General features: G+C 41.8%; 3 protein-coding genes, 2 non-coding genes and 1 pseudogene across 7 annotated transcripts; 3 read left to right on the plus strand and 3 right to left on the minus strand.

Moving 5' to 3' along the window:
* Positions 1 to 14,880: 14,880 nt before the first annotated feature.
* Positions 14,881 to 19,628, minus strand: EXOC8 (exocyst complex component 8). Its single transcript, XM_035008456.1, has one exon. It carries the CDS (start codon positions 19,544 to 19,546, stop codon positions 17,369 to 17,371), a length of 2,178 nt encoding a protein of 725 aa, XP_034864347.1. The 5' UTR covers positions 19,547 to 19,628; the 3' UTR covers positions 14,881 to 17,368.
* Positions 19,629 to 19,797: 169 nt separating this feature from the next.
* Positions 19,798 to 31,804, plus strand: SPRTN (SprT-like N-terminal domain). The gene is made up of 5 exons (XM_035008457.1): positions 19,798 to 20,395; positions 21,382 to 21,481; positions 25,209 to 25,337; positions 28,041 to 28,305; positions 29,476 to 31,804. Exons 1-5 carry the CDS (start codon positions 20,175 to 20,177, stop codon positions 30,213 to 30,215), a joined length of 1,455 nt encoding a protein of 484 aa, XP_034864348.1. The 5' UTR covers positions 19,798 to 20,174; the 3' UTR covers positions 30,216 to 31,804.
* An 8,263-nt stretch (positions 31,805 to 40,067) lies between these two features.
* On the minus strand, positions 40,068 to 99,919 carry EGLN1 (egl-9 family hypoxia inducible factor 1). 3 transcript variants are annotated; one of them, XM_035008458.1, is made up of 5 exons: positions 98,583 to 99,906; positions 49,904 to 50,023; positions 46,419 to 46,555; positions 43,724 to 43,791; positions 40,068 to 42,593 (listed from the first exon to the last, which is right to left on the minus strand). In XM_035008458.1, exons 1-5 carry the CDS (start codon positions 99,483 to 99,485, stop codon positions 42,529 to 42,531), a joined length of 1,293 nt encoding a protein of 430 aa, XP_034864349.1. In that variant the 5' UTR covers positions 99,486 to 99,906; the 3' UTR covers positions 40,068 to 42,528. The 3 variants fall into 3 exon arrangements, with proteins under 3 accessions (XP_034864349.1, XP_034864352.1, XP_034864351.1); XM_035008461.1 differs by lacking the exon at positions 46,419 to 46,555 and having other exon boundaries at positions 98,583 to 99,919; XM_035008460.1 differs by lacking the exon at positions 43,724 to 43,791 and having other exon boundaries at positions 98,583 to 99,911.
* Positions 64,344 to 64,429, minus strand: LOC118013040. The gene has a single exon (XR_004679913.1). It is a non-coding gene; the product is annotated as a small nucleolar RNA SNORD35 (small nucleolar RNA).
* Positions 91,465 to 91,644, plus strand: LOC118013044 (annotated as a pseudogene).
* LOC118013039 lies at positions 92,616 to 92,746 on the plus strand. Its single transcript, XR_004679912.1, has one exon. It is a non-coding gene; the product is annotated as a small nucleolar RNA SNORA63 (small nucleolar RNA).
* Positions 99,920 to 143,050: the final 43,131 nt, after the last annotated feature.

The following is a 143,050-nucleotide window of genomic DNA, read 5'->3' on the forward strand; positions in this document are numbered from 1 at the left end:
TTCTAACCCCCTGTCTTTGTCTCATGGACATGGTATCTTCTTACTCTCTCAGATAACATTTATGGTTTTGTGGACATTTGCTTTGTCTCTTGCGGTTCTATCCCTGCCAGTGTTTTGCTTTGTTTTTGCCTTTCATGTCTGAGATTTCCCCCAGATATCCAGTGACCTTTGCCTACCCATTCACACTTAGCAGTGAGACACCACGGAGCTGATGGGCAGCTCTCTCCGCGGGGGCGGGCTTCCCAGAGTGGGCTGCACAGGTAGGTACTAGGACAGAAGCCTGGCGGTTTTGTTGAGAGATCCAAAACGTCAGTAGATTTTGGTCTTCTCTTCGGCCAGGCAGTTTCTCCACAGAGGAATCATTCCATGTCCTGTAAGTCACTGCCAGCAGGCGGGGCGTGGGGGTTGCTGAGGGTCTCATCCAGCAAATATGCTTTCACAACACCTAGACCCAACTGTGCTCAGTGAATCTAAGACTAGAGTCACTTTAGTTTAACCTCTTCAGAGAGAACATCTCTCCTCAGGAGGCAGAGGAGCAGCTCCCCGGAGGGGCGAGGTGGGCAGGCTATCTGGGGCTCTAATGCTCTCTCACAAACTCCCAAGAGCAGACCTCGTCCTCATGTCCCTGCCTCTCCCCGATGTCCAGGTCATGAGCCTTGCTCGGGTTCTCTGGCACACGTTGGTCGGCTTCCTCTCTGGCAAGTTAAGGGTTTGGATCTCCTAAGTCAGTGAAGTCAACCACTCATTTGTCCCCTTTCAGCTCACAAGTACCCAGCCTGCACTGCTTCTGTCAGATTTCTCTCAATGGCCTACACTGAGAAAACAAATGGTTAGTAATTGAAAGCATGCACGTTACCTCTTTGTGAAAGAATGGACCTTCTGAATGTTTTGTTTTGTTTTTCACTTCTGTTGTGACTTTTAACAGGTAACCTTCTGTAAAACCAGTTTGCCTGTGGGGGGAAAGGTTTTGCCTGATTTATCAGAGACCGCACCAGCATGGTTGGAACCAGTCTAAAAGGCCACTGGGGGCCTCCAAGGCCCGGCTTATACTGATCTACAAACAGCTATTGAACAGGCATGTCCCTGAGACCAAACTGTGCTTCTGTGGCAGGTTGGTTCAGGAGGCTCAAATTAGCATCTTCTGCATTGTCTGGAACAAAACCAGATGGAGAACAGCTCCTGGGAGTCAGGAAATGAGAAACCTATTAGAAGTTATTGACCATGAAATAAGAGGAAGCAGAAAGGAAAGATCCCAATCATCTCAGGGGGAAAAATGGATTGTGGAGTCCATAAAGTGCTGCTTCTGTGTCGTCTCTGAGGGTTTGAAACATGCTTTCTTTGGAAACGGGGCCACTGACTACAGAGAACAAAAAGGAAACAACCCCACAAATCACTAACACATGAAAATGAACTTTTCTTAGAAAGTGTGAGCCTGCCTCAGCTGTGTTAGCTGGGAATGAAAAATGAGTTTTCTGACTTTCAGTTTGACAAAGACGCAAAGCGACTTGTCCAGCTTTCTGGTCCCAGAGATAGAATGACTCATCAGTTCCTTTTTTCATTTTAAAAAATTTTTATTTTAATTTAAATTCAACTAGCCAATATATAGTACCTCATTGGCTTCAGGCAATTAGTGTTCACTAATTTATCAGTTGCGTATAACATCCAGTGCTCATCACGTCACTCATCAGTTCCTTCAGGCAAGCTTGGAGATCACACCAGACCACACCTGGAGAGTTAGTTGTAAGTCCCCGTGTTTCACGCTCTCGCTAGTGCCCAGGCGGCTCACCTGCAGAGCTGGGGGAGCTGATCTAGCGTGCAGGCTGCCCGCTTGCCCCGCCAGGCTGGGTTTTGAGGTCTAGGTGTAGCACCTAAATCTGATGGCTCTCAGGGGGCATCCATCTCAGAGACACTGGTGGGAGCAAGTGGAAGTGAGCCAGACCACTGGCTCTCGCCTTGCACTGAGCACCCCATCCCTGTGCAAGCAGGGGCGGAATCCGAGAACCGGGGGGAGCAGACTTGTGGATGCCCCAGCTGATCGAGGGAGGTAGCACCCCGGCCCGCTTGCGCTCAGTGACAGCATCGCACATGGATATGCTGCTAATCAAAATGATATTCTGGAACTGGAGCAGAGCCCTTGTTAATTCACTGGCCAACGCAGAATCAATAGCTACATTTTTTCAATGACATGGTTTTTAAAAAAATTTTTTTCTTATCTGATTTTTCCTCATGATGTTTCTTTTGGGGATGGGGACTAGATTCTTTCATAATGCATTAAAAGGGCGCCTGGGTGGCTCAGTAGGTTAAGCATCTGCCTTCGGCTCAGGTCATGATCTCAGGGTCCTGGGATCGAGCCCCGCGTTGGTCTCCCTGCTCAGCGGTCGCCTGTTTCTCCCTCTCCCTCTGCCCCTTCCCGGCTCATGCTCTCTCTGTCTCAAATAAATAAATAAAATATTTTAAAAAGAAAGAAAGAAGTGCATTAAAAAGTTTAAAATTAGAAAAACTCAATCCCCTTTCGGGTTGGAAGACTCTATTTTCCAGCTGCAGATTTTTGGCGCACTGCACCAGCGTTCATAGGAAAAAACTCTGCTCGGTGCTCTCGAACAGCTGATTTGTTCTCTCTGCCTAGTTTGTGGGAACAGGACCAGTTTACATGGGGCCAAGCAATGCCCGGGCCCCTCTGAGCCTCAGGGAGGGGGGTGTTCTGGGCACCCTGGCAGCTCAGAGACAAACAGCGATCATAGCAGCTAACATATATCAAGCACCCACCGCGGGCTTAATTAAATAAATTAGAAGGTAACGTTATACTCAAAACCCTGCAGTTTGGGGCGCCTGGGTGGCTCAGTAGGTTAAGCATCTGCCTTCAGCTCAGGTCATGATCCCAGGGTCCTGGGATCAAGCCCCGCATTGGGCTCCCTGCTCCGCGGGAAGCCTGCTTCTCCCTCTCCCACTCCCCCTGCTTGTGTTCCCTCTGTCGCTGTCTTTCTCTCTGTCAAACAAATAAATAAAATCTTAAAAAAAAAAAAAAAAACCTGCAGCTTTAGCCCAGCACACTACCTGTCGTGGGCAACAAACTCTGAACTGAAGCGCTTAATTTGGGGGCAGTGGGGGGGGCGGGGGCCTTGAGTCCCGCTCTCTCTTCCCCCTCCCTCCCCCCTGCTCTCTCTGTATTTAAAATCCTCATCCCGGCAAGACCCCATGTATATACCTATTACATATGTGGATGAGTAATATTTCTTGATGTTTCTGTTCTTTTTCTCCTTATATGTTCCCTTTTCCTTTTTTTACAGTTCGAACCCACAATTAGACTTCGTTTTCCTTGTCTTGAGGGAAGTTAGCAGCCGAGGGGAAAGCAACAAGTTGCCAGCAAAATGCTTCCCCCAGAGGCTTTTGTTTTCAGTGATTTAAACCCAAAGTGGGAAATGGGATTTGCAGGAAGAAGCAGAGTGCCTTGAACAGAGGAGCGGCGAGGGAGAGATGCCCCCCCATTGACACCCCCCACCCAAAGAAAGAAGTTCTTCGGGGCTGGGGGGAGCTGCTGTCCTGCAACTGGTCTCCCCGGCCACATTAGAACACAGCAGGACCCTGGAGAGGAGCAATCTCCTCGAAAAGGGTCCCCCAGGCGAGCACAGGGCTGAGGCGTCTGAAGGAGCCACTGGGAGGGGCGGCCGGGGGACACCCCACGGTAACCCTCACGGGCCTGTGACCGGTGACCACACCACACAAAGCCCCGACGGAGCTGGGTGTGCTGGGGGCGGCATCCCCAACAACGCCAGAGGTTACGGTTAGAGTTGATGATGATATGAACCAAGCGCTTCTCCTTCCTTAGGTTTGGAGCTCATTGAGAAAGAGACACAAGTGTCAGATGGATGGAGAGCTAAATAGTTCTATTCCTGGTAAAGCTGCGTTCCGGGCTGTGCGTAGGCAGAGGCAGCTTTGTTCTTCTCCCCCCTCCCCCCGCCCATGCCAGTCCTAGCCGGTCAGCAGGAGCTGAGCACAGCCCTTACGTCCTGCGGGCAGCTAGCCTGGAATGGGATTCTTCTTTATTTTTTTAGCCTAAGTATTTGCGATGCTCATGTTTGTCCCAAGTATTGCAGTATTTGAGACATACTTATGTTGTAAATTGTTTATCTGAGATTCAAATTGAACTGCACCTTGTATTTTCTCTGGTGAGCCCGTCTGTCACAGCCAAATGCCTGCACTGCTCTGGAGACCGAGGAAGGGACAGGTGGTGGAGGACTCAGGATGCTTTCTCAGTAACAAGTCAAACTGGGTTGGGCCAGGCAGAATGCAGGACCGGAACAGAATGAAGTCTATGGCCCCGTAGTCAGCTGTGAGCCAGAGCCGAAGGAACTAGAGGGCACAGTTACACACCAGATGGATTCTGGGGAGACGTGGCTCCTGAGCACTCTCCCCTTCTGCTCCCAGTGTGGTCCTCCCTGCCCAGCTCCCAATGCAGGTGGCAATTCCAGGCCTCCATGCTTTGCAAAGGACTAGATTCTTCCTACCTCTCCACCCAAACAAACTCTCACGTCACCTTTCCAGAATCTGTTTTCTTTTCCCCTGGAACCTCCACCCTCCCCCACCCCATTCTTCATATATCATTGAACTTCTTCTGGGCTTCCATTATTATTTGAAATCCCTATGACAGGTCATTACAATCATGTATGTACATTCGTGAACCCTCTTCTCATTCAGTGGTGAGTTCTTTCAGGAGATTGGGATAAAAGCTATTTATGAAGCAATTAGATCCCGTCTTGTCTCCTCCTCCTCAAAGCCGGGCCTGCCTGTGTCCGCCTCTGTGACCACTAGGAGGTCTTTTCCTCAGACGAAGTGGTACCTGAGAACAAGGACGAGGTGTCTCCTCAGCTCCCAGAGCGCTGTCAGCCACACCTCAAGGCAAGAGACTGGAGAAGTCTATGGGCAATCTGACAAAGGGGTGCCAGGGGGAGCTGTGACACATCGGGGCCCCCAGATCATCTCACACTGGAAGCCCAGAGGTGGCAAGACCCCACCCATGTGCTCAGAGCTTCTTGTCAGTTCTTTGGTTCCCAAACTGTAAACAGGAGTGGCAAGTAAGTAGTACCTCTTTCACAAGAGGGATGAAGAAAAGCAGAAAATGCACGAGGCAGAACAAAGCGTCAACATGAAGCAGCAACAAAACCAGATATTCTGAATATCCTCAGTGCAATATAAGGTGCTCTAGCAAAAGGGGACAGTCACACACAAAGGGAACTTTTGGAAATTAAAAATGTGGAAGCAGGGGCGCCTGGGTGGCTCAGTTGGTTAAGCGACTGCCTTCAGCTCATGTCCTGATCTCAGGGTCCTGGGATCGAGCCCCACATCGGGCTCCCTGCTCAGCGGGGAGTCTGCTTCTCCCTCTGACCCTCCCCGCCTCATGTGCTCTCTCTCTCATTCTCGCTCTCTCAAATAAATAAATAAAATCTTTTTTAAAATGTGGAAGCAGATATGGAATGAAAAATTCAATAGGAGTTTGGAAGACTAAGAAATTTCCCACACATTCGGGTAAAAAGAAAATATAAAGACGAAAATAGGAAAACAATGCTCTTTCCTTCTGAGGTTCTAATTGCGTGCCTTCCGTTTCTCTGTGTTTTAGTCTGGAGACTTTTCTTCCAACCTACCTTCCAGGTCATTCATGCTGCGTCTGATTTACTTGCGTAAACCCCTCTATGGAGTTTTCCATTTCCGTTCTTGAGTTTTACAGCTCTGGGCATGCCGTTTCATTATTTTTGTGTTAGTTGTTTTTAGCGTCCAGTTCTCTGAGAAACTCAATGTTGTGTTTATTCCTGTGAACGTATCAGTCTGTGCCTGCCAACTCGTCTCTTGTGGGTCCTCTGTTGGTCTGTTTCTGCTATGCATGGTTTCTCTTGGGTTCTAATCAAATGGTCTCTTTTCCTCACTGAGCTCATTATTTTTATGTGAGTGCTACACATTGCACACAAAGGAATATTTGAAGCCCGGGAGAATTTTATCATCCGGGTGAAAGATGGAGTCTTTGCTCCTAGCAGACTGCCAGAGGCACTAGCCGCCTAAGATGCCCTTAATCCAGTTAGGGTTTCAGACGGGTCCACCCATCAGGAATGATGGTTTCAATCCTCAGGATGGCCACTTCATTTCCTCTTTATTCATAGGGTATCGACTTTTAGGGTTCCGTTCCAAAGTTTAGATGGGATTTTGCCAGGGTCGCCCCAAAGTCTGATTTTTATCTCTCTAGCTCCGTGTGTCTGTTGACAGCCTGCTTCACTTCTCATTCTGCCACTTCCCAAGAAGCGACGTGGAAACACTAGGAAAAGCTACTTTTTATTTTTTTTTTAAGATTTTATTTATTTATTTGAGAGAGAGAGAATGAGAGACAGAGAGCACGAGAGGGGGGAGGGTCAGAGGGAGAAGCAGACTCCCTGCCGAGCAGGGAGCCCGATGCGGGACTCGATCCCGGGACTCCAGGATCATGACCTGAGCCGAAGGCAGTCGCTTAACCAACTGAGCCACCCAGGCACCCGAAAAGCTACTTTTTAAAAAAAAGATTTTATTTATTTATTTGAGAGAGGGAGAGTGCACACACAAGCGGCGGAGGGGAGAGGGAGAAGCAGACTCCCCGCGGAGCAGGCAGCCCGATGCGGGACTTGATCCCAGCACCCTGGGATCACGACCTGAGCCGAAGGCAGGTGCTTCACTGACTGAGCCACCCAGGTGTCCCAGAAAAGCTACTTTCAAATGCTGGGCTCACCTCACTGGGTTTCCTTCTTCTGGACTTTTGCCCCATAATATTTCACTCCCTTGTTAGCTCTGCAATACCTTGATGTTCTGACCCCAGTAGCACCACTGAGTATCCCACAATTCAGTCTAATTCTGATCCTAACTACCTGGAGTTAATGTAGATCCCGATGGTTAGGGAGCTCCGACCCACAGGACTGCCCGCATGTCAGGTGCTATAGCTGCAAGTCCTTGGTGTCCTCAACCCACCCTCACTTCTGTCCATCTAGCCATAAATTCGGGGTATCCCATGAGCCCTACTCCAAGTTTGAATAACTCACAGAACTCAAGAAAGGGCTATATTTACACTTACAGTTTTACTATAAAAGATACAACTCGGGGACAGCCAAATGAAAGAGACACAAAAGGCAAGGCATGGAGGGGATGGAGCGCCACAGGAGTCTCTGTCCCTGCGAGGTCTGGATGTGCTCAGCACCTCCATACGTCCACCAACCAGGAAGCTCCAGGAGCCTTGTTCAGTTTTTTTTTTTTTTTAAAGATTTTACCCATTTATTTGAGAGGGAGAGAATGAGAGACAGAGAGCACAAGAGGGAAGAGGATCAGAGGGAGAAGCAGATCCCCCGCCGAGCAGGGAGCCCAATGCGGGACTCGATCCCGGGACTCCAGGATCATGACCTGAGCTGAAGGCAGTCGCCCAGCCAACTGAGCCACCCAGGCGCCCCGCCTTGTTCAGTTTTATTGAGGTTTCGTCCCATACACCAGCTTGATTAAATCACTGGCCATATGATTGAACTCAATCTCCAGTTTCTCCTGCCTCCTGGGGTTTGGGGTGGGAGGGCTGAGAGTTCTAGTCTTCTAGTCACATGATTAGTTTTCTGGGGACCAGTCCCCATCCTGGAGCCATCTAGGATCCCACCAGGAGTCATCTTATTAACATAACAAAGACACTCCTATCACTCGGGAAATTCCACGGGTTGAGAATCCTCCTGCCAGGACCAGGGAGAAACACCAGATAAGTATTTTTGTTATGCTACAGTCTTCAAATATATTCTTTGCTTATATATTTTTTATAGTTCTAATTGTCCTCAGGGAGGGACTGTTCAGAAATACCTAGTCCACTAGAACTGGGAGCAAAATTTTCTTGATCGTCAGTAAATACGATTTAATGAAAAAAGAGCAAGAGAAAAGAGAGAGTAAGGACAGAGGGCTGGACCAATAAAAAGGGAGCAGGTAAAACAGCAGGTAAAAAGAAAACGAAGCACAAAGAAAACGAAGCACAAGGAGCAAATGATGGTAGAAGGGTACATATCCCAAAGAGACAGCTTTCAACATTTTTTAAATTAAAAAAAAATTTTTTTAAGATTTTATTTATTCATCTGTCAGAGAGAGAGAGAGAACAAGCAGGGGGAGCGGCAAGCAGAGGGAGAAGGATGCTCACTGTGGAACAGGGAGCCGGATGCAGGACTCAATCCCAGGACTCTGGGGTCATGACCTGAGCTGAAGGCAGCCGCTTAGCCTATTGAGCCACTCAGGCACCCCTCAACATTTTTTTTTTAGTTCTGCATCTTGCAAACTTCACTTTCCACTTCTTTGATGTCTCACCCTCCTTTCTGTCTCCTAGATGAGCCCTGTCCAGTAGAATGTTCTGTAATGATGGAGATGTTCTGTATCTGCGAAGTCCGATCAGGTACCCACTTGGCCACCCGTGGCTATTTAGTGCTTGGAGTATGGCTAGTATATCCGAGGAACTGAGCTTTATTATTATTTGATAATTTATATTTAAACAGCCACAGGTGGCAAAGGGACTACATATCGGACAGTCTGACCTTGGCTTGGATGTTTCATCTCTTAGAGAAAGACTAGAACCACCCACCCCACAGTCCCCTCGAACCCTTCCCAGCTTCCCAGCATAGCGAGGGCTGCGAGTCTGGGGATGCAGGAATGTGCCTGGTATCTCCATGGAGAAGGCTCGCCCAAAATAACTCACTGAAACCTTCAAGCTCCCGGCGACAGCGTCTAAGTGTTACCGCTCTCAATTGTGTATGAAAACCCGGTTTTCTTTTCCAGAAAAAGAACCTGAAGTAAGGGAAAGAACCAGAGCAGGGGCTACACAGAAGAGAGGTGGTATCATCATCACCACACGGAAAAATGAAAATGGTTGACATCTTTTTTGGGGAGTTGGTTCGTAAGTAGATCCGCTTTCCAAAATTTTAGAGCTAAGATTTATACATTACAGTGTGTGTAAAGTTTATCTCCAGCAGAACTGTAAGTAATAATAATAATTAACAACAACCCAGTGGGGATGGGCAGGGTGTGGAGTTGCTGGGTACAGTTGAAACAATGACAGAATGTTGACAATCGTTGGAGCTGGGCAATGAGGATGCGGGATTCTTTATATTCCTGTTACTCTCTATATGTTGAAAATATTCAAAAATAAAAGTCTTTAAAAATAAGTCTTCTTAGGAGCACATGAGTGGCTCAGTCGGTTAAGTATCTGACTCTTGATTTCAGCTCAGGTCATGATTTCAGGGCTGTGAGAACGAGCCCTGAGTGGGGCTCTGTATTCCATGCAAAGTCGGCTTGAAATTCTCTTTCTCTCCTGCCTCTCCCCCTGCTCTCTCTCTCTCTCTCTTTCTTTAAAAAAAAAGTATCCTTAGATCTCACACATACGTATAAAAAAAGTACTAGAAAGACATATGACGGAATGGAAAGAGTGGATCTTATTTTTAAGATCATATACTTAAAAATGTTTTTCTTACTTAATGTTTTGGAAACATGGAATGTTCAAATATGAAAAAAAATCTGTAGTGTGTTTCCATGCCTGCCTCCATCTAGTCCGTTCTAGCTGCTTGGACCCCTTCGGAATTTCTATGCAAATATATAACTGTACTTTCTCCTTCTTTACTCCTAAAGTAGCACAGTGTATGATTATTCTGCACTTTGCCTTACACTTAACAACATACTTAATTTAATTTATTTTTTTAAGATTTTATTTATTTATTTGATAGAGGGAGAGACACAGCGAGAGAGGGAACACAAGCAGGGGGAGAGGGAGAGGGAGAAGCAGGCTCCCCACCGAGCAGGGAGCCCGATGTGGGGCTCGATCCCAGGACCCTGGGATCATGACCTGAGCCAACAGCAGACGTTTAACTGACTGAGCCACCCGGCTAACCCATATTTTATTTTTTTTAAGTTATCTCTACACCCCATGTGGGGCTTGAACTCACAGCCCCAAGATCAGGAGTCGCACGCTCTGCCCACTGAGACAGCCAGACACCCCCGTTAACAACATCTTTCCACCTCAGGACCCGGACAGGACATTCACTGTCAAGCTGCATGGTATTACATTGTATGTGCGCACTGAAGTTCCACAGGCCTCTGGGCGGTCTCCCCTCGTGCTGTTACAAAAACTGTAACCTCTTCAGTAAAACCTGTTCCAATATTTTTGTTTCTTTCTCTCCTTCTTCTCCTTCTGGTATTCTCATTACAGTATGTGACACTTTTTCTTTTTCTTTTTTTTTTTTTGAGAGAGAGAGCATGGGGGAGTGGAGAGGGGGAGGGGCTGAGAGAGGGAGAGAGAATCCCAAGCAGACTCCCCACTGAGCGTGGAGCCCACCGTGGGGCTGATCTCACAGCCCTGAGATCATGGCCTGAGCCAAAATCAAAAGTCAGGCGCTCAACTGACTGAGCCACCCGGGCACCCCTACAGTATGTTATACTTCTTATGGTTGTTTCTCAGTCTTTGGATATTCTGGGGTTTTGTTTGTTTTTGTTGTTTTGTTTTGTTTTTTTGTCTTTGTTCTCTTTGCTTTGCAGTTTTCAAGGATTCTGTTGGTACATCCTCCAGCTCAGAGAGTCTTTCCTCAGCCAGGTCCAGTCTACTAAGCAGCCCATCAAAGGCACTCTTCATTTCTATTACAAGTGTGGGTTTTTGTTGTTATTTTGTTGTTGTGGGTTTTTTTTTTTTTTTTATATCTCTAGCATTTCTTTTTTTTTTTTCTTTAAAGATTTTATTTATTTGAGAGAGAGAGCACGCACATGAGCAGGGGGCAGAGAGAGAGAAAGAGAAGCTGACTCCCTGCTGAGCAGGGAGCCCGATGCGGGGCTCGATCCCAGGACCCCAGGATCATGACCTGAGCCGAAGGCAGATGCTTAACCTACTGAGCCACCCAGGCGCCCCTCTAGCCTTTCTTTTTTGTTCTTTCTGAAGATTTCCATCTCTCTGCTTACACTGCACATCTGTTCTTGCAGGCTGTCTACTTCATCCATTAGAGCCCTTGGCAGATGAATCATGTTTTTTTCCAATTCCCAGTCTGATAATTCCAACATCCCTGTCATGTCTGGTTCTGATGCTTGTTCTGTCTCTTCAAATTGTGTTTTTGCCTTTTGGTATGTCTTCCAGTTTTTTCTCAGTAGCTGAACATGGAGTTACCAGGAAAAAGGAACTGCTGTAAATAGGCCCTTAGTGAGGTGACGGTAAGTGTGGGGGAGCAGAACTCTACCATCTGGTGATTAGGTCTGTCTTTCAGTGAATTTCAGAAGTGTTTCTCAGCTGTTTTCTCCCCCTTGCAGGGGACAGGGTGGCTAAAGTGGGCTAAGGTTGGGTATTTCCCTTCCCCTGGTCAGCCAGGCTCTGATACTACCCCAGCAGGTTAGGCTCAGGTTAACTAGTCTCCCCTGAGGGCAAATCTTGTTAAGAAAAGCAGAGGGCTCTATCCCATTTCAGAATGGTCCCTCTCCTGCCCCCTGCTGGAAGCCTGAGGGGTTTCCCTCTGATACTAAACTGCGAGAGAACCTGGAAGGAGGTATAGTTCACAATATTGTGGGGTTTCCCCTTAGGACTGGGTCCCCCCCTGGGGTTTTTAACCCTGAGTTGTGGGTACGGAGTCTCCAGCTTTTGTCGGTTCCGATTGAAGTTTCTCTACTGGTTTCCACAGTGGTTTCCCCTCTGAGCCTCTGCTTCCCTAAGACAGGACTTCTTGCATTTGCCCACTGGTCTCACCAGTCTTGGGGTGGTGGTTTGCCCCGCTCTTTGTGGATCCAAGACTTGTTGATTTTTTGGTCTGTTCAGCTTTTTAGTTGTCAGGACTGAGTGCAACTTGCAAAAACGGAAACTAGAAGTGTTCTTAAAAACTTATTCATAAATCACATAAGTTTAATGGATCAATTTAATTTAGGAAGTATGCAAATATATATATTTTGTAGGATAAATCTCCAGACGTGGATTGTAGGGTCAAAGGGTTTGTATAATTCTGTGGTTTTAAGTCTTGCCGAATTGCCAGTGCCCCAGTTTACAGTAATTCCCACTGGCGATGTCTGAGACAACACACACAAATATTTTAGAGACTTTTCAACACTGGCTTGGCTTATGTAACTTCATTTAATGTGTTTAGCTAGGTAGATAATAAATCTGAGAGTAAGTCAACATATTAGGTGAAACTAATCAGGGGTGACATTTAAAAAACAAGCTCTTGTCCGGCAACTTTCCTATTTCAATGGCACCCATTCAGCTGTTGAGGAGCTTGACCACTTATTGTAGGAGCTAAGTTACATGTATCTTAATGCCCAATGACATTTCATCAAGTTCGAGACTACTTAATTTTACCAATTACAAAGAATTCAATAATGTACAAATTGATGTTAATGAGGCGGCTGAAGTCCGCAGAGCATGTGACTCTTAATCTCAGGGTCATGAGTGCGAGACCCACGTTGGGCAGAGAGATTACTTAAGAAAAAAAGAAATAGGGACGTCTGGGTGGCTCAGTTGTTTAGGCGACTGCCTTCGGCTCAGGTCATGATCCTGGAGTCGTAGGATCGAGTCCGGCATCAGGCTCCCTGCTCAGCAAGGAGTCTGCTTCTCCCTCTGCCCCTCCCTCCTCTCAGGCGCTCTCTCTCTGTCAAATAAATAAAATTTTTTTAAGAAAGAAAATGTTTAATTTTTAAAAATTTTTAAAAATATTTTATTTTTTTAAACTTTTTAAAAAATATTTTATTTATTTGACAGAGAGAGAGATAGTGAGAGCAGGAACACAAGCAGGGGGAGTGGGAGAGGGAGAAGCAGGCTTCCTGCCGAGCAGGGAGCCCGATTCGGGGCTCCATCCCAGGGCCCTGGGATCATGACCTGAGCTGAAGGCAGACGCTTAACGACTGAGCCACCCAGGCGCCCCAAGATTTTATTTTTAAGTAACCTCTACACCCAATGTGGAGCTCAAATGCATATCCCTGAGACGAAGAGTCGTATGCTCCATTGAGCCAGCCAGACACCCTAAGTCCCTAAATGAAATGTTTTAAACAAAACCAAACTGGTGTCAATGGAAATAATCTGGTTTTAACTATCTCATTAACTCAAATCTGCTATTTTATTTTTTTAAAGGAAATTATGAATTATAATATCCTGTGACAGGGGCGCCTGGGTAGTTCACTTGGTTAAGCATCTGCCTTTGGCTCAGGTCATGATCTTGGGGTTCTGGAATTGAGCCCCACGTCAGGCTCCCTTGAGCCCCTTGAGCCCCTTGTCGTCTCCCTCTCCCTCTGTTCCTCCCCCCCGCTTGTGCTCTCTCTCAAATGAATAAGAAATCTTTAAAAAAATATCCTGTGACATAACACCTTTACTTTTAACAGAATACACTTGTGAATGGATAAGCCTTTGAAATAAAGAGCAATCTGTACGAGTGAGATGTCAACCATCAGACATAATCCAATAATATAGTTCAATGGCTCAGAAGCCCTCGCCAGAGAGAGTCTGAGTTCAAATTCCTTCTGGGCCACTTAGGGAACTCTTTGTAGGTTGAATTACTTGCAAATTACTTCACAAAACTTCAACTCCTTCATAGATTGATGTGAAGATTAGATAAAATAACCAGATAAAGGTGCTTATCACACTGCTTGGAACGCAGTAATCATTGGTAAATGATTCCCTAAAGGAAGGTTCCCACATTGCTTATCATACTTGAATTTTTTTCATGTCAAATATTCTGATTCTTATTTTTTTGGCTCAAATGCCAACAATTCCATGAAGACTCTCCAAACTCCTCAAAAACACGTTGCCCTCTTCTCAGTATTCCCATGAAATACTAAGTATGAAAATGACAACGCACAGGGTTGTTTTGGGTTTTTTCTTACAACACACTGTCTGCATGCAATTGTTTAATTAATGTAATCTGCAACACACTATTGTGTATTTAATTTACTCTCTAACCTAGTTTTTCCAAATTTTTATTCTCCATTTTTCCAATTCTTTTTTCTTTTTTCTTTTTTTAAAGTTTTTTTTTTTTTTTTTTTTATTTGAGACAGAGAGAACGAGAGACAGAGAGCATGAGAGGGAGGAGGGTCAGAGGGAGAAGCAGACTCCCTGCCGAGCAGGGAGCCCGATGCGGGACTCGATCCCGGGACTCCAGGATCATGACCTGAGCCGAAGGCAGTCGCTTAACCAACTGAGCCACCCAGGCGCCCCTCCATTTTTCCAATTCTTAAGAATTTCAGAGAAAGCATGCTCAAATTTATTTTGTCCTCCCCACCCCACACCACATTGTAGTCAATGTAAGGCATAGCATTCAATACTTTTATTTTTCAATAAATAGTTTTAAATCAATTATATGTGAAAGTTCCCTCAGGATCTATATGTATTAAAAAACAGACCCTTGTCTTTTATGCTCCTAGTTCCTAGGTCATATGGCCTCCATTATATTTTCTTCATTTAGGGATGTGCAGATGGTATAAAATCCACTTTTTAGAGCAAATTCATTTTGTATATCTGAAATTTCCCATTCAAGGTAGTCCTAAAAAAAAAAAAACTGAGATCTGATTTAATCACAATTCTGACAGTAAGCAGAACATATATTTAAATAGCTAACAGCTTCCTACCTATCATCCCCATAGAGAAAGACAAAACAAAAAAAACAACCTAGGCTCTTAAAACAGTATTTCAGGGGCACTTGGGTGGCTCAGTTGATGAAGCGTCTGCCTTCGGGGCTCCATGCTCAGGAGGGAGTCTGCTTGTCCCTCTCCTTCTGCCTGCCACTCCCCCTGCTTGTGTGCTCTCTGTCAAATAAATAAAATCTTTTAAAAAACCCCAATATTTCTGTAACGAGAACGTAAGAATATTGAATCCTAATTAAAGAGAGACAGAACACTGTAACACCAATTTTATCCAGTGTAAGAAAAATTTTAAGCTTTATTTTGATAAACATTTCAGATTCCCTCTATCACAGCGTATCAATAAGCAAAATGTACATATACTGATTTTATACCTCATGTCAAGTCCCAAATTCCCAATCCTAGGTAAGCAAGTTGCAAAATACAAGTGCCGATAATTTAACTATAGGTAGTATTTTTAACAAAAATAAGTGTTCAGCACTTTAAGTGAAATGAGGCTTTAATCAAAAAGAGACTTAATTCCACAGGGTGTCTTTTTTTCAACAGTAATTAGTTCAATCAAGTCTGTGATTCCAAGCTCGAGTGACAGTGTTATGTTTGAAGCAGACAAGAAAAGGCAATCAACTCTATAGTGGTATATTACAATATGTGCTATATTTTTGGACAAACTCTACCTGCATTCAATTTTTAGGACTTGTTTTGGAGTCTAACGAAACAAGAATTAGAGGGAAGAGACATTATGATACTGGTGGTCTTTGATCAACTTCCCACACTAACTGAATCACCACCAGCAGACTTCCTTCAGCTACAACTTTAAGGAACACACAAATTTTACCCAAAGAAAATTCTGTACTTCCAGTTTTAGAAAGCAGACAGTTCTATGAAGAAGCAACCATTTAAATATCGGAGTACACACACTTAAGTTTTTACAACTTCATGCCTTAAGTTTTGATTTCAGAAGTATCATTCCATGGACCCAGCATCAGATATTTACACGTGTTTTATACAATATAATTTTAGAAACCATAAGTTGCACAAAATAATCATAACATTGTTATCAAATTCAAGTTTCCAGTGATCTTAAAAAAGACAAATTATAACTGTTTTTGCTCAGCTGAGATATCCAGTTAGGTTATATAGGATTTTCTAGAAAATCCTAAATTTATGTGAAAAAAGTAATCAAAGAAAATCTGTAACTTTGATAATTTTCAACTTTTAAAATGCATAGCTAAAAATAAATAAAAGGGCTCCTCTGGCAGTGAGTAACTGAGTCAAGGAGCTTCACAAACCCTAAGCCACTCTTGGAAGCCATTTTAGGTTTTACATAATTTCCAGTCTTAATACCAGTATTTGAATTCAGATAAAAGACATGACCTTTGGAAGTCCTCGGCATCAGAAATGGCACTTTTGGACAAGAATCACAACTAGAGGCTGGAGATAAAAATGGATCTTAGCACAATTTCTCTCAAAGATGGGGAATCCCATGTAATCCATGTACAACAGAAGCAGTAGTTCAGAAATCTTGGGAAGCTCCAATTTCTTTAGCTATTTTTGTTTTACTAAACAATCTAAAGTAAGCATTATATTTACTTTTAAGAACAAAGGAAAACACAAAACAAGAAAAAGGCAGGATGTAGCATTTTAGTAGGAGTCCAGAGTCGAGCAAAGTTCTTTTCCTCCCTTGGCTTTGGGCACATTGTCTCGCCTTTTTGTTCTCCACTTTGTTACAAAAAAACAAAACCAAATCTCTGCCCAAAGCAGTCAGACTTGAGAACACTGTAGGGTTTGCATGTGATTTCCCATCCTAGATCCTCCCTGAAATCTAAATAAATATTTCAATGAAAACTTTTCTCCCGTCTGAGCCACTACATATAATTTATCAGGAAAGTGGGGGAAGGCAGCTAAAAATCACTGGCCGCTGCCAGCTTCCTCAGTCTGTCCTGTTTGGGTGGTTTTCTTTTAATCATTTTAATTTTTTTAGTATGATAAGAACAAAAACTGCGGCTGGGAATTCACACAGTTCAGGAATATGTGGAAAGAAAATTTACCACAGTCCTTAAGATTCATATAAATGCTCCCAAATCAAGTATTAGAAAGCCGCTAATTAGCAGTGAAAATTATTAGCCACTCAAATTACAATGGCAATGTTTGCTGAGCTGTTTTTATGAAAGCGTCCCCTTGTATTCTATAAGGACCCAAGTATTTGAGTCCACAAATTAGCCACTGGCAGAAGGAATTCTTTTGACCGAAATTTACCCTAAAACCGATGTTCTCAGTTCCTTTCTTTTCCCGAAATTGTTCGATCACATTTTAAGTTGGGGAAGTGTATGAAGAAGGGTATTTTGTATGGCACTGTACTCTTTAAGAGGACCTAACATTTTAGTGAACTGGGAAACCTCACAACATACTTAAACTCTACGTATTTATAGATACGATTTCTCCGGGCTGCATAATATAGACTGGAAGAAAGTGTGTTTTGACCCAAAAGGATACCCTGAAATGCTGTAGTGTGACAATATATTCATTAGAGAGCATAATTTAAAAGGAAAGTGTATGTTTTAATAATTCCAATGTTCTGTTATTTGGGCTTAATTTTAACTTTTTTTTCTTTTTCCTTTTGATTCTGCATTTCTATTTGAGAGGGCGTCTTTTATTTTTAAGCTGTGTTTAAAACTATAAAGAATATGCTAATGCAACGTAATATAAATATAAATAATATATAAGCAATATATACGCATACATAGACACAGCGCCATGGGCATCAGACCACTGACGTTGTACTTTCAGGGTTCACACGAATAAGTCTGGATGCATTCCTCAGGTCCTGGAGTTGCTTGGCGGGTTTCCCCACACCTTCTTCAAATCTTTTCTCCACCACAGGGAGGACGGTCTCATAGAGAAAGGATGCATTCTGTCTGATAAAAGCCTTTTTCTCCGGATCCTGCTCACACCGAAGGCTGTAATCCACATGCTGCACGGCAACCAAAATGATTTCCACCAGGCTCTCCAAAAGTACCATGTGCAGCTCTGGGAAATACAGCTTCAGGGCTTCTTCCAAGAAACCCATGGTCTGTTTGGTGAAGGCAACCACGGTGTAACTCAGGTTCACCCAGCAGTCATCCCCGGTGTACTGCTCAAAGTTTCGGACCCCACAAGTCTTCATCTCCTCTTTGAGCTTGCCCAGGGCCTCTGGGGTCATCAAGTTCATCCTCCTCCACATCTCCTCAGAGTTGCGATGCTTAGTGGCTTCGATGATGATTTCTTTGTAACTGTGCAAGGCTCCTTGGATGTCTTTCACCAGAAGGGCATGGATGATGAAGGTGAGGTCGAGTCCGATGTCACCCAGTTGCTGACAATGCTCCTTTGCCACTTTCACACACTCAGCCGCGGTAGAGAGGCTCTCCTTACTATCAAACACCTGCTTGCTAAAAGCATCCACGAACATGCCCATGGCCGACCTCGCCCAGACCACAAAGGCAGAGTAGCAGCCACTGTCAGTGCCTGCGAAATCCGTCTCAAATTCCCGGGCAGTCTCAAGAAGGCTGGTGAAGAAGACATGGCACAGCTTATGAATGTAGAGTAAGGTGGCGCCTTCGATGCGAAGCTGACGAATTGCAGTGTGCACAGCTGCTGCCCTGTTTCTCAAAAACAGCTCACAAGCCTTTGTGCACTGGCCAAGCCGGATTAGTTGAGAAACTGCCCTTCGAGTAGCCTTGGGACCACCTCTCAGGGAACGATCTGGTGAGAGCTCAAACATGAGCACCTCGGTGAGCTGCCGGACCCGCTCATCCACTTTGGCCCTTAGTTCTTTTACAGGAGGTGGACTGGGCTTATCCTCCAGGTAATGGTTCAACTTATCCAGCAGGTCAACGGCTCCTTCAAAGTCCCTCTGGGCAATACAGACATCCAGGTCTTCAGGCAACTCCTGGATCCATTCCATTGAGAGATCCACCTTCTCTTCTTCTACCTCAGGAATAGCTGGTTCGTCGTCGTCTTCATCCTCAAATGGGTTACTGGCCTTGGAAGTCACCTGGGGCGGTCCTCGAGGGGCCGCGGCCTCCTCCTGCTCCCTTCGTCTTTTTTCACTGAGGGCCCTCTTGGTTTCCTCCAGCACTTCCAGCCACTCTCGTTTGATTTTAGCATTTTCCGCCTGAAAAATACGGCTCTCGGGAAACATTAGCAGCTTGAACATGTCCTTCATGGGCGGGTTGTCCTTGACATTGACCACGGCCAAACCATCCAGGGGATAGAGGGCGTTGTAGCGATACATCCCCCGCCGCTGTGGCAGCCAGGTGGCCACCAGCAAACAGTCGTTCATGAGAAAGCCGTGCACCCGCTGCAGTTGGGCCATGTGGTCAGCCTCGTATTCCACCAGGTCCCCGTTGTACACCAGGTACTGCCCCGGCGTCTCCAGCAGATGCCTGCAGCCTTCCACCTTCTCGAGCAGGGTGGTAAGAGTGCGCTGCTTCCCTTCCTCGCCCTGGCCCGAACTGTCGCGGGAGGCACCCCCGGGAGTGGGAAAAAAGCCAGTCTGGCCCCGCAGGTGGTCTCGGCCCCCCGCGCCACCTCCCCCTTCCTCCCCTCCGGAGGCCGCAGCAGCGCCAGCGGCGGCGGCAGCCGGCAGCAGGGTAAGCGGGATGCTCTCCAGGCTGCTCTTCTGCTCGGTCAGCAGATGGCTGAGCTGATACATCTCGCTCTCCAGGTAGGAGATCTCGCGAGCCGTCTCTATGAACTGCCGGTAGTTCTGGTAGACGTTGCGCTTCAGGTTCTGCGCCGTCTCCTCCGCCAGCGCCTGGATGCGCTGCCGGTGCTCCTGCAGGTCCCGGTCCCCGTCCGACTGCTGCGAGAGCTGCTTCACGTACAGCCGCGCCTCAAAGCCCCCTGACTCCAGCTGCCGCCGCAGGCGGGTCGCCCCACTGTCCGACATCGCCATCGCCATTTCCGTCCGAGACTCACGCAGTCACTGTCACTATCGCCGCCGCCGGTGCCGCCGCTGTGGAGACCCACCCAAGCCCCGCCGAGCTGCAGGGCTGAGGAAGCAGGATGGAAGAGAGACGAGTACGCCTGCGCCCGGGTCTGAGCTTCAGACACCGCGCCTGCGCAGGGGCCGGGCGCAGACACCGCGCCTGCGCAGGAACGCCCGCCGCCTAGGGCTCATGCGCCGGGGGCGCTATTGCGGAAGCGAGTGGAGGGCGAGGCAGAGGGACGTGGGTACTGCGCATGGGCTGAGCGTGACGTTGGTGCTTGAAGTTAGCGGCGAAGCGTAAGGCGGTAACCAGTTTCCTGAAACCTCCCTGGAGTCCAAGCCCTGGGAACCCACGTTTTGAGCCCACTAGGAGGTGTCATGCCGAATTCTCTTTTTTAAGCCCCAGAATCTTGGCTTCGGCGTTTGGGGCAAACTCAGTTCTCGTTCTAGAGCCGGTTATTCCTGAGTTCTCGCGAGACCGGCGGGCGGCCCGAGAGCAGCCCGAGAGCCCCCCGAGAGCCGGTATCTCCTAGGAGCTCTACCAGGCCCTCGGAGCTTCGGAGACGTGGGGCCAGCTTAACGCCGGCGGACACCGGCCGTGATGGATGAGGATCTGGTGCTGGCACTACGGCTTCAGGAGGAGTGGAACTTGCAGGGTTCGGAGCGCGACCGGGCCCAGGCGCCCCTGTCGCTGGTGGACGCGTCCTGGGAGTTGGTGGACCCAACCCCGGATTTGCAGGCCCTGTTTGTGCAGTTCAACGATCAGTTCTTCTGGGGCCAGCTGGAGGCCGTCGAGGTGAAGTGGAGCATGCGAATGACCCTGTGAGTCCCGAGCCCCGCTGGGGAAACGAGGGCGGCTGGCAGCTTCCCTGCAGCCCCCGGCCCTGGGCTTCTCTTCTTTCTCCGCCCCGATGGGCCCGGGGGTCTTGTTTTGGACCGGCAGCTCCTCTCGGTGTATCTCTCTCTTCCCTACTCTGTCTCTCTCCCGCTCGAGCAACTTTAAGAAACCGTGTGTCCCGTCCCGGGAACAGTTTGGTTTGTAGAGGACACAGTGAGAGAAAAGGATGTGTCTTTGGATCTCCTCTGATTTGAAAATGAATTAACACATTTCTGACCCAGGAGGGAGAAGCAACCAGTCAGCCCCTAAGAAAGAATGCCGAGGAGGCAGCGAAGTCTCCCAAGGATGTGTGTTGTCCTCTTCTATGCTCCTTGAGATATCCCCACTTACTAGTGAGCTCAGGTGTTAGAAGGGGCATGGGGTTGACGTTTCCATATTTCTGGACCCAAAGGATCTTCGGGGATGCCTCTAAAAGGATGTGCACTAAGGTTGAGAAATCCCGGTTTGAAATAACTTGTTCCTGCACATGAACGGAATTAACAAGTTTAAGATGGGGTTGTATGCCAGGTGCTTGTTTTTGAAGGGATACAAAACAGCCTAAAGTAAGACAGATTAAGATATGACACGAAACTGTGCTTAAAGAACAAATCTTCATAAAGGCTTCGGTTACAGTTTTAGAGATGTGCTAATGGAGATCTGGCTGTTAACACAAACTGATTATAGTTTGTAGGGAGGAGACTGGGAGCAGAACAGGATTGTCCTCTTCGGGCTCCTGCAGCCTGCCTGGCTAGGGCAAGGGATGCAGTACTGTTGACAAATCTCTCTCACTGGGGGGAAATGCAAGTATCTCCTAACAAAGAAGGTACACTAGTGTGAACTGCCCGAGAATGTATAAGGATTTACTCTTTCATCTGTATTTCTCTTTTGTGTATATTAGGTGAATGATGCTTTTGTGGTGGTTGTTTTCCAGGTGTGCTGGGATATGCAGCTATGAAGGGAGGGGTGGAATGTGTTCCATCCGTCTCAGTGAACCTCTTTTAAAGTTGAGACCAAGAAAGGATCTCGTAGAGGTATTGTTTGCATAAACTTGATTCTTAGCTGAGTAATTAAAAATGCTTATTACTGATCTAGGCTGCTGTGAGTTAACCTGTAATGTAAAAAAAAAACCAAAAACTTGTTTTTTGTCATTGCAAACTTTAACTGCAGGGCAACTGTTAATGATTACCTTATATTTTTATAGTTCTTCACAGCTAAAGGCTTTCAGGTATATTATCTAATTTGATCTTCACAACAACCCTGTTTTTGTACAATGTGTGTTGTCCTCCTTTTTATAAATGAGGATGTTAAGGTTCAGAGGGCTAAGTAACTGGTTGAAGTTACATATTTAGGAGCAGAGAAAAAATTAGGACCCATATCTTCCTACTGAGGCACACAAATTTTGATAGTTCAGCCACCATGGTGCCGCCCTCCCAGAATATCTACCTGAGCTGGTATAACCACCAGCGTGGGCAAGGGCACGCTTCACTAGCAAAATGGAGCAGTGGGAGCTCCCAGATTATGGTTAGTTGAGTCTAGAAGATGCCTGAAATTCCCCAAGATGCACCCAGTGTGACTGGTCTTGCCCCAGTTATGTCACTTGAAACGTATGCATGAAAGAGGGTAGGGTGGTAGAGATTAGATGGGAAATACGTTAAAACATGCTTGGAAATATGAAAGATGGTGTTTTTAAGGATAGTGAAAGGTAATGGGTTTCAGAACAATGTGAATATACTTCATATTCCAGAACTGTACACTTAAAAATAGTTAAGATGGTAAATTTTATGTTACATGCTTTTTACCAATAATTAGAAAAAAAGTAAATGGTTACTAAGTGTAAAATGGTACAGCAGAAATAATAAAAAAAAGGAATAAAGGAACAAAACCCTGCAAAAAAAAAAAAGGCATAAACACAATATCAGTAATTATATTAAATGTAGATGGACTAAGCACTAATTAAAGACATGAAATGACATACTAGATGAAAAGAGATGTGCTTAAGATAATGACATACATGCATTAAATGTAGAAGGTTGGAAAAAAGTATTATCATTCAAACAATAACAGAAAACTGTTGTATCAGACTAAAGATTTTTTTTTTTTTTTTTTAAGATTTTATTTATTTGACAGAGAGAGACAGCGAGAGAGGGAACACAAAGCAGGGGGAGTGGGAGAGGGAGAAGCAGGCCCCTTGCAGAGCAGGGAGCCCGATGTGGGGCTTGATCCCAGGACCCTGGGATCATGACCTGAGCGGAAGGCAGACGCCTAACGACTGAGCCGCCCACGCGCCCCCCGGAGTTGATAATTTTAAAAGGGATGTTTTCGTAATGACCAAGTTAAAATGTTTGATTCACCCATTTTTCTGTTCAGCGTAATTTGATAAGACTGTGGTTCATTGATGGCAGTCTAGTTCTTCTGATGGAAATTCTTTGTAAAAAAAATTATGAACAAGGTTTGCTCTTGAAGACCTTTATGACTTTCACTTTTTTTAAGCATATATATTTTTTAAGATTTTATTTATTTATTTGAGAAAGAGAGAGAGGGAGGGCACAAAGGGCAAGTGAGAGGGAGAAGCAGGCTCCCTGCTGAGTAGAGATCCTGACACAGGGCTTGATCCCAAGACCCTGAGATCATGACCTGAGCCGAAAGCAGACGGTTAACCAACCAAGCCACCCAGGCGCCCTGTGACTTTCACTTTTTAAAAAATGTATTCATATTTCTTTAGGATACATTATTAAATAGCAGCCTTAAATACTTTCGTGAATTTTGCACCTACACTTCTGCATCCTTGGTGTGGAAATGAGCAGTAGGCTGTTGTTTTAATTCAAAGAAGATTTATGTAAATTCAGATGAAATTTGGGCCAATCACAGGATTTACCATCAAATGCTATTCACTAGAGCAGTAGGTTTTCTTGTTTGTTTCGAAATTTTACATGATTCAAAAATCCCAAAACTATAGAAAGCTATACACACAGAAATGTTGTCCTACCCCATCCCTCTCTATGCTGAACTTCCTGACTACTGTAGGATACTGTTGTTATTACTTTCTTTTTTGTTTCATTTTTCTCTTTTGCAAATATTTTTTTTAAAGATTTATTTATTTGAGAGAGTGAGCGAGCATGAGCCTCCAGGAGGGGTGAGGGAGAGGGAGACAGGACCTCAGGCAGACTCTGTGCTGAGTGTGGAGCCAGATACGGGGCTCAATCTCACAACCCTGAGATCGTGACCTGAGCTGAAACCAAGAGTCAGATGCTTAACCAGCTGTGCCACCCAGGTGCCCCTGTTTTGCAGATATTTATGTCCATTCTTATTCCCTCTCCCAATCACCTAACATACAAAATACTGTGTAGGTTCTTCTGTACTTTGTCCTTTCCATTTAAACAGTATACCCTGTAGGTTTCTCCAAATGATTTCATAGAGATCTTTTTCATTCTTTAAGTCTGTATAGAATTCTGTGATGTGGATTTTCCCTAGTTCCTTCAGCCAGGCCCCTATTGCTAAACACTTACTTCCAGTGTTAACCTTATAAACAGTGCCACAATGAAAATACCTGGTACACATGACCTTTCTTATTAGTCTCGGGATTGCTGGGTCAGAGGATAAATGCATTTGTAATTTTGTGAGATGTTACCAAATTCTCCTCTGTGAGGGTGTGTACCATTTTTCAGTCCCATCAGAGATAGATGGGAATGTTTTTTTCCTTAGCTTTACTAGTTGTGTCAAACTTCAGGAGTTTTGCTACTCTAGATAAGCAGGAGTGGCCTACTGGTGTAGCATTAGTTTGTATTTGCTTTTATAAATGAAGTGCACATTTTTTTTCATGTTTATGCTTTATCCTAATTTTTTATCATTTTAAAATTTGGTTTCTATAGCATTGACAGAGACTTTATATCTCTTTTTCTGTGAACCCATCTATGACCTTGGCCCACTGAAAAATTGGGTTATTGGTCATCTTGTGTTGACTTTCGTAGCTCTTCATGTTTTAAGAATTAGTAGCCTGAGGGCGCCTGGGTGGCTCAGTTGGTTAAGCGACTGCCTTCGGCTCAGGTCATGATCCTGGAGTCCCGGGATCGAGTCCCGCATCGGGCTACCTGCTCGGCAGGGAGTCTGCTTCTCCCTCTCCCGCTCCCCCCTCTTGTGCCCTTTCTCTCTCTCACTCTCTCTCTCAAATAAATAAATAGAATCTTTAAAAAAAAATTAGTAGCCTGAGAGATGCATTGCACCTATATCATTCTGAATTGGTCTTTTCAGTCACTGTGTTTTCTCTCCCACACAGAATTTTGAAGTTTTTTTTTTAAAGATTTTATTTATTTATTCATTAGAGACAGAGAGAGAGAGAGAGGCAGAGGGAGAAGCAGGCTCCCAAGGAGCAGGGAGCCCGATGCGGGACTCGATCCCAGGACGCTGGGATCATGACCTGAGCCGAAGGCAGATGCTTAACCATCTGAGCCACCCAGGCGCCCCAGAATTTTAAAGTTTTTATGTAGTTGAGTTCATTGATCTTTCCTTTTGGGTTTTGATGAAGAGTTAAAAAGGCTTTTCTTGGAACAGAGTTCTTAACCTGGGATTTGCAGAGCTTCGGAGCATATATGCAAAGTTTTGTGAATGTATGTGTATGTAATTTTTCTAGAAAGACAGTTCATGACTTCTGTCAATTTCTGAAAGGAGCCCGTGATCCAAACAGAGTTAAGACCCCCAGGTAGAGTAAGAAAATGCATTTTTACTTTCAAAAGCACCCTAACAAATTGTTTTCTGTTTCAGACCCTCTTGCATGAAATGATACATGCCTATTTATTTGTCACTAATAATGATAAAGACCGGGAGGGGCACGGCCCAGAGTTTTGTAAACATATGCATCGCATCAATCGCCTGACTGGAGCCAATATAACGGTATATGATTTAAATAATAAATAAATATAACATTTACTAATTTAAGTAATTAGTTTACTAAATATTAAACAAGTATAACATTTATGATTTTTAGTAGTTTATTCAGTAAACCTTGGGATTTAACTAAAAATAGACAACAGGTAGGAATAAATACTGTCTTTGAGGATTTTCCACAGTGAGTGATAAGACGGGCGAAGAGACGCTGACTGGCTCGTCTCGGGCTGGGCCTCACCGCGGCCCCCCAAGGCCTCTGAGCATAGCTAGGGCGACACTGGATGCAGAAGTGGCTGCAGGCCTGCACTACCTCTGGGTCATTACAACTGTCCCTTAGCTTCCTTTCCTTGTGATAGTCTCCTCCTTTGATCGTTCCTGAATGTGCTGCCATTTCATGGGTCGTTGCCATCACCAGAAGCCTTCCTGGATTCATATTTCTGCGTGATACTGTAGGAAGCAGAGCCTGGGGTCAAAAAACCCAGGAGTCTGATGCCAGGGTTCCGATGCTGGCTCCACGGATGGCGAACGGTGGGGCCTCACGCAGGAGGAGGCAGTGAGGGCAGTAAGGATACTTACCTGTGGGTCCTTGAGGATTAAAGGAGAAAATACACACAAAACATTGTAGCCCGGTTTGAGTACAAGTTAAAATACTAGGTGCTTTTATTATTACAGATTCATTTTATTAGGTGACCGTACTGTTCCTTTTCTCCTGCCTCTCACAGCCCCCAGCTTGTCTGGCTTCTGAGGGAACTTTGCAGCCCCCGTGCCGCTCCTCACACATCCTCTCCCTCACATGCACCACTTCCTCTGTGCTCTGTCACATGCCCTGCGTCTTTGTGGCGGGCCAGGACTGCTCCGTCCTTTGAATGTCCTCAGCAGCTCTTTGACCTTTTACAGTATTTTATTCTACTTTCCCACCTCTGCACACAGGGCGGCTCTTAGCTTTGCACATCGTTGTATAAGACGTGTGATGCAGCACCCCCACTAGGGCTTAATGGGTACTGCACTGGATTGAACTAAATAGAATATTCGTTCCTGCAAAGATTATTTCCTGCAATAAAGGCCAGTGTGGTGGAAAATGGAAAGTGCTCACCTTCTGTATATTTTTTTCTAGCTGTTGGCTTTAATTTTCCAGAGAGCTCGTGTATTATCAAACAGAGTTACTTCAACATAAGAAAGTGGCCTGCATTAACAAAAGAATTGTGGAGTTGCTGGTACAAAAGGCTTTTAGTTTCCTCATTAGCGTTTTCACTTTAAGCAAAGTCCTGGTATACTTCCTATTGTTCAGTTGGAAGAGGATATATTCTTTTATCTTGCACGTCTGTGTGTTTTCACTTAGGAGAGGTTTTACCGAGTGGACACCCCTTGCTTTTACAGGTTACATCCTGTTATAACAAACTCCACAGGGCATCCAGTTGCATAGTTTTATTTTAGTGACGACATCGTTAAAGAAGTCACATTCCAGGCTGTAGGAGTTACAGGAATTTGAAGCAAAACAGATCCAGTGCCCTGGCTGTTTGACCAGTGAATTAAGTGAAGAATTCTCAACATAAGGGAGAAGGCAGGTGTTCCGTAGCTCTTTGTCCCCAAACCCCCACCCTCCAGGGTCTTGTGCACCGAACATAACGTGTACTGTTGGCATGCTTGGCAAGTCAGAGAGGTGTTTTGCTTAGGATGGAGAGCCAGTATAAAACTTAGCTGTAGAGTTGTAGAAGGCTTTACATTCTTTCCCTTGGGGAAATTGTTAGAAAGTTAAAGGTCTTTGGTTAAAAAGAAAAAAAAAAAATCTCACCTATGGATGCTCCTTATCTTGTACAGTAGTAATGTTCTACGAGAAGACAGAAGAAAAAGGTACGAGGAGTTATTTAGGATTATCGGTTTTTCAGTGGTGCCCTGCTATCCTCAGGGCCACCAAGGTGGGAGGGCTAACTTTCCTCTCATCCAGACCGCTTTCATCTGTAAGTAGGGTTCTTCTAGAGGGTGCAACTAAAGGATCCTGTGTAAGGACTGCAAAGCCCATTTGCAGAGAATTTTCTTTGAATCAATGAATGAAGCTTTTCATTAAGTCAGGCAGCAAATACTGACTGAGCACCTTCACTGTGCTGGAGCCTGTATTAGCTGCTAGGGACACAAAGATGAAGACAGTTGAAATCTGGGGAGCTTTTCGCCTTAAGCAGATAAAATGATGCCCCGTAAGGCTCAGTACAGACACGAGCAAAGAGCTTCGAGAATGTGGAGTGGGTGTCGCAGAGGCTGCATCAGGCAAGAGGCTTGTGTAGGTGGAGTGGGGCATTTATAGGAGATCGTCCAGGACCCCTTGGGAGTGTGACCTGTGGGGGAAAGTATCAGTTGAGCAGGGGGAACAATTCGGCATTATATGAAACTGTGTCTTTATCATAATTTTTGATTATTTTAAAATTTGGTTTCTAAAGGTTTTAGCATTGATAGGGGCTTTTATGGGTTAAAATTTTTTTTTTTGTCTTCTAACCTCCCATCTGTCTGTCTTTAGACAGTTCATGAAGTGTTAGCTGCTGCTAGCCCATTAAAAGGAGCTTTTGCACAGAAGCCAAGGCTAGTCGCTGTCCTGCCCAAAGCGTCACCGCAGGGAGCTCTCAGAAACCGGAGGGTTCCAACAGTGGAAGGCCGCTTACCAGTTTTCTTACGCTGGTGGGCTCGCCCCCTTAACGCTGAGCGCTCTCTCCTGCCCAGGTGTGCCACACTTTCCACGACGAGGTGGACGAGTACCGGCGACACTGGTGGCGTTGCAGCGGCCCGTGCAGGGACAGGAAGCCCTACTATGGCTACGTCAAGCGCGCCACCAACCGGGCGCCCTCTGCTCACGACTACTGGTGGGCCGAGCACCAGAAGACCTGCGGCGGCACTTACATCAAAATCAAGGAGCCAGAGAACTACTCCAGGAAGGGCAGAGGAAAGACAGCACTGGGGACGCCGCCAACAGCCCCAGAAGATAAAGGTAGCTTGCTGTCCGTGCTTCCCCCTTGGCTGGGACCGCGGTTCACCACGTGAAGCCAGAGCTGGCCTCTGGAGCACTGCTGCTAGGACGGGCTTAAGGAGGATTCTTTCTCCTAGAGATATTTGTAAGCATGGCCTTAGGAAAAAAATCCCCGTTTATGAAGTGATGGTAGAAAAATGTACTTCGCTCGATGTAGATGTGAGTTAAAGTAGAAATAGTTTCCACGGATAATATTGGCGGGTAAAGTCCCTTTCCCTGTCTTGACTTGATGAGTCATTGGGAAACAGAAGGCAAAATGATTGTCACAATAAAAACAATAATTCAAATAACAATGCCCGGAATTAGTCCTGACCCCAGCCCTTCCTATCAGTTGGATTCTAGCCGAGTGACTTCTGCTGTTGATGTATGTATTTTCATTGGAGAAGAATGGGAAAAGGATATGACATGTATGTGCTGGTACTTCATCTTCAAGATTTATCCCTTTCCTATGAAGTTCAGAGTAACTGCCTTTTGAAGAGGGAACCAGGTCACTAAAGTTAATGCTTCTTCCCTTGGGAATTTGTTGGTTGGATCCAGAAACATAATAAGCTACTCTTCCCAAATCCAAAATGTTCAGTGAGTGGAGAAGCTAGAGAAGAATTTACGTGGAGAGATTATATGTCCTCATTCTGTGGGAGTAGGAGAAAAGGTAAGAATGTGGGAGCAGACTTCTCCCTCTGGAACTAAACTTCAAGAATGCTAAGTGATTTTCAGGGCACCTGGGTGGCTCAGTCAGTTAAGTGTCTGCCTTCGGCTCAGGTCATGATCCCAGGGTCCTGGGATCGAGGCCCGCATCCGGCTCCCTGCTTGGCAGGAAGCCTGCTTCTCCCTTCCCCTCTTCCCCTGCTTGTGTTCCTGCTCTCGCTTGCTCTCTCTGTCAGATAAATAAATAAATAAAATCTTTAAAAAAAAAGAATGCTAAGTGATTTTCAAGGTAAAAGTTCCTTTGCTGGTAGTGTTTGGATGATAGAACTCCTTATCTGAATAGAAGATGTTTTTTATCCTTTGTGTCCTCTCCATCCCAGAGCCCCCTGACCGCTGCAGATTGTCCTTCTCCCATTAATAGGTCATTAGCTTAACATTTGTTGCTGTATTAATTTTGAGTCAAGAAAACCTTTGCTTCTTTTGCAGAGAAACTCAACAGAGGTGAGACCCAACTGTTAATCCCTTTCAGCGGGAAAGGATATGTTCTCGGAGAAACGAGCAATTCGCCTTCATCTGGGAAGTTTGTCACTCCATATGCTATTAATAAAACCCAAGATCTTTTAAGTCAAGACCATTCAGCAAAAGCTCTTAGACGTAATTCTAAAATTGAGGTGAAATTGGAACAGAATGGTTCGAGTAAAAAAACTCCTCTAGTGTCCCCTGTTCTCACTACCAGTCACCAAAATGTCTTAAGCAACTACTTTCCTAGAGTCTCAGTTGCCAGCCAGAAGGCCTTCCGAAGTGTGAACGGATCTCCAACAAAAAGCCTAGCAGCTGGTGACATCGCTAAAAACTCAGTCTCTTCTGGTTCTCAAAGAAGGGTCACCTCTTCGAAGAAACCCCTGAGAAATTCTTTAAAAGCATCGCAATCAACGTCTGTGACTGCACCCCAGGATGTGAGTGGGCCTGAAGAGACGTTCCCAAGTAAACGAGCCAGGCTAGAAGACAAGACTGTTGTTGACAGTTATTTTATCAAGAAAGAGCAAGTACAAAGTGGTGGAAATGCTCCAAAGTGGAGTCCCCATCCTACAGCTGCGACTCCGAACCCCAGCAGCTCAGCCAGAATGGTTGATTGTCCCGTCTGTCAGAATGAGGTTGTGGAGTCTCAGATTAATGAGCACTTGGACTTGTGCCTTGTAGGGGATAGCATCGAAGTCGAAAGTTGAAAAAGTCTTGGAAAAACAAATGGTGTCACACGCCACCTGTATTACCCCACGAATAGGGGGTCAGCCACTCCGGAAGTTCGGTGAAAGTAATACTAAGATTTGTAGGTTAATGATCTAGTTTTGTTTGATATATATATATATGAGATTGTAGTGGAAAATATTCTGTGTTGAAAAGGGCTATATTTCCACTCTTGCCTTGCGTATCCTGTAGCCCAGAGTTCATTCTGCGTGTTTACATGTATAATTTTTAGATACTGTTGTTCTCTCTTGCTCTTAAAGGTATTTGATTAAAGGTATTTAATCTTTTTATTTATATACTTCCCTCAAAATATTCAGTGAGGAATCCTGCCAGGTATTTGGCTAAACTGAATATTTATTAATATTAAAACTCAGTCCCAGAACTGGAAGTTAATATTCAGAACATCAGACTCATCGACCAAAAATACAATCTGGAGGACAAAGTATATTAGTTGTTTTAGGGTACTCACCGTTTTTGGTTTTTTGGTTTCTTTTTTTAATCTTAGGAGGAAATGCATTTTCTGTATTTTAAAGAATTTTATTTTCTGTCATCACTAAAAAGGTGGCAGCAGGTTTTAGGTTAAAGTACAGAAGGAATATAGTTTGAAATAAAAATTTTAGACTATTACTCCTGCAATCCCGTAAGCCAGAGTTGAGCAGTTTTCTCACAATGTAGCCAAATGAGTGGATCAAGTGCTTGAGTAACTGGCCTAAGTAACATCACGGAGTTGCCTAGTTTATGTTAACAGTGGAACATTATCTGGAAACAGTATCACGAACTTTAAGCCAAAGTTGTAACCGTTACAATAAAAAGGACATTTTAAAAAGTATAATTCTTTTTGAAAACATCCCTTTCCATGTTACAGCAAAGAGACAAAGGTCCTTTTATCGTAAGTTTACTTTCTCATGCCTGTTACCTCTAGCATGTTGGCTTTTTTCCAAGAGTTTAGTTCACAGGTTTTCTTTTTTCTGACCTTTGTTGCAACATGACCACACACCTGAGGGGCCAGCTCTGAAGTGTGAACTTGGACTTGTGAACTTGGACTTGGACATCGTGCTCTCCTGGGCGGCGGCTGCCCAGGTCAGGGAGGGAACGTTGCAGCTCCCGCAGGAGGCGGCCGCATGGGTGCCTCTTCACGGGCCCCAGCCACTGCCTCCAAATGTAACCACTGTTTACATCTCGTCCCCAGGGGTTGCTTGAGCTTGTCTTTGAACTTCATAAAGCCCTGCTCTCGTTGCCACGTTAGAAGTTCCTTCTGTTTCATTGCTCTGTAGTGTCTGTCTGAATATGCCAGTTTATCTGAGCATTCTAGTATTACCGGACGTGGGAATTAGTCCCAGTCTGAGGCTGGCTCTTATGAATAATGCTGCTGAGAACATTCTTACTCATTGCCGTTGGGCATATACCCAGGACTGGAGGTGCCAGGGCACAGGGTGTTTGCAGGTTTGACTTTAGTAAATACTGGCGGCGATGTAGGAGAGTTCCAGTTGTTCAACTGTCTTCACACTGTTATCAGTCCTTTTCGTTGGCTCATCTGGTTGAGTGTTTACAAGTTTTGATATTTCTTAAGTATGAAGTTGAAAAATGGTATTTTAATAAATATTTATATATAAATGACTTAAAATGTGTATTCTGTTGAATATATGCAATTATATACTTTCACAGAGGATCATTTTCTCTTAATTCAATTTAGCAAATTATATGCAGGTAAACCGTTTTTGAGCCAAAATTGTATGAGGTTCTGGGGCAAAGAAGTAAATAAGACAGTCCATGTCCTCAGGCTTTATAAAAACAGCCTAGTTGGGTAGTGAGACAAGAACAGATTAATTTGAACACAGGAAGTGCACTTGACTGGTTTCTGCTGGGAGCTGTGGGGACTTCAGGACGATCAGCACAGCCAGGACATCAGGGGATGTATCCTGGAGGAAACACCTTCCAAGCTGGATCTTCTAGGGTGAGTCAGGGTAGCCTGGTAAGAAAGGATGGAAAGGGCCTTGCAGAATGAGGGAGCACAAGATAGGTGTTGGAGCTAGACCAGCACATTCTACTGGGGGAACTAAGCCAGTCCAAATGAACAGAGAGTAAGATGTGAGGGGTAAAATGGCAGAAGGACTGCAGACAGATCTAGCTAGGTGGAATTTTGAGGGTGGTGTTAAGTCCACTTTATGTTTGGTTTGTGTGGTCCCTGGTGACACATCTGTTGATTCAGGTGGAGGCGGTGCTCTGGAGGGGAGGGGCGGGTGGGGAGAGGGGTTCGAAAGGTTTGTAAGCCAGTCAAGAACATTTGAGAAGTGTTTTGATGGATTCTCTGGGGGCAACATTAATGGGAGGAAGAAGGGCAGTGGCAGGGCTGGAGAGAGGGTGGGTTGAGAAAGAGCTAGGTGGTAAAATGAAGAGTTGGTCAGTTGTTTCTTTGGCGGGGGAGGGGCAGAGAAAGGGAGAGAATCTTCAGCAGGCTCTGCGCTGAGAACATGACCTCTCACAACCCTGAGATCATGACCCAAGCTGGAAATCAAGTCAGTCGCTTAACCGAATGAACCACCCGGGCGCCCCTTGAGTTGGTCAGTTTTAAGGGATGATGACATGTTAGGAGGCAAGAAAAGGGAAGTTAATTTTAAATTTGGAATTATATAGCTTTCACTTCATGTTAAAGCTTTTGAAAAAACTTGCACCAAAAGAATTCTGCTACCCCCAACTCTGAGTCACTTACATCAGAGAAATTGTTTTCTGTTTTGTTGGTTTAGTTTTTTACCATTAAAGTCCACGCCCTGCCCTAGTAACAGCTGGTGTATCTGGGTCAACCTTTAAATGCTATCACCCTTCATTCTGGAGAGACGGGGTGGGGGAGAAGGGTAGTAAACTTTATAAAAACTCAAGTCAGGGCTATCCACTATCACCTAATTTTAAATTTGGAAAGTTCTGTCTTGCTTTTTAGACTACATAAATGTGTATCTAAAGTGGAAAATACAACAAAACACTCATATTGTCCCATGTCCTAAAGCACTGAGCTTGTTTTTTTCAAAGCTTACAGGATTTTTTTTTTTAACATTTTATTTACTTGACAGTGAGTGAGCACAAGCAGGGGGAGTGGCAGACAGGGAGAGGGAGAAGCAGGCTCCCTGCTGAGCAGGGAGCTGGATGCGGGGCTTGATCCCAGGACCCTGTGATCATGACCTGAGCCAAAGGCAGACCCTGAGCCGACTGAGCCACCCAGGGGCCCCTACAGGATTTATTTTTTATTATTATGTTCAGTTAGCCAACATACAGTCCATCATTAGTTTTTGATGTAGTGTTCAACGATTCATTAGTTGCATGTTAACAGCCAGTGCTACCGGATTTTGTTTTTAAAGATTTATTTATTTGAGAGAGCAAGAGAGCACGAGTGGGATGGGCAGAGGGAGAGAGAATCTCAAGCAGACAGTGCTGAGCGCGGAGCCCGACACAAGGCACGACCCTGAGATTATGACCTGAGCGGAAACCAAGTGTCACACTGGGCCATCCAGGCACCCCGCAAAGCTTACAGGATTTTTAAGTAAATTCCACTATCAAAGTGAAACAGCTAACTGTATCTTCATGCAAATTTAGTGCCTCCCTGGGATCCTGCACCTGGGTACATGCAGGACCTCTCATCAGGCTGCTCGTAACAAAGGTGAGCTCTTCGTAATTTGTTCATTCTTACTGAGGGCCACTGGTTTCCTGTTACCCTGTGTCTCGCTTTTTTAGCAATTTGTTGTAGTTGTTGACTAGAAGCATATGCACCACTGAAGTGAAACTCTAGTATGACAATTATTATTACAGATTAAATTGCCTTGGGAGTTAAAAGGATGCCATGTGGAGATTTAGCGCTGGGGTTTCTTGTTTTTTCTAACATTCCACCAGAAGGTTATAGGATACATACTTCATCATCACATATCTTTTGAAATGAAAAGACTGGTCTTGGGTGAATCTGGAGCCAGATCATTATTAATTATTAATTACAATGCTGTGCACTGTAATACAGAAACAAGCGGCTGTTGGCTCCCTTCCCTACTGGAGCCAAACTTGCCAAAAGATTTACCCTCTTTGTTTACCGAACACCAGGGGGCGCTCTTGGTAAGTTAAACTTCTCGGGAGGAAAAAAACGAAGCCGAGCCCAAAGCAAATGGACGAGAAACTTGCCAACAACTGGAACAATAATTGCCAGTTCTGATTCGTAGAAAGGAAAGGATAGGTTATGATCTCAAGTCCTGCGCGAAGAGACACAGCAGGCCAAGAATGTGTGCTTGTTCAAACAAACAAGGACTGATGTACAGGGCACCCTAACCTCCCTAGTCTTGTTTTCATTTCACCTCTCACTCAACACGCTGACTTCACAGTTGTCTGCAAGAAAGCAAGCCAGTAACCCACACATAGGGCAAAACCGGGCAGTTCATAACAGGAAGCCTTCCAGACAAGGCAACACCTATACTTTCCTACTATTTCTGAAATTATAGTGCTCTTCCTTTGAGTATGTCTGAGACAACGCACTTCGCTCTCATTCGCCCACATTAATCTGAAGGCTTCCTAGGACACAAATACTGTCCCTTGCCCCTACATCAGAATTTGTCTAACAGAACAAAGAGGAGCCTCTTAGATTCTTGGTGTTAAGTGAATGAAATGGCTAGGCATTTTCAAGTTCCATTTTTATGTGCTTTCTCAATAATAACCCCGTAAATGCCGACTCTTCATCTTTTTTTTTTTTTAAAGATTTTATTTATTTGAGAGAGAATGAGAGAGAGAGAGCAGGAGAGGGGGGAGGGTCAGAGGGAGAAGCAGACTCCCTGCCGAGCAGGGAGCCCGATGCGGGACTTGATCCTGGGACTCCAGGATCATGACCTGAGCCAAAGGCAGTTGCTTAACCAACTGAGCCACCCAGGCGCCCCCTTCTCCGTACTTCTCTGAAGAATCCAAGGTTGTGTATTTTCAAGCTAGAACACTCTTAAGACCCAAATCATTCCAGGTTATAAGCATTCCTTGCAAACTAAATATATGAAAATCTGCATCTATATGAAAGAAACGGGAGGGTATTTATATTTTTTTACATTAGATTCCTCATAGGGTTCTTTTATGCATTTGTATACATTTAAAATAATTCAATAGAGGGGCACCTGACCGGCTGACAGAGGGAGAGAGAAAGGAGAAGCAGGCTTCCCACTGAGCAGGGAGCCTGACGTGGGGCTCGATCCCAGGACCCTGGGATCATGACCTGAGCCAAAGGCAGACGCTTAACCGACTGAGCCACCCAGGCGCCCCAGTAATGCATTTATGAAGATGGACCCACCCACACTTGTTCAGTTCCATACTTAACACCAGATATTCAATAGCCACCTCCACAGGATCCACAAGGGGAGGTTGGAGTCCATCTTCTTAGCATGTCTGTGAGTCCTCCATGTTGTGTACTGGCCGACTGTCCATGCTCATTTCACCATGTGAGCACCCCTCAATGCATACACACTTGTGTGTACCCACTCTACTTTCTCTTTTAACTTTGGTTATGGACTCTTGGCTGCTTTTCTACTTTTTTCCAATGCCCTTCACTGTATTTTCAGTCGAAATCTATTCTTCCTTGGCCACCCTGTAATTTAATCTTGAGATAATTTTGTCTTTTTAAATTTTTTACAGCTTGCTGAAGGTTTTCTTTTTGTTTCATTTTTGTTCTGACATTTGGAAAGGTTTCTTAAAGATTTTATTTGAAAGAGAGAGGGAGTGTGGGCGTGTGCACATGCAGCAGGGGGAGGGCAGAGGGAGAAGCAGACTCCCCACTGAGCAGGGAGCCCGCGGGGCTCGATCCCAGGACCCTGGGATCATGACCTGAGCCAAAGGCAGACGCTTAACCAACTGAGCCACCCAGGTGTCCCTGATATTTTGTTGTTTTTTTTTTTTTAACTTTTTTTTGTTTGTTTTTGTTTTTAAAGATTTTATTTATTTACTTGAGACAGAGAGAATGAGAGACAGAGAGCATGAGAGGGAGGAGGGTCAGAGGGAGAAGCAGACTCCCTGCCGAGCAGGGAGCCCGATACGGGACTCGATCCCGGGACTCCAGGATCATGACCTGAGCCGAAGGCAGTTGCTTAACCAACTGAGCCACCCAGGCGCCCTTGAGTTTTTAAGTTCCAGTGTTAAGTTTAATTTCTGCAAAGTCCTGTTTAAGGATATTTGATTCAGGGTAGTTCTTGTTGCAGTTCTCTTCTGCCTTATCATTGAGGGGAGACTTTTCATCAGGTGTAAACGATTCTCATTTTGTTTTCTAATGGCAGTGTTTATAGATGTTGTCTTCCTTTTTCTGCTCATTTTGAAAGGCATTCTTTTCTTGACTTGCAGAAACAGTTGGTTCTATCCAGGCAGAGAGGAGGGGTTTGCGTGGCTTATGATTCACTAGTGTTCTGCTGGTACAGGGAAATGCAGTATTCCCCCGAGAGAACACTTTTATTTTGAGCTGGGAGGGGTTGTTCTCTTCTGATTCTGTGATATTTTCCATCCCTGTGAGACCCTTGCTTCCTTCTTGCACTTTACCATCAAGTCTCCAGGAGACCTCTACCCCTTCTCCCAGAAACGGTACCTTCCCCAGTCACCTTCAATCTCGTGAACTTTCAAACTTCTTCCTCAATGACCCAGTGGTCAGTGCTCTGCTGAACCAGGGTCAGATTTATCAAAACAGATCTTCCTCGACTTACAACTGAATGAACCCATGGTAAGCTGAAGATGCCCTTAATACACTAACCTACTGAACATCACAGCTCAGCCCAGCTGACCTTGAGCGTGCTCAGAACACGGAGGTTGGCCTACAGTTGGGCAAAGTCATCTAACACATAGCCTGTTTAATAATAAAGTGATGCACAGCTCATGTAATCGCCTGGATACTGCACTGGAAGTGAAAACCAAGAGTGGCGGTTGGGGCACAGAACGGTAGGAAGTGGGTCGGTTGTTGACCCTCGTGGTCACGTGCCTGCCTCGGAGCTGAGGCCACTGCCGTCACCCAGCATCACGAGCGAGTATGTACCACGTGATCCGTGGCCTGGTAAAAGATCCGAACTCAAAATTCCAAGTACAGTTTCTACTGAGTGCGTATTGCTTTTGCACCATCGTAAAGTTGAAAAATCGTTGAGTCAGCCATCATCAGTCGGAGACTGTATTTCCATCACTTGTGGTGGGGTCCCTGCCTCCCCCCCCCCCGCCCCCCGCTGTGTACTGCCACCACCAGGCCCCTGTTTCCCTGGTCCCTTTATCTTATAGCTTCCACCTGACTCTGCCTTCACGTGGGTCCTGATGCTGGCCTCGGAGGCTTAGTTCTCTGCTTTCCTGCAGGTTGAACTTCTGTGTCTCACGGTTATGCTTCGGGCATGCGTTCTAGGTGACTTACTCGGTTCTCCTTATCTGCATGTGTTGGGAAGATTACGAAAGAGATTCAGATTTAGGCGGCTGCCGATATTTCTTGGAAAACCAGAAGCTCAAGTACCTCCCCTTAGACACGAACACCCAGCAAGAATAACCAGACGTGTGAACAAAACCTCTAATATGAAAGAGAAAAATTAAAATGAACACAAAGCAAGGTTAAATACTGTATTAAGCAGAACTGGTTCTTATATACTAAAAAAAAAAAAAAAATTAGAACAAAAGAGAGCTCCTGAAAATTAAAACCTGATAATAGACATGAAACCCTCGCTGGCAAAACTGGAAAAGAGACATAAAAAAACGTAAAGGACAAAGACACACAGTAACTAAGAGCAAGAGGCACAACCCAGTAGATGCAGTGTCTGGACCATGGGAGGTCCAGAAAGAGCAAGAGAATGGAGGGGGGACATAATTAATGTAATCGTTTAAGAAAATGTCCCCACACGTAGGGCATGAATTTACAGACCACATGCCTACCACACTAAAGAACACTGGAAAACTACAGAGGTCCAGGGACAGACAGTAACTCCACGAGCTTCCACAGAGAAAAAGCAGGCTCCATCTAAAGACTCAGGCATAGGAATGGCTTTAGATTTCTTCCCCTGAGCACAAATTTTAACTCTTAAGTGACTCTTCAGGTTTAGTTGCCTGATTCGTTCTCAGTAACATAATCACATTGCCACACGTTGGACTTCCCGGATGAAAGCTTATTTGCTAACCAGCTCCCCACATGAAAGATAAGAATGTAGGGCCCTGTCCAGCCCCCCAGCCCGTCCCCACCCCCCCAAGTGGACAGCACACTTCCCATCCCCCATCTTCCTCATGTAATTCCACTGTAACTTAGATCAGGTTGATAGTTCAGACTACTGGTGGTATTCAGAGCTGGGACGCAGAGTAAATCGTGATGACTTTTCATCCACAATTTGCTTGTATCCTTATGTCCTGATTTTCCTACTTTTCCTGTGGCTTCTAGCCCTTAGCAGTCTGGAGCAGTTGTCTCCCTGCCTGCCTGCTAGGCAGCCGTCTTCCTGAGGTCTCCTTTCCCCATTGTTCTGGAGACCCCCTCCACCACTCTGCTGGGTCTCCTGTTTCCTGGATCCCTTATCTTCCCCTTTCTCGGCTGACTTCCTCAATCTGGGGTAGCATATCCTTCACATGCCTTCCTGCGAAAGGGTATGTGGGTGGTAAATTTTTCAAGATCTGTGTCTTTGTTTTACCCTCACACTCCATTAGTAACTTGCCCGAGCTTAGCACTCTCGTTTGGAAAGCATTTTCCTTCAGCATTTTGAAGGCATTGCACCTCACTGGCTCTAGGTAGGCCCTTCATGTCATTTGTCCAATGGTTTATCCTTGGGCACTTGCCGTATTTCAGGTGAAATTTACTTGCTGGTGATAAGGAAAAGAATCTGCATTAAAACCAACAGCAGAGTGGGGGGAATGGATTCCTGACCTTGGATGTCCAAAGAACGATCCTGAAGCGGTAGAGTCTGGGCATCTCCTCGTGAGTGTTTGTACGTGAACTGAAAACCTCCAGTCCACGAGGACGTGATTAACCATACGGTGTAAATATTTACCACGGCGGTCTATGGCCACCACAGAGTCCTCACGCTTGGGCCATGCGCACCTCGGAAATAATCTGTACTTCATTTAGGTCTCACACGGCTCGGCAGGTGTTTGTTTTCAGATGAGAAAGGCTCCAATGGTCACATAATTAAGTGACTGGGCCAGAACTAAACAGAGATTTGTCAGTCCTGTGCTCTTTTTACAACACGACCTAATTTAATTAGTCTTCATCTCTGACTTATTTGCCCTCTCCTTTAATCCACCCCACTATATTTCAGTACATGTTCCCGAATGCCCCATGATAGGCTAGAACATAACAAAACCACCACACTAAAGTTCTTTAGGTAAGAGATAAATGAACATGTACACTGATCTCACATTACAAGAGTGCTTATATTTTAGTCTCTGACCATAACCACACGAATTAAACTTTTGTGCATACACACACAGGACACCTGTGACAATTACAGATCTATGCCTAATGCCCCTTCCTGTTTGCTGCAGAGGGGTGACACAGATATACTCAACAGCACTGGTGTGAGAGTAATTTTTAAAAATTCTATTGAAAGGGCAAGAATCCAAATGTTGAGAATCTAAACAAAGAGCTCATGGATCCCGTGAACAGGCCAATTACCCCTGGGATGTTTCTAAAATTGTTAGACTCCTATCGTGACTGTTCTCTCTCTCTCCCTTGTTATCATTTATAAAAAGCAATACCAAATGTTCTGGACTAAGCCAGAGATGTGTGATAGAAAAGCACTTTATCTGATGGAAGGGCCCATTAAGAAAGTCAGTGTATGATAAAGGGTTTAAAAAAAAAAAAAAGACAGCTGGAAATAACAACCATAAGTTTTTCAAGATCATTTATACATCTTTTTAATTAGATTAGCTTTACAAGCAACTTGAGAGCTCTTTCATAATGAAACACTGCTTTTCAAATTACATGACTTTACCGTCTGTGTATGAATCCTGAAATTCTTTGCCTGCTGTTGATAAAGGTCTGTGTTTTACAGCTGGTTAATGTGTTGAATGAAAAACAGCATTAGAAGCTTTATCTTTAACCAGGATTAAACACATATAGGCCACGAGTAGTTTTAAATTTTGTTTTAAATAGAGTCCTGCTTGGTGACAAGTTAACAGTCCCACTAACATGAAACGAACAGATTTTAAATGGATACTAAAGAAATGGCTATCCTGGATTTCCTGATCCTTTCACAATCATCTCCAAGAAATCTGTTACAATTTTCTGAAAAATACAAATTTTAAGACCTGCCTGGAAAGCACACGCACAGACAGTAGAATCTGACACTTTGCACAACTGCAGAGATACACATGTGAATGACACAGGGGTTCCCAGAAGGAAAGGCTGTTGCAGTCCCACCTTGACAACCACACGAACCGCACCCCCCCAACAGAACACAACTTCTACTAGACCTAAAAACGACAGCGCTTTTGAGTGGGGGCCCAGCGCAGCACGCCACACCGCAGACCAGAGGGCAGAGACACCTTGCATCCCCAGGTCCGGCCGGCAGAGGCACTGACTAGAGAGAGGTTTACATTGCATTGTCTGGAACACAGAAGAGGAAGGAGAACAAAACCGAGCACGGGCAGGAAAGACAACAATAAACTCGAATTTTCTCCTGCAAGTTCTCCTAAGTGAGTTCACGATACTGAATCTTTCATCCCGCCCTAAGTCCACGCTGTCGGTTTCACTGAACAATTTTTTTTTTCATGTTTTACATGAACAATAGCAATCTTTTAATAAAAATTACTGAGCTTTCCATAGAAAAGGTCTCTAATTGAATACAAACTATACAGATGCTAAAACTGTCATGAGTTGAAATATACAGAAGTATTTCTGTACACACATTTTGGCAAAGATCAAGGACAGAGACAGAAAACTGAAGTGGGCAAGGTCTAGACCCATAATTCATGCTAAACATGGATACCACCCTTTGGGCTCTGCTAGAGATCAGCCCAGGAAAACAAAGTCCTAGACATCCTTCCCAGTTCATACATCAAAAAACAGAAGTCTGGGAGGCCTTGTGTGATAGTGTAATAGTCCCTCTTTTTTCTGAAAAGTAAAAGAAAAGTCACAAAACAGAATAGAATAATAAAGCTACCTGGTTTTCCACTTCTTTTGTATTTTTAAGCTAAACATCCAGCTTTCAGTACTGACAAAGAGGCGAGCTTCGCGCCTGAGGAATGCCTGCCCTGGCTCGGCTCCGAGGATTCGCTAACATTCGGTCTATACTAACGCGGCTCAGCCCCAGCGCTCAGTCTCCCCCTAAAGCTAGCCAACAGAAGCCAGGTTCTCCACTGCAGACCACGTGCGTCACAGGAGTAGGAAGAAAACGTAACAGCAAAATTGGAAGTACGATCAACTTGACAGGAAGCAAAAGGGAAAGTCTTAGGAAGGGGACGTCGTCACCTTCTACATCTACAGGATATACCTGAAAGCATGAGAGAGCCCTTTGTCTTGGGAACTTGATGCTGAGGACAAACTCAAGTTCGTTTAGTGCCAGTCACTTTAGTCTTTTAAAAATACTAACTTAAAAGAATAAAACCTGGGTATTTTTTTCTTATAAAACATGAACCAAAAGTTACTGGTAGTAAACGGTGATGGTTTTACTGTTAATGTTTTGTTATGAACAATGTCAAAAACAGGACAGCAGCAATCTTTAAGAGCTCAAATTAGTGTAAAAGACAGGACTACAAAACAATCTGAGTTTTCAGTTGGCGATTAAAGTGCTCCTTTTCTTATGGTAAGTAAAAAGGAAATGAAAGTAATCATCAGTCACTGGCAACAATCATGATAAGAGGTCTTTTTTAGGGCAAAATTTAATAGTACGAAGAAGTTTACAAAAATAGATTGATGCTATTTGGGGGAGTAATACTGTAATTTTTTGTCAATTCAGTTTTGATGTATTGTACCTGATCATACAAAAATTACTTCAAATTCAAACTTACTATATAAAAAAGGGAGAGATGAAATGAACTCATCTAGATGACAGATCTGGCAAAATATAAGAATGAAAAACTTCTACCTAGGGCACTTATTTCACGTCCAGATGTCAACCCCATTTTCTGCTGGTAGCTTATATTCTTCCCATGAGCAATCACAGGTTTGGAGTCAATCATGCAGTACAAAGTCACACAGTCAAAATCTTCTTTCTGATGCAACATGACAAAGTTGTTTGTTTCCTTATAAAAATGCCAACTGGTTGTCTATTTTTCTTTATCCCATTTATTCGTATTCACAAGTTAACAAAGAGCTTGCAATTACTGTAGGTGAAGTGGGGTATTGCTGGATCAAAGGCTCTATAAGACGTCTTTACTGATGGAATCAGAAGGCTTATTGAGTTCAACCCTCACACCTTTTTCACCTGCAAGGGGAAAAAAAAAAATTCATTCATTCATTAAGCACCAGAGAGCATCTGTTATTCTGATACTGCTTCCCACTGAGCTCCTAACAGTGTGCACAATGCCTCAGCTTTGCAAACACACATCATCTGAAAACTACTGTACTCGCTACCCCACAGCATTGTTATAATGAACACGTTACTCTGAACTGGTAAACCTTTAAAGGGAAAAGCCATTCTCTACAGAGATAATTTTACCTCCTTTTACTTGAAAAGCAATTTGAATTGCTATAAAATAGCAGTGTGTTCAGCGTCACTGAAAGCACCCCACTAGGGTTCTGTCACAAATAGTAACTTTAAAAATACATAGAAAAAGCAATGCACATCCAATTTTGTAATTTTACGAAAGGCTGATGTGGGATTATCAATGGCTCATGAAAATACAGCGAATCAGTCATGTGAGCACTGAGCAGACTTTTGGAGCTGTAAGGTAGGGTTAAAGAAAAGAGAGAAGTGGTCCATCGATGGAAAACTAAGACCCCCTACTCTCAGGAGGCAGTTTCGGGTGGGAATTGGGGATGGGTGGGGCTGGCATCCTGAAGGATCTTCAGATTCGGTTCAAGTGTGTTGATTTATGGACACCACTGGCTGGCAGGGACGGGCTCGACACGCCTGTTTGACTTTTGGTTTCGGCATTTCAATTCATCTCCTTTGTATTCATTTTCTTCATGTCCACATTCAACGTGGAAGACCCGGATATTCCTTAGAGCATGTACGTTTAAAAAGGGAAGGGTATTTATTGACTTCCTTCTAACGGGAGAATGAGAGGAAGCCAGATGGCAGTTAAGTTGGGCAAGTTGGGCAGCCGGTGACTGGAAAGGGTAATCACAGAAAAACTCAGCTTGTATTTGAATCATTTGCTCGGGTTTCTTGCCTCAAACTTTCCTCATCTTTGGACAATGTTGTTCGTTAAAGAGAACAATGAAGATGACTTGAGAGAAGTCCTCTTTTACATAAGGGAATTAAGGAATCTGACAAAAACAAGGAGCAAGTCTTTGTGGAGTTAATAAAGACCGTGTTTGCGCTCACGGCCAGCACCGCGGGACTGCGGGGCACCTGCCTTGCGGGATACCCTGGCCCCAAATAACGTTTACCTGTTAGATATTTTACTTTAGCTCGTGCTCTCTCATCTGCATCAAAATACCAAACAGTTATTGCGTACCTAAAAGAAAATTTAGAATAGGGTAAGAATGATCACACTGGGGAAAAAATAGTGGTATGCTCTTGCAATGGTCTATTAAAACGTGTAATGCCAAACAATGCCTCGACTGGATGTGTCAGAGGATAACTGAGCGCAGTAACAACCCACCTCTCCAGGAACCTCGACGCTCAAGAGTGCAGCAGAGAACCAGGAATAGCCAAAATGGATGTTGCATAGTTGAGGAGTTTTTAGGGTTTTCTTAACACCTACTTAACCGGCTTGCTTATCTGTTTTGCGACCCCAGAGCAGATCAGAAACAGACAGGAAGAAAGGAAAAGAACGGCCCCGGCAGAAAAAGCACAGTATCACTAGCACAAGTTCTCAAAGAAGAGAAGAGAAGCAGAAGAGGACCCGAGGCTGGGGCCCTGTGGCAAACGGGAAGGCTCACAGTTCCAACAGCTTCTGAGGACATCACTGTAGGACAGCAAAGACCAACAGTGGAGGTTTGTAATTTTATAACCTGGTGTCATCAAGAAAGAGTTAAATTATCCTTAGAGTTTTGGGGATTTTTATCAAAATAATTACACTGTGTTTGACATTTAAAGTTTATTTAGCTAAACTTTATTCCTCTGAAAATTTCACTTATTTGGAACAGTTCGTTCCACAAATAAAGGAAGACTCTCTGCTTTATTAAATACTACAAAGCACACAGTTACAATCCTGGTCCCAATAATGGGGGAAGTGTACATACACGATAGGAAGTAAAAACACACTATACATGGGAATTCCTTAGTAGAACACAACAGTTAGTTAAAGTATCTTGCAGATTCTGGCCAGTGTTCCCTGGGGCCGGGGCGGGGGGGGTGGGCAACACTGGTCGAATGAAGAGCCCTACAATGTGACAGACCTGAATCAGGAAGGAGTCAAAGGCAGAGTAGAGTCAGAGCCTGCAAGTCTGGACAAATGGGGAAAGCTGCTGAGTGATGACACTGAGGTCAAAGTCTGGCCTCCTGACTTCCAGATTCTGCTCCTTCCATGTAGCCTCTTCTATTTTCCCAGGTGGCCTTGGGAATGGGAAAGGGGCACAGAGAGATAATTTTCTCTTTTGCCCATGCCCCAAACTTTCAGTTACTTAGTAATTAAAGTCTTGAACTTGAACAACCTTGACCTTTCTCCCAGAGCTTCCCTAACACTGTCATAACTCCCTGCTTCTGGTCATTCTGGGCCTGGCTGAGCTCCCCTCTTCACTGTGAAACCTGGCCCATCTACTCCATCTGTTCCAATTAACACCATTTTCTCCCTCCTCTGAGTCTTGTAGTATCTATCCTCCACAGTTGTCTGGCATTTACTACCTAAAAATGTTCATTATTTATTTATTTAGAAATGATACAAGCAGACCATACTCAAGATTCCATAAAAGGGAGGGTCTATGAAGCAGGTTCTAGGTCAAAAAGGGTTTTAAAGAAACAGCAGGGGCAGAGATGGGCACTGGGATGCCGGGAAGAGAGATGGGGGATTTAGGATGGCACATCATGTGATGGGACAGGATCCCCCCCTGGTTTCCATTCATGGCTTCTTTGGATCTCTAGCCACAAACTACTCAGCTTCCTGCCCACTATGTGAATTAGGGTTAAAGGCAACATAACTCAGGAAGAAGCGAGTTATAAAGGAGTGCCTGGCTGGCTTAGATGGTAGAGCATGTGACTCTTCATCTTGGGGGTCATGAGTTTGAGCCCCATGTTGGGTGGAAGGAAGGAAGAAAAAAAGAAAGGAAAGGAAAGGAAGAAAAGAAGGAAAAGAACCAAGAAAAAAGAGAGGTGACAATAAAGTCTTTGGAATTCGAACCTCCCTGGGGCTGGCCCGTGCCTCATACCACCAGGAAAAGCCAGCTCTTCTCCTGGGCTGACTATGGCTAAGCCTCTTCTCACCAGACCTAACAACTGCAGGCCCATAACTCACTAGCACAAGATTCAAAGCCCCTTCTATAATGAAAAATAGGTATTTACAAAATAGTGCAATTTTTCTACAAATATTTATAACAATGTCTGCAACATCTTCTAGTTTAAGAGTCTTAACATTTCAATGTAGAAAGCGTCAAAAAGTATAATAAGGCTCCTAGATGCTTATTATTAAAGCTAACGCATTATTTTTCTAACATTAACTCCCCCACGTGGCAACCTTTCTTTTTCCCTCTTCATTTCTACTCTCCAGGTGTCCTGTTTTTCTGCTTTGTTTAATTTTCCTACATTATCCCTTTCATTTTCTTCCCTCACTGCCTTTGAAAAGCTGTCCTTTCCTTTCTCTGTTGAATCTTTCTGTCCCCCAAGTGAATCCACTCACAGAATCAGAACGGATTATAGTCAGAGACGCACAAAATAATGAGACAGGCTGGAGGAAGGAAAGGACCTGTACTTCCATTTCTTACCCCAAATGGAAGTGGTTATGCAAAGTCACAAACTTTTAGCGCTAACTGGGAATAAATCATAAATAAAATTATTCAAATTAAAGTAGTTATGACTGAAGCGTTATGATAAAGGTAACTAAAGAACAGGAAGCTACTCACTAGAAAACTCTCAAGTATATCCTACCTATCCCCCTCCTCTCCTACCATAGTCTTTACCAATTTTTTCTTAAAAGGAATACTACACCTTGTAGAATATGCTGGTTGTACTTCATGAGGGTTGCGACGGTCAGACCAGAAAAACAGCAGTCTATCAAATTTGGGTTCAATGTCAGCAAACTGGGCTTTGCCTTCTGGAAAAATTCGAAGTATACCTCCACTTACCTATGGAAAAGAGCCAAATATGTGAGTATGAGAGCAAGAACGCTACAAAATGAAATTTAGGGAGGAAAAAAAGACCATTTCAGAATCAAAATTCTTAGTTGGATTATTCACAAATGTATCTCAAATAACAAGGTATGAAGAGGAGTTGAGATTCCAGCACATGCACTGATACAAGGAAAAATTCATTTCTTGTTTTAGGGATTTCTGTAACTACTGATGAAACAGAAGTATTATCTGAATTCAAAAGGCTTAAAATGACACTTAGAAACAAGTTGTAAAAACTAGTACATGTTTCTTATGTAGGGATACTTATGATGTGCTTAATTAGCCTATTCTTTAAAAATGTGTCCGTTTCAAATCATCTTGATAAATTACTCTAAATGGTGATGTCAAATAAACGGTTTATTGTATTTTAAGGTTCAACAGTAATTAATAAGACAGTCACAAGTTTAATGCCTCTTACTTAAAGAATTCAACTAGGGACGCCTGGGTGGCTCAGTCAGTTAAGCGTCTGCCTTTGGCTCAGGTCATGATCCCAGGGTCCTGGGATCGAGTCCCCATGGAGCAGGGAGCCTGTTTCTCCCTCTGCCTCTGACTCTCTGTCTCTCATGAATAAATAAAATCTTTAAAAAAAAAAAATGAATTTAACTTCATCAGTACAAAGTGTCATCATTTATTGTCACCACCATCATCACTGTGGTCGTTATTAGAGACTATAGCTCTCCCTTTCTAGACTGCGCCTGACACATTGAAGGCTACCTGTTTACAGAACTGGATTCCATCCAGAAAGGATAATTACTATTTATCCCAATACACATCCATCTCTATTGGGGATTAGATGGACTCACCTATTCATTCTAATACAGACTGAGTATTCTGGGACCTGGGGTGGACCCCGGGTACAGAGTAGGGAATAACATCCACCGATGTGGGCCTCATGGTATTTACAATCTGGGGGGAGTTAAAGCGAGGCCAAACCCACCCACAACTGAGTAGCCCTTCACCCTTGAAGAACTAAACTCCTAAGCAGGTAGATGCTTAAATTGAAAGGAACTTTAATACTTAAGACATCATGGAGGCTGAGCCTAGAATCTGTAGTTAGGCAAGCTGTTTATCAGGCTCATCCTTAAGTTAAATTCAAGCTACTTGTACCCTTGCCCACCTTCCTCAGGTTCTGTTCAGATTGATTCCCACGGCACTCATGCAAACATCTAAAGAATCTCTAGACTGTGACCAAGAACACATCCTTTTCTTCCCCCTGACCTCTGACTGGAGTCACTGGGAATATCACAGGTGATCTGCTGGAATTGTTTAAAAATTAAAGCTTCCAATCTTCCTCTGGGAAACATTCCCTGACCCGCCCAGGCAGTCCCACAGCAATCTGTCCTGCCTGCACTGGGCCTAACCAGTTGTCACTGTTAATCTATTGATCTGTACCTTCCACTAGATCCCAGGCTCTATGAAGGCTATTTCTATTTCTGCCCTATCTCCAGCACCCAGAACGATGTCTGGCACACTGCACATATTCAGTGCAATCTTGCAAAGAAGTTTTCAGTTCTACATACAAAAATACTAATAAGGACTTTTTTCAGCTTATGCACTAATTTAAAAACTATATATTAATGACCCTGGCTAGGTCAGATCAAAATTAAAAGATCAGCCTAGAAAGAACCTAACAGAAGTTAGGAGTTGCTCAAACATATTTCTAGCTTTCAAGATACTCACAAAATTGGGAAAAAAATAAATTTTTAGAGCACCTGGGTGGCTCAGTCGTTAAGCGTCTGCCTTTGGCTCAGGTCATGATCCCAGGGTCCTGGGATTGAGCCCCACATTGGGCTCCCTGCTCCGCAGGAAGCCTGCTTCTCCCTCTCCCACTCCCCCTGCTTGTATTCCCCCTCTCGCTGTGTCTCTCTCTAACAAATAAATAAAATCTTAAAAAAATAAAAAAATAAATAAATTTTTAAGTTTTAACCAAAATTATACTGTTTTGTGCATTAGGCTCAAGGCAAATGACCAGATTTATGTCTCTATTTTAAACTTTGAAAGCTATAACGGAAAGACCATGCTTGTTAACAGAATGCCTTGAAATTTACTTAATCTACTTAGCAGTAAAACTTACCTCCCTTTTGAACTCGGACAGAGGAGAATCTTTAAATCAGTATGACACAGAAAGAGCACGATGAGCATATCCTAAGTTTTAGGACAGGACTAGGTTTTTACATATTTAAGACTTGGTGGTTTTCAATTCTGTGTATAGGTTTGTGTGGCGGGGAAGTGTTTTTTTTTTTTAAGATTTTATTTATTTATTTGACAGAGAGAGAGACAGCGAGAGAGGGAACACAATCCCAGGACTCCGGGATCGTGACCTGAGCCGAAGGCAGACGCTTAACGACTGAGCCACCCAGGCGCCCCGCGGGGAAGTGTTTTAAAGGTTATTTGGTTTTTAAAAATTGCCCTGGCTACACAGGTGTGTTCATGCTGTGAAAATCCACAGGGCTATACATTGTGTTCACTTTTCTATTTGAATATTTTGCTTCAATAAAAGTAAATAAGGATTTCTAAAAATCAACCAAAAATTAGTTTAGACAACCTCCAAAGCAGTAAGAAAGCATGACATACTTCTGAACTTTCAATCATTTAAACTCAAGTGAAACTCAGGCCAATATTAAGGAAATAAATATTTAAAACAAGAGAAAATTAAATGTATTGTACACTTAATTGGTTTTAAAGGATTTGTCAGTATTGATAAACTTCTAGTTTTTTTCCATAATCAGGAAAAGAAGGAATCCTGCCTCCAATATTCGATTCAATAACCGAATGCCAGATAAGATCTCTGCAACAGGAATAAGTAGGAAATAATCCACAATAGTTGTTTATATATAATCTCTCTTAAAAGCCATTATAAAGCAATTATTCGCAGAGGAGTTTTTTTTTTTTATTAAAGCTATTAAAAGGTGTATATTTTAATGAAATACATTTTGGTAACAGTTAAATTCTGGGGGGGCACCTGGCTGGCTCAGTCGGTGGAGCATGCGACTCTTGATCTCGGAGTCGTGAGTTCGAGCCCCACGTTGGGCGTAGAGCTTACTTAAAAAACAAAACAAAACAACAACAAATAAAAAAGGTTAAATTTGGATGCATGCCTCAATATCTGAAAATAAGGGAATCCACTTTTTGAGATAATATTATGTTTCACTTTACAAAGATCCACTCCTAATACCCAAAACTGAAACAAATCTAAGGAATTTTTAACTATTCCATGTGTTAAAGTAAAGACAGTCTCCCTAAGAGGAATATGAGTCTTAATAGCTATGGGGGAAAAAATAAATGGTCAATTAAGTTGCATACCTTGGCATCCCAGTCTTTATTAAGATAATATATACACGTCACACATCTTCCATCTCCATTTGGATTATCAACATGACGTACATAACCCGTTCCATTGCCTGGATAACAAGCAACCATGGCCTGTAATAATAATGATGATGATTTTAAAAGTCTATACATAGATGAATAAAAAAGGCAAAACAGCATATAAAAGAAATCTCTGATTTTTGGCGACTCCTACACTTAAATTCTTCTAAATAAAAATCATATTTTGTAGATAAGAAGAGGCAAAGATAGCCTATGTTGACACTTATAAAGAATACAAGGGTAGGTTGGTGAATAATCCAAGGCCTGGTGAGGTCTGCCTAATGGTGAAGGGAAAAACCCACATGGGAGAATCAGAGGCCAGAAGGATTGCAGGACACACTTTCAGGATCTTTATTCACACTGATGATCAAGATCAAGTGAGTTTTTGTTCTGCTCCATGGGAGGCTCTGTCCTTCCTGAGTTTCCTGCAGACAGAACACCTGCATTACTATCTGACAGCCAAATACCTCATCTGACACTGTCTCTGAAATTAGAAGGTCAACTTCAAATATTCACTCACTTAATTTCCATGATTTAAAAAAAAGGCTTACATGACAAATTAGCATGTGACTAATTCCTCTTCAAACCAGAAAATAATTTTTTGCTCACATTATAACGAGATGTAGTTCAGAAGATTGTTTGGTATTAAGCATGAAGGTGCAAGAGAGGTCCAAAATAAAAAGCACCGGAAGAACGCACGTGTTCTAGAACTGTAGTACATACTAACTGACTGAAACTAGAAAGAGTGATTTCACAGAAAAAAACCTCAGGAATTATGAAGAAAACAAAAACAAAGATGATCAAGGTTACCACTTATTCCTGAAATCTTTTATTTCTCCAATTTCTTCATGTATTGAAGTCAACAGGTCAGTATTAATGTCAGTGAATCAGTATAAAGCTATCAAACAGTAATGAGATTACATCATTATTTAAGATAAAAGGCAAATGCTAATTTTTAAAATTCATATTCAACTGATTAGTGAATAAGTAACTCAGTATTCCACTCTGAGAGACTAGGAAGCATTTTAAACCCGAAAGCTTAAAAAAAAAAAAAATCACATTTTCCTAGACACCCTGGACCTACTGCTTTTTCAGAAGCAGAATTTTTGGTGTATATTCATATGTCTCTATTTTTCCTGATTCCAGATAGACTTAAATGCTTTCTTTTGGGACTTGAGGTTGTTAATAACAGGCAGAATAGCATGGGTTTAGTGGATTTAATAATGCTCAATAAAAGATAAATAATTTCCTTGTCACTAGCTGCTAATGTAAGGCACATGCAACAGACCTTGAACAGGAACTATAAGATACCAGTTTAACAGAGCAATTAACCCACCTATAATTAATAAAGACAATTATTGTAAATTACATGATACAGTCTTATCCACAAAAAGAATGAAAAACAAAAAACCCCAAAAACACAAAAACCAAAAAACCCAACCTGAACTCTTCTCTAAAGTGGTCTCATCTCGAAAAAGTTCACTCAGGCGTCTCCAACTATCTGGTAACCTCAGAATCTCTTGTGCAAAGAACAAAGGGGAAAATCTGTCTTTGTTCATCCACCCCACTCCAGCCCACCCCATCCCATCCATCCCATAGCAAACACCTCCTGAGCACCAACTATGTATCTGAAAGGCCTTGGTGGGAAGATAGGCGGGCAGTGACTACAATGATGAACAAAACAGAGTCCCTTGTTTTTATTTATTAGGGAACCTAGCATGGTGAAATAACCCATAAACAAACATGTATAATACACTGTTAGGTAGTTATCTTTTCATAAAGTTGAAGGATATAGAAAACAACAGGATGATTTCTAGAACAGTGGTCAAGGAAGACCTATGTGAGGGGCTCACACTGAGCAGGGACTTCAGTGAAGGGAGTGGCAGGTTGTGCAAATATCTGTGGGGTCAGCATTTCCGGCTGAGGGAAAATGAGAGCAAAGGCAGAAGTGGGTGGGCCAAGTGGTAAAGCACCGCAGGCCAGCTGGACTGAATGAGCAAGGGCAAACCACTGGAGGGCTCAGCAAGCCCTGGTCAGGACTTTGGATACTGTTTTAAAAGTGACAGGAAGCCAACGGAGATCAATGATCAATGGAGATCAATGATCAATGTTTTAAGAAAGTAAGTTTCAACTCTGTATGAATAAAAACTAAGTGCAATAACCTCCGTATCACCCACTACCTAGTATTTTTGGATGTTGACTATTTGCCACGCACTATTTTAAGTAATTTGTGTGTACTAACTCATCTGGCACAACCACATGAGGTAAAAAGTATCATCATCCTCATCTTCATTTAACTGTTAAGGAAACTGAGGCCCTGGGGGCGCCTGGGTGGCTCAGTTGGTTAAGTGTCTGCCTTCGGCTCAGGTCATGATCTCAGGGTTCTGGGATCGCCCTGCTTCGGGCTCCCTGCTCGGGGAGGGGGGAGCCCGTTTCTCCCTCTCCCTCTACACCCCCCACCCGTGCTCTCTCTCGCTCTGTCTCAAATAAATAAATTAAACCTTAAAAAAAAAAAAAAAAAAGGAAACCAAGGCCCAGAAAGGCTCCTTAACGTTCTCAATGTCTATGACTGTAGAGGCAGGTAGGAATGCAGGCAATGTAGTTTCAGAACCCACATAACCGCTACTCCAGACTGTGGGTGGGATGGAGAGAGAGAAGGGGGGCTGGCTGGCTACTGCAGTTTCTAGGAGAGTAACACAAAGGAGGCCTGGCGGCAAAGTGGGGAGAATTCTGAAGGCAGAAAACCAACGTGACCCGCTCATGGATTGGAAGTGGAGAGTAAGAAGAGTCAAGGACGACTCTGAGGTTTTCTCCCTATGGAATGGAATGGATGGGGTTAATGCTTTCCAAACATGGAAAGACGAGGTGAAGGAGTGGTTTTAATAACTATACGCATCATGGAGGAAAGGAGTTTCTCAGCAATGGTCATGAGGAGCCAGACACCCCAGAACAGAACAAAACTGCAGACATCAGGATTATGCCTCAACATGGGATCTGTCTGTATCAGTCACCTTGGGTGACATGGTGGTACCCAGGGTGGCGACTGGTGGAGGGATGCAGTGAAATGAGAAGAGCCCAAACAAGCAGATTCTGCCCCAACCTTCAACTAGGGGCAGCATTTAACTGCAAGCTGGTACATAACTGTGAGGGTCGCGAAGCCAGGAGTAAGAGTCCCAGAAGATGGCCAGACAAGCCCCTCCAGCCATACAAGGACAGACTACAGAAGGACAGAGCCTAAGCACACCCAGAAAAGACAGGCTATCACAGAAAATCTAGAACCAGGGGGCCACACTCCTAGAGTTCTGGGGAAAGAGAAACCCTGTAGGAAACCTGCAAAGGTTTGGAAGGGTCATGAATTTATTCAAGTAACGCATGGCCCAATAATGACACAGTGACACTGCATTTAGTAACTGATGCATGTACCGAGACTCCTCTCCATTTGGACTATAGCAAACATAAAAAAGGTATTTCTCCAGGTATGGGGATTAAGGAGTGCATTTGTCGTGATGAGCACCGGGTGATGTATGGAAGTGCTGAAACTAAGGTAACCCTGTATGTTAACTAACTGAAATTGAAATCAAAACTTAAAAAAAAGGGGGGGGGTCATTTCTCTGAGTCTCATGAAATGTGGCAGTGATGAAGTTTACAACCAGTATTCACATTTAAACAGTTATCCTTAGCTATGATCTGCATCATCAAAATTTTAAAGTTCCTTAAATGTAACACAGCTTTTCCGGTTTTGAAATAATATTCATGCTCTGCTTCTTAATTGGTAATTTTGTTTTCCTGGTGCATTTTATATATATTTGTGTAAAGAAGACTCTGACGTTGCTGTTCTTGTTTTGCTTGCTTTTAATATGCAACTAACATACTCTTATTCACAATACTTTAGTAAATTCAGTTTATTTTCTATTAACTCCTTGGTAAAGCAACTAATAACCATTCATTCTCATAAGGTGCTGCTTGAGCATCTTATTAGTTTAGATGTCATTGACAGCATTAAAAAATATTTATGGCATTAACAGGAACTTAAATAAAAACTTTAAAAAAAAAGAATGGAAAAAACTATTTATGGCATACCTACCATATCCCCCTACAACAAGGGCTGCTATGGTATCAGTCTGAAAGGACTTAACTGGAAAGAAAAGAAAAAAGTGGGCACACACAAAACAAATGATGAACTGAGTAGTATAAAAAATAAAAAGAATTAGAAAAAAAAGGAAGTTTTCATGTGGGATAAAATAAAATAAAGGGACGAGGCTTTGAGCTACATATAATACCTAAGGTTATCTTTAAAGAACAGATGTGATTTGATAAAGGTGAAGGGAAGAAAAGCAAAGTGTCTGAAGATTACAAATACAGCAAACAGTTAAGTGACAGTGGGGTAGCTTTTAAGAAGGCAGCTTCTTTATTCTAGGATTTATATGGAAGATATTATAAAGCACACTGCTTTGGTCTGCATGTGTGTACCCCCAGATTCATTTGTTGAAATCCTAACCCCTAAAGATGATGGCAACAGGAGGGGCCTCTGGGAGGTGCTAAGGTAAAGGTAATGAGGCGCTAAGGTAATGAGGTAAGGTAATGTGGAGCCCTCAGGAATGGGATTAGTGTCTTATAAAAGAGGCTCTGGAGGGATCCCTGCCCTTCTAACCATGGGAAGACACAGTGGGAAGTCGATGGCCACGAGCCAGGAAGAAGGCCCTCACCAGAAGGCATGGAGACCTTGATCTTGGACTTTTCAGCCTCCAGGACTGTGATAATTTCTATGGTTTGTAAGCTACCCAATCTGGGGTTTTTTGTTGTTTTAATAGCAGCCCAAATGGACTAAGCCACATCTATAAAAGATAAAACTGTTCCAACAGATTTACATTAGATGTACCAGTTCTAAGGATAAGGAAATGCATTAATGTCTATCAAGAAAAATTGAAATGAGACTTATTAGGGATTAAAGTGATATTCCCTGGCTGTCCTTCTGTCCTTTCCCAGAAGAAGCAACACCAGAAATGACTGCACTCCTCTAAGGTTTGGGGTAGAGGACAGCAGAAGAATCTAGGCATTTGTCTGAAAAAGAAACAATACAATTGCTCCTTTATAATTCTGAGGTATGTTCCTAATCTGCCATCTCTTTGAGATGCCAGCTTTAAATATTTCAATTTCCCACTGGGAAGAGCCTATTTAAACATAAGCAAAACAATTAAATACTATTTTTTCCTTTTTGATATGAAAATATACATGATTGAGGATGTTCTCAAGATAAGAAACACCATAAATTTGTTTTTCACTCTGAGAATAAAAGGAAGGAAGAGGTTTGTGATACCTCTTTGGAATCTGAAGACATTTATTTCTGGCATTGGAAGACTTGTATTCAGTATGAAGTTGAATCAGGAAACTTTTAAAAAAAATTTTCCTTTTTGAACAAAATTATGTTAAAACATTGATTCAAAGCTAAGAGAACCAAAATTTTATGGGCTATCAAAGTACTATTTTCCCTGAATGAGGGGAACTGGTGTACTATCTGAAAATTTATCCTATTAAAATGTACTGCCTAGGGGCGCCTGGGTGGCTCAGTCAGTCAAGGGTCTGACTCTTGATCTCGGCGCAGGTCTTGATCTCACAGTCCTGAGTTCAAGCCCTGCCACCCCACCCCACCACACAGGGCTCCATGCTGGGTGTGGAGCCTACTTAAAAAAAAAAAAAAAAAGTACTGCCTAAGTGTACACCGTACTTGGCCCTTTGTGGATGCTGACAGTGAACATTTAGTAAGAACTTACTGCAAGCCCGTCATTTGGACTTCACAACAAATTTATGAGGTAGGTACAATTAATCTCTCCATTAGAGTTTAGAAAACTGAACTACGGTGAGAATAAAAATCTTGCCAAAGGTCAGAGAGACTCTAAGTGGTGGAGGTGGGATGTGAACTGAAGCAGTCTAGAGAGAAAACTCACTCACTCTGTCTGTACTCCTCCTCAATTTCTGGCTCCAGTAAGGCTTGTATTCAGTCTAGAGTTCAGATGAAATTGGTAACATGGGTTCCTACGTGATTCCCCAGCTGCTATAATGCCACATGCATAATGCTCAATTCTCAAACGCACAGATGTAGTACATATGGTGTTTTCCAACTCTATACCTTACCTTTTAAGTCTCTTTCCCAACCATCCTGGAAAGCACACCCACCCACCACCATCGCTACCTCTGGGGTTACATACCATCCCACTCAAATATGGAGAAAAACAGGTCACCAAAAGAAGTGAACTAAGAACAGGTTGGTATTTATTGTAAGAATAACCTAATTTTAAAACTGCAGACTTCAATTATACCTGTTTAGGTAAATCTCATTTCCAAAAAAATACAATTAAAAACTTTATAAAAAGTCATGAATTTTGTTCATTGCACTAATTAGCATGGGAGGGTAATGGAGGAGGGCAATCTACATGCATTAAAAATTTTAAATCTTGGGGCGCCTGGGTGGCTCAGTCGTTAAGCGTCTGCCTTCGGCTCAGGTCATGATCCCAGAGTCCTGGGATCGAGCCCCGCATCGGGCTCCCTGCTCAGCGGGAAGCCTGTTTCTCCCTCTCCCTCTCCCTCTGCTTGTGATCCTGCTCTCGCTGTGTCTCTCTCTGTCAAATAAATAAATAAAACCTTAAAAAAATTTTTTTTTAAATCTCTAGGGGCGCCTGGGTGATTCAGTTGGTTAAGCGACTGCCTTTGGCTCAGGTCATGATCCCGGAGTCCCTGCTCAGCAGGGAGTCTGCTTCTCCCTCTGACCCTCCCTCCTCTCATGCTCTCTCTCAATAAATAAATAAAATCTTTAAAAAAAATTTTTTTAAATCTCTTGACTTAGCTGCTAAACTTTAATGTTGCAAATAAGTATCTCACCATAAATACCCTCAGACTGTGTGTTTTGGGAGGTATATTTTTCAAATCCATGTCATGGCAAAAATGAAACTCGAACTGAGAAACAGGATTCAGGAATAAGAACAAGGACAGTTTCTCTTGTTTCAGGCCTCTATTCCACGTGGGGCAACAAAGCCCATTCAGAAGATCAGCAGGGACTGAAACAAACTAATTCCAAGTGGAAAGAGAAGAATGGAAAAGGAGGCCCTGAGAAAGTACCATGACAGATCATGCCAGAGTTTATGGAAGAAGCTGCATCTGAACTAAGCTGAAAAGAAATATATAAGTTAGAGAGAGGGTATTTCAAACAGAATAAAGTATGTAAGGGAAGTTTTAAACACGAGAAAATACAGAACAATTTGGTGCCAAGGAATATTCAGACTCGCTAAAGCACAGAATTCTTGAGAAGGGGGAAGAAAACTGAAAAGGTGAGGGGGCCAGCCTGTGGAAACAGCCGAGTGCCTTCTTACCCTACAGGGAGAGAGAGGAAAGCCAGCATTTTGGGGCAAGGGAGCAACAGGATCAGAACTGTGTGTCAGACACATGACAAGTTGAACGTAAGATGGCTTTGGGAAAGGGGGCAGGAAAAAACAAGACACCGAAAAGACCAGTCAGAACACAAGTGCTCTACAGACAAAGAAAGGAAGCAGTCTGATCTACGGGAGGGCCTTTGGGAAGGGTGGGGAAAGAGGGAGCAGGGGCTGAGTGGAATGGGGAGGAGTCGTGACCATGAGACAAGGGAGGGGATTTGGTAAGTGCTTTCACAGACAGGAGGAGCGGGGGAAATGGCTGAACCAAAGATGGCTTACGAGTTTGTGTGTGGTTGAGAGTAACAGACCATTAATAGAAGCAGGGAGCACAGGTCTGGGAGAGGCCAGTTCATTTTTTGGACATACTGAGTTTGCCACGCTGGTGGGCCATCCAGGTGAGATGTTCAAAAGGCAGTTGGAGGGCGCCTGGGTGGCTCAGTTGGTTAAGCGACTGCCTTCGGCTCAGGTCATGATCCTGGAGTCAGTCCCTGGATCGAGTCCCACATCGGGCTCCCTGCTCGGCAGGGAGCCTGCTTCTCCCTCTGACCCTCCCCCCTCTCATGTGCTCTATCCCTCTCATTCTGTCTCAAATAAATAAATAAAATCTTAAAAAAAAAAAAAAAAGGCAGTTGGAAATGTGAGTCTGGAACTCCAAAAAGAGGTCATGGCTGGAGATGCAGACTTAGGAGCCACCTTCACATGGGATAGCTGAAGCCATGTGGCTGCCAGAGATTGCCAAGGAAGAGAGTGTAGGGAGAGAAGAAGAGAACAGAGGACAGATTCTTATGGAATAAACTCACTTAGAATAAAAATTCATTAAGCTTTGCTTTCCTGATCACAGCAAAAACAGTTAAATAACCAGGCAAAAGCTGACTAATTGTAAATGATAAATACATACTACAAAACTACAGGACTTATAAGGGCATTTAAGTTGTTTCCATAAAATGTTTTAAGAAGCTTCTTGCTATTATAAACAATATTGTGATTGACAACAGTTCTGGAGCTCTGTCACTGTAAACATCCTCAGTACCTCCCTAAAATTAAATTCCTACAAGTGAAATTATAAGTCTTTAAAATTTTTTTATTGCCACAACGTTCTCCGGAATAGTTCTATTAGCTTATACTCCCTCCACCTCTGTAGGAGTCTACACATCCTCCCACTCATTTGCCAATCCTGGCTACTGAATTTTATTCTTTTAAAAACTGCTCAATCTGATAGGTAAAAATTTATATTATTATTTTAGTTACATCTCAATTTGTGAAAGCAGTTTTCGTATTTTTATTGGCCATTTAATTCTTGTTAACTGCTTACTCACATCCTTTACTCGCTTTCCTCTTGGGTTGTTCATTCTTTTTCTAAGGATTTTTAAGCTCCTTAGCTACTAGCCTTCTGTCCTGTGACATGACAGCAATTTCAACATTTTTACTATGCTCCTACAGAATATTTTAATACAATGTAGTTATTATTTGTGCAGGAAAGCAGAGTATAACCATATTAATTATTAATATAAACTGAAGTTTTAAAAAGTCCAAGAGACTTTCTGACTATATTCATAGGAATGTGAAAAATGCAGAAAAAACCCAAAGATAATAAATAGCATTGTTCCAAATTACTCCCCAAGTGGCTCAGGAATGATGGACTGTTTAACACCACACACACTACTTTCCTTACTGGGCCCTCATTCTAGCCCAAGAGAAAAGAACTTGCATATACATTTGAAAATCAACTTAAGGGCGATGCTCCCAACAGGCAGTGTGATCTACAGACATATAATGATGCCTTACTCACTCTCCATTTCCCTTTTAGGAATTGCAGTTATACTTTATAAATTAGGAAGCCATCTGGTGAAGAAGTTTCTATTTGAGCTGTCTAGCCCTGCTGTCAGAACAGAGACCTATAATTTGCTAACCTCGGCTGCAATCTCACCAGCTATGCACAAACCTTCCCCGGGCTCCTAAGCAGGGCTCTGTATTTACGCCACTCACCCACAAAGGCCCCCCTCACCCCCATCAACCGCAAACTTGAGGAGGAGGACAGAGCAACCTCTCTCCCGTGAGGAGGTTGGGGATCCCAGGCAGGCCTCAGCTTGATCCCCACCCAGGGAGTGGCGTGATTTCATTTGAGCCCATGCAAGGAGATGTCACTGGTAAGACACATACTCAGACAGCTATGGTAAACCTGTTATGTTATTAATATAACTCCCTGGCAGAGTATGCAATTTAACATTAAAAGAAAAATAAAAACAGAACAAACAAAACACTCAGCTGTTTCATATTACAAACATCTGCTTCAGCACTTCCCTAGGCCTACTGAGCAGGCACTGCACTCGGCAAGGGGATACATGGATGAAAAGTTCAATACCTGTTTCAGTTCCAGAGTCCAGAAGAGAGGTGTGATTTTAAACTATTCTGTACATTATTTCAGCATAGAGTGTAATGCATATTTATCTTAAATGGACTGGAGGGCATGGATTAGAGGTTCCTGATACTCCTCCTGGAGCACGGAGTTAACATCTGCAAAACCCCTACTGGATATGCACAATCACTGGTTAGTGTTGAAGCTGCTAATAAAAAAATCTCACTCCAGGGGCATCTGGGTGACTCAGTTGGTTAAGCGTTGGCCTTTGGCTCAGGTCATGATCCCGGCATCCTGGGATCAACCCCTCGTCTGGCTGGGAGTCTGCTTCTCCCTCTCCCCTTGACCCTTCCCCATGCTCATGCTCTCGCTCACACTCTCAAATGAATAAAAAAAAAAAATCTAAAACAAACAAACAAAAAAACCTCACTCCGGTAAGTCCAGTTTTCTCTTCTCTCCTCAAATCCAGAGGGTACGGTAATTCGCATAAAAGATATGAGAAATGACTACAGTAGTAGAAAAGAGTCGTGTTCAGGATATGTGGTTTGGCTACAGGTATCAAAGGGGACCACTGTTCCTCCAGGAGCACACATATGAATCTAACAAACCTGTGGTGAATATTCTTTGGAAATGCACCCTAGGCCTCGGGATTCCTGCTGGTTCTGTGATTAGTTCCCTGTAAGGGAATTTTGTCTGATCCCAACTAGGTTAAGCTGAATCCTACAACCAGATTAGCACTTCTGCCTGGAATAAAACTCTCATAAAAGGTACCTGCCAGAGTTCCTAGAAGGATGGAGAGGAGGGACTTTATGCAGTTTAGAAAATAGTTTGTAAGACTATTTTTGTGCTTGCTGACTAATAAATTTCTGTATGTGTGGCAGAGCTCCGTGTGAGTTTTGCTTTCATAGTAATGTGCCTTTTGGATGTTAGGTTTTGGGGGAGTAGATCTATCATGCTCACTTATCTGTAGCTTGCAAACATGAGCAGTATCTCTTAAAAGAACCTAATACTCAAACAACTGAATTGGCTCAAGTTGGGTCACAACAAGGAAGTCATGCAAAAGCATCCAGGACAGTGTGATATACACAAACAGTCTTACACAAGGTACCCAGACAGCAAAGATGATGAATGCTCTCCTAGGAACGGGTGTCAGAAAAGACCATGCGAGGACGCCTGAGTGGCTCAGTCAGTGAAGCGTCTGCCTTCAGCTCAGGTCGTGATCCCAGGGCGAGTCCCGCATCAGGCTCCTTGCTCGGCGGGAAGCCTACTTCTCCCTCTGCTGCTCCCCCTGCTTGTTCTCTCTCTCTCTCTCTGACAAATAAATAAAATCTTAAAAGAAAAAAAGACAAAAGAAAAGACTATGCGGGCAAAGTGACCAATGAACAGAATTTTGAAGGATAAAAATACAAGTTTTCCAGAGTAGTGGGAGACTCCCAGTAAAGGGAACAGAGTATTTGCAAAAAGCAAGAACAAATATGGCACCTTGAGAGAAATGCAAATGGGTAAACAGTGTTGGGAGAGGAAATGCTCAGTGCAGAGCAGCTGGAGATGGGGCAGGAAAGACAGGCAGGGGCGGGGCAGAGAGGCTCTTACTGGCTTGCTGAGGAGCTTTGTTTTATAAGTCAGTATAGCCAAATGTGTTCAGTAAGAATCATTTGGTGTACTTCTTATATTATGTTAGAAGATCAACACTGTGGGGGAAAACAACAGGAATGGAGAATACAATGCTGGGGCATAATTATCAATAGGGTTGTCAGGTCAACCTCATTGAGAAGTTGACATCTGAGAAAATGTTAAGAGATGAGGAAGTGAATGTTCCATGCACACTTTGTGCCTGACATGTCTGAGGAAAAGGAGGGTCAGTGTGGCCGGAAAGGAGAGCAAAGCAGGGGAGATTGGAAGATGAGATCAGAGAGGCAAGGGGTGGGGACAGGGACCAATGTAAAGACGAAGCAGGAGGGGAAGTCACTGGCGGGTTTTGAGTAGTCTGGCTGCCATGTAGAGCAAGGATCGGCAAACTACAGCCAACTGTCCTTGGAAGTAACGTTTTATTGGAACACTCCTTCGTTTACATTTTGTATGGCTGTTGTCATGTTACAACAGCACATCTGAGTGGCCATGATAGAGGCAGTGTGGTCCAGAAAGCCTAAAATGTTTACCATTTGGCCCTTGGCAGAAAATGTTTGCTGACCCCTGGTGCAGAAAATGGACTGAAGGCTAGCAGGGGTGAAAGACTATTTAGAAGGCTATTGCACTAAATCAGGTGAGGGACAATGACTGCTTGGGCCACGGTGGTAAGAAGTGATTGGATGAATAAGCAGATTTCCAGAAAGACTGGCATGGAGTATGAGAGGATGACTCTAAGACTCTAAGATTCTGGCTTGAGAAGCTGGAAAAATGTAATTACTGTAAACAGATAAAGACAACAGGTGGCACAGCCTGAGGATGGGGGCATGTGGGAGATCAGGGATTCAGTTCTGAACATGTTCAGTTAGGGTATGTGTAAGGCACAGTTTTAGGAAGACAGTCCCTGTTCTTAAAGAACTTATATTCCAGTGGGACAGAGAGGAAAACTAATGATATTTCAACACAGCCAACAATGAAAATGACCAGGCCAGGCACAGAGTATTATTCCATTGCAGGGGAAGTTGGGGTCAGAGAAAGCTTCTGGAAAAATGGGTCTTGAAAGAAGAATGTGAATTAGCCAGACAATAGAGGTCAGGGAGAATGTTCCAGGAAAAGAAAAAGTCACAAAGACAACAGAGAGCACAGTGTGTGTGCATATGCATGTCCTGTGTGTAAACTATAAGCAAGGGGGAACCCAAAGCACCAGGCAAGGGGTGTGACAGATGAGGCAGGACATATCCAAGGCCACTGCCCGGAAGGTTAGTGTTCCTTGATGATTAACTTGGACTTTATCTTATGGGTACCAGGGAGCCACTGAACAGTTTTGAGCAGGGCAGTGACATTAAAAGTTTTCATTCACTTGGGCAGGTGACTGTGAGGCGCATTTCTGAAGCACAGCTATGAAGTCATGAGTCTGCTTTTTTTTAAGATTTTATTTATTTATTTGAGAGAGACAGAGAAAGAGAGCATGATGGGGGGAGGGTCTGAGGGAGAAGCAGACTCCCTGCCGAGCAGGGAGCCCTATGCATGACTCCAGGATCATGACCTGAGGCAGTCATTTAACCAACTGAGCCACCCAGGCGCCCATCAGTCTGCTTTTCGTATTGGAGTTGGTAAACCACAACTATTTCCTTTTGTGGGGTACTCTTCAAAGGAATGTTTGTGTTTTGTTCTTAATTTGCTATTCTTGATGCAGAATCAATGCAACAACAAAAAGCTGATTTTTAAAAAAATTCCCAGGGGTGCCTGGGTGGCTCAGTCGTTAAGCATCTGCCTTGGCTCAGGTCATGATCCCAGGGTCCTAGGATCGAGTCCCGCATTGGGCTCCCTGCTCAGTGGGGAGTCTGCTTCTCCCTCTCCCACTCCCCCTGCTTGTGTTCCTGCTCTCACTGTCTCTCTGTCAAATAAATAAAATCTTTAAAAAAATAAATAAATAAAAATTTCCCCAAACAAACGAATGCACTCAAATGAAGTACCTGAAAGTGTCAACTTCATCCTAGCCTTACTGCTTTGGAGAGATAGTCCATAATTGCTAAAATGCTTATTTCAGTTTAAGACTTAAATGGGCAGAGAATCAGGACTCTTTCTTAGCTGAAAAGACTGCTCATTAAAAACATATAAATCAGACCCTTAAGAAGTTTTTCAATAATAATAACAATAACAGTAACAACAACAACAGCATAACTCCCTTTCTAGGCAGATAACCAAACACCTTTTTTTTTTTTTTTTTAAGATTTTATTTATTTATTTGACAAAGAGAGACACAGCGAGAGAGGGAACACAAGCAGGGAGAAGCAGGCTTCCCGCTGAGCAGAGAGCCCGACGTGGGGCTAGATCCCAGGACCCCAGGATCACGACCTGAGCCGAAGGCAGACGCTTAACAACTGAGCCACCAGGCGGCCCATAACCAAACACCTCTGAAAAGGGTTTGTGGTGTGACCGACAGAGGTTCCAATCACAGCCTTTGTATTTTTACAGAACTTGAGTTTACAGAACTTGCATATGAGGCATCTCATGTCAGTCCTGCCACACCTCCACGAGTGATGCGGGAAAGTCACAGTGCTGAAGGGCTTACTCCGCCGAGCCTTCATACCACTGCACAGAAGTATAGTTACTGCAAGCACCAGATCTGGTCCCAGAAAATAATGATGGCCCTGTTTCAAATAACATTAACCTCTACTCTGCTTTTATCACTTTGAACAAGTTTAATGTTCTTTGCTTTTTGCATCATTCTTAGAAAAGTTCCTGAATTTCTTATAAATCGCCCTACCTAGACACCCTTGTAATATTTATTTTCTGGGTTTCCCCCATCAGATTTTGGACTCCTATAGAACATGAAGCAGATCTTACTAATCTGTGCCAAACACAGGTGCTCAGATCTCTATTGAGTAAATCAATTAATGATTAAGGGTAGAGAGAAAGGAGAGAATAACTTGAACAACTTTGATACGATCTACTGATCATTTTTTCTTCCGGATCTGCTCTGCCAAGTGTCTTTCTCAGCAGTGCCCCAGGTGAGCATCTGAAGACCTTCGTGAAAAGACATCATCTGCACTTTAATACAAAATACAAGCTGAGTTTTACCATCTTATGCTAAAAGTTGACAGAAGTATTACTAGGTTATGAGAAATAAATCTGAAGTTCAACAACCTTCCATTTGCACAGGATGACAAAAATAACACACATACACTATGTACGTATGTGCATGTGTGTACACGTACACAAAGAAGCATAGTTACTAAGTTATGCCAACAGACTGGTTTTCATTCAGGACCATATAGCTTTATTTTCGGTCTTGGCACAGCTTATTTTTAGGAATGGTCAAGTAGGGGAGTGCTTGGCTGGCTCAGTCAGAGGAACATGGGACTCAATCTCGAGTCATGAGTTCGAGCCCCACGTGGGGTGTAGGGATTACTTAAATAAATTAATTTTTAAAACCCCCAGAACAAAAAAACTTAAAAAAAAAAGGGGGGGGGCGCCTGGGTGGCCCAGTTGGTTAAGCGTCTGCCTTCAGCTCAGGTCATGATCCTGGAGTCCCGGGATCGAGTCCCACATCGGGCTCCCTGCTTAGCGGGGAGTCTGCTTCTCCCTCTGACTCTCCCCCCTCTCATGTGCTCTCTCTCATTCTCTCTCTCTCAAATAAATAAATAAAATCTTTAAAAAAAAAAAAAAAAGGAATGTTCAGGTAGGTGCATGTGGCTGGCTCAGTCAGTAGAGCCTGTGACTCTTGATCTCAGGGTTGTTCAAGCCCCACGCTGGGTATAGAGCCTACTTTAAAAAAGAGTGTTTAAGTATACCTAGTGAATGGTTTAGGAGAAGAGCCTAAGTAGAATACAAGATTTCCATAACAAGCATTAAGAAGTTAAGTTCTCTAAGCCTTCACACCTACTAACTTTCAGGCATAGTGCCAGGAACCAGCAACCTCCAGTGTTTCTCTCAAAGCCTCGTTCCCACGGGAGAGAACAAGCATCTGGGCCACTCTGCTGCTTCTCCCTGCTCTTCAGAGCCACCTGCTTCTTTGACCCACAGTTTTCTGCTGGCCCAGGCTCAGTCTTTATGTCACAGTGTTTACGGAATCCTCTTAATAACTCATCTACCCTGCTCATCTGATCAACATTACGTGTCAGTCTACTATAGGCGAAGTTCTACAAACTGTCATTCAGTATTATGTCTAAATGTGCTGGGGTTTTTTTATTATCATGTTCAGTTAGCCAGCATTTAGTACATCATTAGTTTTTGATGTAGTTGTTCAACGATTCATTAGTTGTGTATAACACCCAGTGCTCATCACAACACATGCCCTCCTTAATACCCATCACTGGGCTACCCCATCCCCCCACCCCACCCCCCTCTGAAACCCTCAGTTTGGTTCCCGGAGTCCAGAGTCTCTCACGGTTTGTCTCCCTCTCTGATTTGGCCCCCTTCAGTTTTCCCTCCCTTCCCCTGTGGTCCTCCATGTTATTCCTTATGTTCCACATATGAGTGAAACCATATGATAATTGTCTTTCTCTGCTTGACTTATTTCACTTAGCATAATCAATGTGCTGTTTATAAAAGAGGAAGTTGTGTTTTGGTTCTAGGTGGGGCCCAGTGACTCTAACCAAACTGACTCATGGGCCCTAAGATAAAAACTGAGGACCACTGCTATAAGGATTGGAATTTGAAGAGAATGTTGCAAGAAGTCTTAAGGTGAAGTATTAAAGGTGAGGCTCCACTTTTGCATATAATTTGAGAGAATTTTAAGTAAATTAATTATGAAGAACCAACCAGATACATTTAAAAGAGTCTTGAAGAAAAATCCTCCCATATTTGATTGATAAGATGGTGAGATGTGAGTTGTGCAATCTAATAGTTCGCTTCTTTTTGAATCCACCTGTAGGCCGGTGCCAGCCTGGGAGGAGAGTCTACTTTCTTTAGCCTGAAGCCAATTAATCTACGTTTTTATCAATGATTTTGAATGAAGAGACGGAGAGATTTATCAGTGTAACTTTTCTGAATAGGAGAAGTTTAGATAAGTGCACTTTACAGGAAAACCACCACCAAGGTATTACTACGTGCTTTTACTTAACTCTCAGAATCCCTGCGAGACAGGTATTATGCTCGTCATGTGGAGTAAACTATGCAAGGGGTAAGATGGTTTGGAGAAAAGATATCTTAAAACAAAACAAAACAAAAAACCAAGGAGTTCTGGTTGACCATAAATTTAAACTAGCCACTGTGTCGCTAAAAAGCTACGGCCACATTAAGCTACATTAAACAGTTTGACTAGATTCTGTACTACTCAGGCCCTATTCGTTTCTGGGGATACATTAGAGTATTTTTTTTTTAAATGGCCAAAGTGGTGAGGGCAATGTCTAGTAAGGAACAGTGGCAGGATGTGAATAGGTTCAGTCTGGAGAAGACACCTTCCCAGTAGACCATAATCTCCAGAATACAGGGACCGAGTCAGATAAAAATAGCACCACATTTTACGTAGAGCTTTCCAGTTTGCAAAACGGGCTTTTACCTTCCCCAAAGGCCACACAAAATAAAGGAAGCACACTGAGATTAAGAAGACTGGGATCTGGGGCACCTGGGTGGCTCAGTTGGTTAAGCGGCTGCCTTCGGCTCAGGTCATGATCCTGGAGTCCCTGGATCAAGTCCTGCATCGGGCTCCCTGCTCGGCGGGGAGCCTGCTTCTCCCTCTGACCCTCCCCCCTCTCATGTGCTCTCTTTCTCTCTCATTCTGTCTCAAATAAATAAATAAAATCTTTAAAAAAAAAAAAAAAAGAAGACTGGGATCTGAAGCCAACTGCCTGCACTCAAACTCCAACTTTGCCCCTTCCTGGCTGGGTCACTCTGGACAAATTATTTAACTTTTCTGTGCCTGATTTCCCTTGTCCGTAAAGTGAAAATAACAATGGTATACCTGCATTGCTGATGAACTAGTACACAAAAAAGTGCTTAAAAACACTGCCTGTGCAGCAGGTTAATGGCAGCTATGACCGACAGCTATGGGGCGCTAGGTAAGTCCCAAGCCTCCAGAGCCGTGTCCTCATTCGAAAAATTAGGATTATCACCATCTACTTACAGGGCTATGAGTTAAATAAGACAAAAAAGGGAAGTGTTCTGTAAATCTTAATTGCTTTTCTCTTTCATGAACACCTTCATCATCATCTCTGAGAGAGCCTTACGCCAGGCACTACGCTAAGCATAATCTTTGTTATCTCATTTAATCCTCCCAACTATATAAAATGCCTACTTCTACCGGCCTTGCTTTACAGACAAGGAAACAGGCTTAGGATGGCTAGTTTACATGAGGCCGCAGATCTAAGTGGTCAGCAAGACTGAGAACCCAGGTCTTTTGGACTCTGTAGCCCACTTTAGAGCCTCCATGCTATATGGCTTTTCATACACATTCCTGCATTTACACATCTTGGCAGCTAACAACATGAATGTTTCCTTAATCAAATAAATGAATGTTAGCAGTCTTCAACGTGGTACAACTGTTGCAAGGAAAGAGGAGCTGTGGACAGACTCTGTCCCTGCTCCATGCACCTGCCATAAAGCGCAGGGAGATCTATCACATTGTCTGGGCCAGGTTTCTTTATTTCTAAGATAAGGAACCTGGACTATACAGTCTTTCAATCTGGTTTGAAGACCATCATGGTTCCATCTGGCAACACTTTTAAAAAAATATTTAATTAATTTATTTATTTGAAAGAGAGAGAGAACACAAGTGGGGGAAGGGGCAGAGGGAGAGGGAGAAGCAGGTTCCCTGCTGAGCAGGGAGCCTGATGTGGGGCTTGATCCCTGGACTCCAGGATCATGACCTGAGTGGAGGGCAGATGCTTAACTAAGCCATCCAAGCGCCCCCCTTCTGGCAACACTTCTGACAAAGCATTCTAAAAACTCTAGAATTTCAAAACTGTAAGAGACCTTAAAGGTCTGGCCCAAACTCTTTAGACATGGGAATCCCCAAGGACAAAAATCTGGGTTTCCCAATCGATTTCCAAACCCACATTGCTTCTTTTGTAATGACACTGAGTAGACATTTCAAACAGGATTAAAGGAAATATAACTGGCATCACAAAGTCCAAAAATAATGGGTGCCAAAGTTAAACAGTAGTAACTTTTATATTCTAAAAACTCACTTTATTAGTCACTACAAAACACCAGGTTTTATTGCTTAAAATACCATGTCAAAGACACATTAAGCTATTATTTTCTAATTTTGTGAATACCAAATTCTAATAAACAAACAGGGTAACCTCAGAATAAATTATTTTGATAATAAAAGCCTTGCGGTAGCACTAATTAGCTTTAAAAATTTTTTTTTAAATTTAAAAGATTTTATTTATTTATTTGATAGCAAGAGAGACAGCAACACAAGCAGGGGGAGTGGGAGAGGGAGAAGCAGGCTTCCTGCTGAGTAGGGAGCCTGATGCGGGGCTTGATCCCAGGACTCTGGGATCATGACCTGAGCCGAAGGCAGACGCTTAACGACTGAGCCACCCAGGTGCCCCTAAAAATTTTTTTGAGAGAGAGTGGAAGAGTGCGGCGGCAGGGAGGACAGCGAGAGAGGAAAAAAAGAGAATCTCAAGCCGACTCCCCACTGAGTGGGAAGCCAGTGCGGGGGGCTCATCCCACAACCCTGAGATCATGACCTGAGCCTAAATAAATCAAGAGTCTGATGCTTGGGGCACCTGGGTGGCTCAGTCATTAAGCGTCTGCCTTCGGCTCAGGTCATGATCCCAGGGTCCTGGGATCGAGGCCCGCATCCGGCTCCCTGCTTGGCAGGAAGCCTGCTTCTCCCTCTCCCACTCCCCCTGCTTGTGTTCCCTCTTTCGCTGTGTCTCTCTCTGTCAAATAAATAAATAAAATCTTAAAAAAAAAAAAAAAGAGTCTGATGCTTAACCGACTGAGCTACCCAGGCACCCTAGCTTCTTTTTTTATTTTTTAAAAGCATTTATAGAACTACTGGGTAAGATTTTGAAACTATTGTTATGAAGGCTAAACAAACCGAGAATAACTAAAAATTATCATAATTTCTGGAGACACACTAAAATGCAAAAATTCAACTACAATATTATATATTCAAGGATGGTATAAAGTCTTAAAAAAAGAGTACTAGGGCTAAATAGAAAAAGTCACTATAACACGAAACTATAAAACACAAAACATTTCAAAACAGAAAGAATAAGAATTAAAAAAAAAAAAAACAAGCAATTTCGACTCTAACACTTAAGGTAAATGTTATTTAAGTCATATAAATTATTTATTATGCATATTAAATAGACCAAATGGTGGCCTAGATCTGTCTGATTCACTATGCTCTCACTCACCACAAATCCATAACTTTAATGTACAAAATGTGAAAATACAATGAGAAAACTGCAAATGTTATGGTGCTACAGACAGGGTAAAACAACATACAGTATAATGATCAAGTATAGCAAGGTTTAGAGTTGGCCAGCATGGATTCAATCTCAGCTCCACTACTTATAATCTCTCTGTGGGCATAACAACAGTATACACCCCAAAGGGATATTATGAGGATTAAAAATAGAATGCATTTTGCACCTGGTACCCAGTAAACATCCAGTAAACGTGAGCCATTCGCATCACTGCCAGTCTGCCCCTCAAACACTGATGACACAGGAGGATGTCCTCTCTGCCCCTGTGCTAACATTTGCCTTTGTTTTCCCAGTACCCACTGCCCCTCGTCCTTGGGCAACCCTGACCTGTGGTTCTCAATCTTGTTTGGGTGAGATTCACTCTCTACCCTCTGGGGTGAGTGTATCAAGCCTGGTCAGAGACTAGTTCAGAAATGGGCACATGACCCAAGCCAATCGGAACCAATGGGATACAACTCCAGGATTTTATCTGGAGCCCTTGGTAAAGAGAGGCTCTCTTCCTATGTACATCTCTAGGATGAAAATCTAAAACTATTGGGGCCAACTTGCTGTCACATGAAGAAAGCTTGCAAGAGAGTAACAGAAAAGAAGAGCCGAGAGAGCAAGTTTTGATGGTATTATTTGCACCCTTGGTTCCAACTGTGTCAGAGCATTGATCATTAGGATCTACAGTTATAGGGACCAATCTTTTTTGGTTTGCTCAAGCCTAGGGATTTTTCACTTTGTTGTTGACATTTGCATCTGAGATCTAACACATTTGGTACCAGTCACCACCTAGACTAAGCTGGTGACCAAGGATGTAGTAGAGCTCTGCCATGAAGGGCATGGATTTGAAATCAGCAACATCTGGTTTCTAACCCTGGTTCTACCACTCACTAAACATGTGAACCATGGGCAGTTTGTTTAAGCCTACCTCTTCATTTGTGAAGTGGTTTGATACCTGCCTCAAAGGGTTCCTAAAAGGGATACCTGGCTGGCTCAGTCAGAAGAGCATGCTACTGGGCGCCTGGGTGGCTCAGTTGGTTAAGCGACTGCCTTCGGCTCAGGTCATGATCCTGGAGTCCCGGGATCGAGTCCCGCATCGGGCTCCCTGCTCAGCAGGGAGTCTGCTTCTCCCTCTGACCCTCCCCCCTCTCATGTGCTCTCTCTCTCTCAAATAAATAAATAAAATCTTTAAAAAAAAAAAAAAAAAAAAGAAGAGCATGCTACTCTTGATCTCCAGGGTTGTGGGTTCAAGCCCCACGTTGGATACAGACATTACTTAAAAATAAAATAAATAAATAGGGGCACCTGGGTAGCTCAGTCGGTTGAGCATCTGGCTCTTGGTTTCAGCTCAGGTCATGATCTCAGGATCCTGGGATCAAGGCCTGCGTGGGGCTCTGCGCTCAGTGGGGAGTCTACTTGCACATTCTCTCCCTCTTCCTCTGTCCCCCCCCTGCTCTCTGAAATAAATGAATAAATCTTTAAATAAATAAATAAATAAACTTAAAAAAAAAATAAAACGGGTTGCAGAGGATAAATGTGACAATGCCTATAAACTGCTCAGTTTTCCACCTGACAGGGATTAACACTCAATTAGTAGAAGCTATTAATGTATCATTGATCTCAGATCGATCTTCATATCTGACCTGAGTTCCACATCTATATTTCCAGTGGTTTAGCCATTTCCACCTACATAGTCCCCCATCCTCAAATTTAACACTGCCAAATCTCATCTTAACCTATCTCCACGCTGCCGCATTACTCCCCCTGCCTCAAAAAAGACCCCTCATTAGAGATCAATTCTTCACCGATGAATGAGAATGTGTTCCTGGGATCCTAGGAGTCACTCTAGACTGATCCTCCTTCCCTGTTAGCCAATCCATCACTGAGTCCCGCTAAATCTCTGTAGCCTGACAGGAAAGAATTTTCCTCTTCCTGGTGGTAAGAATAAGGGCAGCACTCCTCCCACTCCAGGATGTGTGACTTTTTCATTGGCTTTTCAAGGAGACCTCCCATCCTCTTACCCCTCCTTCTCATCTTTCTCCTTTTGGCTTCATCTCTTTCCAGATCCAGGACAGATGTCTTACCAGCCCTCTTTATGTTTTCCTTCACCTCACCCTGCAAACTAGCAAATTTAAATGAATCCAATCTTTGTAGCTATACCCAAGTTACTGAGCACCACTGCAGGCTGTCTCAGCCATTATTTCAGCCCCAATTTTTAATTCACTAATGGAGATGTTCCTTATTTATCTGAGGTAATTAAGGCAACCAGGAAGAAACTTCCTCAGCTTCTTACTCCCAATGCATCTAAATGTAAAAGCCCCATCATCTCATTTCTGTTAATCAGAATGGCTGGTGTGTACAAGATACACAGTGTGGTGATGGAATAAATAAAGGAGGTGTCCTTTCTCCTAGGTAGGGCTAATCCTGCCTCCTACAGCGCTTCTGGAATGTTAACATGCATACAAACCACCCAAGGATCTTATTAAAAATCCATATTCTGATTCAGGAGGTTTGAAGCTAGGGCCTGAGATTCTGCATTTCTCCCAACAAAACAATGCTGCTGGTTTGAAGCAACCTTTAGAAAAGCAGGCTCTACAGTCCATCCTGTTCCATCTCCTCAGAGACCTTTTACTCCAAGTCAACATCTTTACCCCTGTATCTTCACATCTACTTCTCTGTCAGCTGCTCCTTGCCCCAGCACTGAACATACCTGTCTCTTCTACTTTAGAACAAACCCTCCTTTGCTCCTCTATTAGCTGCCGTCCAGTGTTTTCAACTGCTTGGCTCCAGTTTCTATGAAGTACAGTTTATGTCCGTGGTTCTCAGACTATCTTGGTGCACAGAGTAATTAATGTCTCAGCAATTTTTTTCATGACACTTCTAAGCCATAAGAAATACCTATGAGCTCTCTTGATTAAGCAGTACGCACCAAACCACTTGGCAGGTATGAAAGTCCTAATAATTTTGTACCTTGGCAGCCCTGTGTAACTTTTCCAACCCTGGAATCAGATTGGACACAACAGCCTCATTTCCTGCTTCACGGTTATCTTTAGGTGGTACTTACATTTTTTTTTATCAGAACAAGCACTAAAAACCCAGGTTCCAAAGGTATGACATCAAGGAAAGGAATACAGTGATTTAATACTGTACCATCCAAGAGATGTTGCCGTATTTCCCTTGAAATTTAAAAAATATTCCAAGGCACTCTTTATGAGTCTGCTGCAGTGCCCTGGGGGGCCCTCGATGCACAATTAGGGACCTATGGTCTAGACAGTCCTCAGAATAACAGCACTGCCGCTGCTGGGGAGGTGGCTGGAAATGCACAAGCTGAAGTCTTACCCCAGACTCACTGACTCAAGACCACTTTCCCAAGTTCTCCGAGTGACTAAGACAGCAGTACAGTTTGAGAAGGCTGGTCTGGCCCTCCCTGCCAGCTCTCACTTCCACCATTCCTGCTCAACTCACTGCTTTCTGACAGTTCACAACTCCAGTAAAACTGCCATGGGCAAGTCCCAAATTACACCCTCCCCCCTTTTTAATAAAAGCAATACATGTCTTCCAGTTCCAATGCCAATGAAGCCCCTTTTGCTGTGTTTGACATTACCGATCTTCCTCTTGTACCTCTATTCTTCTTTGGTTTCTTTTCCTTCCAATACTACCTGCCCCCCCTTCTCCACCAATGAAGTATTGTTTCCTCTAAGGCTTCTGTGATTAGCATTACTTTTGCTGTGTAAAACTCTTCCCTCAGAGGCTGCACTGGATCCTGTGGTTTTAGCTACTATCCATATACCATCCACCACATTCCAGACGGCTCTCTGGAGTCTTCGACCTCCAAAACCAACTTCTCCTTGTGTGTACAGTACACAGGCAAAGTAAGCTCAACTATGCCAAAACACCTTACTTGCCTGTCTTCCCTGGCCTTCAGGTGGCTCTTCTTCATATACCCTTTCCTTTCCCTTCTCCATGTCCCTTCCCCGACACAATCAATCAAACCAAACATCCTTGCTTTGTCTCCGATCTGTCTGAATCTCTACATCTTTGTTACCTCTATCTTAAAAAAGAGGTCCTTATCTTTTGCTTGGATTCCTGTAACAGCCTCCTAACTCGTCTCCTTGCCTCCAGGATGGCCGGGTCCTGCCTGCTCTAAACCTTCCTCTGTGCCCCACCCAAGTTAGCTGTCTAAAATTAAAATCTGGTGTCACTGCCTTCCTCTCAATCCTTCAACGGCTCCAGTGCCTAGCAGCAATTTTCAGCTTTTCCAACAAACCACAGTAAGTTGCAGATACAGATCTAAGAAGCTCACCACAAACAAGATACTTTTTGCAAGGCTCAGTTTCATCTTAAATAGTCCTTTCAATTTTCTAGGCCATGGGTAGCTACTTATGTTATTAAGAGAATCTTCTAAATTACTTACCAATTAAAACTACTTAACTTTTTCCACATGATAATGGAGTAAAACTGACACTCAAGGAAGATACACTGGTTACCTGTGGTTTCAAAATACCCTTTGGCACAATGCCACTAGGCCAGGGGTTGGCAAACTATGGTCTGCAAGGCAAATCTGGCCCCTCAGTTTTTGTAAATAAAATTTTACTGGAACACAACCAAGCTCAGTCATTGATGTATCATCTAGGACTCTTTTCAAAGTACAACAGCAGGGGGGCACCTGGGTGGCTCAGTCGTTAAGTGTCTGCCTTCGGCTCAGGTCATGATCCCGGGGTCCTGGGATCGAGCCCCAGGTCAGGCTCCCCGCTCAGCGGGAAGCCTGCTTCTCCCTCTCTCTGTGTTCCCTCTCTCGCTGTGTCTCTGCTAAATAAATAAAATCTTAAAAAAAAAAAGTACAACAGCAGAGCTGAGAGGTGCAACAGAGACCATGTGGCCCACAAAGCCTAAAATACGTACTATCTGGCCCTTTGGGAAAGTCTACAGATCCCTGCACTTGACCATGAGGACTGTTAAGACTAGGACTGTGTTTTACTTATATATGTCCCAGCACAGGTCTAGAAAAAGGACAAAAAAATATTTAACTTAAAGAATTAGAATATTGCCAGGAAGATTTCCAAGGCCCCATAAGGGATGCGCCCACGAAGCTGATGTAGAATGCCTCCAAGCCCTAAGGAAGACATACAGGGCCAGAGATGTTCCTTCATCACCGAGTGAACTCTGAAAGGCTGAGATGAGACAGGGAAAATAGTATCCTACTCTATGGAGGTCAAAACATGTTCTGAAGAAATTGACAGGCTCATCAGACCTAAAGCCGCCTTCCCAAAGAACTTCCATATAGCACCATATCGCTAACACGTGCGTCTGGTGGCATCTAAGAGTTAGGAGCTATTACTCAGAGCAGCTGCTATGAGAACCAGTCTTTCTGGAGTCTGTGCAATTGCATCCCATTTTTCTTCTCCAAATGGTGGGAAGCAGAACACTTAAAACCAAAATATTTTAGTGAAGGGTAAGGAAGTGGGGCACTAGGATGACTGTCCTACCTTGCAATCAATTATTAAAAAAGAAAACCATTTGAAGAAATACTGTATAGCGTGGTCATTAGGGAGGGAGGGAGCGAGGGAGGGGGAAAAAAAAAAGGATATACAGAGTGCTTACTCTAGGACCTTGACCAACAAAAGAACCATGAGATGCCCTAATACACCATGGCATGTCCTAATCAATTGGTTAAGTGTCTGCCTTTGGCTCAGGTCATGATCTCACAAGTCCTGGGATTGAGCCCCGCATCGGGCCCCCCGCTCGGCAGGGCGTCTGCTTGTCCCTCTCCCTCTGCCCCCCCAACCCATGTGCATGCGCACACGCTCTAATTAATAAAATCTTTAAAAAAATAAAATAAAGAATGCACGATGAGTACAGAAAAATAAAGTGAAATCAAGGCCACATAATAGCAGATCTTACATACTCTGCACTAAGGAATTCAGGCTCCATTTTTCAAGCTACTGAATGCCTGAAGTCATGTAAGCAAGCACAGATAATAATCTGAGCTGTCATTTAGGACAGGAATCAGCAAACTCTGGCCTGTGGGCCAAATCTAGCCCACCACCTGTTTTCTAAGTTTCACTGAAGTACAGCCACACTCACTTACACACCGTCTAAGGCTGCTTTCCCATTACAACAGCAGAGCTTGAGTAGTCGCAACAAAGACTACATGGACCACAAAACCTAAAATACCTATTTAGCCCTTTGGGGGAAAAATGAATGTAAAAAATAGATTAGGAAGGACAAGGAATAATGGAGGTGGGGAGATGACATTTGTGGCTACTGGGAAAACCAAGGTAATGCAGGTCTAAATACAGTAGTGAGGACTGCAGGTCAAACACAGCTTGCACCTCGGTGTGGGTGAGAATGGAACCTACACTGGGAAGAACCAGAGCCAGACCAGGAGCACAAATCAATTCAAGGCTTAGTAGTACTGTGACGTGGAGGACGTCAAGACCATGGATTTTAAAATGGGACACAGGATAAAGTTTCAGAGGGAAGATGACAGAAGATTAGTTGAGATCAGATATGAAACCTCTAAAATATCACTAAGACCTACAGGAAGCACACCTTCACGGTGCGAGAAGGAAATCCAACTAGACAAACAGCATTAAGGGGCCACAGTTATGTGATGAAACCTGAAGAAAACTGGGTGAGTGCAAGGGGATGAGACAAGCTGGAGATGGCAGCAGGAGAGCAGGGCCCATTTACTCTGCAACCACATGCACAGACCCTGTACTGGGCCCTGGGTTTGCTCTCTTCCTCCCAGCAATCCCGTGGTACAGGAATCACCCCAGTTTTACAGATCAGAAACCTGAGCTTGGAAAGGATTCAGGTTAAGTTCTGAGGTCTCACGGCTAATACGTGGCAGGGGTGCAAGTGAAACCCGGGTCTACCTGAATGCTTGGAAGGCCCGCATCATATTACCAGGGAGATTAAGGAATAAATACATGATGAACAAGTAAAAGCAGACGGTATCACCTACTTGTAGAAGCCATGGGGGAAAAGGTGAGAGAGTATCAATTTATAAGATTAATACAACCAAGAAAATGTAAACCAGTCGTTTTCACTAGTAACTTTTTTCTTTGCCAAGCTTTTCGCTGTTAAGAGGTGTTTAGAATATTCAACAAATGTCCTTTGGGTATCTGATATATCAGACATCGCATTCCTAAGATCCCTTATCGATTAAAAGTATGCTCTATACCAGTTTTCTCAGACCCAAATGTGTCTTAGAAGCTCCATGAAGTTCTAAAAAATTGTCTGGCCTTCCCCCTGGATCAAAATCTCTGATTCAGAAGCTCTACAGGGGGCCCCTGACACTAGTGTGATTCTGATGTGAAGCTTACATGCCTGGAGGACGCTAGGCACACACTGCCTTTTTGAAGACAGGATTGTGGTTAAGTGTCTGAGGTTAATATGAACTTACTATTTGATCGATACTCTTTATGATTTACATTGAAAAAACCAGCTCAAAGAACTGTATACTATATTTGTATACTCTCAAAAGAATGTTCCTTTAAGTGAATGGTTGGTATTTTTCTTGACTATGAATTTGTCTGTGTTGAAATTAAACAACATTCCAATGGTGCATTTCTGAAATTATTTCAGTTAGGAAGGAGAAAGACTCATTTGATAAATTCTTGGCTTCTCCCCAACTTTTTAAAATTAAGAAATTTCTGTCATGCACGGAGCAAGATCAAGTAGGAGACCTGAAAATAAATATAGCACCCTCAAAACATGCATAAATAGAACCCTCCTTCACGTGTCTTAACCAGGGCAAGCTCTGCAATCACACGATCCTGATTTGGGCCCTGGCTCTGTAACTTCCTAGTTGTGTGATCTGAAACAAGTTTAAAAACAACAACAACAACCTTTCTGTACCTCAGTTTCCTCAACCAAAAAATGAGGAAAATAAGTACCTACACCTTAATATGGTTGTTGGGAGAATTAAACAAGATAATCTGGGTAGAAAGAGTACTTACAATTGTGGTTGTACATAAGCATTCAGTAATGTTGGCCATGTAAGTATATAAAAATCTTTTCTAACCCAGCAGTTCTACTTCTGGAAATTTGTCTTATAAAAACTAGATATTTTCAAGGGTATCTAAGGCAGAATTACTTGTCATAGCAAAATACCAGAAAGAACACAAACTTCTACCACAAGGAGCTAGTTAAATAATTTATGGTACAATCTTTTACTTAGCACAATGTTTCTGAGATTCATCCATGTTGTTGTCCCAAAGAGTACAGTTCATTTCATTCTATGGCTGAATAGGATCCCACTGCATCATGTATCACATCTTATCTAGTCACCACATGATGGAATGTTGGGTTGTTTCCTATTTTTGACTATAATGAATAATTACTCAAGTCTTTGTGTGGACAGGTTTTTATTTCTTTTGGTAGATACAGAGGAGTGAATACTTAAGATACTTAGGGCCATATGATGAGTCTATATTTAACTTTTTGAGAAATGGCTGACCTGTTTTCCAAAGTGGCTGTACCATTTTACACTCCCACAATGAATGTATCAGTATATGAGGATTCCAGTTGTGCAACATCCTTACCAAAATTTAGTATTGCCAATATTTTAAATTTTAGCCATTTTAGTGTAGGTACAGTGCTATCTCATTGCACTTTTAATTTTCATATCCCTAACAACCAATAATGCTGAGAATCTTTTCATAGACTCTGGTCATTTATGTATCTTCTTTTGTGAAATATCTGTTCAAATTTTTTGCCTCTTTTAGGTTGTTTCACTTCTTATTTTTGAGTTGTAAGAAATAGTTATACCTTTCTCCCTCTCTTACTTGCCCACTCTGAGGGAAGCCAGCTGCCATATTGTGAAATTCTGTCGTGTTTCCTACCCTATAAAAGGTCAAGGAAAGGAGAAAGTCCTCCATCTAACAGCCAATGAGGAACTATGGCTTTCAGTCCAACAGTCCGCAAGGAACTAGATCCTACCTACCACCAAGGAGGAAAAAAGAGAGACAGACACATTTATGGGAGAATGGAAAACACAGTGTGGTTTTCTCCACCAGTTCTTTGTTGCTACATAAGTGAGCCATCACTGACCTATCTATCTCCATGACTCTATCATCCAATGAATCACACTGACCACTGAACTTTGTCTTTAAAAATATTTTCTAATAAAAGAAAACAGAAGCTAAGTGACAAAAACTTAAGAGCAAATTATAAAGAAATAAATAGCCATAACAGCACAACCCAGAGAGGAAAAAAGGAATATCAAGGCATTAACAGTGGTTACTTCTTTCCTCTTTTATCTCCGTATATGTAGATTATAATATAGGTTTATATCTCAAAAAAATTTATATATTCCAGATACAAGTCTTTCGTCAGATACTTGTTTTGTAAATATTTTGTCCCCAAAGGAGATAAAATATCATCTCTTTTTAAGTGGTGTTTTTCTATAAGCAAAAGGCTTTAATGTTTAGAGTCCAATTTGTTAGTCTTTTTCTTTCATGGTTCATCTTTTTGTTTTGTCCTGAAAAATCGCTGCCCATCTCAAGGTGATCAAGATTTTCTCCTACTTTTTCTTTAAAAAATTTTATGGCTTTAGGTCTTACATTTAAGTCAATGATCCATTCTGGACTTAGTTCTGTGTATGGAGTGAGGTAAGGGCCATGTTTATTTTCCCAGATAGATATCCACGTACTCCAACACCATTTATTAAAACAAAACAAAAAAAACTATTCTGCATTGAATTACCTTAGTATCTTTGTAAAAAAACAACAAAAAATATCAATTGATGTTTTAAATATGGGTCTATTTCTGGACTCTTAATCCTGTCCATCGACCTAGATGTCTACATCTATTTCTTATTTGGCTCACAGATGATTTAGGAATGTGTTGTTAAATTGCCATAGATGTGGGATTTGCAAGATTTCTATCATTTATTTACAATTTAATTCCACTGTGGTCCAAGAATATACTCTGATTTCAATCCTTTCAAGTTTATCGATAGACATGTTTTATGGCTAAGCATATGGTCGATTCCAGTGATGTCCCAGATGTGCTTGCAAAGAATGTGTTTCATTCGGTCATTTTGAGGAGTGTTCAACAGATGTCAATTAGGTCAAGTTGGTTCACAGTGTTCAAGTCTTCTATACCCTTACTGATTTTCTTTTTCTTGGTTATAACAATGACTAGAAGGAAGTATTGAAATCTTCACCTGTAATTTTTAATTTGTCTATTGCTTTTCTATTCTGCCAGTTTTTGCTTCGTATATTTCCAAGCGTTGTATTATTTTTATAATCAGAAACATATAAAGTCACAAACAAAGCAGCAACTGTTTTTCCATATATAAGATTTTTACAGTTCAGATATATATGCAATTCCCAAATTGAAAAGATAGCAATTGGGGCACCTGGGGGGCTTTTATTTTTTTTTTTTAGATTTTCTTTATTTATTTGTGTGAGAGAGCACGCACGAGCAGGAGGAAAGGCAGAGGGAGAAGCAGACTCCCCACTGAGCAGGGAGCCCAACACGGGGTTAGATGCCAGGACTCCGGGATCATGAGCTGAGCCAAAGGCAGGAGCCCCTAAGTGTCAGACTCTTGATTTTGGCTCAGGTCATGATCTCGGGGTCGAGATGGAACCCCATACTGAGCTCCACACTCAGGACGGAGTCTGCATGAAGATTCTCTCTCCCTCTCCCTCTGCCCCTCCACCCACCCCACACACTCACATGCGCGTCAGCATGCACTCTCTCCCTCTCAAATTAAAAATAGACAGCAATCACTAAAATTACCAAGTATTTAAGCTATATTAAATTATTAAACTATTGTATAATTCAAAGCAATCACTCTTCTATATAATACCTAGGTAGATATATTTCTGTAAGAAAAATTCAGTTATGGATTCATGCAGTTTAACTTCACTTGCCCTTCCATTCCTTCTTTTTTATTTCTTATAAGCAGGCTCCATGCCTAGCGCAGAGCTCAATGCACGGCTAGAACTCACCACCCCGAGATCAAGACCTGAGCTGAGATCAAGAGTCGGACGCTTAACGGGTGGAGCCACCCATGCACCCTTATCATTACTTATTTTCATATAAGCTTAATTTTTTTTTGTAAATGACTAAAATGATCTTATCCAGTGTCGACATAAAAAGAGCTACATATTATAATATGTAGAGCTGACTTCTCAAGGGTTTCATGTTTCCACTGTTAACAATGTTAAGAACAATCAACTTTAGGAAAAAAGTGTGGAACTTACAAGCAATTTCTTAAGGGCAACAAAGGCTTCTTAAAATGCATTTTTCACTATGAGCACAATTATCATGAGTCAAACTCAATAGCACAGACACCAAAGTAATTCTATGAATTGATGATCAACTACAAGATGATGATATATTAAAGGTAAAGGTAAAATTTCAGCCACAAAGCACAGCTGAAAAATAGCTAACCCCAAACACTCCCCATCATTTTAGGGAAGAATTAACTTTTAGGAATTTAAAAGCCTCCTATTAAGTTATAGACTATATGGCAAATAAAAGAAATACTAAGTAATACTAACAAATTATGAAACAATCTAATTTATGTGTACATCAATAAAAACTATAAAATAAGTATAAACTCATTTGTGTGAGATCTAATCCAATTGTTTTATGGGCACTAGCTTATTTATATGCATGACTAGCTTTTAAAATTAATGTCCAAGAGTTTCAATTTTTAAAATGCACCTTAAATAATTAAATTAATAATAAATAAAATATTCATTGCCATCTGACTTCATTTTGCTAAGAGGATATGGGGGTGGTGAAGGGAGGTGAAAGCAGGGTAGGAGTGGGGAAGAGGGGGGCAAGAGAGAAATCCTTTGATCAAGGTATCCTGGTCTGTTATTTCATGACCCATGGTGTAATACAACAATCTAAAATTCAGTGCAAGATGCCCTTATCAACTGACCATTTCTTTTTTCGCAGTGCCAAGGCTATGTGCCAACTGCTTAATCAACAACAGATTTGTTTTAATTAAAAACAGGGTTCTGCAAATGTTGTTGGGAAAACTGAACTGCTACCTGCAAAAGAATAAAACCGGACCACTTTCTTACACCATACACAAAAATAAACTCAGAATGGATTAAGGATCTAAATGTGACACCTGAAACCATAAAAATCCTAGAGGAGAGCACAGGCAGTAATTTCTCTGACACTGGCCATAGCAACATTTTTCTACATATGTCTCCTGAGGCAAGGGAAACAAAAGCAAAAATAAACTACTGGGACTACGTCAAAATAAAAAGCTTCTGCACAGTGAAGGAAACAATCAACAAAACTAAAAGACAACCTACTGAATGGGAGAAGGTATTTGCAAATGACATATCTGATAAAGGGTTAGTATCTAAAATATGTAAAGAATTTATATAACTCAACACCAACCCCCCCCCAAATAATCCAATTAAAAAATTGGCAGAAGATGTGAATAGACACTTCTCCAAAGAAGGCATACAAATGGCCAACAGACATGTGAAAAGATGCCCAACATCATTCATCATCGGGGAAATGCAAATCAAAACTAAAATGAGATATAACATCATACCTGTCAGAATGGCTAAAATCAAAAACACAAGAAACAGCAAGTGTTGACAAGGATGCGCAGGAAAAGGAATCCTCGTGCACTTTTGGTGGGAATGCAAGCTGGTGCAGCCACTATGGAAAACAGTATGGAGGTTCCTCAAAAAACTAAAAACAGAATTACCAGATGATCCAGTAATTCCACTACTGGGTATTTACCCAAAGAATACCAAAGAAATTAATTCAAAAAGAGAAATGCAACCCTGGGGCGCCTGTGTGGCTCAGTTGGTTAAGTGTCTGCCTTAGGCTCAGGTCATGACCCCAGGGTCCTGGGATCCAGCCCTACATCAGGCTCCCTGCTCAGCGGGGAGCCTGCTTCTCCCCTCTCCCTCTGTGATCTCTCTCACTCTTGCTGTCTCTCAAATAAATAAATACATTAAAAAAAAAGATACATGCACCCCTATGTTTACTGCAACATTATTTACAATAGCCAAATTATGGAAGCAGCCCAAGTATCCATGGAGAGATAATGGATAAAAAAAAATGTGGTATATATGTGTATGTGTGTATAAACACACATACACATATACAATAGAATATTCCTCAGCCATAAAAAGAATGAAATCTTGTCATTTGAAGGACATGGATGGAGCCAGAGAATGATGCTAAGTGATGTAAGTCAGTCAGAGAAGACAAATACCATATAATTTAACTCGTACGTGAAATTTAAGAAACAAAACAAACAAACAAAGAGACAAATCCAAAAACTATAGCTATAGAGAACAAACTGGTGGTCACCAGAGGGGGGTGAGTGGGGGGATGGGTGAAATAGATGAAGGGAATTTAAGAGTACATTTATCAGAAATAGATGAAGGGAATTTAAGGGTACATTTATCAGCAATTTAGAGAACTGTTGAATCACTATACTGTACACCTGAAACTAACAGAACACTGTATGTTAACTATACTGGAATTAAAATTAAAATGAAGCAAACAAACAAAAATAAGGTTCTGATATCCTATTAAAAACAGGTCAAGAATTCTGAATCTAAAACTGAACTTTAACTTGTGATACTAATGTTAACCAACACAATGCACAGAGAACAAAGGTCTAGAGTTAAGGGCAGCCAAGCCAAATCCTAACAATTGGATAAGGCGGTGCTGAAAGCTAAAAGTATAATCACTTTAAAAAAAAAAGCTTCTTACAGGGGTGCCTAGCTGGCTCAGTTGGTGTAGCATGCAACTCTTGATCTCAGGGTTGTGGGTCTGAGCCCCAAGTTGGGTACAGAGATTACTTAAAAATAAAATCTTAAGGAGCACCTGGGTGGCTCAGTCGGTTAAGCATCTGCCTTCTGCTCAGGTCATGATCCCAGGGATCTGGGATGGAGCCCGGTGTCCGGTTCCCTGCTTGGTGGGGAGTATGCTTCTCCTTTTCCCTCTGCCCCTTCTCCCGCTCACGCGCTCTCTCTCTTGCTCACTCTCTCTCAAATAAATAAATAAAAATCTTAAAAAAAAAAAAAGTTAAAAAAATTTTTTAAATAAATAAAAAGCTTCTTACAATAATCAATTATTCATTATTTCTCCTGCTAATAAGGTCAACATGATTCCCATTTCATAGATGAAAAGACTGAGAGAGGTGCTGAGTGACATGCTCAGTGCTCAGAGAGCCAGAGGACAAGAATCCAGAGCAGAGCAGGGCTAGCACAGCTATTCCCATTCCTGGCTTCTGTCAACAATCACCTCTTTTCCCCACTGTCCTCCCTTTCCCTAGACAATTCTAAGACAAAGAAAAGAAACACCTGCAAGAATCTTTAGAGTAAGTATACATTAGAGAAATACCTTACCATTATTTTAAATGCTTCAGATCTAACAATTATAGGAACTATTTTTAATATAAATAAAACCAACCAATATGAATTCTAGTTTCATTTTTGTAAGAGTACCCCTACTCCTGGGCCCCTGGTGCACTGTTACTAAGGTGTTTTGTTTTTGTTTTTATTTTTGAGAGAGAGCACGCACATGCAAGCGGAGGAGCAAAGGGAGAGGGAGAGAAAGAATCACAAGGAGACTCCCTAGTGAGCGAGGAGCTGGACCTGGGGCTTGATTTCACAACCCTGAGATTATGACCTGAGCCGAAATCAACAGTGGGGATGCTTAACCAACTGAGCCACCCAGGTGACCTAAGGTTTTTATTTTTAAAAAATTTAAATTAATCTTACTGAAATGCCACAAGTAAAAAACCAAAAGAGAAGCAAAACACAAACATATGCAACGGGAGCAGGGAATAAGACAGCATAAACAGAAGAGAAAAAAGAGAATCATAATCCAGTGTTAATCATTAGTGATAAAGGTTCTCAGTCTTTCGTGGCAGAACTGCACGCCTAGAATTCTAGAGCAAGGTTTAACCCAGCAAGATGTGCTTGGAGAGGTACTAAGGTCATGGTTTCCACCTTGGTTAACTTTGCTTTGTTTTATATCCAGATTCTATGAGGCAAACATCTTTCAGAAGTCCATACATACATACCACTAGTTTTAAGTTAAAATGTATATCCCTTTATCAGGGTCTCTATAACTTAAACTGACTCCTACCATGGGGGGAAAAATCCAAAGCATAGTTATATAGACATGGGGGAAGAAGAGCAACTGAATAAAGAAAGAAACCTCACTCTACCATAACAAGATATTAAATGCTTAAAAATGTTTTTTGTTTTATTCTTTAGAACTTTTCTTGTAACGTGTTCTCAATGTAGGGTCTATGGATGGGCCTTTTTATAAGCAAAACATTATGTGTATGTTCTTTATTAGGGTGAGAAGGTACACAGCCTCCATTAGATTCCCAAAGAAGTCCAGAAACAAAACAAAGTTATGAAGCACTAACTTATATCATTCCTTGAAAAAAAACCTTCTAAGCTCTTGGTAAGGGATGCTATTTTATTATCATACATGACTTTTAGCCCAATTTTTCTTTACTCAAAAAATTTGATACAAAGTACTCTGGGTAACATGCACCCAAAACTACAACCATTCTTCTGCACATAAATTATCTGCAGTAAATATGAAATCTTAGGCTACTTTCCTTACCAACCCAAAAACCATTCTCAGAGAATGAAAACATCTTAAGTTCCAAACTTCAGCAAAATTAGGAAGTGCAACTCTTTTTAAGCATACAAATGTTTGAGTGCATTTCAAGATCAAATTCAAATAACCATTATACTGTCCAGTTACTATCATCTGCACTACCAGTGCCCTCTTCGAACAGTTAAATCAACGGTTTCCCCCAAGCTGATTAAAAGCCTGAATGCGGTTAATAGTCAAAGGTTTTCTGGTTATAAAAAAGTATTTCTCATCTTGTTTAACCCACGCCCTCTTTTGTTAAATATCACTCTTAAATCTCCTTTAATGTTATTTGAAATTCTGAATATAGTTCTAAAACCAAAATAAAACTGTGGTATGTTAGAAGTTTAAAATTTTGTTCTTGAAAATTTTTACTTTGTACATGAATCATGTGTATCAATGTTGAACTCTGTGTCAGCTTATTAGCCACAAGCTTCTCTCTTCTAGGTCATGCACAAGAGGATACAAGAGGTCACTTTCAACATCATGTCTATTATGTTGCTTTGTTGTGAAGTGACTCCTGTTCCTTGGGGAGTCTCATGCCACTGGTGGGGGCAAGGGAGGGAAGACACGCAGGCCCTTCCCCTTGAGATTCATGGATGTACAGGGTTCTACCACAATCTGTAACCTCATCAACTGACTTTGGGCCTAGACAATGGCATGAGACTTCATTCCACCTTCACAGCAGACCTTTCTCCCCGTAACTGCAGTTAAAAATAGTTTAGGCCATATTGGCCTGGGTTATTTTTATCTGGAAAATAGGGACTAGAAACAGCACAGTAAGCACAGAAAGGAGAGTTCACCACAATAGGACAAAAAGCCTCACAGCCTTTCAAAAAGTGTAGTTTTAGAAATTAGATGGAAATAAAGGGAAGCAGGGTGAGGTACCGGGCAGGACAGTTGAGTCCCATTCATTAAGTATTAATATATGAATAATAAAAACCATGAACAACAACGAAAGGTGCTTTGTGTAAGACAGAATAGTATAAAACAGTCCCCCTGCCCTATATAACTTTCTGGAGAAGATGCCTCAGGAATAAAAGGCATACAAAGTTTTTGAGAAAAAAGAATGGTGGAGGTACAGAGTTCAAGGCGATATTTAGGAATGGGAGTTAAGCTCGATCTTAAAAAATGTGTAAGATTTAAATTGCTGGAGCAGGGGTGTGGGAGTCATAAACCAGTCAAAGAACTCGCAGATGTGTTGGGAGGAGAACGGCAGCAAGAGGAAGAAAACAGTCCAGCAGAAATAGTGGTTGTTTTTCCCCAAGTGGAGTAGCAAATAACAGATAGATGCTGTGGGCCTAAGCAGTTGGCTCAGCATTAGGTGCATGAGAATCAAATTGTACCCTTATAAATAAAACTCAGGAAGGTTTTTGAGTAAGATTTTTATAAATGTTGGTAAATTTATACACGATGGATAGAAGTGGTACAGAGAAGAGTGAATTAAGGAAAAAATAATAAGACTGTGAAACAATTCAGGTATAAAGTGATCAAAATCTCAATCGGAGTAGTGCAGTGGAAATTCCAATGTAATATTTACTGGATGCCTGGTGCAAGGAGCATCATGCAACATGGATAAGACGGGTCCCATCCTCAAGTGCCTCACACTCAGTAGAGGAAACCCACCAATGTAGAAAGTGTTCTATCAATGGTAAGTGTCACAGCAACAGACAGGAGAGAAGTGTAATTCTGCTTAGAGGCACTAGGGCAAGAATCAACTTAGAGAAACCTCCTTACCACCTTTCCACACAGAAAGCACCAGGGAAATGCACTGAGGCAGAAAGCAAATACAGGTTCAAGAAACCTGCAAGAAGGCTCCAGTGCCTGGAGGAGAAAGTATATGATGAGAAGTGGAAAAAAAAAATTTTTTTTTAAGTCTGTATAGCATACGAAGATTTCAGGGGAAACAAATATTTTCAAGCAGGACAATGATACGATCTGTGTTTTGGAAATGTAACACCAGGACAGAATGGACTGGAAAGGAAAGAGACAAAAAGAAAAAGGCTTTTATAATAACCTAGAGAGAGGGGCGCCTGGGTGGCTCAGTTGGTTAGGCGACTGCCTTTGGCTCGGGTCATGATCCTGGAGTCCTGGGATCGAGTCCCACATCGGGCTCCCTGCTCAGCAGGGAGTCTGCTTCTCCCTCTGACCCTCCCCCCTCTCATGTGCTCTCTCTCTCTCATTCTCTCTCTTTCAAATAAATAAATAAAATCTTTAAAAAAAAAAGGTATTTAAAAATAAATAAATAAAAATAAATGAGTACAATTTCCATATTGATAAAAGAAGGTATGTTCTTCTAAAACATTGTGCTCTTTTCAGACTTGGAGACTTTCAATGGACTTCCTCCACTGGAAACCGACTGAGGTGCTGGAAGTCTCAGTCTAAGTAACTGCCTCCAGGAGACCTTTCCTGGCTTGCAGACCAACTTCGGCCCCCTCTGAGGTGCTCCCGTGGGATCCTGTCCGTCTCAGCAACACCCGCCACGCATGGGAATGCAGGCTCAAGGTTGTCTCCCGCTCCAGAATGGCAGAGAGCATCACCTTGGCTTGGGCGCTGACATGACCAGTTCCCAGCACTGGTCCTGACATACGCTGCGCACTCGGTGAACGCTTGTCAAAAAAAGTAAATGCAGTCCACAGATAGAGTCAATTTTAAACCTGTTCCATCCTCTCCCCACCAGAGAGCCCCTTCAATCCTCATCCCCCCTACCCCCCACAGGAAACCTGGAGGGAACTTCAGTCTTGATCATGCTGAGTTTGCAGTACTTCCAGAACATGCAGGTGGAGCTATCCATTAGTCCTCTACAGACGCCAGGGTGAGGCACAGATAGAGGAGCTCCAACAAACCCTAATAGCTGAAGTCATGGCTCTTCCTCTCCTCATCCTCCTGCTGTTACTATTACAGTTACAGCTAATATTAAATGAGCACTAACTGATCATCTGCTGAGCATTTCTCATGCGTTATCCCATCTTCAAACAAACCTTATTGAATTAGGTGCTATTAACTCCTCTTAATACCAATGAGGAAGCTGATGCTTTAATTGTTAGAAAATTTGCCTAAAATCAGAGTGCAATCAAGTAGCTAAACAAGGGTCTGAACACAGGCAAACTAACTTAAGAACCTGTGCTTCCCAAGCGCGTCATGGTATCAGCCAGAGAGAAAAAGTGTTGACTAGAACAAAGAGAGAAGACAAAGCACAGACCGTTAAGAACAATAACATTTAAGGGGCAGACACTGCAAAGGAAGAAACAACTCAAGAAATGGCATTCACACCCCTTTGTAATTCCTTCCCCTTGAATGTGGAATCAATCTAGTGATTTGCTGCTAACAAAAGAATACAGTACAGATGATGGATGTCTCTTCTGTGGTTGGATTGCAAAGGCCTGGGCCTTCGGTTGGCTTGAGATTCGTTCCCCTTCCCTCTTTGCTCCTCCCCCCACCACCTGCACGCTCTCTCTCTCAAATAAATAAAATTGTTTTTATTAGATTTTATTTACTTGAGAGAGTGAGAGCGGGGGTTGGGAGGGGAGGGCAGAGGGAGAGGGAGAAGCAGGCTCCCCTCTGAGCAGGGAGCCCAACACAGGGCTCAATCCCAGGACTCTGGGCCAGGTGCCTCTCAAATAAATAAAATCTTAAAAAAAAAAATAGTAATTTTTAAGGGGCACCTCGGTGGCTCAGTCAGTTAAGCATCTGACTGTTGATCTCAGCTCAGGTCTTGATCTCAGGGTCATAAGTTCAAGCTCCATGTTGGGTTCCATGCTGGGCATGGAGCCTACTTAAAAAAAAAAAAAAGTAATTTTTAAGACATCTATTTCAGAGAAATAGTGCTAAGAAGTCAGTGGAAGACATAACAGAACGTAACAAATGCCTGGAGCTAAAATGAAGGATACTCCTATGACAAAACTATAGACTCAGAACTTCTAGTTACCATTTATAGACGAGAGCTGAGTACCAACACTGAGAAAAAATTCAGATGCATGGTCAATCTCTGAAGACTCCAAAATCCTGATTAGACCTTTTCAGTTAGTTGGCTAGATTTGATGTTTCCTATCTAAATTTTATTATACAAAATTCAGCCTTAAATAGAAGTGGTTTGAATTAAGTTGAGAATATAGATTCCTGGATTCTATAGTTCATGTTTGACTTTTCAGGTTTAAATTTATTTTTATTTAAAGATTTTATTTATTTATTTGACAGAGATAGAGCACACACACAAACAGGGGAGCAAGAGAGGGAGAAGCAGGCTCCCCACTGAGTGGGCAGACCAATGCAGGGTTGGATCCTGGGACCCTGGGACAGTAACCTGAGCCGAAGGCAGATGCTCCACCGACTGAGCCACCCAGGCGCCCTCAGGTTTAAATTTTTTTAAGATTATTTATTTTTTGTCAGAGAGAGAGACACACACACAGAGTAAGCACAAGCAGGGGGAATGGCAGGCAGAGGGAGAAGCAGGCTCCCAGCTGAGCAAGGAGCCCAATGTGGGACTCGATCCCAGGACCCCGGGATCATGACCTGAACCGAAGGCAGACGCTTAACGACTGAGCCACCCAGGTGTCCCTCAGGTTTAAATTTTTAAAAACCATTTCATACACAATAACCTAATGTTTATCCATACTTCTGTCTGGAGTCAAGAGTGAGGCTTTCTATCCTTCAAAGTCCTGGATACAATATTCTAATTTTAACACTATTAGTTGCCATTTGACAGTTAGTACTTTTATTTCTAATTCCAGTATCAGGCTCCAAAGCAAGGGGATGAGAATTCATATTTCTCTGGCATTTTTTCAGACCATTGAATATGGAGCCTAAGCTATCCTAAACTTATCCCTGCTTTTCATACTACTATATAGTAAGCTATCATATCGTCCTATGTACATGTCAAAGAGATTTTTTTTAATTTTTAAATTTTATTATTTTTATTATTATTACTATTATTTTTAAAGCAGCTCCAGGCTCAACATGAAGCCCAATGCTGGACTTGAACTCACAATCCTGAGATCAAAATCTGAGCTGAAATCAAGCGTCAGAGGCTTAACTGACTGAACCACCCAGGTGCCCCTCAATGGGATTATTTTTGGTATTTTATATTCCTTCTACCTCTTCTCAATTTTCTACAGTAGTTTTATTTTCAACAGCATATTTAAATGAAGGTGTCTTATTTCTGACTTTATTTCGACATCTAAATCTGTTTGCCTCTCACATGGAACCATTCAATTTTCTCCAATGTTTCCCTCAAATTTCAGAATCTGTGTAATTCTTTTTACAGGATTTGTATTTATAAGCCATCTTAAGTGAGCAATTCATGCAAGACAGCACAGCCACACTTGCTGGCAGCACCAGAAATGCTGTAGTAATTCTTGCAGGCAGCCCCCGTGGCAGGGCTGATGAGAGCACGGTGTGCAGAGAAGCCCCAAAGCCTCTGGAGAAGAAAGGATGTGCTCTAAGGCCAACCCAGTAGCAGCAAGCACAGCCAACCAAGGAATGTGCAAAGGAAGAGCAGAGAACCTTTTCCTGTAGCTTTGGCTGCAAAATAAGTGTCAACCACCTGCTATAAATGGAAACTGAAAAAGTGGGACAAGAGAAGAAAGGCAGAAAAGTTAGGGCAAGACAAAATAATCACTATTTCTTTCTGACTGCCCAAGCCAAAAACCTTGGAGTCCTTCTTGACTCTTTCCTGTCTTTCAGTCCTCACATCAAATCCATCAGCAAATCTCACTGACTCTACTTTTAAAATATGCCCAGAATGCAACTCATTTTCACCATGTCTGCAGTTACTCTCCATCACCTAGGATAAAACCCACAGTTCTTGCCATGGCTTACAAGGCAAAATCCGACCAGATGTGATCTTACTTCCTAACCCACCACTTCATGGGCCACATCTCTTACCATGCTCCCTTCCTCACTCTCCTGTAACCACAGCCGCCTCCTTTCTTGCTGTTTTCCGAACCCATCTAGCACATTCCATGTCAGGGCCATTGTATTTGCTATGTAGTATCTTCACTTGGGGTGTTCATCTTGCATGTATCCACATAACCCAGGTCCTCACTTCATTTAAGTGTCTACTTAAATATCATCTGAGTAATCGCTTCTCGGCCTTTTGGCTAAGATCAAGTGTAATATCATCTGAGTACTTTATCGATCCTAAGAGAGTAACCACTGTTCACTCTTTTTTTTTGCCTTAATATTTGCCGCCTAACATGTTATATATTTACTTATACATTTGTTTAGTGACTGTCTCTCCCCACTTCTCGCCTACCTCAAACAGAATTTAAGCCCCATGAGAACGAGGGCTCTTCGGTGTTGTCGTTGTTCAGGCATTCCTAGTTCCTAGAAGAGGCAAGTCCCCACTTCATATTTGGTGAATGAACAAATGAAGGAAAAGATTATCAAAACAGGACTCAGAGAATAAACAAGGGGAACCAAGAGTACATACACTTTGCTTTAGCAAAAAAATGGGGTTTGGGACATTGAATAAAGAAAATGAGGATTCCAAACTCATGAAAATTTTATAGTGGCCTCAATGAGCAAATAGAGGCTACAGATACTATCAGAGCTCTTTGGAAACAGAACTGTGAGTTGGTTCAGGGAAAATGTGATAATGAAGTACAAAACATTCCAATAAAGGTGGCAGAACAGTTCAGCATTTGGACTAGGAAATACAAGTGTGAAAACAACTATTTTAAGGGAAGGCTTTGGTTAACCATCTGTCAGTTTTCTGTTTGTTTGTTGTTTTATTTTTTTTAGAACAGAAAGGTTTTAGCTGGAATAACAAAGACAAGCTATGAATATGCTTCATAAATGATATGAATGCCATCCCATAGTTACAGACAGTATTTCAAGTGCAGAAACAAGTGGGAAAGGAGGTAGAATGCAAACACAACACAAAAAGGCAGGCATAGTAGTAAACTGCATCAGTGAAAACCAGCTAAGCATCTGGTCAAATGAAAGAAAGACTGAAACATTTGGTGTCACTTTAAAGGCCTAAAGCAAAAAATTAAATAAAAACGAAGCTGATAACATCTACCCAAAGGCATACCAGAAAGGCACGGGCTTCAAAAAACATCGGGGAAGATGAACAAAGATAGATCTGCAGCCTGATAGTGGGGAAAAAAAGGGAAAGCAAAAGAGAGAATGAATGTGTAAATCAGAAATGCAGAAGGTCTGCGTCAGGAAAATGGCTTGGCTTTAATGTTGGAGGAAAGAAAAGAAGGTGAATAAAGAACATCTAGGGAATGCAGGATCTAGTTACAACGTAGCTGTAAAGTGCTGCCTTGTCTTTGCCCCCTGCTCAAAATAAAGCTGTTACCTTTCTAGCCCTGTCCGCCATGGTGCTTAGCAGCCAGGGATGCATGGACTCAGACATGTTTACCAAGTAAAACACTGACTTGAGGGCCGCCTGGGTGGCTCAGTCATTAGTTGTCTGCCTTCGGCTCAGGTCATGATCCCAGGGTCCTGGGATCGAGCCCCGCATCGGGCTCCCTGCTCAGCGGGGAGTCTGCTTCTCCCTCTCCCACTCCCCCTGCTTGTATTCCCTCTCTCGCTGTGTCTCTCTCTGTCAAATAAATAAATAAAATCTTTAAAAAAAAAAAAAAAAGAACATCTAGGGAAATTAGGGAGGAATTAACTAAAGAAGGAAAATTTATTTATTTTTAATAAATAAATCTTTTTTTTTTTTTAAAGATTTTTAAAATTTATTTGTCAGAGAGAGAGAGAGCACGCACGCACAAGCAGGGGGAGCAGCCACTCCCCATGGAGCAGGGAGCCCGATGTGGGACTCAGTCCCAGGACCCTGGGATCACACCCTGAGCCAAAGGCAGGCACTTAACCCACTGAGCCAGCCAGGCATCCCTAAAGGAGGAAAATTTAAACTAGAATGTCAGATAAGCCAAAGTGTACAATGATAGGAGTAAAAGGGAGAAGAAAAAGGAAGTTATATATGTTCAAGCAATTCTCAAAAATGGCAAAAAAATATACCAAAATTAGTTAAGTAGGAATATGTCCTTTTACATGAGATACAGCATTAAGTCGCATCAGTTTTGTCAGTAAGGAACTCTATGACCTTGAACAAATCACTTAACCTCTCTGGGACTTATTTTCTCTGTTTAAAAAGAAATATATGTGTTGGGGAGGGGAGTGGTCAGGTCAAAAATGGGTGATCATTCTCGGTCTCTTTTCCCTCTAGCTTGTAAGGGGGAAAAGACAGGAAAAGCACTAACTCTTACAGAAGGATTCAGAAAAATAGGAAAATTTTAAGATAAGTAGAGTAATAGTTGGGGCACCTGGGTGGCTCAGTCATTAAGCGTCTGCCTTCGGCTCAGGTTATGATCTCAGGGTCCTGGGATCGAGCCCCGCATTGGGCTCCCGGCTCAGTAGGGAGCCTGCTTCTCCCTCTCCCGCTCCCCCTGCTTGTGTTCCCTCTCTTGCTGTCTCTCTGTCAAATAAATAAATAAAACCTTAAGAAAAAAAAAGTAGAGTAATAGTTAACAACAGTTTCACACTGGGCTTTACAATTTAGAAAGTGCTTTTACACACATAATTATATGTACTCACAGCAAGCCTACGAGGCAGAAAAGGCGACTATGATTTAACACCACTGTACAAATGGAGTCACTGAAGCTCAGAAATATTAAGCAATTGGCTCAAGGACACAGCAGCCATGGCAGATCCAGGATCCCAGCCAGATGGGACAGCAGCAGAGTCCACCATCCTTCTATGTTCAGATGCCGTCCTCCTACATGACTAAGGTCTTGTGGGGTATTTTTGCGGCTTACTAGGTAACAGATGGGTGAAGAGTTATCAACATCCAAAACACACAAACCCTTTTAATTTTTTTTTTTTTTAAAGATTTTATTTATTTATTTGACAGAGAGAGAGATAGCTAGAGCAGGAACAGAAGCAGGGGGAGTGGGAGAGGGAGAAGCAGGCTTCCCGTGGAGCAGGGAGCCCGATGTGGGACTCGATCCCAGGACCCTGGGACCATGACCTGAGCCGAAGGCAGACGCTTAACGACTGAGCCACCCAGGCGCCCCAAACCCTTTTAATTTAAAATAAAATTCTTTAATAGTTAAAGGAGTTACCATGTATGTGAACTACATGTAAACTAATCCACTATACAAAATGTTTTCCTACAAAGTTGAACTTGGTTCAGTCACAACCTATGAAGACTGCTTTTTCAGTCCTCACATATCTCTTTTAAACTGTAAAGCACTATGAGAAACTGCAATGTTTTCAACCTTTTCACATATGGAATAACGGACTTTGATCTTTAAGACTGATAGAGCTATTAAAACATTAAACAAGCTGCTCCCCTTTGTACATGGGGGATGCTGAGATACAGAGAAAGTGGCAGAAGTGGACTGAGAAGGAAGTTTTGTTTGTAACATCTAAAAGGACAGTCACCACATCTCTTCAGTAGTGATAATAAAGCCAACAGGATTTTCCTCATCCTATTCTTTGCTCTGAAAGCCATCATCAGCCGAGCTGACTAAGTGACACTAACTAAAAATCTTAGGAATATAATCTGCTTCTTGTTAGTCTCAACCCAATTTATCACTCCTCTTCTTTATGTTCATTTTAACTGAACAGAGTTAAATTTTGGATGAATTCCAAAAATATGCATAGGATTCTGGTATTTCTATTCTAACAGGCAAATCGTTTCCTTCAGAGTAGCTGAGAAGCTCCAACTGAATAGTGCAGCACTTTCCCATGATCCCCGCTCATCTGCATTCCTTTTCTTCTCTCCCCAAGTAAAGCCACCTATGACTTCTTAGGGCCCACACGACACCACTGTTCACAAATCATGAGTTCTTCCCACTGAACACCACTGCTGGCTGAAGGAAGGGTGTGAGAAAGGAAAAAGGATTAAAGGTCAGTTTAAGGGCAAAAGAGGGGAAAATCCTGAAAAAGGGACCAGAGAAAGTGGAAACTGAAGCTCAGTTCCATCAGCGTCGGCGTGCATTACTTCATCCTTCCCCTGCAGTTCCTCTTTTAAAGGAGCTGGACAAACAGTGGGCCAGATAAGCATGTCTGAAGTAGAAACTTGGGGGAAATCAAAGCCTAACATTGAATGAGCCACAGCCAATTTTACATCATCTGATTATCAGGCCCTCATACACACAAAGACCACTCAGAATAGATAATATAAATAAAAAACGACGTTTGAATCTTGGTCAGAAAACTTCAATTTAAGTCCTGGAATGCTGCATGATTTCCCACAAGTGCATGATTTCCTGAGGCTCACCTTTCTGAACTATGAAAAGGAAAAATATATCAACAATCTACCTATTTTACAGTGTTGCTGTGAAAATCTAAGTGAGAAAAACACTACACATTTGTGGCAAGTAACTTTTTAAATTACTATAGTGTTGTAAAGAATAACAAAATTCTTAACTGAAGACCCTCTCTTCAATCCCATATAGTATAGTACCTATATTCTGCCTCTCTTAAAAGTTATAGAGAAATGAACATGATTCAAATGGGTAATTATAAAGTGGCTTTTCAGATACTGAAATAAACACTGTGTAGTCATCTACTAAAAAGTTTACAGAGGCCAACCATCGAGTACAGTTATTCACATACAAGCCTAATGCTATCGCCCTCAATAAAATGTATCAAATTTTAGTCCCAGCAGTATGCTAAGTAATCTACAGCTCATCTAATATCCTACCTATATGCAGTATAGTAGAAAGAGCCTGGGGCTTGGTATCTCAGTGACCTAAATTTGAATCCCATAGAGGTTACCATACGTGGTAGTCCTTAGCCAAGTCTGACCTGATATTTCCTTAAACGTAAGTTAGGAGTACTACTACCTACACTTCATAGGATTAAGATTATTGTGATCATGTCTGTATCAGGCCTACTCTGGTGCCTACCCCACACTGTGGTTGCTCAATAAATGGTTGCTAATAATCTGACTGCTTTCCCATTCCCCCAAAGCAAGATCTTTGGTTTTTTAAGGAATACTAAAATTACATGGTTAAACACAATTAACAAAAACTCTCTCAACCAAATACAATAAAAGGGATTCCCTAAAATCATTCACGGATTCTCAAACTGTGCGCTGAAAATGAATGTAAGCATAAGATCAATCTAAAGAATTTAAAATCTGTCCTTTCCGGAGTGCCTGGGTGGCTCAGTCAGTTAAGCATCCGACTCCTGGTTTCGGCTCAGGTCGTGATCTCAGGGTCATGGGATCAAGCCCTTCCTCAGGCTCCGCACTTAGCAGGGAGTCTGCTTGAGATTCTCTCCCCCTCTCTCTCTCTTTGCCCCTCCCCACCTGGTGCGTGCCAAACTCTTTCTCTCTCTCAAATAAGCAAATAAATCTCTTAAAAAAAAAAACCCTAAATAAAGTATGTGCGCTAAAGTGATTTACAACCTCGACTACTGTTCCCTTCAGCCACTGGGATGCCTGATGAAGAGGTCGCTCTTTTCTAACAACCTCCCCTTGAGAAGCAACTGCTCTAAGAGCTAGGCTGACTACTGTCCCCTCCCTGAGGACAGATGAAAACAGGGGGGACAGGAGAAGACTTAACTTGGAAAGCTAAATTAACTAAGGAAAGCCTATCAAGGAAGATTTAGGACATTAACTTCTTCATGACTTCGCTTTAAGTTTATACCTCAACTAATGACTGGTCAGTCTGCATAGAGCTATGTTGATATTCCCTCAGGCTAGTTCCCTTCCTGCTCTGGAGTTCATGACTATATTAAGATTCGATCCATGACAAAGTTGTTGTTGTTTTTTTTTAATATATAAGTGAAATTCTTATTGAAGACTGAGACTGAGGTCTAATCAGGCTCCCTTTTTTTCTTCTAGCTTAATATTACGCGACTGTTCATTTTTTTGAAACTACATGATATTATGACACGTGCCTTCATCCAGTAATGAGACGGCAATATATAAATTAGACTTCATGTTGTATTTTTCCCCACAAAATTGTCATGCTCAGAACTTTCCTCATTGCCTTTGCTCAGCCTTCAGGCAGCCTGAGAGTCACCCGTGATGATTGCCAAAATAGATGCCCTGACAACACACAAAAGAACTAGTGGGAAGAGTCAGTGTGTGTGCAAACACACACGTGATGATCTCCTAAGACAAGCTCTTAAAACTCAAAATATCAGACAGAGATTGATGGTGGAGGAGGGTGGAGCAGGGCGGCCTGGGGAGGAGCTGGATACAAAGAAAAGATTAAGACCAGGGAAGCAAAATGAAAAAGAACTGCGAGAGAGTATTAAGGAGGGAAGAGTCTCCGGTTTACCATGCAGAGGAGGGAAGAGGGATTAGACTAGGTAGGAGCGGAACAATCTGTGGGGGGGAAAACTACAAGGGTAAAGAGAAAACAAAGAGATTCCACCAAATTGAGACTTTAGAATGAGCCCTCCCTCCTGCTCCAATTCCGTGGGTTGTTTTTTTTTTTTTTTTTTTCCAGGAAGCTACAACACAGTTCTGTTTCAACAGAAGGACTATATTAACAAAGCAAATAAAGGAAACCTATGCTAAAAATGTAACGTACCTACACTGCAAGATCTAAAAACGGAAATACTTCTTTCCCCGTTTTGGGCGGGGGGGTTTCAAAACAGTAGGGACAGGGAGGGGGATAGGAGCGATAGGAGAAGGCGTGGAGCAGCCAAGCTCTTCCTGAATACGAGGAGTCTTCTGACTAGGTACTGATTTTAAATTTACCTTTTCGCGGTCAGGCTGGCAGATTCTTAAACCAAACACAGCATTCCACTCTGTGAACCAGAATCCGATGAGTGGGTCCAACACCACAGAGAGAATTTAGGGGTATATGCAAACACAAGACAGATGCAGAACCAGCACTTGCTTGGGGTACTACTCTAATACCCCCCAATCGGGAGGCTAAAGCCCCAATAAGGTTTGAACTGACAGTGCACTGGAAAAGGAAAAACAGCAGAAAATAGCAAAGTGAAAGGAAGGGCCTAAGCTCAGCCACAAAACCATGCAATAAGACGTTTGTAAACGGGCAGTAGGTGGGAAATAGTGGGCACAGAGAAAGGGGCTACCTAGATAAACACCTATGTACGGATTAGAGCCGTTTTCCTTACGGGGTGCTACACAAGAAGGAAATCACTTTTATACGGAGGAAAAACCATGCTCCTCGCCCTGAGCGGCTCCTGTCGCCGCGCAGGGGGCGGCCCGCCCAGTAAGGGATGTCCAGCGCGACCCCCTAGCACTCACTTACTTTCGTCCGGCCATTGATTTTGTAGTTGCCCAGCTTCCCGTTACAGTGGCGGATCAGGTCGTCCATGCTGCTCATGAGCAGCCCGATGGTTTCGCAGCCGGGCTCCTTGCCCTCGATCCAGGTGATCTTATCGCCTCGGATGTCCTTGGACGAGTCGCTCTTCTGGCTGACCAGCTGGCCGTCCGTGAACTTGCCGGTGTCGTGCAGGGCGCGCACCTCGTCGCCGATCTGCTGCCCGGTCTCCTTGCCCAGGAAGTCGTCCACCACACAGATGCCGTGCTTGTTCATGCACGGCACGATGTACTCCAGCGCCAGCTTCAGCGCCGGCAGCGGCTTCGTCTGCCCGTTGGGCCGCAGGCCGCCGCCGTGGCTCAGCCCCTCGCCCGGCGTGTTGCTCGGCGGGTACAGGTTCGTCTTCTCCGGGTCCTCCTCCTTCGCGGGCTCCGCCTCGGCCGCCGCCGCCTGGCCCTGGCCGCCGGCAGCCGCGCGAGGCGGGGACGCGGCCGCCGCGGGGTCGGCCGCGGGCTTGGCCTTTGCCTTGGCCGCGTCCCCGGCAGCCCGCGGGCCCGCATTCTCGGCGGCGGCGGCGCTGTCCCGGCGCGGCGCTGCCTTCCTGGCCTCCCTGGCCCCGGCCCCGCCGGCCCTGGGCGGCGGCGCGGAGGCGGCCGGCGCGGGGCCGGGGTGCCGGTGCTGGCCCGCTCCGTGGCCGGGGGCGCCCTCGCCGCCCTGGCACACTAGCTTGTGCTTCTTCCAGTCCTGGCGCTGGTGCTCCTTGCTGCAGTAGAAGGAGCTGCGGCAGCGGCTACAGCGCAGCAGGTTCTCCATCTTCCCGCACAGCTCGCAGTACTGCCGGTCTCGCTCGCTCGGGCTCGGTCCGCCGGGCCCGCCGCTGTCATTAGCCATGGCGGCGGCGGCGGCGGCGGCGCTGGAGGCGGCAGCCGAGCAGGAGGGGTGGCGGCCGGAGGGCCTCGCCCGGGGCCGGGGAGCGGGAGGAGCGACAGAGGCCGTCACTGCGCCATGCACCCGCCACTCCCCGCCTGAGGGAGGCCGGGGCCCGGCGCCCTCGGCCCGGCCGCTTCCTCGTCCTCGGGTCCGGCCGCGCAGCGCCGGCGGCCGCCTCAGCGCCTCATCGCTGCCGCGAGCTGAGGGACCGCGGCCTGCGCGGCGGACGGCGACCTCCGCTCGGGCACGCGGGCCCCGGCGCGCGAGACTCGCCGCCTCGGCCGCCGCCGCCGCCGCCTCTACGTCCGGGGCTGCCGGGCCCGGCCTGTGGAGGAGCGCAGGGCGTGCGGGCGCCACTCGCTCTGCGCGCTCTGCACGTACACCACGGCCCCGCCGCGACCCGGGCGGGCGGCGCGCGAGGGCGGAGGGGGCCGAGGGGAGGGCCGAGGGGAGGGCCGAGGGGGCGGCGGCCGCGCACACACGCTCAGGCGCGGAGCCGCCTCCGCGCGCCCGCACTCGGCCGGGCTGGGCCTGGGAGCCGGGTCCCGGCGCCCTGCCCCCGCCCCTCTGCGGGCTCCGCCCGGGGCGGTCCCGGGACGCGGAGGCCGGCGCGCTGCCACCTCCCGCCGCGGCCTGCGCGGGGACGCCGAGGAGCAGGCCCGCGAGAACGGAAGGGCGGGGCCGCCCGGCCGCAGCCCGGCCCTGCGCGGCGGACGGTGCCTACACCTGCCGGGGAGAGCGCGGCCGCGAGAGCTGCGCGGAGCGGGTGCCCGGAATATGGCTGCTCTCGGTTGAGGGCCCACCCGGTGTGTTCTGGGGGCGCCGCAGCCTACGCTGCAAGGTGGCTCTCGCAGCCCTGGTCTTGCATAGGAGGAAACGGAAATTCAGAGAAGTAAAGTAACTTGCCCAAGGTCACGCAGGACTGGGACTGAATCCAGGAATTAGGCTCTGTCAGATTCCAAGGCTGCTTTTTCCATTACACCAACACAGCCTCGATTTCGAGGCCTGAAGTGGTTAAAAACAAAAAGTAAGTATTGCTGCAGCACTCATCTAAGCCCCTATGCCCCGTTTGAGCCACATTTGCAGGTACTGAAATTTCACTTTATTTTTTAAAAAACCGTTTCTAAGCCTTATGAAATCTTGCCGAGTGTCAAAGCCTCTGAAGAAATTTTTGGCCACCAAATTCAAGTTAATCAGTGGCCATTCCAGTATCCTCATTCAGGCATTTAAATTCAAACTGATGGAATTACTCCTGAGAATTGGATTTTGGCGGCCAACGAGCACTACTTCATTAACCACTTTTTAAATTAGAAAAAATCTCGTTTTAGAATCTGTGCTACGCCGATGAATACAATTTTTGTTTTGTAGAACATAAAAACCTTTTCAGAAATAAGCCGAAGATTTCTTTCCACTTGCCATTTAAGAATAAAAAGACCTGCAATTTAGATTTTCACAATTTTTATTGAACACCTGCTAATGTGGAAAATGCTGTGCGAGGCTTGCATATCCTCTGAATAGATTGAAAGTAACATCAGTCCTTGAGATGACAGCCTTTCAGACTAACAACACAAGAGTTGAAAGGTGTAGGTCAAAGGCAGAAGAATATAAGGAATAATTATAAACCACTTTGTAGAATTTTTTTTTTAAACTGGCCTGAATCAAAAACGTCACAGCTCTCCATCAATTATACAGAACTTGAAAGTGTCACTAAATTCTTCTATATAAATGAACAGTATCCTGGGGATCCAGTCTGGTCAAAGAGGACAGTAATTCCAATTAGCTTGGACTTTGGGAGACTGAGGTAAATGTTATACTCACAGCTTCAAATTCCAAACCAAACTAAAAGTCCAACTTTCTGGAAAGAATCAAGACCTGGATCAATCTCAGTTGTGTATCCAACTTTCCCGGAGCTTTATTAAATACAGTAAAATATTGTTTCAGATACTGCTAATTAGGCTTTTCAACAAATGCATTAGAAGCATGCTACATGCCACACTGTGTTTGACACACAAATGAACTAGTTCTATGTACACAGGGCAAGTATATAGTCCAGTGCAGGGGGCAGACATGTAAACAAATAATGACAACCTAGAATTTGGACTAAGTTTCATAAGAGAGGGATGGATAGAATGGGATGGGAACAAAGAAAAAGGAATTGCTAGGTCTGCCTTTTGCACTAAGCAAGATTCCAAGCAAATTAATTAAGAAATTCTTAAAAATGTAAAGGAGCTATTCAATGGCTTAAAAAAGCAAACTTTTAAAACATTTTTGATATACATAAATTATATGAATTATAATTCCAATACAAGTAAAATCAATTACTTTGTAGTCCTTTTGCTAGAGTAATTATAAGTGATTCTTAACTATTCTCAAGGGCAGGAACTTTACTGGAGAACACTCATTCCACAAACATTGGATTCTTCTAAATTTAGTTATATGTAGGTACTAAAAGTAGTACAACAATTTTGTTAAAAATTACTATTTAGGTCTATGGTGTGCAAACAAGTGTACTTAATCTCTGTATGCTCTTTTCATTGATGTCTAGTTAAAAGAACAGATGCTCATATCAAAACCTTCATTAGCAGGACGCCTAGGTGGCTCAGTCGGTTAAGCGTCTACCTTCAGCTCAGGTCATGATCCCAGGGTCCTGGGATCAAGCCCCGTGTGGGGCTCTCTGATTATAGGGGAGCCTGCTTCTCCCTCTGCCTGCCTCTCTCCCTGCTTGTGCTGTCTCTCTTTGACAAATAAATTAAAAAAAAATTTTTTTTAAGATTTTATTTATTTATTAGAGAGAGAGAGACAGTGAGAGAGGGAACACAAGCAGGGGGAGTGTGAGAGAGAGAAGCGGCCTTCCTGCTGAGCAGAGAGCCCGATGTGGGGCTCAATCCCAGGACCCTGGGATCATGACCTGAGCTGAAGGCAGATACTTAACAACTGAGCTGCCCAGGCGCCCCAAATAAATAAAAACTTTTTTTTTTTTTAAGATTTTATTTATTTATTTGACAGAGAGCACAAACCGGGGGAACAGTAGAGGGAGAAGCAGGCTCCCCGCCAAGCAGGGAGCCCGATGTGGGGCTCCATCCCAGGACCCCAGGATCATGACCTGAGCCGAAGGCAGACGCCTAACCATCTGAGCCACCCAGCGCCCCAAATAAATAAAATCTTTAAAAAAAAACCCCTTCATTAGCTTCCCTTTTGTACCGACCAAGTACACAAAATCACAAACTGAACATGTATACCTTGAAAATAATCAAATATGACACTTGCAAAATTTTCATGAACAGAGCAGTCAAATATAAAATATTATTTCAGATATTTCCAAAGAGCTGCAATTTCTGATTTTTCACTTATTCGGGCTCAATAATCTGTGAACTAATTTCAGGTTAGTGAGGTTTCACCAAACCGTCTGCTGGCAGTGCAACAGCCAATGAGAAGTTCACCAACGAGATTCTGGAACTCTACCAGCATTGTACAGTGACCACTTACTCAGATGTTACAGAGAAGATTTACATTGGCATGAAGGAACTTATCTCTTATACACTTACATGGTGCTTATATTATGTCGGTCTCTGTCCTAAGCATTTTACAAATATTCATTTAATCCTCATGAAAACACTATGAGGTGGGTACTATTATTAGGCTCATTTACAGAGGGTGAAACAAGAGTAAGGCAATGAGTGAGTGTCCCTCCCAATTCTCAGGATTATATGATTAGTAGCATTAGGAGTGTTACCTAATACTCTGGGGGAGAACAAAGGCTTGTGTCTCCCAAAACCAGGGATTACTACGAGTTTTTTCCTGCCCCCAATCTAATCCAGATTAACTGTTCTAGAAACCGAAGGATGAATTAAAGTAAAAGTGCTGTCATCTCCATAGCACACTGGCTTGGGCCAAAGCTAACCCACCACCTATCTGGCTTCCCTTTGCGCTTCTGGCAATGTTTACGTAAACTATAAAGCAGTAACCACTACAAACTGACAAGAGACTTACTAAGATTGAGGCAAAGCTGAGAGTCAATGCACAGGACAGAGTTAAGTGAGGAAATGAATTTACAAAGGACTGTGTTGACTCTTGAGGAAAGCCTAAGGAACAACCTACCTTCAAGGGACTAGCCCCATTTCTCCTTTAAAAATATGTTAAAAATTCACAAGAGAGTATCTTTGCTGTTCAGGAAATAAAAATCAAACATCTGATTGTTAACTAATGACCTCTTGTTTCCCCATCTGTGACGATCTTATTTTAATATGTTACAGAGAACAGAAAAATCACAAGTACAACATAGGCATCCCACCAAGATAAACAGGAAGACGATCTTTGAGTTCTGGGAAAGCAACTAAAAATCTGAGCCATTTTCTAACTATAGTATTGGGATGCGCACAAGTAGGTGTCATTGGGAAATAGCACCTGCTCTTCTCTGTACTGGGGGTTCTGCCAGATGCACACATAAGCTATGTGCTTCCCCACATATGTGGAGCCAGCTTTGCTGTATACTAAGGTTGCTTTAGAAAATAAGATATTTCAAAAGACTTCTTACGTATTCCGGAAAATGTATCTATCACCCAACTTTATCAGCTTACGGTTTAAAACTTACCAATCCAGTTAAAAATTGATCATCTCATCTCAAGAAACAGAACCTAAAACTTTAAACCATTTCTCACTATAGTGAATTTATTACTCACAAACATGGGATACTATATGTTATGTGTTAATGTAATTACACAATGAGGGTTTCCCACCCCTCCAACAAACATTACTTAACATTGAACTGACTTTTAGTGTATTACCAGTAAGTAATTTATACCAATCCAGGCTGGAGACAGCTAAATAATTTTTTCCGTAACATTGTTTTGTGTGAAAAATGTTAACATACATAAAAATAGAGATCATCATATAATCAACCTCAACCCTGATTAGTTCAACAGTTAACAACATTTTAACAGCCTAATCCTGCCCCCATTTTGACTTTTTTAAAATATATTTTTCACTGAGATATAACTGACATAGAACCTTGTATTAGTTTTAGGTGTACAACATAAGGATTTAATACATGTATATACCGTGAAATAATCACTACAATAAGTTTAGTCAACATCGATCACCTCACATAGTTTCAATTTTTTTTCTTGTGGTAACTTTTAAGATCTACTCTCTTAGCAACTTTTAAATATACAACACAGTATTATTAACTGTAATCACCACATAGTCCAATAGATTCCCAAGACTTATTTGGAAGTTTGTAGCTTGTGACCACCTTCACTCATTTTGCCCACCCCACCAAACCCCACCTCTGGGAACCACCAATCTGTTCACTGCATATATGAGCTTAGTGGGTTTTTTAAAATTTAGATCCACATATAAGTGATATCATACAATATTTGTCTTTCTCTGTCTGACTTATTTCACTTAGTATAATGCAGTCAAGATCCATCCATATTGTCACACATGGCAAAATTTCCTTCTTTTTTATGGCTGAATAATATTCTACCATATATCACAACCATATATATATATATATGAGATATATATATATCTCACATATATTTCTCCCATTCCACAGACTCTCTTATCATTTTGTTGATGGGTTCCTTTGCCATGCAAAAGCTTTTCATTTTGATGTAGTTCCACTTGTTTATTTTTGTTTTTGTTGCCTTTGCTTTTGGTGTCAAATTTAAAAAGCCATCACCAAGACCAATGTCAAGGAGCTGACTGCCTATGTTTTCTTCAAAGTATTTTATAGTTTCAGGTCTTATATTCAAGTCTTTAATCCATTTTAAGTTAATTTTTGTGTATACTGTAAGATAGTGGTACAGTTTTATTCTTTTGTATGTGGCTGTCCAATTTTCCCAACACCATTTATTGAAGAGGTTGTCCTTTCCCCACTGTATATTCTTGGCTTCTATGTTGTAAATCAATTGACCATATATATGTGGGTTTATCTTTGTGCTCTCAATTCTGTTCTAGTGTTCTTTTTTTAGTGCTAATATCATACTATTTTGATTACTATAGCTTTATGATACACTTTGAAATCAGGGAGCAGAAATTTCTATTACTTCATGATTCAGTCCTGGTAAGTGGTGTGTTACTAGGAATTTATTCATTTCTTCTAGATTGTCCGAATTGTTGGCATATAATTCATAGTGGCCTCCAAATTTATCCCTTATTTTGGCTGAAGTATCATAAAGCATATCCCAACTTCAGTGCGCGTGTCTAATAAGGACTTGTTTTTTTTTAAGATTTTACTTATTTACTTGATGGAGAGAGAGAGACAAAAAGTGAGCACAAGCAGGGGAAGCAGGAGAGGGAGAAGCATGCTCCCCACTGAGCAGGGAGCCTGATGCAGGGCTCTATCCCAGGACCCTGGGATCATGACTCAAGCCAAAGGCAGACACTTAACTGACTGAGCCACCCAGGCGCCCCTAATAAGGACTTTAAGTAAAACCATATCCACGGTGCCATTATCACACTTACAAAATTAAGAAACCCTTGAGGGACACCCGGGTGGGTCAGTTGGTTGAGCGTCTGCTTTTGCCTCAGGTCATGATCCCAGGGTCTTGGAATCGAGTCCCCCATTGGGCTCCTTGCTCAGCGGAGAGCCTGCTTCTCCTTCTGCCTGCCGCTCCCCCTGCTTGTGCGCCCCCCCCCTCTCTCTCTCTCTCTCTCTCGGACAAATAAATAAAACACTAAAAAAAAAAAAAAGAAAATCTTGATATTATCCATCATCCATGAAGTGTTTAAATTTTTCTGATTGTCTCAAAGATTCTCTTTACAGTTGCTTTAGTCTTTATTCTATTCAAGATCTAAACAAGGTTCATTGCACTTAGTTAAGTCCCTTTTACTCAGTTTTACTAGTACCCTACCCTTTTGTTCTTACCATTGATTTACTGGAGAAATGACAAATTACATATTCTGGATTTAGCTGATTCCTTCCTTATTATATCCCTTCCTTAAGATATTCCTCTTATTTCTGTAGAAAGGTAGTTAGATCTATAATTTTTACTAAATTCAGTTCTATATTTTAGATAAGATTATTTCCTAGTACTTGCCCTATACTTCCTAATGTATCACATATTGAGGCACATAATGTTGTAGTGTCAATGTTGATGAAATATTGCTCGTGGGTTCAAGTGGTGTCAGCTTGATTCCTATATTATAAAGTTTTTCATCAGCCTTTCACCTGATTGTTTTAGCGTCAGTTGATGATTGTGATCCAGTATTTTATTAGAGGTTGTACAATAATGAATTTATAATTCTATCAGTCCTTTTGAATTTACCAGCTGGAAAGCCACCATAGAGAACTTTTTATCATCAACTGTTTTGTTACCTTAACATACAACTTGTAGATGAAAGAAAGCATCAGTACGTGTTTCTTTTCATTTATCAATTTTTATTTTTTTATTATTTATTTATTTTTAAAGATTTTATTTATTTATTTGACAGAGAAAGAGGAGTAACAAACAGAGGAGCGGGAGAGGGAGAAGCAAGCTTCTCGCTGAGTAGGGAGCCCGACATGGGGCTCGATCCCAGGACTCTGGGTTCATGACCTGAGCTGAAGGCAGACGCTTAACCAACTGAGCCACCCAGCTGCCCCTCATTTTTCAATTTTTAGAATAATGAGGTGCCCTTGCAACTTCAGTTGTGACTAAGGCCTTTTAAAAAATTGTGAATGCATGGATTTTCATATATCTGAATTACTTGAATTATTCTTTTTGATGCTTAAATAGTTTGGCCAGTAGAAATTATGCAAGGTGGTTCCTGTGTATTTTATTTTATTTTATTCTATTTTATTTTATTTATTTTTTTAAAAAGATTTTTATTTGTCAGAGAGAGTACAAGCAGGGGGAGTGGCAGGCAGAGGGGGAGGGAGAAGCAGGCTCCCCTCTGAGCAAGTTGCCAATGTGGGACTCAATTCCAGGACCCTGGGATCGTGACCTGAGCCTAAGGCAGATGCTTAACCGACTGAGCCACCCAGGTGTCCCTATAGGGTTGTATCTTAATTTATTTGATTTTATATTTGTGTTTTATTTTCTCAGATGAAACTTTTTTCCTGATGACATTTATAAAACTACTTATCTGCTTTATCCTACCTTTATTGTATTCTGTTTGTATGTGTAATATATCCCATTAGGGACAGATAGTCAAAACGGTGTGTTTTAAAGTCACCTGATCTAATTATTTTCTCTATATGACTGTGCCATCAACTTGAGATGTAGTTAGTTTACTTCCAGTTTTGTTTTCAATTTTTAGGAGATTGATATTTTTCCGTTTTGATATAATTGTTTTTAATTATGTAGTACATAGCATATAGCTAGACATTGTTCTAAATTCTTCCCATGCATCATCTAATTTAACCCTCACAGTAAACCTATTGGTGGGTATTACCATCTCTGCTTTACACTTAGGGAAAGTGAGGTACTAACAAGTTCCATAGTTCCCAAGATCACAAGGAGGAGGAGGAGGATTTAAACTGAAGGATCTGATGTATAATCCCCCGGCAAAACATGATAAATTCCATAAGAGAGATAAATGCGAATTAATATGGGGGAGTCAAAGGAGGGGAAACTGCATTTTGTTAATTTTATGACAGTCATCCTAACAGGTGTGAAGTGATAGCTCACAGGTGGCTTTGATTTGCATTTCCCTGATGATTAGGGATGTTGAGCGCCTTTTCATGTACCTGTTGGCCATTTATGTATCTTCTTTGGAGAAATGTTTATCCAAGTCCTTTGTCCATTTTTAAATTGGATTATTTGGTTTTTTTTCTATTGAGTTGTAGGAGTTCCTTATATATTGTGGATATTAACACCCTTATCAGATACACAGTTTGCAAATATTTTCTTCCACTCCATAGGTTGCCTTTTCACTCTGTTTCTTTTGCTGTCCAGAAGCTTTTTAGGTTAATGTAGTTCCCTGTCTATTTTTGCATTTGATGCTTATGTTTTACATTTGATATCCAGGAAATCACTTTTCCCCTATGTTTTTTTCTAGGAGCTTTGTGATTTCAGGTCTTATAGTGAAATCTTTGATCCATTTGAGTTAATTTTTGTGAGTAGTGTAAGATAGGGGTCCGATTTCATTCTTTTGTTTTTGTTTTTGTTTTTTAAGATTTTATTTATTTATTTGACAGAGACAGAGATAGCGAGAGCAGGAACACAAGCAGTGGGAGTGGGAGAGGGAGAAGCAGGCTTCCCCTTGAGGAGGGAGCCCGATGTGGGACTCGATCCCAGGACCCCAGGATCATGACCTGAGCCGAAGGCAGACGCCTAACGACTGAGCCACCCAGGTGCCCCATTCTTTTGTTTTTGGCTGTCCAGTTTCCCCAACATCATTTATTTAAGAGACTGTCCTTTCCCCATTGTGTGTTCTTGGCCTCCTTGTCCAAAATCAATTGACCATATATGTAGGGGTTTTTTTCTGGACTCTATTCTGTTCCACTGATCAATGTGCCTGTTTTTAATGCCTGTACTATACCGTTTTGATTGCTACAGCTTTATAATATGGCGTGAAATCAGGTATTGTAATGCCTCCAGCTCTGTTCTTTCTCAGGATTGCTTTGGCTATTTGGGGTCTTTTGTGATTATACACATTTTAGAGTTGTTTGTTCTATTTCTGTGAAAATAAACACCCCTGGAATTTTGATCGGGATTCCTTGAATCTGTAGATTGCTTTGGGTAGTATGGACATTTTCACCATATGAATTCTTCCAATCCAAGAACATGGCATATCTTTCCATTTATTTGTGTCTTCTTTGATCTCTTTCATCAATGTCTTACAGTTTTCAGTGTACAGGGCTTTCATTTCCTTGGTTAAATTTATTCCTAAGTATTGTTTTTCATGCTATTTTAAATGGAATTGTTTTCTTAATTTCTTTTTCATATAGTTCTTTGTGAGTGTATAGAAATGCAGTTGATTTCTGTATGTTGGTTTTGTGTTCTTATTGAACAACTTCACTGAATTGATTTCTTAGTTCTAACAGTTTTTAGTAGGGTCTTTAGGGTTTCAATATATAAGACCACATCATGTATGAACAGAGATAACTAATTCTTCCTTCTGATATGGATGAATTTTATTTCTTTTCCTTGCCTACTTGCTCTAGCTAGGACTTGCAATACTATGTTGAATAAAAGTGGTGAACATGGGCATCCTTCTCTTGTTCTTCATCTTAGAGGAAAAGATTTTAACTTTCACCATTGAGTATCACTGTGGGCCTGTTGTATATGGCCTTTGTTATGCTGAGGAACATTTATTTCTTATAAACCCGATTTGTTGAATGTTTTATCATGAAAAAAATGTTGCATTTTGTCAAATGCTTTTTCTGCATTTATTGAGATGATCATATGATTTTTGTCACTGATTTTGTTAATGGTGTATCACACTGGTTGATTTGCAGATGTTGAAACATCTTTGCATCCCAGGGATAAATCCCATGTGCTCAAGGTGAAATGATCCTTTTAATGTACTGTTGAATTCAGTTTGCTAATACATTGTTGAGAATTTTTAGATCTACATTCATCAGGCCTATAATTTTCTTTTCTTGAAGTGTCTTTATTTGGCTTTGGCATCAGGGTAAGGCTATCCTCATAAAATGAATTTGGGAGTATTCCTCTTCGTCAATGTTTTGGAAGAGTTTGAGAAGCATTGGCATTAATTCTTCTTTGTTTGTCAGAATTTAGTTTTTTGATTGCTGATTCAACCCTCTTACCTCTACTGGTAGGTTTAGATTTTCTATTTCTTCATGATTCATTCTTGGTAGACACTATGTTTCTATGAACTTACCCATTTCTTCTAGTTTATCCAGCTTGTTGGTGTATAATTATTTATTGTAGTCTCTCATAATTCTTTGTATTTTTGTGGTTTCAGTTGTAATTTCTCCTGTATTTCTTTTTATAAAGAAATCTATAAATATAATAATAAATTTATAATGTAGAAGTTTCTTCATAAGCAGATTTATGTATATTTTTAACTTCCTCTTCTCTTATATAAAAGGTAGCATATTACATGTACTGATTTGCATTTTACTTATTTTACTTAATATATTCTGGAAACCACTGCACATTTCTTCCCCAGAGACCTTCCTCATTTTTTGCTATAACTGCATGGGTCTCCATCATGTGAATATAGTATAGTGTATTCAACTAGTCTCCTGTGTTCGAATGTTTAGGTAATTTCCTTATGTTGATAATTTTATTTTCTTTCTTTTTTTCCTGATTCATCTAGCTAATGTTTTGTCAGATTTGTTGATTGTAAGGAAACAATTTCTTGATTCATTGATTTTCTTTACCACTTATTTTCTATTCACTGATTTCTGCTACTTTCTGAATAATTTCCTTTTTCAATTCATTCTGGATTTAACTGTCTTTTTCTGGTTTGTTAAGGTAGAAACTTGGGAACATGTTTAGACTTTCTTCTTTTCTAAATGAACACTTAAAAGTATAAATTCCTCTATAAACATTACATTAGCTGCAATCCATGTATTTTGATATGTTGTGTTTTCATTTTCATTCAGTAAAATATGTTTTGAGATAATATCCTTTGTGATTTCTTCTTTGACCCATGGCTATTTAGAAATGGGTTATTTAATTTTTAAAGGTGTGTGTGTGTGTGTGTGTGTGTGTGTGAATTTTTAAATGTTTGGAATTTCCAGGGATCTTTCTGCCATTGATTCCTAATTTAATCTCATTTTGGATAGAGAACATATTCTTTATTATTTCAATTGTTTTTCAGTTTATCGAGACTTATTTTATAACCCAGCAAATGGTTTGCTCTGGTGAATGGTCCATGTGTGCTTGAAAAGAAACTATCTTCTACTGTTGCTGAGTGGAATGTTCTACCGAAGTTAGTTGGGTCAAGTTTGTTGACAGGATTCAAGTTTTCTATATTCTTACTTATTTTCTGTGTATTATCACTTGTTGAGAAAGGAGTGTTGAAATCTCCAGCTATGGTTATATGGGTTTTTCGTATTCTCTCTGGTGTGAGAGCTTTTGCTTTTGTATTTTGATGCTTTGTTATTAGATACACAATTGAAATTGTTATTTCTTAGTGAATTGTTCCTTTTATCTTTAGGAAATACCCCTCTTTATTCATGTTAATTTTACCTATCCTAGTGTTTACTTTGATATTAATATAGCCACTTTATCTTACAATTAATGTTTGCTGGTATATAATTTTCATCCTTTTACTTATGTCTCTGTGTTTGAGGCATGTTTCTTGGAGGTAATATATGTAGTTGGATCTTGATTTTATATCTAGTCTGATAATCTCTATTTGAGATATATAAACTGGACTTTTGCAAACATTTCCTGTAGAGCCAGATGGTAAACCGGTCTCTGTCACAACTACTCAGCTCTGCTATTGTGGTGTTTATCTATGGAAAATACATAAAAATATGCATGTGGCCCCTTCATTTACAAAAAGAGGAGGCTCTCTCTGCTTCTGCTTGTTTTGCTTCTCTACCTGCTTATTCTGTTCTTGCTTCTGCTTTTCCTCCTCTTCCTTCTCTTTCTCCTCTACCTCCTCTTTTCTTCTCTTCCTCTTCTTTCCTCTGCCCCTTCACTTCCTCTGTCTCTTTGTTTTTCTTCTCTTGGTAGAGTGGTGTTTTCTTGGTCTGATTTTCCTTAAGCACAACAAACGTCCAAAAATATTTCCTTAGTACAAATCTGGCTGGCAAAAAAAAAAAAAAAAGGAGAGAGAGAGAGAAATTTTCTCAGTGTTTGTCTGAAAGTCTTTATTTTACCTTTATTTTGAAAAATGTTTTTGCTGGATATAGAATTCTAGGTTGAGAGTTTTTCTTCTAGTGAAATAAAGATGTCATTTCATTGTGTTCTGGCTCTATTATTTCTGAAAATAGTCTTTGGTATTTCTTGCCTTTGGTCCACTACTAATGAGTTTTGTTTTCAAATGCTTTTTAGGGCACCTGGCTGACTCAGTCGGTTAAGCAACCAACTCTTGATTTTGGCTCAGGTCATGATCTCAGGGTCCTGAGATCAAGCCCCATGCTGGGTGTGGACCCTGCTTAAGATTCTTTCTCTCCCTCTGCCTCTCCCCTCCCCTCCCCCATGCATGCATGCATGCATACGCACGTGCGCGCATGCACTCTCTCCTTTCAAACAAACAAAAACCCCAAAAGCTTTTTTTTTTTAAAGATTTTATTTATTTATTCATGAGAGATAGAGAGAGAGAGGCAGAGGGAGAAGCAGGCTCCCAAGGAGCAGGGAGCCCAATGTGGGACTCGATCCCAGGACCCTGGGATCATGACCTGAGCCGAAGGCAGACGCTTAACCATCTGAGCCACCCAGGCGCCCAACCCCAAAAGCTTTTTAAAGTTTCTCTTTTTCACTAGTTTTTACCAATTTGATGAAAACATGACTTGGTGTTGTTTTATTTGTTTTAATTCTGATTAAGGTTCATGAGCTTCTTGGATATGTACATTCATAGTTATCATCAAATTAGGAAACATTTTGGCTATTACTTCTTTAAATATTTCTCTGCCTCCACTTTTTGAGATTCAAATTATACATATATTAGATAACTTAATGTTCCACAGATTACTGAAGTAAAGTTCTTTTCTTCCCCCCAACCCTTATCCCCCCTCTCTGCTTCATTTGAAAACATTTCTATCACTATATCTTCAGGTACATAATCTTTTCTTTTGCAGTATCTAACCTTCTGATAATTCCATCCAGTGAATTTCTTCATTTCAGATATGTCATCTCAGCTCTGGAATTTCGATTTGGCTTTTTCTTCCAATAGCTTCCATTTTTCACTTCATTATGTCATTTTCCTTTACATCCTTGAATGTATTTATAAAGGTGTTTTGTCTGCTACTTTACATGTGATTTTGGGGTCTCTTGCAATTGGGCCAATTTTTCTTTACTTATGGATTACATTTCCTTGGTCCTTTGTATGTTTAGTAATTTTTAATTATATTTTAAGCATTGTGAGTATTTCATTTTTGAGTGCTATTTTGTTGTCTTTCCTTAAGAGGATTAGATTTATTCTGGCATGAATTTATATATATTTTGAAGCTTTAAAGTTCTATAGGTTGCTCTTGAGAGGTCTGATGTCAGCCTAATTTCCTTACCTTTATAAGTAATTTTATCATTATGCCTAAAGGCTCTAAGCCTTTTTCCTTTGCTTTAAAGTCTCAGAGCTCATTATAATAGGTAATTTTCCCCATGCATGTGGTGGACCCTTAATAATGTGACAAATTCAAAATATTGAAATATATTTAAATTCACTTCTGGAAAGTTTAAAAAAAATTTTTAAACACAAGTTTTATTCTGTTGTTTCATTTCTCTTCTTCAAGAATTCCAATTATGTGTACATTGATTTTTGTTTGTTTGTTTTTCATTCCCATCACATTCTCTTGATTTCTTTTAAAATATCTTTATCTCAGTTTCATTCTCTTGTTGTTTTACTCACTTTCTTCAATGTTTCTTTCTTTTTCTTTGTGATGAGAACTCTTAGGATTTACTCTTGACAAATTTCCTTTGTATCATACAGCAGAGTTAGCTATAGTCATCATGTTGTACATTACAGCCCTAGTACTGATTTATTTTATAACTGGAAGTTTGCACCTTTTGACCGCCTTCCTGAAATTCCTCTTCCTCTACCCTCCACTTCTGGTAACCATAAATCTGATCTCTTTTGTATGTATTTGGTTGTTTTGTGTGTGTGGGGGGGGGGGGAATGTGTGTTTTAAATTGCACATGTAAGTAAGATTACACAGTATTTATCTTTTTCTGTCTGACTAATCTCATTTACATAATGCCTTCAAGGTCCATCCATGGTGTTGCAAATGATACAATTTTCTTAATTTTTTATTACTGAATAATATTCCATTCATACATCAATGGATTCAATGTTTCTTTTAAAATTTTATTTGAATTCCTTCTTCCTTGGGCACACTGTAGTTTATCCTTCATTTTTTTAGACACTTACACCTTTTTCTTCAACTACTTTCCTGAGTTTGATCAGTTCTTGTTGCATCTCATCCTGGATTTTTTTTTTTTATCTCTTCTTAGTGTTGAAATTTATCATTCTAAGTGGTTTTAAAAAAATTGTTTTTATATGCTTGTTTGAGAATATGTAATTCAGTATAGAGTTTGTGTAACAGTATACTACTTTGTGTTTCATTTTGGGAGGAGAATTTTTATCAGCTAAAAGTATTTATTTTTTTGTAATTGTGTTTTTATAGTTGCTTTGTATAGAGTTGGTTTAATATTTTGCTATTCTTGGGAGATGGAGTTCAGCCAAGATAAAGTACAGTTTGTTTTTTTTTTTTAAGATTTCTATTTATTTTAGAGAGAGAGAGTGTGTGTGAGCGGGGGTGGGGATGCAGAGGGACAGGGAGAGAATCTCAGGCAGACTCCATGCTGAGCACAGAGCCCCATGCAGGGCTTGATCTCACAATCCTGAGATCATGACTTGAGCCAAACCAAGAGTTGGAAGCTCAACTGACTGAGCCACCCAGGCACCCCAAACCTACAGTTGTTTTTTTTAATGAGTTCTGGTAGTGTTGGAGGGTAGAAGTATTGGTGTAACCTATTTTTCAAGACCCTTAATTTAGCTTTCTTCTTTCCTTTCACTGTGGTGTCTCCAAGGCTTTTGTAATCATCTGGACAAGAGGTGGCAGTGACCTGGACCATGGTGACAATAAAAGGGTTGGTGAGAAGTGGTTCCATTATTTTGAAGGTAGAACTGACAGCACTTACTAAGAGATCAACTGTGGGATAAGAAAGAGGGAAATGAGTCCAAGTCAAATGACACCAACATATTTATTTTTTATTTTTTTTACCAAGCAACAGTAGAATGGAGTTGCCATTCACTGAGATGGAGAGAACTGATGGAGTTGTCCTTGTGAAGGGCAGCTATCAAAAAATCAGTTTTAGGGGTGCCTGGCTGACTCAGTCAGTAGAGCATGTGACTTTTGATCTCTCAGGGTCATGAGTTTGAGCCCCTCGTTGGGAGTAGAGATTACTTAAAAAAAATCAGTTTAGACTTGCAAAATCTGAAATATATGTTACTGGTCTGAATGGTGATTCAAACAGACAGTTGGATACACAGGTCTGGAATGTGGAATGTGGAAAGACTGAGGTCCAGGCTGGAGATATAAACTTGGGAGTCACCTGCATATAGATGATATATAAAACCATGACACTCAACAGGGTCACAAGTGAATGGGTATAGATAGGAAAGAGAAGACCAAGGTTTGTGATAGGGAACTAACATTTACAGGTTAGAGAGATAAGGAGGAATATGGGGAAAAAAAGACTGAGGAAGGGCAGGCAGAAACATGGGAAAGGGACCAGGAGAGAGAAGTGTCCTGCAAGCTAAGAAATGCAAGTGATTCAAGGAGGAGAAAGCAACCAACTATGACAAATGCTGCTAATAGTGTGAGTAAGATGAGCCCTGGGAAGCGACTAGTGGCTCTGAAAAAGTGGAGATGATAGGTGACTCGAGGTGAGCAGTTTGGGAGTGGAGTGGGTGCACATCTGATTGTAGCTGGTTCAGGAGAGAATGGAAGGAGAGAATTGCTGATAATGATTATAGGGCCTTTATTCTAGAAAGGACAGAAATAGGTCAGTAATTGAAGGGGGTATTAGAGGGGCGCCTGGGTGGCTCAGTCGGTTAAGCATCTGCCTTCCGCTCAGGTCATGATCTCAGGGTCCTGGGATCAAGCCCCATGTCAGGCTCCCTGCTCAGCGGGAAGCCTGTTTCTCCTTCTTTCTCTCTCCCTCTGTTGCATGTGTTCATGCTCTCTCTCTCTCTCAAATAAATAAATAAAATCTTAAAAAAAAAAAAAAGAAAAGAGTAGTGGAATGGAGCAAGGGGTATTTTTGAAAGATGGGAGAGAAAAAGTATTTTCTGATAGGAATGGTCTAAGGAATCCTTATAAAAAGAATGTCTAAGAATGACCTGTGAATTTCCTTGAAATGTTAGGATGACAGTAGAGGCAGGGGAGGGCGTTAACATGCAAGTCGTCTCTTGAGGGTAGCGACAATGTGTACTGCAAAGAAGCTGTGGTCGTGGTTGTTGCTGGTGATTAAGATTTCTCACAATTAATCATGGTCCATTTGTTAAAGAGCCTCATACGCTATGTAATGCTTAACCTTTGCTAATGAAGCAGTTGTCTGAGATGGAAATGTTAAAGATTGATTGATTTTAGAGAGAGAGAGGGTGCTTGGGAGAGGGGCAGAGGGAGAGAAAGAAAACCTCACACAGACTCCCCACTGAGCCTGATGTGGGGCTTGATCCCATGAACCTGAGCCAAAACCAAGAGTCAGATGCTTAATGGATTGAGTCATCCAGGCGCCCCTGAGATGGACATGTTAGAGTCACCATTGGCTTCTTGTTTATCTCTCACATCCATTTAGGTGTCAAGTAAGCCCTACCAGCCATAGTGATGAAAGGGCTCTCAAGTCCGTCTTCCAGTGGCTCCATTACCACTTTTTTACCTGGTACAGTGTATGCACTGCACAGACAGATATTGGGAAGTCATTTGTAGTCAGATGCTGTTACATGAATGTAACCACAACTGATGAAACAATGCACAGGAGTAGCAATGGCTGGTAGCAAGAGTCAGGAAAGTCAGAAAGATTTAATTCAGTCAGGATAGTGTCTTTTTTTTTTAAGATTTTTTTTTTTTAAGTAATCTCTATACCCAACGTGGGACTTGAACTTATAACACTGAGATAAGAGTCATATGCTCTACCGACTGAGCCAGCCAGGTGCCCCTAGTAGGGATAGCACCTTGAAGAACAGTCAGGCACTACTCAGGCTACCAATTCAGTCTACATCCAATTCTTTCCAATGACTTCCCCCTCCTCCTCATTGACACCCTAGGTTAGGCCTCTCATATGTGGATCAATGGAGTGTTCCCCTTCAGTGTTTCAAAGATGCTGCTTGAGCTGGAACACAACTGACCTTCCCCAGCTCTCCCTAAATTACTGTAGCTATCTCCTGACTGGTCTCCCTCCTTCCAAAACCTGTCTCCCACTATCAATCCACCTTCTGAATTATTTTCCTCAACATAGAAATTACATGCTGCTCCTGTGTAAAAACAAACAAACACATTCAGATGGTTGTCCATTCAGCAAGCTAAGTTAGACTCCATAGGGTTGGACCATACTGGACCCTCCCCACGCTGGCTCCACTCTGATTTTCCAGCCTCAGGCTCCTGCCACATCTCCCATTATGCTCACATGAGTTCTTCCACAAATAAGTGCAGTTTCCTCATGTCTGTGTCTGGTTATGTTCTTTCTTCTGCCTGGGACTCCCTTCATTTTTTTTCCTGCTTGGAAGATAGAGGGGGAGAGAGAAGGGCGGGGGTAGAGAGAGAAATAGATTTATTAACTAAATAGGAATTTTGCTAGAGTGAAACATAACTCCATGGAAATAAAAATCTTCAGCCTTACTAAAAAACCTAACATAGAATTCTGTTAAGTATGTCATGAGAACTTGAAGAAATTCATAGAGAAGAATCAAACAACTCAAAGGAACTTAAATATAACCTGATTATCTGCCTCTATAGGGTGAAGAAAAAGTAATCCCATGATACCATTGCTTATAATAAAGACATCTCATGTTGACAAGTGGACTATAAGATAGTTCAAAAAGTATATTGGTTCAATATTCCTTCTAATTAAAGTCATGCTACACACCATTAAGCCAAAGTTAAATTTAGTCCAGGTAGAATGTCTAGCCAATAATGTGGGAAATAACCTGGACAGGAACTTCAGTTCTTTAAAGAAATACATTCTGATGTAATGAAGAAAATTTGAAAATTCCAAATATTTGAAAATCAATATCTGGGAGTTTGATTAAAATTCTGGAGGGCAAGCAAATTAAAAAAAAACATGGAATATTAAGAGTAAATATTTGAAGAAACCAATAAACAAAAATAGAGATCTCTCTGTTGGAGAGACTGGGATTAAAGATAAAATCCTTGGGTGGGGCGGTTGGGTGGCTCAGTCAGTTAAGTGTCTTTTTTTGGACTGTTGATTTTGGCTCAGGTCATGATCTCCCAGTTGTGAGATCAAGCTGGGTGTCGGGATCTGTGCTCAGCACAGAGTCTGCTTGAGATTCTTTACCCCTCCCTCCCCTCTCCCTCTGTTCCCCTCACTTGTGCTCTTGCTCTCTCTCCAAAATAAAATAAATAAATAAAATCTTTAAAAAAAGATATGGAGTGCCTGGGTGGCATAGTTGTTTAAGCATCTAACTCTTGGTTTCAGCTCAGGTCGTGATCTCAGGGTCCTAAAATCAAGCCCCATGTCAGGCTTGAGCTCAGTGCAGAGTCTGCTTGAGACTCTCTCCCTTACCCTGTGCTCCTCCCCCACCACACACTCTCTCTCTCTCTCAAATAAATAAATCTTAAAAAAAAAGAAAAAGATACAATCGTTGGGCTTGATTAAGATGACCAAAACATGTTGAAATACATGCTTGTCATCTTGAAACCAAGAAAGAATATGGAGTAAAGAACTGGGATAAAATATTGTAAAGACAGGGGCACCTGGGTGGCTCAGTCGGTTAAGTGTCTGCCTTTGGCTCAGGTCATGATCCCAGGGTCCTGGGATCAAGCCCCACATCAGGCTCCCTGCTCCGCGGGAAACTTGCTTCTCCCTCTCCCACTCCCCCTGCTGTGTTCCCTCTCTCGCTGTGTCTCTCTGTCAAATAAATAAAATCTTTAAAAATATATATATTGTAAAGACAGAAATCCATACACATGTTACGAAGAATTATAAGGAATTCCACAAAATTTTCAAAAATATAAAAATATCCCTAATGAAGTAAAGGCAATAAAGACAATATAAAGTTGAAAGTCCTCCTTCCTACTGGAGAAGAAAATACAAGATTGAAGAGCGGAGGAAGTAGCAGCCTGGAATTCAGAACTTGCTGAGAGGACAAACTTAATTAATTCAGAAGTCTCAGAAAGACACAGAAGAACTCTTGTTTACAAGGAAAATGAAACTGAACATTGTAATCATTGCATTGTGCGACTGAAATAGCCAGATCTTCATTCTGAATCAGGCGACAAATACCATATAATAAAATAGAAAATGAAAGGTGTAAATTAGTTGACAACTAGTAGATCATTGGAATGAGGTACTAAAAGATGAGAAAAAAAGAGATGATTTATGTCTCGTGTGCAGAAACTGTATGAATATTAGTTGAAAATGATAGATTCAAATCACAATTCAAATCACAATCCAAAATGAGTGATAGGGTATGAGCTATACACATGAATGGGGAGAACAACAACAAAAGAGTTGTAACGTGACTTTTGACCTCTGCAATTAATGAAAGCACAACTGGAAAAAAATACAAAGCCCTCTAGCTGAAAATAGAAACTCTTAAAGAACTCCCTGAGCAGAAAGACATTCTTTAAAAGGAACTAATTTATGAAGAGTATGTGGAATGAACAGAAATGGTCAATGTAGAGGAAACAAAAATTTACAGGCAGAAGAATTCAAGACATGGAGAATGATTTCAGAAAACAAAGAGTTTCCATGAATAGAAATTTGTTATTATTAAGAGAGAACCCGTGACAAGTGACTCCCTGTTTATGCTATGGAAAGCCCTTTCTGGAGAGAAGAAAAAAGTAATCAGCATAAGATAAAAAGAACTCCCCCCCGCCCCAACCACTAAGCTCTAAAAGCAATGATCAGGAAGACCTGATCCTCTAATCCCTCCACAGAGAAGCCTTCTGAGTCAATTCTTTTGACTCATTCCTGTGTCAGCCTATACCAACCTCATTAAAAACTGTTTCACGGACTTTGCCATCTACTCTTTCTCTCGCTTTCTTTTTTTTATGGGTGTGGAGCCCAATGCAGGGCTTGAACTCATGACCTGGAGATCAAGACCTGACCTGAGATCAAGAGTTGGATGCTTAACCAACTGAGCCACCCAGGTGCCCCTCTCATTTACTCGTAGTTAAACAGATGTGACAAGAAGTGATTTGGAGACTGTGAATAGGACTCCATCTACTCTGAGGTCTTCTTTAAAAAGGTCTATATAAACATCTGCCTCTGGTTCATGGTCTGTTTAGTTTCATCAGTGAGGTTGGTGGCCAAGATGTCCACCATCCTCCCACCTCTTAGTGGTAGAGCATCCCATCAGCCCCTCCCCCCATGCACCTTAATCAAAGAGATGAGAGTGAAAGAGACTGGGTAAATCTTTCTGATCCTAAGATCCAGAGGCCGGGAAAGTACATTCACCACCTGTTCCTATGATGAGATATGAATAATCTGTCTTTTTCTGTAAAGGGCCATATAGAAAATACTGTAGGTTCTGAGGGCCCTGTGGTCTCTGATGTAACTACTCAACTCTATGATTGTAGGCAACAATGTGAACGGGTGTGGCTGTGCTCCAATAAAACTATATTTACAAAAACATGTGGTGGGCTGGATTTGGTCCTCAAGTAATAGTTGGCCAGGGCCTGATCTTTCTGACAAAACTTTGCCTCATATCTAGGTCTTTGTGCTACTTCATTTAGGAAGAGTGATCACAATATCCCCTTTAGCCCACCCCCTATAAACATTAGAGAATCCTATCCTCTACTGATTGTGGAGATAACTGTGACCATGTGGCCTACTTATAATTAAAGAGAGGTGGCTAGTAATGGCATAGAACTTGGAAACTAACCAAGTCACCACCTCATCAAATGAGACCTGAGGCAGATTTATGTCTTTTCCAAAAACAACAACAATAAAACTGCAAAAAATATTTCCAGTCTTACATGATCTTCCAGATACTTGCCTCTCACCCAGTTAATTGGTGGAAGGTCTTTTACCCTTGAATGTGGTGATTCTTTGTGATGACTTCAGAAATAAAACCTCCCAAGTTAAGTCATAAAAGACAATACAGCTCCCATCCAGCTCTTTCTGTTTAGGAAGCATACCCTTAAATTTCAGTGCCATGAGGAAGGAACCCCAAGCCACACAAAGAGGCCACATGTAAGTGTTCCAGCTAATAGCACAAGTGCGGTCAAGGTGACAGCCAACATCAGCCACCAGAAATGTGAATGAGGAAGGCTTTGAGATGATGCTAGCCCCCTTCTGACTATATGACCGTGAGATCAACAGTTGCAAGAATCTCTGAGCTCATTCAGCATGCCCCCAACTATGAGAAAAAATTTAATACAGTGTTGTTTTAAGCCATTAAGAATGGGGTGATCATTATGCAGGATATATAACTGGAACAGATTTTGCTAACTGAAAGTGGGGTGCTGCTATAATAAACCATGTAGTGGCTTTGGGAGCAGGCAGTGGGACGAAGGTAGTAGGGCCTTAAAGATACCATTAGCTGAATCCTGATGGCCCTCAAGGAGACTGCTGATGAAGACTTAAAGGAAGTGAAGAAAATATTGGAAGCTGGATGAAAGGAGATGTTTGTTATGTAGTGGTGGCAAGGTTAGCCATGTTGCTACCTGTAGTAACATGGAAAATAGATGAAGAACCTAATAAACTGATGGATCCAGCCAAGGGTATTTCCAATCAGATGTCAAAAGTGTTACCTAGTTTTTTTAAGCTGCTTGTCATAAGGTACAGATAGAGATAAGCAAAAGAAAGAATTGTTAAATAGTAAGGATTGAGCAAAATTAAATATAGAACTACCATATGACCCAGCAAACCCACTTCTGGGTATATAGCCTAAAGAACTGAAAATAGGATCTTGAAGAGATATTTGCACACCCATGCCAACTGTAGCATAATTCACCATAGCCAAAAGGTGGAAGCAATCTAAATGGCCACTGATGGATGAATGAATATAGAAAATGTGGTATTTATATGCAGTGGAATATTACTGCCTTAAAAAGAAAGCAAATTTTGTCATGTGCTACAAAATGGATAAACCTTGAGAACATTATGCGAAGTGAAAAAAGCCAGTCACAAAAGGACAGATACTGCATGATTCCATTTATATGAGCTGAAGTAGCCAAACTAATGGAAACAGAAAGGAGGTTGGTGGTTGCCAGGAGCTTGGGAGAGGGAGGTAGGGAGTTGTTTAGTGAGTATATAGAGGTTTGGTCAAGCAGCATGGGCTTGGGGGGTGGGGCTCTTGAGATGTGTTACACAACAATGCATTTAAGGCAGTTCAACAGCATTTTACACTTGGAAATTTGGGGGAGAGTGCATTTTATGATAGTTTACCACAATCAGAAAATATTAAGGATCTAAGACTTAATGGGTTAAAACACTACACTGTTATTTCCAGACTCTCCAAATGAAAAACATGTTGAAATTAAGAAATTACTTTTAGGCAGAGATCAAGTTAAGTGCACTGTCAAGAAAACAAGGTCTAGAGATGAAACCAAGAGTGACTATAAAACTTTTTGTTAAGATCTCAGAAAGATTTGGGGCACATGGCTGGCTTAGTCAGTAGGGCATGTGACTCTTGGTCTCTGGGTTGTGAGTTTGAGCCCCATGTTGGGCATGGAGCCTACTTTAAAAAATAATAATAATAATAAAAAGATTTCAGAAAGGGGCACCTGGGTGGCTCAGTCAGTTAGGCGTGTGCCTTCAGCTCAAGCTGTGATCCCGGGGTCCTGGGATCGAGCCCCGTGTCCGGCTCCCTGGTCATCAGGGAGCTTGCTCATCCCTCCCACTTGTGCTCTCTCTTGCTTTCTCTCCCACTATCTTTCTCTCTCTATCTCTCTCAAATAAATAATAAAATATTTTTTTTAAAAAGGGGGGGAAAAAGACCTCAGAAAGGTGTCAGTGGTGCATCATAGACCCTTTCAAACAGAAAAAAGTCTCTCTGAAACCTTAAAAGCTTGCCTTAGGGATCCTCTGTATGAAACAATAGGCCTTGGAAGAATCTTTTTTTTTTTTTAAGATTATATTTATTTATTTGACAGAGAGAGACACAGCGAGAGAGGGAACACAAGCAGGGGGAGTGGGAGAGGGAGAAGCAGGCTCCCTGCGGAGCAGAGAGCCCGATGCGGGACTCGATCCCAGGACCCTGGGATCATGACCTGAGCTGAAGGCAGTCGCTTAACCAACTGAGCCACCCAGGCACCCAGGCCTTGGAAGAATCTTAAAGTTGTAGTTCCATAGCAATCTCACAGGAAGCCCAAGGTAGAAAGAGCTTATCTTTGTGATACTTGTGGGTGGGCTTTTTGTTGAATGTGATAAACCCCAATAAGATTCTTAAGAAGTCCACTAAGTTTGTAAAAGAAATGTATTGGTGGAAATATCACCAGCAGTTTAAGAGGGACAGAGAGATTACAAAATAAAAGGTGGCCTTTGGTTCTCTGAACTACCATGAGCGGGAAGCAATCTAAAAACCGAAAAACTCCAAATCAGAAAAAACCCACTCAGCTGTAAGCACCAGTCTTTCTTCTTTTTCTTTTTAAAAATATATTTCTTTCTTTCTTTTTTTTAAGTAAGCTCATGCCCAGGGCACCTGGGTGCTCAGTCATTAAGCACGTCTGCCTTCGGCTCAGGTCATGATCCAGGGTCCTGGGATAGAGCCCAGCATTGGGCTCCCTGCTCTGCGGGAAGCCTGGTTCTCCCTCTCCCACTCCCCCTGCTTGTGTTGCTTCTCTCACGTTGTCTCTCCATCAAATAAATAAATAAAATCTTTTAAAAAATCAATCAATCAATCAATAAGTCAATCAATCAATAAATAAGCTCATGCCCAACGTGGGGCTTGAACTCATGACTGTGAGATCAAGAGTCGCATGCTTTACTCACTGAGCCCATTGGTAAAGCATGTGACTCTTCTCTATATTTCTTATAGAGAAGGATGACTCACATAGAACTTGCAAAAATAGAACAGAGAGTTCCCATGTACCTCTCACCTAGCTCTCCCCAATGGTAACATATGACATAAAAAGAAGAACAATTGAAAACCAGGAAACTGACATTGGTACCATACTATTAACTAGACTTTATTTAGATTTCAGCAGTTTTTACATTTTGTATGGCATATCTTTTCAATATTTCTCTAACTTTACACCTAAAGTGTATTTCTTGTAAACAACAGTCTTGCTTTTTGTCTATTTGGTAATCACTGCCATTGAATAAAGCATTTATTCCATTTACATGTAATGTGATTACTGATATGGTTGGGTTTAAGTATCCTAGCTTGTTATTTGGTTTTTATTTTCCATTTGTTCTTTGTTTCTCCATTCTTCTTGTATTTTCTTCTTTTGTATAACTCATGTATTATTTTTAATATTTTATTTTACCTAATCTATTCACTCTTTAGTGTTATATCCCATTTTGTGTTATATTTAGAGGTTGCTCTAGAGATTTTAGTAAGTATTTTTCAGTTACCATGGTCTATCTTTAAATAATATTAACTTTATGTATAAGAACCTTATGCTTGTATATTTCATTTATCCACTTCCACCCCAAGTGTTCTTATTTTCTTATATTTTCCTTCTGCATATATCATAAACCCTATGATGCATTATTTATGTTTTAAAACATCAGTAACTTTGAAAAGGAAAAATAAAATATGTTTAAGAGATGAAGATTGAAATAAAACATTTTTTTTTAAACACATATTTACCTTTTCTGCTCACTATTCTCTCCTGCATATATTGAGTTTCATCTGGCATTATTTTCCTTCATCCTGAAAAACTCATAATACAGGTCTGCTGGAGATAAATTTTCTTCAATGTGGTCTATTTGAAAATGTCCTTATTTTCCCCTGGTTTTTGAAGGATATTTTCACTGAACATAGAATTCTAGATTTAGTTTCTTTCTTTTAGCATTTTATCTTCTATTTTCAACTATTCACCATTGTTTCTATGAAAAATTAGCTATTGTTTCCTGTATTTAAAGATTTTTAAAAATATTTATTTATTTATTTTAGAGAGAGAGAGAGAGAGAGAGCACGCTAGCAGTGGAGGGGAGCAGAGGGAGAGAATCTCTAGCAGACTCTGCACTGAGCACAGAGCCCCACATGGGGCTTGATCCCACGACCCTGAGGTCATGACTTGAACCAACTAAGTCAGATGTTTAACCCAGCTGAGCCACCCCGGCACCCCCAATTCCTGATTTAATGTGCCATTTTTTTTTCTTTAGCTGCTTTTTATATTTGTTCTTTGTTTTTCAAACTTTTTATTATGATGTGCCTAGATTTTTTTTTCTTTGGGGTTTATTCAACTTCCTAGAGTTATTAGCTGATACCTTTTACCATCAAATTTTAAAACATTGTCTTATCTCATTATATACTGCTTCTGCATTCTTTCTCTCTCCTTTCTGAGACCTAAATTACCCATATATTAAAGCCTTTGATATTGTTCCACATATATATTGGGCATTGAAGTTTTTTTTTTTCATTATTTTTTCTCAGTGTGGACACTTTCTGTTTTCCTGTATTCAACTTCATTGATCCTTTTTTCTGCTCTGTCTGGTTTGCTGTTAATCCTATCTAATGAAATTTTCTTTTCTGATATTATACTTTCTACTTCTGACTTTTCCATGAGGCTCTTTTTTAATAGATTGCATGTTTCTGCTAAATTTCTCTATGTTTGCATGCAGATGTTCACCTTTTCTACTAGATCCATAAGCATATTAACACAGTTATTTTAAAGTTCTTGTCTGGTCATTCCAACTCCAGGTCCATTTCTGTGTCTGTTTCTATTGACTTCTTTCTTTTCAATAAGTCACATTTTCTTGCTTCTTCATGCATCTTATAATTTCTGATTGCATACTGGATGATATATGTAAAAAAATCATAAAGGGGCACCTGCCTGGCTCAGTCAGGAGAGCATGAGATTCTTGATCTTGGGGTTATGAATTCAAGCCCCATGTTGGGTGTAGAGATTACTTAAAAAACAAAATCTTAAAAAAATAATAAAGAATTAAATAAACAATATTTTCTTCTAGAAAAGTGCATGCCCTTTTTATGTCAGGCCACTAGAGTCGGGGGCTGAGTCATTTTGTTCAGTAGTTGTCCTGGGTCTGAGCTTTGTTGCATTTAGTTCACCATTGTCTCTAAATGTTTTGATGGTGGAATCAGTACTTTCCATTCTACAGGGCATAAGATCTGAGTAATGGCAAGTTTCCAGAGATCTCTTTGTACTTTATAGCTGGGCTATTGGTTCTTTAAACCATGGGTGATCTCTTTCTGCCTTACAGCTTGGTTGCCAACTTTTGGGGTTATTGAAGAGATCTTTGTTCTCTAGTCCTGGCTCTAGCTTTCTATACCTTAGGAAATCTCTGTCCTTCTGTACTGTTACCAGTCTTTGGATGACGGTTGCCTTCCACTCTGTGGAAAACTAGATTGCTTGAGCAGGGTTTCTCTCAGTTCTTTTCTCCTTCCCCCAGCATATAGAACTGAAAGTCATAGGTGTCTATTACTGCACATATTTATAAATTTTTTTCTTACAATGGGCACTTGCAAGATCCACTCTTAGCAACTTTCAAATATACCATATGGTATTGTTAACTATAGTCACCATGCTGTACATTACATTCCCATGATTAATTTATTTTATAACCAGATATGTGTACCTTTTTACTACCTTCACCAATTTTCTGCTGCTGAGTTGTAAGAGTTCTTCATATATATTTTAGATATTAACCCTTAATCAGATACATGATTTGCAAATATTTTCTCCCATTCCATAGGCTGCCTTATTTTGTTGGTGGGTTCCTTTGCCATGCAGAAGCTTTTTAGTTTGATGTTGCCCCACTTGTTTATTTTTGCTTTTGTTGCCTTTATTTTTGGTGTCAAATCCAGAACATTGCTAACACTAATGTCAAGGAGCTAATTGCCTATGGTTTCTTAAGAATTTTATGGTTTCAGGTCTTTATATCATTCTTTATTCTATTTTCAGTTGATTTTTCTGTAGGATGTGAGATAATGGTCTAGTTTCATTCTTTTTTTTTTTTTAAGATTTATTTTAGAGAGAGAGATAAAGTGCAAGTAGGGGGAGGGGCAAAGAGAGAGAGGGAGAGAGAGAATCTCTCCAAGCAGACTCCCCTCTGAGCATGGAGCCTGACATAGGGCCTGATCTCATGACCCTGAGATCATGACCTGAGCCAAAATCAAGAGTTGGATGCTCGCCTGGGTGACTCAGTCATTAAGTGTCTGCCTTCGGCTCAGGTCATGATCCCAGGGTGCTGGGATCGAGCCCCACATCGGGCTCCCTGCTCAGCGGGAAACCTGCTTCTCCCTCTCCCACTCTCCCTGCTTGTGTTCCCTCTCTCGCTGTGTCTTTCTCTGTCAAATAAATAAATAAAATCTTTTTTTTTAAAGATTTTATTTATGATGTCTCCAGCTTTGTTCTTTCTGAAGATGTTTTTCCTGTTCAAGGTATTTTGTTGCTCCATACAGATTTTAGATTTGTTTTTCTCTTTCTGTGGAAAATGCATCAGACCTTTTTTAGAGGGATGGCATTGAATCTATAGATTGCTTTGGGTGGTATGGACATTTTAACAATATTAATTCTTCCAATCCATGAGCATGGAATATCCTTCCATTTATTTGTGTCTTCCTCAGTTTCTTTCATCAGTGTCTTATAGTTTTCTGTGTCTAGATCTTTTACCTCCTTGGTTAGATTTATTCCTAGGCATTTTATTCTTTTGGATGTAACTGTAAATGGTGTTGTTTTCTTAATTTGTCTTTCAGATAGTTCATTATTAGTGTATAGAAACAACAGATTTTTGTATACTGATCTTGTATCCTGCAACTTTACAGAATTCATTTATTAGTTCTAACCAATTTTTTTAACGGTTTTCTATATATAAAATCATGTCATCTGCAAATAGAGGCAGTTTTACTTCTTCCTTTCTGATTTGGATGCCTTTTATTTCTTTGTCTTGCCCAATGGCTCTGGTTAGGACTTCCAATACTGTGTAGGAAAAAAGTAGCAAGAGTGGGCATATTTGTCTCATTCTTGATTTTAGAGAAAATGTTTTAGCATTCCACTCTTGAGTATAATGTTAGCTGTGGGCTTGTCATATATGGCCTTTATTATGTTGAGGTACATTCCCTCTGCACCCACTTTGTTGAGAATTTTTAGTCATAAATATTTGGTAGGGGGCACTGACTGGAGGGCTCAGTTGGTGAAGTGTCCGACTCTTGATTTCAGCTCAGGTCATGATCTCAGGGTTGTGAGACTGAGCCCCATGTTGAGCTCCATGCTCAGCAGGGAATCTGCTTGGGATTCTCTCTCTCCCTCTCCCTCTCTCTCTGCCCCTTCCTCCCCACTGCATGTGCGCTCTCTCTCTCTTTCTCAAATAATAAATAAATAAATCTTTATAAATCTTTGTAGAATTTACCCAGTGAGGTCATGTGGCTCTGAACTTTTTTGGGGGGGGGTGTGTGGAAGGTTTTTGATTACTGATTCAATCTCCTTACTGGTAATCAGTCTTTTCAGATTTTCTATTTCTTCATGATTCAGTCTGGGTAGGTTATATGTTTCTAGGAATTTATCCATTTCTTCTAGGTTGTCCAATTTATTGGCATATAATTGTTCCTAGTAGTTTCTTATGGTCCTTTGCATTTCTATGGTATTAGTTGTAATGTCTACTGGTTCATTTCTGTTTTACTTGAGTCCTCTTTTTTTTTGGTGAATCTAGCTAACGGCTTGTTGGTTTTGTTATCTTTTCAAAAGTCCAGCTCTTAGTTTCACTATTTTCTTTCATCTTTTTAGTCTCTATTTCATCTATTTCCATTCTGATTTTTGTTTTGTTCTTCTTTTTTATAGTTCCTTGATGTGTCAATTTAGGTTGTTTATTTGAGATCTTTCTTGTTTCTTAATGTAGGTGTTTATTGCTGTGCACTTCCCTTTTAGAACTGCTTTTGCTATATCCCGTAAGTTTTGTATGTTATGTTTCCATTTGCATTTGTCTTAATATATTTTTTTAAAGATTTTTTTAAAGTAATCTCTACACCCAATGTGGGGTTGAATTTACAATCCCGAGATCAAGAGTTGTATGCTCCACCAGCTAAGCCAGCCAGGTGCCCTTAAGATATTTGATTTCTCCTTTGATCCACTGGTTATTCAGTAGCATGTTGTTTCATCTCCACGTATTTGAAGTTCTCCAGTTTTCTTTTTGTAATTTATTTCTAATTTTGTAACACTGTCAGAAAAGATGCTTGATATTTCAATCTTAAATTTATTAACACTTATTGTGTGAGGGGTGCCTGTGTGGCTCAGTCAGTTAAGCATCTGCCTTCGGCTCAGGTCATGATCTCAGGGTCCTGGGATCGAGCCCCACATCGGGCTCCCTGCTCAGCAAGGAGTCTGCTTCTCCCTCTCCTCCCTGCTCGTGCTCTCTCTCATTATCTCTGTCTGTCTGTCTCTCAAATAAATAAATAAATAATCTTAAAAAAAAAAAAAGACTTGTTGCGTGAGCTAACATATGACCTGTTCTGGAAATTGTTCCATGTGCACTTGGAAAGAATGTGTTTACTGTTGCTTGTGTTAATGGTGATCTAGAATTTCTGATTGTTATCATGACTGCCAAGTTCATGTGATCATCAGGTTAGTGGGGTTAGAAATAGCAGCCTACTACATAGTCATACTGTAAGTTTGGTATGTGCTTATTATAGAGATAGTAGATAGTGGTAGGCTTATGCTGGCAGAGGCAAGAAATCTTTCACAGTTCTTTCTCTGAGAAATTATCTACTTTGATAAGAGAATATTAGTTTATATTTTGTCAGTTATGTACAGAACAGTTTGTAGAAATCTAGAGGAAGTGACCCAACAGTTCCAATTTTTTGAATGGTGTTTTAGCAACTCTTGATAGATGGGGGACCTGGGCAGCTGCCCTGCTGGTCTGTATCTTAATCCAGTTCTGGTTCTACTTCAGGAAGTTCCCTGAAATAAATTCTTTCCTTCTTCATTAGTCCTAATGATCTAGTTTAAGTCCGCATTACTCTTACTTGGATTATGATAATACTCCCCTCTTTAGCCCCTGTCTCTTCCCATCCATCATGCATATCACCAGAATAATCTTTTTAAAAGTATTAATTTTATAAATCAGTCTTTCCCACCAGACTGTGAGTTATTTTATATTCATCAGTGTTCACCTAGGACCTAGCACTATGCTGACTATATGACAGATGTTTAAACATGTTTGAATTAAAGAATGGACAAATTAATGAACCAATATTAAACAGTTGGTATTTAATTTTGAAATGTTGGCAAATATCTGCCCAACCCCCTTCCTCCACAATGCAAACTAAATTTTCTTTGTGTAGGATTAAAACCATAGTCTTGGCTTTATCTAACTCTCAATAGTCCAAAACTAGAAACTATAACCTAGACGTGGGAGGGCATGGCCAATGAACAGCCTGGATGGGGAGAAAGTCAAAATAAGAAAAGTGCCCCTGGGTTTACTCAGGCCATCCACCAAGTGAAAATCCACTTGCAAGAAAGTGAGAATTAATTGCACATTGTCAGTATTTTTTAGTGAACTCTATAGTTTCTTATTTTGCATTTTTTCACCTTAGTTATTTTTTAAATAACTGATAGCCCATATTTTGGACTATTAAAAAGAACTGATCTAGGGACGCCTGGTTGGCTCAGTTGGAAGAGCGAACAGCTCTTGATCTCGGAGTCATGAGTTTGAGCCCCATGTTGAGTGTAGAGATTACTTAAAAAAAAAAAAAAACTGATCTACGATAACACCATGGGACTGTCAGAATTCATAGTTTTCTCTCTTAACTCTCTAGAGTGGTATTTATCCCAGGTTGCATTCCTTCATGTGAAACACTGCAGTACACACTGATTAGCAGGTAGAATGTTTTCTCTAGTATATGTCTCCCACCCCTGACTTAGAACTCTGTCTTACTTTACAGTAAAATATTTATGTTTTACAATATTGCTTATAGTATTTATACTATCTTAATCTCAAAGTTAATACAGTCATTAATAGGGATAATAGCATGTAATACATTTTTTTTCTCTTATATTTCTGCATTCATCCCTCTCCTTAGCTGAGAATGGTAACCTGCAGAAAATCAGGGAATGTCCATTAGGACAGCATCAGAAGATGTAAAAGGAAAGTAGAGTTCATACTTGGCTTGTGACATTTAAGATGAAATTTCACAGAAAGGCAATAATGTTGCAAGAGAGGCTTTGTTAAGATAGAGGATTTTTCAAATTCCTTCATTTCCCCCTTAGCATATCTATTTTTTTTTAAGTAAACTCTACACCCAATGTGGGGTTTGAACCCACAACTCCAAGATCAAGAGTCACATGCTCTACCAAAGGACCAACCAGGTGTCCTGTCCCTTCCCCACCCCTGCCAACCTAGCATATCTAGATCCAGTCTTGAGGGAAAGACACCACAGAGTTTTAGGAAGGGGAAAATGGAAGTGGGGGAAAGCTTGCTCTAGGTCTTAGAGTGTTGTGGGGAAAAGGAGAGAGCTTGAAGGAGGAGGCTGATGCGTCCTGATTGCCGTCCCTTTTTGCCAACAAACTAGGTCAAGGCCATATCACATTAACACTGGTGGAGGAGTTTGGTAAGGGCAGCTCTTTAACTTTCCTTAGCTATCCTCAGTTCCTGGGTAATGTGAGAAGGATCTAGGAGTTCCCATAAGCACCTAATAGAGAATATGGCAGGCAGCTCCACTAGGGGCAATGGGGGCCTAATATGTGAAAAACAGTCACAGCTGAGCAGTGGTTACCTGGGCCAAAACATAAAGGAAGGCAAAGTAAAAATGCAGAAGGATCTTCATTACCAGTGAGGCCCAATTATACAGGGAGCCCCACTAGCATCCCAAAGCTAAGAGCCCCAACTATAAATTATACTGACTGCAGACCTCACCCCAGGGTTCTGGGAAGACAAAATATGACCAGGAGCCTGCTGTCATTGTTGAAGAGGCCAGAGAAAAGAGCACATTTCCAGTAAGCCACACCTTTTCCTTTCTTGTTGAGGAGCAAGGGAAGGGGAGAGAGGAAATCTGAGACTGGTGATTTTTATCTTAAACAGATGAAGATTTATGAAAAAGACCTCTTTAAAGTACTGCCTCAGGCAAAAATTACCATATTAGGATAAAAATTAAATGTTATTTCATACTCCTCAAACAATAGGGGCTTGTCAGGAAGACCAAATCAGTTATAAAGAAAAATAAACATTTTTTTCTGTTCATGCAGAAGTTGCAGTGTGAATGAAATTCACAGACCATCCCCTTACCCACCCCCATGAAACATATATAGAAATATTTTCAAAGTTTTACAACATATTTGTCTTCTAGGCAACTAAGTAAACTCTGAAAATAAATAAACCAAACTCATTTTTACCATGACTTATAGAGTGCAGGGCTCACGAAACATGAGGCAATATGTGATACTGGAAAAAGTTATGGTAGGTGCGAAAATCCTGAGCTTTAAGGACTCCAAACCGGCCTCTGTAAGAACAAGGATACACTTTTCACCCTGCAGGAAGTATTGTTCACTTTTAGAAAGGAACAGATATCAGTTATTTCCACCGACATTACAAATCATCTTCCTTGAAATGTCAAAACAAGACAGAAAGATATAATATTCTTTAATTTGGGAGGTTTAAATCACTTCATTAAATTTTACTGGGCTTATAGCCCAAGCCCAGTTAACCAAGGACAAGGTTAAACAAGACCAGAATTTCTAGTTCACATCAAGTCAATAATTATTTAAGAATTTATTACATATAAGGCATCTTTCCAGGTGCTGTAGAGGATCCAATAATAAGAACTCAATTTCTATTTTAAAATACAACAATTAAATTGATGCCATAAGGCGGCAGATAATTATTATTAAGAGAATGTGTTGGAGGGGCACCTGGGTGGCACAGTTGGCTGTGTCCGACTCTTGGTTTTGGCTCAGGTTGTGATCTCAGGGTCGTGAGATTGAGCCCCATGTCTGGCTCTGCGGCTCTGGGCTCAGCAGGGAGTCTGCTTGAAATTCTCTCTCTCCCTCTGCTCCTCCCCCTACTCACACTCTCTCTAAAATAATTATAAGCTTGGCTATTAACACTGTCTCCCCCCAGCCTCCATAACTCTGAGCATAGTCCCTGGCAACAGTAGCGTGCTGATAAATGCTTAACAACCAGCTCTTGGTGAGAATACGGGTGCGATTTGCAGCATTTCACAGTTTTTGTGGTATAAATACTTCCAACATGGCTGATTTCAAGCTACCAAAGTGATGTCACTGAGCTTGGAATTGGAGAGACATGGGCACAGTTAGCTCCTGCAAGCTCCAGCATACCTTTGCCTAGCATCTAGTGTGAGTTTAGAATTTCCTTTTACCGCCTTGAGCATTTGCCATGACAAATAACCAGTCACAAAGCTGTTTCTTGTAGCCTATCTGCTTTTGGGAGTCTTGCTTTTGACGCTAAAAACCTACACTGGGGAGGCATGTACATTGCTAGTTGCTGGTTAATTCTCTTCCAGAGATAAAAATTATTCATTTAGGTACAGGCAGTACAACTTTGCCCAGTTTTTCAAATATCTAGTAAGACAGTAGGTGGGAGAATATAAGATCATCTTTGACAACTTTTAGATTCAAGCAGGAGAGGGGATGGATATTACTACCAGGTGGCCACAGGACGGACCTATAGGATAGCCCACTCTGGATTAGGAGTTCAGAGGCTTGGGTTCTAGTTTCAGTTCTGCTGTCAACTCTCTGTGAGACCTTATTCCCTAAAGTCTGCTGGGTGATAGTTTCTTCATCTGAAAAATGAGACAGTTGGGCCAGATCTGTAAAGTCCCTTACAACTCTATAATTCAAATTATACAAAATAATATAGAAAATAATAATGAGATGAAGTTAAAAATTAGAAGCATAAAAATTACATTAGAATTATAGTTAAAGGACACACCCCAAATAATTGAAAACCGGCACACAAAGAACTATTTGCACACCTAAGTTTATAGCAGCATTATTCATTATAGCCAAAAGGTGGAGGGAACCCAAGTGTCCACAGACAGATGAATGGATAAAAACAAATGTGGTCTATACATACAAGGAATATTATTCAGCTTTAATAAGGAAGGAAGGAAATTCTGATATATGCTACACACAGAAGAACCTTAAGGACATCATGTTAAATGAAGTAAACCAGTCACAAAAGGACAAATACGGTATGATCTCACTTATATGGGGTGCCTACAGTAGTCAAATTCATAGAGACAGAAAGTAGAAAGTACCGGTTGCCAGGTGCTGGAGGCAGGGGAAAATGGGGATTTGTTGTTTAATGGGTCTGAAAAAATTCTGGAGACTTAAAAACCGTACACTTAAAAATGGTTAAAATGGTAAATTTTATGTTAAACAAAATTAAACAAAATTAAATTTTATGTTAGACAAATTTAAACATTGTAACAACAGCAACAAGAAAAAACCATGAGGAAATTTTGCAAAAGTTTGGCAGTGATCCTGGGGCTTTGCCAAGTCTGGTTCCAGAAATAGTTCTTAGTAGGTGATGGTAGGGCTTCATAATAAAGTCATGAGTATAAATTAACATCCTGGGGATTTCCAGTGAAGTTGTTAGGAGACACTATTTATATGTGATGACTAAACATAATATTCTGAATTTTGAACATTGTAGACGTGCTAAGGTGAGGATCAACTAAGATTTTAAACAGCAGTTTACTCTGATTAGGCTATACTAAAGAATGACTCAAAGACAAGCCAAAGTACAAGATAGAAATCCAGCTGTAAATGATGGAGCGAGTGGCTTGCCCCATCTGCTGCGATCTGTCTTTTGTTGAATGCTCAAGTGCCGGTATTTAACCATCCCTGCTGCTCACAAATTCCCGATGGCAGCCCAGGCATAGGACGGTGCCAAGGAGCCTGGCATCTGAGAGGAAGTTCTGAACATCTGGCTTTGTCCCTCGCATGGTACATTCCTGAGTCACCTTTGCTGTAACAAAATGCTGGATTTTTGAGTAGCATAACATTGTCCTGCATTTTGCTCTTCACTATCTTGCAAACTGAGGCATGTAAGTAAGGGGGAATGTGGGTGACAGTTCCCAATAGTTTCCTATTAGATTTCTTTTCCACCCAGAAAGGCAGTGGATACACTGCCATTTAAGGTGAAGTAAGGTCAAGGCCCTTTCTTTGAATATAGACCCACTGATTGGAGTTCCACGTCACCTTTCTTGCACAAACTACATACTTTTTATTTCCAGTTTTAGTTGTTGAAACTATAGCAAAAGACAAAAAACACTGTGAGGAGAAGCATTTTGAATACAGATTTATCCAGATTTTCATTTTTTATGAAAAATTTTCATTCATTCTCTAATCTCTTAGAGTTGTTCTACTTATACTTAATTCTACAGAATTAATTTTTTCATTAATAATTTTTTTAGCCATTTGCCATGGTTGAAAATATCTGAAACTTTCAAAGAAACAGGTCTTTTCTTTTTTCAAATTTTTATTTAAATTCTAGTTAGTTAACATACAGTGCAATATTGGTTTCGGGAGTAGAATTCAGTGATTCATCACTTATATCCAACACCCAGTGCTCATCCCAACAGGTGCCCTCCTTAATGCCCATCTCCCATCTAGGCCCTCCCCCATCCACCTCCCTCTATCAACCCTCAGTTTGTTCTCTATCATTAAGAGTCTCTATGGTCAAAGAAACAGGTCTTACTTTAGATGAGTACTAATTCGTTTTTCTAATGTTCACTTAAATGTTGTAATTATGGAAACAGATCAACTGACACAATAGGTTTGGGAACAAATCCAGCTAAATGATTTACAAGTCTTGGTATATTTACAAAATACACAATATTTACAAGAATTCAATATTCACAATATTTACAAAATTCACAATATTTTGTTGGTGGTTATAACAGATAGTTGCCTACTAGCCCAGCATCAGGCAGCTAGCCTGCCTGTCTCTTCTCTTCTCTACCTCCACTCATTGCCCAGATGAACTCTTCTCATCCCACAGCTTTAAATGCCATCTACACAAGGATACCTTCCAGAAATGTATCTTTAGCCTGAATCTTTCCCTTGAACTTCAGTCTTCTATATCCAGTTCCCCACTCTACACTTCCATTTAGATACCCATTTAGGAGGCATTTCAAGTTGAATGGGTTCAAAGTAAAACTCTTCATTCCATGTCCCTCAAACTTGCCCCTCTCCCTTCTTTCCCATCTTAAAATAAATATAAAATAAAACAAAATGCAACTCCATTCTTCCAGTTGCTTAGGTTAATAACCTGGCTGTAACACTGCACACTCAGTCTGCAAGTATATTCTGTCAACTTTACTTTGGAATTATATCTTAAACCTAACACTTCTCTCTACTGCTGAGAGAATAGTGCAAAGCGCATTTACCTCTTGCTGAGACCATTACAATAGCATCCTCATTGGTCTTCCTGCTTCTACCCTCGCCCCCTATTGTGTATACTCTCTAGAGCAGCCAAAAAGATCCATTCTAAAATGTTGTTAGATCTTGTTACTCCTTTGCTTGAAACCCTTCCATGAACTTCCTTGTCATTCAAAAAAAAATAAAATCTAAATAACTTACCATGATCTCCGAGGCTTACTGTGATTTACCTCCTAGCCCCCTCCTCTGGATTGCATTTCCTAATGCTTTCACCCTCCCTAGTATCACTGGGCCACACAGACTCCTTGCTGGTCCTTGAATGCACTAAGCATGCCCTCCCAACTCCAACCCCCCACCCTCTGTCCCCAGGGCCTTCTCACTTTAGGATCTGCCTGGAATGGTCTTCGCTAGATAGCCACATGGCTCCCTCTTTAGATCTTTGCTCAAATATCACTCTCTCACCAGCCTGTGGATTTAACTGAGATGATAATGATATTAAAATCCACATTTGCCAGATTCCTTAGGGCCCTACCTTTAGAGGCTGAGTCCCCAGGTATTTGAGTGTGTTCAGAGGCAAGCCTGGTAGTTCCTCTACACTCCAGCTGCCTCTTGGAGGTTAATTTCAGCAATGCACTTGAGAATATTGGTCAGCCCTGGTACATGTCTGCTGTCTGCTCTCAACTCTCAAGATACCAGAACCACCCTCTCCCATACCTTGTCTTGGCTTTGTGTTTCCAACGAGGTGCCTAAGCACAAAAAATGCTTCCTACCTCCATCAGTCCAAAAGGAAAAGCCCATCTGGGTAGCACCTTTCAAAAGTATCAGGCACAGAGGCTGGGGAGTGTGAATGAACACTCCACAAATATTCACAAATTATTTTATTATTGACTTTGGTGCTGGAAAAGAACCTAAAGAGCATCTAAATATAAATGAAAACCATCATTGTGAGTATTTTTAATGAAGTTGTGTCAGAATGTCAATGAACTTACCCTAAAATACCAAGTCACTTGCATGCACAATAAATGCAATGCCTCCCTGCTATTTCTGGGATAGATGTAAAAGCCTCAGCTAATCAGTAAAGCCATCCATCAAGTGGATCCCTTTATGTGCACCTGTACCTACCCCTATCTCTTTCTCTCATCTTCTCTTCCTTTGCTCATCTTTCAAGTGTTTCTTCTTCATTCCACAATCTTGGGTGAAGTTTAAGCTAATTCATTTTTGAAGAATACCTTGTGCATTGTCTTATTTTACTTAGCTAGAATTATACTTAGCTAGGTATATACCATGCTTATTTCTTCTGTTGGCTCCCCTAATAGTTCTATGTCCCTGGTAGATGGTTAAAATAAATTTCTAACATGAATAAACTATCAAAAAATTTCACCATTAAACCCACCTATGAAATGTGTTCCTTTGCTATAAATCATTCATTAGTTCCTTTCGTTCATTCAACCAAATGTTTGCTGTTGTGGGAGATTGAATAAGGGAGTGAAAAGAAAACTTGAGCAATGTCCACAATAGCCAAACTATGCAGAGAGCCCAGATGTCCATGGATATTGAATGGCTAAAGATGATGTGGTGTGTGTGAGAGAGAGAGAGAGAGAGTGTGTGTGTGTGTGTGTGTAATGGAATATTATGCAGCCATCAAAAAATTGATATCTTGCCATTTGCAACAACATGGATGGAACTAGAGGGTATTACGCTAAGTGAAATAAGTCGGTCAGAGAAAGATAATTATCATATGATTTCACTCATATGTGGAATTTAAGAAACAAAACAGAGGATCATAGGGGAAGAGAGGAAAAAATAAAACAAGATGAAATCAGAGAGGGAGACAAACCATAAGAGATTCTTTTTTTTTTTTAAGATTTTATTTATTTATTTGACAGAGAGAGAGAGAGCGAGAGCAGGAACACAAGCAGGGGGAGTGGGAGAGGGAGAAGTAGGCTACTGGCTGAGCAGGGAGCCCGATGAGGGGCTCGATCCCAGGACCCTGGGATCATGACCTGAGCTGAAGGCAGACGCTTAACGACTGAGCCACCCAGCCACCCCCCATAAGAGATTCTTAATCATAGGAAACAAACTGAGGGTTGCTGGAGGGGTGGAGGGTGGGCGGATGGGGTAACTGGGTGATGGACATTAAAGAGGGCATGTGATGTAATGAGCACTGGGTATTATATAAGACTGATAAATCACTGACCTCTACCTCTGAAACTAATAATATATTATATGTTAATTAATTGAATTTAAATAAAAATAAAAAATAAAATAAAGAAGAAAAAAGAAATTAATTAAAAAAAAAGAAAACTTGAGGGTACTCCCTTGGCTTCTGTTTGACAAACTGGGTGGATGTTTGTACCATTTATTGAGAGGGGATGACTAAGAGAGAAAGAAGCTCGAGGGCATTTGGGAATTCAGATTCCTTAGAGATAATTCAAGCATCCCGTGACATCAAGTTACCAGATCTTCCTTTGGACCTCCATATATGTACGGTGCTCAGAAGACAGGTTCAATCTAGACAATTCTGAGAAACAGCAGGGTATAGATGGCTTCCAAGAAACTTCAAGTGAGGGACACAGTCTTTAGACTATTGGTGTTAAGGAACAAAGACAAAAACAGGATTGCTAAGAGAGAGGAGAGGAAGGGAAAAATGATTTAAAAAAAAGAATGTAGACAGTCTAAATACAGTGAATCTTGTTTGCTTTTTTTTTTTTTTTAATGATTATGGGGCAACTATAAAATAGCTGGTCTGACCATTTTGTTGTAGAGAATCCTACAGGATATCAGAGGTTCTCCAGCACCCCCTGAGAGCCTAGCTATGGAGTAGGGCCAACTTGCTGTCCCAGTAACATCCACAAATATCCTTCTATTTGCACATCACATCCATACCATTTCCCTCTCAGGATTTCTCAGTGGAATTGAAGCTGTGGAATGGGTGCAATCACCTAGGGAGGGAGTACATACAGAGAGGAACAGAGGCCCATAGAGGAGTCTAAATTTACCAGAAATGTTAGAGATCAAGTAGAGGAGGAAGACCAGCAAAGATAAAAAAATAATTGTCAGTAAGTAGAAGGAAAACCAAAATACTGTCATACCTTGGAAGTTGAGAGTGGAGAGTCTTTCCAGAAGGGAGTGATCAGCTGTGTCTAAAGTTGCTAAGATGTCTGGGATTTCATTAATTCTCTTGTGCAGTGTATTAAGTAGCACTGAGAGTTTTAACCCAAGGCCACAATACAGAGAAGGAAGAAATTGATAGGTTTATTTTCAAAAGGGTTTAGATTAATTAGATATGGAGATCATTGCAATGAGCATAAATAAGCTGCTATAATAAGTCATATATTCCTTTATCTTAAAAATTCTGGTAAAATACAATAATGACATAAAATATATCATCTTAACCACTTTTAAGTGTACAATTCAGTGGTATTAAGTACATTCCCATTGTTGTGCAACCATTACCACCATCCATCTCCAGAACTCTTTATATTTTGCAAAACTGGAACTCTGTACCCATTAACCAATGAGTACCAATGGTAGAGTTCTCCCATTCCCTCTCCCCCCACTTTCAGCCCCACTCTAGGTAACTTTTTATAAATGGAGCCATACTATATTTGCCCTTTTATGACTGGCATATTTCATTTAGCATGATGCCCTCAAGGTTCATCCATGTTGCAGCATATGTCTGAATTTCCCTCATTTTTAAGGCTGAATAGTTATCCATTTTGTGTATAAAACATATTTTCTTTATCCATTCATCAGTCAACAGACATTTGGGATGTTTCCACCTTTTGTGAATAATGGGTCATGGATATGGGTGTAAAAATATTTCTTTGAGACCTTGCTTTTCATTCTTTTGGGTATATACGCAGGAGTGGATTCCTGGATCATATATTCTAGTTTTTACTATTTTGAGCAACCTACATACTGTTTTCTATAGTGGTTGCACAATTTTACATTTCTACCAACAGTACACAAAGGTTTCAATTTCCCTACATCATTGCCAATACTTTGTTTCCATTATTTTGATAGTAGCCATCCTAATGGGTATGAAATAGTATCTCATTGTGGTTTTGGTTTGCATATCCCCAATGATTAGTGATATTCAGCATCTTTTCATGTGTTTATTGGCCATTTTTATGTCTTCCTTGAAGGAATGTCTATTCAAGTCTTTTGCCTACTTTTTAATTGGTTGGTTGTTTTTTTATTGGTGAGTTATAGAAGATTTTATATATTCTGGATATTAACCCCTTATTAGAGATATGATTTGCAAATATTTTCTCCTATGCCATAGGTTGCCTTTTCACTCTGTTGGTTATGTCCTTTGATGCACAGAAGTTTTTTGGGTTTTTTACCATGTATAACATGGAACTCTCCATTCCCCCCTGACCAGTTTTATTGAGAAATAATTTAGAAATTTTTAAATTTTGATATAGAAGAGTCACATATTCTTAAAATTGATTAATTCCATCTCAGTTCAGTGTGGCTTATGGATTATGAATCAAACAACCAAAAAAAGAATATTGGGTTCTTTCCACATTTTACTCAGAATGAATTTGACAATAGCTCTGAACACATTGTTGACGACCTGTGATTCTTTTCCCCAATAAAATTTATGGTGTTTCTATGGAAAATAAATCATACAACCCTTTCAGTATATTTTAAGAGAAAAGAATACTTCAGAATAAGGTTTACCTTATTTTTCCCATGTTTTCCGAGCAGGTTGATTTCATTCTTATAAAATTTGTCAGTTAACAAAAATCTAATATTCTGAATCTATTTTTAAAACTTTCTGAAGGTGGTGATAAGGACTGTGAATCATCTGCTACCTTATCATATAATAAGATGGATTCACTTTGGTATCTTAGATATTGTCAACATTGCTTTGATAAGGAAAGCTATTAACAACATCTACCCCCCTACCCACAACCCCCATCAGAACCTAGTGGCTAGCTGATAACTACCAATGCCAGGTTTTCCATTAAAAGTAGTTCTACACAGGACTTCCGGGGAAGCTGGCAGAGTAGGAGGATTGTAAACTCACCTCGTCCCACAGATAACACCCACATAAGTGTAAATAACCCAGAAAATGAACCCCAAATTGGAAGGACAGACTGTCCACAGCTAAACGTAGAGGAGAAGCCACATCAAAAACAGAAGGAAGGGTGGAGACACGGATGGGAACAAAGTTGACCTACAAGATGTCTGTGGGAGGGAGGGACACTGCAAGCAGGGAGAAGAGAGAGGAGCGGACCCCACACTGGGCACCCCAGGCACAGGAGACCTGCACTGGGAAGATAAATCCCCATAACATTTGGTTTTGAAAACCAGAGGGGCTTAATATTGTGAATTTTTACAATCAGTGGGACTTAACATCTGGAACTTTAAAAATCAGTGGTTTGGCTCTAGGATAGGTAGAGGGTGGTAGGAAACTGAGTCCCTGCCCTTAAAGAGACAGCACAACAAACAGCCCTGCTGAGATACCGCATAGAAGCAGCAGTTGGAAAAATGCCTGGGGTATACAGGAAGATTTATCTACTAATCTCAGAACATGTGCTGGAGGGTTAGAGATCTTTAGGAGATTTCTTCAAGAACAAAAGAGCTGGGGAGCACCATTTCCTTCCCCCGCCCTCCAGGCTAGATACAGACTAGCACTAACACTCTCCACCTGGCTTGCTGACACCAGGCACCCCACCCTTTCTAACCCGTCCTTAGCAGGAATCCACCCAAGGCTGGCACTGTGCAAGCAGCTCTGATAGGGGCCAGCACATCCCAAAATGACTCCTGCCCTGTAGAGAAGGGACGATAACCACATACACCACTTCCACTGTGGCCCAAGTGGTAGGTTGGGGGGCAGACATCTGGTCTGATTGCAGGCCCTGCCCACCAACAAAACTTCTCAGGGGATGACACAGGGAGAGTATCCTGCATTTTGGTGCTACAGCAGCTCTGGCAAATGCCTAGTGTGACTCAACTCAAGCCCATGGCAAACCCAGACTGGCCTACTAACAACACAGGGACCTAACCCTGCCTACAACAGGCAAAGAGAGCCATTGCAGATAACTAGACTGAAAGCAGATAACTGGACTGAAGGCAAATAAGGCTCAGCCACAACAGTAGGGTGCATGTGACACACATAGGAGATACCCATGAAGTGCCAGGTTCTGTTGAACAGGCAACACTGCATTATAGGGCACCACAGGACATCTATTCATAAGGCCGTTTCTTTCTTTCTTCCTTTCTTTTCTTTCTTTCTTTCCTTCCTTCCTTCCTTCCTTCCTTCCTTCCTTCCTTCCTTCCTTCCTTC

The sequence above is a fragment of the Mirounga leonina genome, unplaced genomic scaffold (assembly GCF_011800145.1).
Source record: "Mirounga leonina isolate KUSES-001 unplaced genomic scaffold, KU_Mleo_1.0 Mir_152, whole genome shotgun sequence".
NCBI classification, from domain to species: Eukaryota; Metazoa; Chordata; class Mammalia; order Carnivora; family Phocidae; genus Mirounga; species Mirounga leonina.

Excerpts from the sequence above, each read along its gene's own strand:
- EXOC8 (XM_035008456.1), bottom strand. The coding sequence starts at position 19,546 with ATGGCGATGGCGATGTCGGACAGTGGGGCGACCCGCCTGCGGCGGCAG.
- SPRTN (XM_035008457.1), top strand. The coding sequence starts at position 20,175 with ATGGATGAGGATCTGGTGCTGGCACTACGGCTTCAGGAGGAGTGGAAC. Across the intron at positions 25,338-28,040 it reads TGACTGGAGCCAATATAACG|GTGTGCCACACTTTCCACGA; the intron begins GTATATGATTTA and ends TCTCCTGCCCAG. Across the intron at positions 28,306-29,475 it reads AACAGCCCCAGAAGATAAAG|AGAAACTCAACAGAGGTGAG; the intron begins GTAGCTTGCTGT and ends CTTCTTTTGCAG.
- EGLN1 (XM_035008458.1), bottom strand. The coding sequence starts at position 99,485 with ATGGCTAATGACAGCGGCGGGCCCGGCGGACCGAGCCCGAGCGAGCGA. Across the intron at positions 43,792-46,418 it reads CAACCAGCATATTCTACAAG|GTACGCAATAACTGTTTGGT; the intron begins GTGTAGTATTCC and ends ATTTTCTTTTAG. Across the intron at positions 42,594-43,723 it reads TAAAGTAAAATATCTAACAG|GTGAAAAAGGTGTGAGGGTT; the intron begins GTAAACGTTATT and ends TTCCCCTTGCAG.